The sequence below is a fragment of the Aplidium turbinatum genome, chromosome 13 (assembly GCF_918807975.1).
Source record: "Aplidium turbinatum chromosome 13, kaAplTurb1.1, whole genome shotgun sequence".
NCBI classification, from domain to species: Eukaryota; Metazoa; Chordata; class Ascidiacea; order Aplousobranchia; family Polyclinidae; genus Aplidium; species Aplidium turbinatum.
In genome coordinates, this window is record NC_137484.1 from 7235873 (window position 1) to 7371064 (window position 135192).

The 135192-nt window shown below is 38.4% G+C and overlaps 3 protein-coding genes and 1 long non-coding RNA gene across 4 annotated transcripts; 2 read left to right on the plus strand and 2 right to left on the minus strand.

Moving 5' to 3' along the window:
* Positions 1–5122: 5122 nt before the first annotated feature.
* On the minus strand, positions 5123–5768 carry LOC145782404 (uncharacterized). The gene is made up of 2 exons (XR_014290831.1): positions 5564–5768; positions 5123–5250 (listed from the first exon to the last, which is right to left on the minus strand). It is a non-coding gene; the product is annotated as an uncharacterized LOC145782404 (long non-coding RNA).
* Positions 5769–12276: 6508 nt separating this feature from the next.
* On the plus strand, positions 12277–13074 carry LOC145782405 (uncharacterized). The gene is made up of 2 exons (XM_082594185.1): positions 12277–12289; positions 12551–13074. Exons 1-2 carry the CDS (start codon positions 12277–12279, stop codon positions 13072–13074), a joined length of 537 nt encoding a protein of 178 aa, XP_082450311.1.
* A 270-nt stretch (positions 13075–13344) lies between these two features.
* On the plus strand, positions 13345–88288 carry LOC145782406 (heparan sulfate 2-O-sulfotransferase 1-like). Its single transcript, XM_082594186.1, has 10 exons — positions 13345–13546; positions 15135–15247; positions 34767–34800; positions 35143–35225; positions 37978–38145; positions 38501–38719; positions 39320–39417; positions 50258–50412; positions 51082–51330; positions 87414–88288. Exons 1-9 carry the CDS (start codon positions 13345–13347, stop codon positions 51324–51326), a joined length of 1317 nt encoding a protein of 438 aa, XP_082450312.1. The 3' UTR covers positions 51327–51330; positions 87414–88288.
* A 2313-nt stretch (positions 88289–90601) lies between these two features.
* Positions 90602–105244, minus strand: LOC145782208 (heparan sulfate 2-O-sulfotransferase 1-like). Its single transcript, XM_082593978.1, has 7 exons — positions 105106–105244; positions 104676–104755; positions 100759–100926; positions 100185–100403; positions 99506–99603; positions 97114–97271; positions 90602–96078 (listed from the first exon to the last, which is right to left on the minus strand). The coding sequence occupies exons 1-7, from the start codon at positions 105215–105217 to the stop codon at positions 95834–95836; spliced, it is 1080 nt and encodes a 359-aa protein (XP_082450104.1). The 5' UTR covers positions 105218–105244; the 3' UTR covers positions 90602–95833.
* Between the last annotated feature and the right edge of the window lie 29948 nt (positions 105245–135192).

The following is a 135192-nucleotide window of genomic DNA, read 5'->3' on the forward strand; positions in this document are numbered from 1 at the left end:
TTGAAACAAGATGCAGAAGCTCGCTCCCTTTAATTGTTGGACAAAATAGGTTTATTGAAATGATCCTGCATATTTTGCTGTCCCAAGCGAAAGAAATACAAAAACAAAGAAGAAAATACCGTTAAAGTCTCAACGATAGATGGATGCGAATCACTTAGGTCAAGGTGTTTTCTAAAAACGAAAGGATTAAATCACTAATTCGTAGTGGTGTGGACTTAATTGCCAAAGAAGCAGAGTATCATAAGTCTTGCCGGGTTCATTTTGATAGAGAGACTAAAAGCAATCCCCAAACCACCACAAACTGAAATATTTCATTTTGCCAAACTCACAACCACACAGAATCTTGTGAGGAAAATTTCTCATAACAACAAGTAGGCAATTTTGTTTATACCTCACTTCTCTCCGCCCAAGAAGAAAAATATGCTCTGGTAGGTGATTATAGTACCAATTAAGATGATCAGATTCGTGCAGTGGCACTTCTCTTACAAGGTGAAATATTGACTTACGAGCTTACGAGCTACTCAAAACCAAAACCCCAAATCCAACAACCATACAGAGCTTGAAGGATATGGCCCCAAAACTTCCCGAATGATTGCAACTCTTCTATACCACACTAATATGTGGGTTGAAATCCAAATTCAGTGATTCTCACACAGACACAATGGAAAGAAAAGTAGAATCAATGTAGTCAAATGCTGTGTATAACGTCAGTCGAGGTCATGTAAAGACTCGGAAGCACACAATACTTGGTTTAGGAGCAATGACATGTTCCAAGTTAACTTTGGAGATACCTAACAGGGAAGGCCACACAATTAACTACAATGATGTGAAAAGTTTAGAGCGGAATTTGCATACTCCGCTTTAGCACAGGAAGAAAGTAAGAATCACGTTCCGTGTTAGAAGCATCTGATCATATTCAGGAAATAATGGAGAAAGAGTCCATCTTGACATGCAAAATGAAGCCGCTAGATATGTATTGGTTCAGCTAAAGTAGAGATTTTGCAACTCCACTCTATGCTGGTTTCATGAGCAATAATAGAGGAGATTGTCTACCGCTACAGCGAATATGTTACATGGACCCAATAACAAGATTACCAACAATAACGTTGTTAAAGAAACACTGATTAGAACCATGAAGGTTGCAACTGAAACTCACCAACAACATGCCGTGGTGACGTATGACGTAGCTGTTGCACACCCCTGGTTACACAAAAAGCCTACTTCATTCAAGCCATTGAAGCCCCTCTTTTTGATAATCTCCTCATTATGCTTGGGAATTTCCACATGGATCTTGCATTTTTCGGAGCAGAAGGAACCTTCATAAATGATTGCGGGAAAGAGTCCATATTGTCGGAGTCAAAGATCCTTGCCGAGGGATCATTACAAGGGTTCATTATAGGAAATTTTACAACAGGTGTAGTGGTGTACTGTACTCGTGTGCACGAAATTACAGCCAAGGTCATGGAAAGAAAGCTATACGATCGATTCTTGACAACTTTAGATGCAGATGAATTGACAACTTCCAGCAAGTCATGTCCACTATTCCAACTGACCCTGATAAAGTAGAAGTATGCTTGGCCAATCCAGTCGTCACCGAACATCAAAAAAAGTATGAAGAATGCTTTAACAGGTCCATGAATGGAATGTTTGGTGAAACCTGTCAGTTCTGAACAGTGAACACTATACGTGTTCTTAATAAACCGACTCTATCGAGAAGTGCAGAGATGCGTCAGGATGAACGACGCAAGTGGTTACATGGTTATTGTACCAATACTTCTCCAAATATATTTCGCTCTGAATTGTCTAAATTATGTAAGATGGGGATCGTTGTTCTACAACAAACTAAAAAACGCAGATCCGAAACTGAGGGCTATACTGGATGATGGTGCTTTCTCAGTTAGGCGTACCAAAAAGGATTACTCTAGGACGGCAGTCAATCTGTCTTTAGAGCAAACTGCGAATAGGGACGCTGCGTCGCAGGTAAAAGGAATATTTGGCTTTCGGAACTCAAAAAGTGCCATAAAAAGATGTTGTGTCACAGTTACACAGAGACTTGCTTCTGTAACAGAGTTAAGATATCTTGCAGGCTTGGAACAAGCCGAAGATGCCAGCATGCCGCGAAACAATTACGCAATCACAGAATTGTTAAAGAAAACGAGCAAATATCACTATTATGGCTGGTAGAAAACAAATGAAGTTATCATTCCAGGGCCAGGCTGGTTTGAAGGCGCGACTATACCATCTGAGCTATTTAGTAAATCGGAGGAAAGGAGTGATGAGGATGACATTGAAAGTTGTGATGAACAGTGGAGCGGAGATTCCGACTCGGAAGATGAACCTGACTTGGAATTATTTTTTTGGTCAATGACTCACCACACCATTGCCAAACGTTTTTTCTTACCTAGGCTAGACTGTTCAGTGTTGACGAAAAATTCAGACAAAAACTTTTCAAGTATTAATAGGCTATCCTTAACAGTGATTGTTATTGTAGATCTAACTAACCCTAATCCAAATTGGGTGATTGCTCAATTTGCATCGTTTTTATTCCGGTATTCCATTAGTGGCCATTAAATGGCCTGTTATACGTAATACTTATTTTCTATTGTGCACACATAAAACAAAACACTTCTTCAAGTTTTTTTTAGCGGTAACTCCTGTCATTGATTTAGCGCAAAAAGGGAAGGAGTTAGGCTACCTAGACCTACTTCAGGTCGTCTGTCAGGGGACACCCACTACCAAATTTGTCTGTCACATACATTTTTGTGAAGCTTAACACTCGCACATTAATTTTCAATTGGTTTTATCCGGTAACTATTTCAGCTGACCTAGCTCAAGTTAGGGGGGTTACCTACTTTAGGTCGTCTGTCAGGGGACACCCACCACCAAAATTGTCTGTCACATACATTTTTGTGAAGCTTAACACTCACACATTAATTTTCAATTGGTTTTATCCGGTAACTTTTTCAGCTGACCTAGCTCAAGTTAGGGGGGTCACCTACTTTAGGTCGTCTGTCAGGGGACACCCACCACCAAATTTGTCTGTCACATACATTTTTGTGAAGCTTAACACTCACACATTAATTCTCAATTGGTTTTATCCGGTAACTATTTCAGCTGACCTAGCTCAGTTAGGGGGGTCACCTATTTTAGGTCATCTGTCAGGGGACACCCACCACCAAATTTGTCTGTCACATATATTTTTGTAAAGCTTAACACTCACACATTAATTTTCAATTGGTTTTATCCGGTAACTATTTCAGCTGACCTAGCTCAGTTAGGGGGGTCACCTACTTTAGGTCGTCTGTCAGGGGACACCCACCACCAAATTTGTCTGTCACATATATTTTTGTGAAGCTTAACAGTCACCGATTAATAATCAGTTGGTTTTATCTGGTAACTTTTTCAGCTGACCTAGCGCAAATTTTGGGGGGTATAAAACTTGTCTGTCAGAGCCCCCCCACCACCGAAAATGTCTGTCACATACCAGACAATCATCTAGAAACAATTTACTTTAAAACCAACTAAGTTTCAATCGGTAACTATTTCAGCTGACCTAGCACATTTTTTGGGCCATGAAAAATGCCCCCCATTCCCATACCCACCACCGGCGGCCCGGCAGACTTCCAGATTATGAGTACCCACATACCGCCAGACATCGCTGTATGATTAGAAATTGGTAACTTTTTCACCTAGGGTGGACGTCGCGGGCTCCCGGTCTAATGTAGAATACATCGACTGGCTTTATTAATGTTGTTGTTTCATATAACGCTATAAAGCCAAGCGGTTTTTATTTAACCAATCCATGAGGACGTTGTTGCAATGGTGGGCTGTAAAGTATTCTCCTTTCATAGCTTTCAGTGGGTCCTACCCATTTTTTAACATTGATTAAATATCTGTAATCGTTGTGGACAATTTATCTACGATAATGAAATCACTATTCAAACTACGAAATGTTTTACAAATTGTCCAACACCACTGTGTTGTTTCTGGTTTTGATGTTTGATTCCTAACGAAATAAAATATGGTGTCAAGGCTAAGTAGGTTTGAAACAGATTATTTTAGGTTTTGTTAAACAAACAAAAATATGACCAATGTCAATGCTGCAATCGACCTGTAAGTCTTCAAACAATTATTAGTTACCTGCGTCTGACTTGTCGTCTTTGGTAGCTGAACTAGTGAAAGAAAGAAAATATATCGCGGTGTACGCTGTAGCTACGTAAGCAAATGATGCGAAATTAAATACATTTAAAAATAAGGAAAATCCAACGTATTCGTCATTGATTCTTGCAAAGAAATCGGCGATGCAAATGCTGTGGGTATTGTAAAACCTAAAAAGAATACAAGTTAGTTAGAATTCACTAAAAAGCGTAGTTGCTTTCTCTTGTTGTCATCACAAAAATTATATATTCCAGCTGACACAATTGGTCTTTTTGCATTGATTCAACTTCTGCAGCCGTTGTATCAATATAAAAAGGCCAACTTTGCTTGTTTTTACCTTAAATGCAGACACACCGCAGAAGACATCAAAGCCAGCCAATCACGAACGCACCGTACAGTAAAATTCATCATTTTTACATTGATTGAACGTTTGCAGACGTGGATTCAATGTGAAAATGACGAATTTTGCTGACTGGGCGCCAAAAAGTGCTTGAAACGAACAAGAACAAAGTAAGCGCTGATGTCATTCCACAAAAAGAATATTGTTAAACGTGTAGAAGGCCTATTAAAATCTTTTTTTTTTCATTGTAAATCATTATCACAAGTTGAAAGTAAACTTATCAAATCACAATCACAATCAAAGATTGCCTGTATTAAGATTTCATTACCAAGTGTAAAACAATAAGAAACAGCTCCAAACCACGGATTTTTTCTAACGAACAGTGCGCCTAAGCAACCTTACCCGAATCGAGCTCCAATGTTTAAATCGCTTTGATGTACTTTCAGCATATTGTTGACTGCTATGATGTCATCCCACGTTTTAGCCAATTGCGCTTGACGGGACAATTCGTTTAAAACTGATTCGCTCTCGTGCGAATAAAACACTAAAGACTGAATTAAAAAAAGTTTTCCTTCTTCAAAGGAGACCATTCCTTCGAAGAACGGATTGTCCGGCAATAAAGCTCTATCCGGTATATGAGCTCGGAACATAGAAGTTAGTGGCAGGATAGCGATAACGGCTGCTACTATCCAAACGGATACGGATAGGAGAAAAACCAACCAGGAAGGCGGATGTGAAGAAGTTTTGAATGGCTGTGAAAAAAAAAGGTTTAAGTGATTGTTTAATAAAAGTAATTTACTTTTAAGCCGTGATAATTTTTATCCAGATTGATTTAACAACTTTGATGACGTGAACGATTAATTAACTGAAACGTCGATTTATGCAACTATGATTGCTTTATTTGACACAAATTAGAAAATAAGAGTAGATAAATTCTCAGTACAAGGCTATGTAGTATGCTCTACAGTATAAATCCAGAAATAGTCCATGAAATGTTATATTTGAAAAATAACACATTCCAATGCCACAATAAAAAAGCAAAAATCTTGCAGTATACTGCCATACCTTCAATATAGCGTAAAGTCTGAAGGATGTTAGCACCACCATTGTCAGCACTGACGTTTCGCTGGATATGAGTGACGTCACGGCCATCCAAGTGCATGTCGAGCTTGATCGCCAAACCAGCTCTTTGGTGCAGTACGAACCTTTCAGTTGCTCATAGGCTATTCCAACCCCGACCAAATACACACCCATGAGGAAATCCGAAACAGCTAAATTTAGGACAAGTATGTGATTGGCACGCAAGGACGACAACTCTTTAGTGCTGAAGTGGGTTTTGCGTAAAGTCTTGATTTGTTGCACTCCAACAATCTGTTAAAAAATACTACTTTTAGTTTTTTTAATAGTTACACTTTTAAAAGATAAACTCTTAAAAGCTAAGCATGGAGAATATTCTTTGTTTATTTCAAAACAAGTATTGGCGACCTTTAGGCCGATCTAGTGCTTACATTTTCATGCACCAAGGAAATAAGAAAAACAAAGGTTTTCAAAAATCTCGGTATGTAAGAATATTTTGGAATAATTATTACAATTAGTATGAAGAATTGGGGATTTGTAAAAGCATGGTAGTAGCCTATAAGTCAGGTCACGATCGAACGAAAATGGTAGTCAATATGTCCATACAAGAGTTAAACTTCTATTTGCGTTTGATCGTGGCCTTATCCGCCTTAATGATACAATTGTAACTTAAATATTTACCAAATTGCCGGTGATAGCCAGGGTTGCCATGACCCAAACCAGTCCGTACAACAACCTATTCCCAAGCAACTGGGTTTTAGAATGAAATATATAGGAGTTTGTTGAGTTGTCCTCCACACATTCGTCACTGGCATCTGCACAATCAATTCTTCCATTTTTTACCTGAAACCATTTCACAAATAGACTCAAAGCAGTTGTATTATTAACAAAAACAATTGGTTGAATTTTTTGGATTGTGTTAGAATCGAATGTATTAAAGTGCTTTTTAAATCTCACAAATAAAACATTCTCCCTTGCAAAAGCATTAAACATTCTTTATAGAATTTGAAAAATAACGTTGGGCAGCTTTAAAAACATGCCAAAATTTCAACTAGGCCATTATCAAATCAAAACACTGCGTTAAAGCATTTTAATTGAAACGCTGCTCAGGTTCCACACTTCAGGATCGTACGCACAACAAAGCGTTTGCTCAAAAAATCTCCATTGATCAAGAATCTCTATCTTTGAAGTAGCCTATAGCCTACTGACCTTTAAAATCAGATTTAATGTTTAAAAGTTGACCCTGTTATGGCTAATGAGTAAAATTAATAGAGCATTATTGAAATACCTGGCTAAATCGAATAAACTTAACGTCTCCTGTGTGACAATAAAAATGATTTGAGCAGTTCATCTCGTCAGAACCATCTGCACAATCCATAGCAAAATCGCACACGCTAGAGGTCAGCACGCTGTACTGAAAAGAAATCGAAGCTGACCTTGATAGGTGAAAACAAAAGATAACTTGATAGTTGAACAATATTTTTAAATTCTAACATCTACTAGGCCTAGAATATGGAATACTGTTCTCTTTTTAAATGATGGAAAATATTGTTCATTTTAATAAAGATTGTAATCAAATAAATAAAACTCTTTATTTGTAAATGTTTTAATGTAGGCCCATTACTTATGTATCTATACATTAATTGATGTAGGCTATACGTGCTGTTGTACTAAACCAAATGAAAGAAATCTGAATCTTTAAACTGGGGTGGTTCCGAATATTGTTCGATCCAAATTTTACAACACTTCTAAAAAATAAAATTACTTGAAACACCATTTTAAACGATGCATTCTTGAATTTTTATTTCATGCTTATATAGCCCACTCACTGTGGTGATGCCTCTATCTGCGCATACAAATCTATCACAAAACGGAGGCTCATCATCGTCTGGCTGTTCGCATTCCGCAACGCCATTGCAAAGCATTCCCTCTGTTGAATTCTCATCAAACTGCAACGTTTCAAAATTGTTTATCTTTTTAGAGTTGTGGTGGTTACCCTACAATGCCCTACGTCAAACACACGATATGAATTCCACTCTTGTTAACTAAAATCTCAGAAGTTCTATCCAGTCATTGTACGTCATAATAATACTCTAAATGTTTTTAGGTGCAATACTGTATTACTAAAAATGACACAAGTCACATGCAACGTACTGGGGAGCAGGGAATCAGTGTTTCCGTTTTCACGTCTGGACAAATGTAGGCCTGATCCAGGTCTTCAGGCTTCAAACTGTTGGCAAAGCAGTCTATGTCGTATTCATTGCAGGCATTTCCAATAGTGTACGTGCAGTCTTTGTCACATCTATTCGCAAGCAAAAAAGTTATATAATATTGCGAGATGTCTGCATAGGCTATTAAGGTGATGACAATACCGTACCTAGTTATGACTTAATAGCCAAGTGCTCAAGAAAGAAACAGAAATAGTCTCTTTATTATCTTAACTGAGTATGATAAGAAAAGTGAATGAACAAAACCGTATTTAGTCAAACCACCGTAACGTTTAGTCAATATAAAAAGTCTAAGTAAGCTCAAATTAAAATAACCAAGCCCCCTTTAAAGCGACTACGGTAAAGTTTCTAAACGCTCGATCATTTATCTTTCCATCGCTTGTCAATAGACATAGGTTGTATTCAGTGGATAAAGAAATAATACACGAAGAGATGAGTTTCGAACATAAAAAATTTTAACGACGCAGCTGAGTGGTAGCTTGCATTTCAAGGACGTCGCTACGAGAAATGTAAAGAGGAATAACCTCCGAAGTTTTATCTTGCTCCTAACAAAGAGGTGTTTTTTTATACTAAACCAATGTCAATTCGTAGCTTTGCTGTTTTTTTCACCGACTAAAAATAACTGCCAGTCCCAAATTGTTGCATTCCTTAAAAATGTCAGTTTGGTTTAGTCATTGAAGAAAACGACATGTCTGCATAATGCATTCAAGCAAGCAGCTCACAACTAAAGCCAATTCAAAAAAATATTATTTGTACCAGTAGTCAACATTTTAGTAGTCCGTGATAAATGTCTCTGGCTATAGCCATTATAAAATTATTAATATTTACCTGCACTGTTGAGAATCCACAGTATCACTGCATGCTAGAGTGATTCCACAGAAATCAATCCTGCAACAAATAAAAATTTTATTGAAAACGATAAAAGGCGTATTACTTTCGGGTTTGATCTTGCACCCAGGGTCAGTGAGAGGCCTACAGAAAAAGCATTCTACTTGAACTTTGGATGGGAGGTTGGAAGAATACAAAAGCCCAGGACGAATGTTTCTGTGCTAAGTTTATTTGTATCCGTGGCCTAAGGAGCTAAAGTTGTGAGTCTTTGTCTTTAGTGGTTGTTTCAAATGAAGCTTGATTTGGTTTAAAGTGAGTTTTTTGAAAAACCTACGCATTTTGAAAAACCTACGCTCGTATAGACCTACGCATCTCCAGGGAAAAGTTTAGTCAGAGACAATGCTTCTCTTTGTTTTTCTAAACTTGAGTTTAGTCAATCAAGACACGATATAAATTTGGAAACGACCAAATCATTTAAAAAAAACAAACATTTCAAATCAGTTTCAAGACGGAAGCAGACCCGTGAGACACTTTATGTGCTCTCAAAACCAAAAAAAGATAGAATTCTTCTTCGTTTTTGCCCTATTTTCTTGCTCTTCTCTCTTGCTGAATAACATGTTATGAACCTAACCGGCTGCATGAACCAGTTGTGGTTTCAGCAGTAGATTAAAGGCAGACAGTTTTTTATGTGCTTCTCAAATAGAGGTGTGTATTGTACAGCCTAATATAAAAGAAATTGCAGACACCTCGGACGGAATTTCAAAATTTTACTGAAAGATTGCAGCCTATCTTATACACATCTATATAAGACTACGCTGTACAAAATTTTGTCAAAACAAAAACGATTGAAATTTTTTGGTTATAATTTCAACATCTACTGCTCACAAATCTAGTTTTAATTGGATGAATTGCATCAAATGCAAAGTGTACTGTACGCAAACAACCATTATTGGGGCACAACGTACGCAAAAGCGACCCAAACAGGATAAATACGTCAAACAATTTTTTAGGGCCAAGCCCCCTGATTCCTTGCCAATTCGTTTACTTTTTATAACGCGGAGTTTAAGTCCACGTTTAGATCCTCCATTTTTTAAATTGTCTATTTTCGCTTTCAATCTTTGCTTCGATGAAACTCTGGTGCCCCAATAAGTGATTTTAAAGTTTCGTTACTGTTTCGAAACAAGAACTTATATAGCCAATCGTTACAATAATGTCCTTGTCAAGTTAAAAGTATTGAACTTAAAGTATTAGTTTTATGATAAACGAATGAAAGACATCCCTTAACAAAGAATTACTCTGACCAGTCACCTTTCATCAGCTCTGCTGGGACATTGGATGTCTCCATCACAAACTGCGCTTCTGTCGACACAAACTCCATCACCGCAATCAATTTGTCCAAGTGCACACCAGCTTGTTGAACTGCGATGTATTAATTGACAATTCAAACCCAAATAAGTCAGTTATTAAAAGTGCATCCTACTAGTTAGCCATCCTAGTTATTAGAAATGTATCCTACAACCTACCATTAGTTGTTTGGTTGAACAAAAAATTGTGGCTGTGCAACGCCATGATGACAACCTAAGGCTACAGAAAAGCGATCAAAGGTTAAAAAATGTGTTTAGTTTTAACATTGTCAACACGTGGAAGTTAATCAAGCTAATATCACCATTGATTGGTTGGATTGTGCAAAACATCTAGCCAGAAATCAAAAATTAAACTTATACAAAGTAAAATTAGTCAGATCCTCGGAAGTTTATATAATTTGTGTTGGTGTAACAGTAATCCATAAAGTGCTTATTCATGGAGTTATTGGGCCGACAAACAATTCGATCTAGTTAGCTGAAATGCTATGGCAGCACTGCATAGAACTGAAAGAAGAACAAGCAAAACCTTGAAGATGGGCGAACTATATTGCTGCAAACTTCAGGCGGGTAAGAGCAACGAAGACATTCATCCGATAGATCTGGACAATCAATGATGCCATCACACACTGATCTTCGTGAAATCAACATCGATCCATCCCTGCACCGGAAACAAGTCTGTTTTGGTTCCAGAACAAAACTCAAGTTTGCACTGAAATTCATAAAATATTGAAGTGAATATATTATAAAGTTACCTGCTTGAGTTTACAATTATACAATCACTTTCAGAAGACAAGACAGAATGAACGAAAAATAAGTTACTAGAAAAGCTAATAGAATATTAATGCTGCGACCAGCTCTTATTTAATCAAAGCAAGTACCTCCATATGGGCGTCCCGCAAGTACCAACTCGGGAAGCTAAACGTGCTACAACTGTCGCTATAAAATTACAACACGAGAGAAGACAATTCATTCAATCCTGTTTTACATTGATCCAACCTTTATTAAACGTCAAACTGATGTGGCTATAACAGAAATGATGTTACCTTCTGGAACTGATTTATGTTTTCGAATCATATTTTGTTGTTTTGCCAGTAAACAGGATCACCAAGTCTTATTTTCCTTGGTATAAGTAAGACATTATCAGTCATGTACTTATGGTTTAAGTTTGATTCAACTTATAACTTTTCTATAAAGCTGATGCGACCTACAATAGGCTGAATATGCGATTGCAATTACAATGTAGTGTTCTAGACTAAGTATATTGGTGAAAGTAGTCGCCTATATTATTTTTGCCCTTTTCAGAAGCAAAAATGCACTGAAAAATCCATCGTGTTTAAAAGCTTCATCATGATTGCCACATTAGCAAAAGTTTGCTAGAAATTGTCTTCATGTATCTAAATATACATTTTAGAAGCGTGACCTAACGACCCGTCTCCAATCTTTTACCAAATTTAACAATAGTTATAGACTACAAATATTTATTTAAAGAAATCATATTTTGAAAGCTTGAAACAAAATGTGCACAAAGCAAAAAGATTCAAAGCTCACTTGAAATGAATCAGTTTTTGTTTCTCGGGAGAAAAGCATACGTCTTCCCCGCTAGGACAATCCGCCACGTTGTCATATAACAAAGGCTGCGGTACGAGACAGGATTGCTGGAGTCCGGAACACTTGAAACCAACGCCGGCATCAGACGCTGATGTTCGCTGGCCAGGGCAGTCATTGCAGGTATCTTTGTCGCAATAATCGAATCTTGAGGCAAAGTTAGTTCTGTCTTTGGGGCAGCGATAATATTTTGATTGTAATATTCCTGCGTCGCACTTGATAAAGTTTTCCCCCTCGAGAATTCTTGGGAATTCGCAGAAGATTTCTCGTCCACGCTCATTAGTGAATCTAAAAACATTACACATTTTGACTTGCTCAAGGCAGACAGCCCTAGCAGGTATGCCAATAAGTCTTGCCAGTTTTATAATCAAATGGTCATAAAAAGTATCAAGAAAATGAAGTATCTTCTGACAGTTGTCAAATCAACAATAATGCTTGATATGAACGACTCGGTTACATGTCTTGTAATGTAAAGAAATTTATTTTCACACGAGTCAGTTCAATCATATATAGCTAAAAATCGATTTCGATCAGTTAGAAGCTAGATCATCTTCAGTTAAGCTGAAAGCAAGCAGCACAAAAATCAAATGATGAAAGTGCGAAGGAATGAAAAAACGTTTTACTTAGTCAAAGAATTGATGGAAAAACTAACAATCAAAGGCGAAATAAAAGGAAAATGGCACGAAAGAGTATGGTATAAAATTGTACCATCATCAGCATAACCAGAAACACACCAACAATACGAAAAATATTGGTTAAATGACAAAAGGTATAAAGTCTGTGCTTAAACCGATAATGAAGAAAATAATTAACTACATCAAACGATATCCATGAGGTAACCTGACAACTATACCAGCACAAAAATTTTTTTTGTACTGACTAAAATTGCAAGATGTAAAAGTAGATAATATTAGTAGATAATATAATATAAAAGTAATATAATATAAAAGACGGGGAGACCTCTGAACCCTTCGCAATTCGATCTGGTGTGAAACAAGGATGTGTCCTTGCGCCGACTTTGTTTGGGATTTTCTTCTCTCTGTTGCTGAACTTTGCATTCGTTCACTCCACACAAGGAGTCCACTTACACACCCGCAGTGATGGGAAGCTGTTCAACCTGGCCCGACTGAGAGCCAAGACAAAGGTTCGTACAGTGCTGATCAGAGAACTGTTATTTGCCGACGACGCAGCACTGTCAGCACACGTCGAGCACGAGCTGCAGCAGTTGCTCAACCAGTTTGCACACGCCTGTAAAGAACTTGCACTGACCATCAGTATCAAGAAAACAGTAGTCATGGGCCAAGATGTCCCCAAGCCACCTGTCATCACCATAGGACCAGAAGTGCTCGAAGTGACAGACCACTTCACCTACCTTGGTTCAACGGTCACCAGCAACCTGTCCTTAGATAAGGAAATCGACAGACGGATAGCCAGGGCTGCAGGAGTGATGACTCAACTCGGGGCGAGAGTGTGAGACAATAATCTTTTGACACTTAACACAAAACTCAAAGTGTACCGTGCATGTGTTCTTAGTACTCTGCTGTACTGTAGTAAGTCCTGGACCACTTATGCCAGACAAGAAAACCGCCTTAAACGCTTTCACCTTCGTTGCTTGAGGCGCATTCTTGGTATTTCCTGGAAGGACAGAATAACCAACACCACTGTTCTGGAACGTTCTTGCTCCCTGAGCATGCACCTTTTCCTCTGCCAGCGACGTCTACGCTGGTTGGGGCATGTATCCAGAATGAAGGATGGGCGCATTCCAAAGGACATTCTGTACAGTAAACTTGCCACAGGGAAACGCCCAGTAGGACGACCTGCATTGCGTTACAGAGACATTTGCAAACGCGACCTGAAGCTAACTGACATAGACCCTGCCAGCTGGGAACTGATCGCAGCAAACCGCAACAGATGGCGCCACGAAGTCAGTGCGGGTCTAGCAAAGGGTTAGTCGAGGCGGAGGAAGCAACTAGAGCAAAGAAGACAAAGAAGAAAAGAGAGACAGCAGCCTCAGAACTCCTCTGATTTCATATGTCCAAACTGTGGACGAGACTGCCACGCCAGGATTGGACTTCAGAGCCACATGAGAAGCTGCCGTACCCAGAGTGCTACCATCATCTGAAAAGATGGAAGGATGCCTTCTACCTACTACAACAGACTGTACCTATAAGATAAATTCAAATGCAGAACTGTAAAAAAAACAACGCGCCCGGCTCAATATCACGCGGCGCCGGTTCGACTCTCGGGGTGTGCGCTTGAGCAACGCATTTCAGGACTGCTCTCCATTCAGCGGCACCTAGTGAACGGAATAATTCCCCGGCAGATGCACTTCAACAGTGGGAAAACTTCACTCTGCCAATCTCGGTAACCGGCCCTGCGTCAAGAGCCTCTACAAGTATCCGAAACTACCAGGAATAACCTATCAAGGCTTTGTCAGTCCGAGGATAAAGATTCCAAACCAAACCAACCAAACCAACTCTTACGTAAAGCGATTGCCATATTACCCTGTTGGCTGTAAATATGCAAGCTTGATAAAAAAAGTTTCTAAATATGGAAAAAACACTTTTGAAGCAGTTGACCACCCAAGCAGAATTCAGGTTAAAAGTTCAAAAGAAAAAAAATCTCGAGATTTTTGAAGCAATTCTTCTCAGTTAGAAAATCAGTCTTCTTATTTTAACGTTTTCAGATGTTAAATCAATGTAAAGGAAACTGATTATCCGACTGACTAGGAACTGCTAAGAACAGTATTCCAAGGCGTACTCCTTCCGCACAATTACGTGCAATGAACACTATGACACTGTTTTGCGTCAATAGAAAATATATTTTCTCTTGAAGTCATTTAGAAGGCAGCCGTAGCTCGACCCCGAAATTTGACTCCAATGTAACCCGACCTGCGAAATAAGTTATTTTTGGCTGTGCACAATCTCTGGTAGCTGTCAATGTAAAGCGTCCAAGTTTGTTGATTCTTCAAATTGCAATAATTAAGAAAGCAAGTGGCTACAAGTTCCTACATAACCAATAGCCATTTCTGAACTTTATACATAAACGGAATGACTTTTTATTGGATGCTACCCAGCTAACAAAAGCTTAGTTGCTTAAATTTTAACATCTGGTTACGTTGAAGGGACCCAAAAAACAACAAGTGAATGCTGAATAATAGTCACCAATTTTAAGAAAACAGTTGTGAATTTCGCAATCTCAAATGACTGGAACAGTTGATCAGTCAACCCACTCAAGCCTACCTAAATAAACTTCTGATAGAAGTTCATGAAAGACTCACTGTGTATCCCATCGCATGCAATTAATTTTCTACAAAGTTTGTTATGTAACCTTTTTCGCGATTTGAAGCAGTGTTAGCCTACCTCGTTTGAGGTTTCAATACCCAATTTAGACTGTTTTTTAATAGAGTACTTAGAAGTAAATCTTAACTACATTTCGACTGACAATTTTTTGTTTGTTTGGTTTGTTTTAAACCTTTATCCTCGGACTGACAAGCCTTGATAGATTATTCCTGACAGTTTCCCATATTTGTAGAGGCTCTTGAAGCTGGACCGGTTACCGAGATTGGTAAATCAGCGTCGCATGATTTTGAGACGGGCACTTTAGCCACCGAGCTAACGGCACGAACAGACTCTTTATTTGAACAGGTTATCTACATGTAACTTCACCGTAAAAACAAGTGCTAGCTTGGGTGGGGCGTCGATCTTAAAACGACCCACCAGTGCATCAGGATTAGAGATGTAAATGCAAAAAAAACGAACAGTTTTTTTTAAAAAAAAACGTGTTTTTTTTCAAAAAAAACTTGAGCCAAAAAAAACACTCGTTTTTTGGTTTTTTTTGTTTTTTTTGTTTTTTTTCATATTTTTCTGAAAAAGTTGCAATTTTTTTGCAATTTACAGCTTAGTTTCATTATAGTGCTCTTGAAAAACATTAAATTACTAAAAATAGTTTTATTGGTGTGCTGAAATTCCTAAGTGTTTGTGTTTGGCAGCATATGTTCTTGCATAGTCCTATGAGGACCTATGTTGTTTCGCTTTCTTCTTCATTCTCTGGCATGTTTGTGGCAGTAGGCCTGACAAACATTGAATTAATGAAATTTGATACATGACATAATGTAGATGAGTTAATTTCTTTTTCCTTTTATGGAAGTTAGCCTATGATGTTAGTATACTGTGGTACTGGTTATTCTTGTACACACTCAATGGGTTGACGAAATTTTGACAAAACAAGGTGGCAGTATTCAGTACACACATTTACCTTGTTTGTGGACGTGGTAATTTACTAATGCAAGCTATTGCCAATAGCTTGTTTAAACATGTTTTGTAACTGATAGCTTGCCAACGATGTATATGCTTTATAAATGTTGAAACAGAAGTATTCTTTTCGTGTGTTGTAAGATCTTGGATTGGACACTTCGTCATTGATGCTTCTTGCAGATTATTTGGGACATATAATGCAAGAGACCTTATCACTGATATTTTTAGCTGTCAAAAGTTAGTGCATTTGTCAGAAAAGGTTTAGGTTAATGTTCCTTTCAAATGCCCACCACCCATGTTGACTATTGCTAGTAACTACCATTCTACCAACCTTGAATGAAGAAATTTTTCCTTTAAAGTGGAGTTTTTCAGCACTGCTCAGTGCTCAGTGTTCACATAGTGAATAAATGCTTTATAATGCTTTTCCTGACAAGAATAAAGTTTTACCCATATTCCCACAATGCAGGATAAAGATACAAAACAAACATCAAAGATGAAAACTTATTTTATTTGAGAACTAGGTCTACTGTTTTTTGAGATAAAAAGAAATTGACCTCTTGTCATTACGCACCAATAAAACCATGATGCAAACTTTAATTTTTTTTATTGGGCAGAGGAAAGATTGACGAAAAGTTAGGCAAAAACAAAAAAAGTGCTAAAGTCTCAAAGTTCTGCAAACTAGTTCAAATTGGATGGATTAAGTGCAACCAATAACCATACTTCTTTTAAACATGTCTATGACAGCACAATGGTGTGATTAAGGGAAAACAAACATGACTATGACGTCACAAAGGATTATTGAATCTCTTCAGGGAAAATAAAAAAACATCAAAACGTTTCCATCTTTCACTACATTTAAATGTGATTTGGGCTAAAAGTTGGGACTTTAGCACTACACTGCTTTTGCCAAACTTGTCATCAATCTTTCTTCTACCCAATTATTTTTTTTTTTAATTTACGCACCATGGTTTTATTGGTGCGTAACGACAAGAGGTTAATTTCTTTGTAGCTCAAAAAGTAGTAGCCAAAACTTGTTTTAATATTCATAAACAGATAGCCCACCCCATAAAACATGGGGGTAGAGCTAAAACTTATGTAAATATGTTGAGCGGTTCTTGAGATATGGCCGTTTTTCTATTGCTCCTTATCTATAAAGCCACTTAGTGGCTAAGGTTATTTCACTTATAACTCGAGAACCGCTTGTGTGATTTTCATCACGTTTGCACCAAATGCACATCAACTGGAACAATCTCTTGACGTTGTACTGGTAATGGTGTGGTGTGCTGGTGAAAAGTGCCTTTGTGAAGTAGAGAAACAGGACCCTGACCACCTGGTCCTAACGTAACATGCCCATTAACCAAAATCCCAGGTGGCTTCGAAACTGTACACGAGTGTGGTACTGCATTTAACAACTGGCTGAACCAAATTACAGACAATACTTGAGATGTGCCAACCATAGGACACTGTGTTACTATTTGAGACGATGAGAAACCTTTATGGCTCGTGTGTTGAGACTTGAGAGACATATTGTCTCATTTGAAAGATGTTATACGAGTTATGAGACTATTTTTTTGTTGAAAGAGACGCTATTGCAATGAGTTTACCCTAATTGCTGCATATTGTGACATTTAATAAAAAAAAAGGTAAAAAAAACAAAAAAAACAAAAAAAACGAATAAAAAACAAAAAAAACGATAAAAAACAAAAAAAACGAGCTCGTTTTTTTTTAAAACAAAAAAAACCGTTTTTTTACATCTCTAATCAGGATACGTCGTTTAACATTTCTGAACCAAACGAATTCTGCATCATGCTGGTCGTGTAAGCACAAATATATAGGCTACTGTATTTGAATAAAAAAATAATAATGTAGCTTAACAACATTTCCCATAAATACCTTGCCACAAGCAAAAAACTTTCATTTGCATGATCTTGGCAGCTTACAATTCCACCGCAGAGAGGTTTGAATTGTTCCTTTGTGCAGTTTGCTGAAAAAAAAGTGACAAAATCAATTTTCTGTTTTTACGTTGGTGACTGCGAAAAACTTACAGAATTTTCATGACAGAAAAATATTAACTCACTATTTTACAGTAGCCTACTTTTTTAGATTATGTCTCTGTTTGCTGAAGAGTGTAGACTACTAGTGTGATTGCTATGACCAACGAACTATCATTAAAAAGTTATTGCAAGTTTCCGGTGTAGCTGTATTTTGTACGCTACAAACATAGCTATTAATCGCATACCGTACTCTCAACATACTGAGATTCCCATTTTTACCAAACCTTCTTTGAATCTGTCGCATTTATGGACTACGTATTCTTATTTGTTGTAAATTTCTCGATCAATTTATTTATTTAAATAAATGCAGTCATGGCTATGATAAGTAGGCTACGTACTTTTGTAATCTAATTCTAAATCTTCAAGCAATAGCTGTGTTAAATACAGCTTGGTTTGGACAAAGACCTATCTAAATATTTATCACTTTACGCATAACATTGCATATACTGCTTACACCAATTAACTTAGTTATGTAGGTTAAGTTGACATAACTAAGTTACTTACTGATTTTTTCGCTGTACTGAGAATCATCTTTCCCACAAAGACCAGCTGTCGAAACTTGAAAAAGAAAAGTAAAAACAACAATACAAAAACAAAAAATTCTCATTGCATTTTAAATTCAGTGATCGCCGTAAACATCGATTTCAATATAACGTATGTTCGGTTTGTATCTAAAGGGAGTTTCATGAGAAATATGAATACAACAAAAAAAGAAAAAAGACGCGAATAAAGTGATTTTATTCTTGTGTAACCTTTCACGACAATTGTATCAACTTCTATGAGTTTTACGCTCTTTCCTGTTGCGTCATCAATGCATGAAAGAATGCTTTAACTTATTTTGTAATATTTGCACCCTGTAAACATCATAGCAATTTGAAGACACATCATTATAATGTTTGGTTGTCCAGTCAATCTGTATCCAAAACATTTGTTATCCAACGGGTTTATGACTCTGCAACACATGCAGCGGTGCATACAACCAAGGCCTATGAGAGGGGAGTACGGAGGGTACGGCGTACCCTTGAGGGCCCAGAACTGTGATTGTTTGGGGCCCGAAATTGTGATTTTATAGTTTACACGCAAAAATATTTGGATAAAACCATCCCAAACGACTAAGTTCAAGCATAAAAGTTGTTATTCTTTAGTCCCGGGGGGCCCGTAATGTAGAAAATGGGTCTGGAAAGGTAATTGCATAGCATCTTTTCACATATAAACTATATTCACATTTTCACATATAAACAGTCCGTTTGCTTGCCCCTCTAACCCTTTCTTTGCCCCCCTAGTTTGAAACTAGGTGAGCAATTTTTAAGACTTAATTTTTGTTTAAGTTAGATCCAAGTTAAAGAATGAACAGCGAAATGGAAAGCTTCAGCATAGCCTACATTTAGAACTTATGAGCCTACCTTTGACCTTACTTATAATATCCATATAAAGTTCCATTCAAGCAGATTAATTATCAATTTGTGTTGTGACTTGAGTACCTCAAATTTTGTGTGAGATTCTAAATGTCTGAATTACCGAAGTTTTTTTTCCTGATTTTCATCAAAATAAAATAGGCTACCAGCTCTTTAGAATCATCTAATTCTGCAAAGATTCAACTCATTGTAATATCTTAGCAGTTGTGTTTTATATAGGCTATTATCATAATTGTTTCTATTTACTTTATTACAAGAGACATCTGCAACTAAAGGTTGCTAGATTAAATTTCATTACATTATTATTTACAAAATATTGTGGGCGAGGATGAATATAGGAATCTATTATATTTATGAGTTTCAAAAGTTTAGTCTAGGTATAATACCGTATGCCTTTTTACCCACAATTTGTCTGAGAAATCTACAATTTTAAGCTTAGGCCTACATGTTTTACACTCTGGATAAAATACCCTTTTTCTCATCATTTACGCGCAAAAAGTGCCTTTTTTAACATAACTCTCGCGCTAAAAGTGCCCTTTTTTGAAAATTTGCCCACCTAGTCCCAATTTGTGAAAAGATGCTATGGGTAATTGAATGCATTGCGATGCCAAAAGTTGTAATTTAATACTTTATGTGTAAAAATGTTTTGTTAAAGACACCCTAAATTAAATCATAAAAGTTGCTTAGCCTATTCTCCTGTCCGGGGGGGGGGGGGGGGGGGAAGGGAAGGGGCGGGACATAGTGTAGTAAAAGCAAGGTTGAAAAAACCCGGGCTTATTTTAAAAAGCCCGACCCGCTAAGTTGTTTTTTTTTAAAAGCACGGGTATTTTTAAGGCTTTTTGTGTTTTTTAAAAACTATTTCAAAAAAGTAATTCCACGTTTGTTTCACTTCAAAATGAATTTCGGAGCAGGAGCCGGAGTGAATACTTTCGGAGCAGGAGCGCAGCAGGAGTAAAAAAAGTGACTTCATTCACCTTTGCTAGGCATGTGGTGAATGCAAAAGTTAATGAAGAAAAGTTATTGGTCAGATGATTAATTTTATTCACCTGTTGCTTAATTTTGATTGATTAAAGTTGCTTAAAGTTGCTTAAAGTTGCTTAAAGTTGCTTAACCTGATGATTAATTTTATTCACCTGTTGCAGTATCCACACATAATACATTTTACGGTATCGTTTGTTTTATCCGATTTTGTTGAATATGTGTGTTTATACTCGCAACAAATAAAATGTCAATCAGTTAATCAATCAATTGTGTTTTAACAAGATGTTATATTTGAGCCTTGGTAGAGAACTAGAGTAGGCTACCAGATACATATAACACTCGATCAGTAGCCTAACGTTAACGGATTTAACATTTTTTATTACAAAAAAAACTACTAAATCCAACGTTTTCAACATCACATAGTGTCCTCAGCAGGATTAATTATAGGCTACATCTAAGAGAAATAAATAAATGAATTTGAAAATTTTACATTAAAGCTGTACAAGCGACACCTCTCAACAGCACCATCAACAACTGACACACAAATTCAATGGAGGATAGTAGGATACACAAATTGGCGAGGGACAGGTCACATGATATGCAAAACACTAAATAATAGTTTTATTGCAGCCTGATACTATTATTGCGCACAGATGTCCAATTCTGCAGTAGAATGTTGTATGGTGTGCAATATGCCTACCCAAACATCACGCGTTTTGCCCATAAAAAAGGAGGTCTGGAGTAAGTGGGGGGCCCCGGAATGACTTTTCGTACCCTTAGTGAAAAATTCTCTCAGAGGCCCTGCATATAACACAAGACTCTCTCCTATAAAATGTTGGAAAAAATACCTTTAACTCAAGTTTTAACGTTTTATTTTTTCTCTTGTATTTTAAATGGAAAAATCGTCATTTCCGTAGAGTGGCAATTGACTAGTAGATGATTGTCTCGTTGTCTCCCTGTTGGTATGGGAACTTGTGTAGCTTTTGCATTGTATATATTACTTGCCAGCGCCGAATTAACTATAGTAGCAGATGTAGCAGCTGCTACTGGCCTCGCGCTTCACAAGGCCCGCGCTTGGCGAGCAAAACATTTTTTTTTTGCAAAAAATGTCGGACATGGCAAGTAATTTTTGGCTTGCAAACTGGAATGGCATAGGTCCATAGGAGAACATTATAATAATTGTAGGAATAAATTACTAGTCCCAACGTTTTTTTGGAATAGCTTACTCGATTGCTTCCAGGCAACTCAAGCCTCTCTTCAACCAAAGCAGCAAAATCTCAACATTGCTTTAGCGTTGTGTGCCTCTTTGGCAGGATCTCTACAGACTTTCAGAGAACAATTCGCTAAGTTTGAGTCAGAGGCGCAGAAGCTGACTCAAGGGCCGAATTAACGATTTACCGACCAGCAAGCACAAGAATTGTCCAAAATCGAAGGCGCGAGGAGGATGTAGGCGGCGGCCGTTCAGTTCCAGATGCAATGTATCAATCACCTAAAGACAGGTTCCGGATGGAAGTTTTCCTTGTAGGCTACTATTGGACAGCCTACAATCTGCGCTGGAGCAACGTCGCAAGGCATAGCCTACACCCAAGTGAACACACGGTTTAGTTTTTTGAGAAATCTGCATGACCTAACACCTGCGCAGATCCAAGAAAGTGCTGACAGACTCCCAAGATTTGGAAGACGGATTGAAAGATGAACTACCTCAGCTTTCAGAATTCGTAAAACACATTGCTATTGATTGCTCCTCTCCAGAACTCAACTATTTCACTTTGATTTAGAAAACAATATTGACATCACGTTTCCTAACATTGACAATTTGTTGCGCATTTATCTATGTATGATGGTAACTAATTATACTAGAGAGAGATGATTTTCAAAATTGAAGTTGATTAAAAACTATCTGCGAAACACGATGGGGCAAGAGCGGCTACCGGTACACTATGTAACTCTTTTGAATATTGAAAATGACATTCTGAAGTCACTGAACTCATTTGAAATAATTGTCAAATTTGCAGAGATCAAAATGCGTCGAAAAGACCTTTGAATGATATTGTTGAAGTGTTATATTTCTCCTTGCAAATAAAACATTACATTAGACTTTTGTTATTTTTGTTGTTGTAGAATGTAGATCAAATCTATAAAGTATTCAATTACTTCCCGGTCATTATTATCTGTACATCAAATGAATCTGCTACAGGCCCCGCACTTGGTTAATCCGGCACTGTTACTTGCATTTATTTCAAACATGTACTATGTTCCTGTTACTGACTTGATTGATTGAACTCATATCCTCTTAAATCACAGTTCTTTGTTCATTTCTTCAAGGTAGCTTCAGATAGGTGTAACTTGATTGGAAGGAATGAATTTTTTTTTTGAGAGAAACTATTTTTTTTTCGTGAAGTATCGGGGATTTTAGCAGGCATGGAGGAACCATGTTGAAAGTGGGTGGGCCCAGAAGCGCAGCAGTCAAAGTCAATCCAACTTATTAAATACAGTAATTAAATTGCTCTATTGTTGTAAACAAATTCTTTGCAGATTTCATCTACACTTAGTTCATCCAAATACACTTGATGGACAATTGGACATGGCAATGAAATTGAGTCTAAAAGCAGTCGTCGTGCTTCAGAGCCATGTCTTAAGCGGCGTAGCGAGCTAAACGATCTTTCAGCTTCTGCAAAAAAGAAGGGCCATTGACCAATAGCAACCTTACAAGTTTTCCACACTGCCACCGGCATACAGCTCTTTGACAATAGGTTTGTTTAAGTCCCATTAACTTGTTTCGAACATCGCACACATACTCGATCGGCCCAAATTTCTGATGGAAGTTATTGCTTGAATCTTGGCCCAAAATTTTCACGTCGAAGCATATCGTTCCAACGCTGTAATAGCACTGTCGTTGACTGTGCCAGATATTAAAATTTCTTCAAGCATTTGGTGAGTTTTAATTCCTTCGCCATTGAAGCGGTGGGTGAGGCCTTGCACTATGGCTATGCTGTCAACAGATGCATAGAACTGCCTTCTGAATCAAGAGCGAATCCGCAGAAGTAAGTTACTGTTCCAATCAATGAACCAACAAAAGATATCAAACACTTCAAAAGATAAACAATACGTTATAGTTTTTCTGACCTCGAATACCTTTTGAACATTCTTGGCGATTTGCAATGACAATTTAAAGTTTAATGCGATAGCTGCGCTTGGCAAACATAGGCTATCAATGACTGCATCATACTCGAGTACAATATCCTTGTTTAAATACATCTGAGCTAGACCATCCAAACGTCATGGTCGTGCGATAATAAATTTTCAGGTACCGTACTTTTTAGTGTACTGAAACATCGCTCATTGGAGGCCCCCCGCGCTAGGATGAATCATACAAGCAATTATTTCTTGAGCTACAACTTTTTTTTTTTTTTGCAAAATTTGTCATTTATTTACCTGATTATTAGTGGGGGCATCGCCTTTATCCTCCCCCCTAAACACGCTACTGCATAGCGCATTGTGATGCGTATATTTTTGACAGGATGCATAGTTTGGCGCCGTCTTGCGAGTCGGAGTTTCAAGCAAAAAACTCAAAAGTTGTACAACAAAATAAAAAAATAAAAAAAACACAAAAGTAAAAAAAATTAAAAATTAAATTTTTATCTCTACATTAGTGGGGGAAGGGGGGTAATTTTTGAATTAGTTACCCTCAATTCCAATTGGTGGGGAGGTAATAACCCCCCGAACCCCCTCTAACGGAATCCATGTAAATTACTAATATGAATTAGGCTATTCTCCAGCCCCAGAAGTCGTTAGTCTGACCTGTGCAATGTGCAAGCAGTTGTGATTGGACATGCTAGCCTACATCAGCCTTAAGCTACATCATCTACATTCTACATGGTAGTGTGTTGTATTCAGTAGCGTAACCAAGGGGGAGGGAGGGGGTTGGGGGTTACAACCGCCCCTTTGGCACGTGTGTGACGTCACGATATTGAGAATGATGCTTTCAGTCTTTATGTCTCTAAAACAAGGTTTGCCTAATTTTAAACGAAACTGCATTAAAAGAGCGAATTTTGCCAATACCAAACATTCAAATATCTCAGCCAGAAATTAGCAACAAGAAAACATAGAGACTTAATTAGCTCTGTTACCAAAAAATGCCCAAGAAAACATGATCTTATCCTTTTGCTATGCCACCGGACAGCACCATTTTACAGAAATATTTATACCAACATTTTTGTTGAAAATGCTCCCAGAATGCACCAAATTCAAAGTATTTTTTCAAAATTTTCTGGGGTGGCCTTCCAGACCCCCCGCCACTGGGTGTTGCCTTTGTCAAACACGCCGTCGGGCTTCGCCCGTCGGTCATCAAACCCCCCCCCCCTTTCAAAATTCCTGGCTACGCTACTGGTCGTATTGTAGACTAATCAATTGTGTGTTCAATTGTTGGCAAAGGATTGATTTAAAAGGGTACCGGTAACAAGGATTACATAAATAAAATATTTTTGAGTTCAAATTTTGAAAGTATTTATTTAAGACTACAAAGTTATGGCACTGTACTGTATTTGCCCATTCACTTCAGTAAGACAAGTTAATTAGGTACCGTACCGTACAGTATCTGTATCTTATATATTTGCTGTGATTAACTTGAAGTACCGTACCCAACTACCCATCCTTTATTGGATTCTATGAATAAGAGTAGGCTACTGATGAAGCCGCCTTTACGACGCAAAAAGCTCTACTAATAAATTTTATTTAGCTGCCAAAACTGCTTGTTTTATTTGCCTATTTTATTTGTTTGACTGCACGTTTAAACATAGATTCTAATGAAATTCTCCAATTTTCGCAACAACGACAAGCCAAAACGGGTGTAATCATAGCCTACGTCAAAGGAGGAAATCGACTAAAAAACAAAAATATGAAGTAAAATAAGCAAATAGCAGCAAACCAAGCTTTACTTGGTTGTAACTTGGTTGTGGTTAATTATCCAAATCATCCATGCCAGTTTGGCATAGCTGCCAAATAAGTTGCTACTTTGTGTGTTTAAAGAAATCTTCACTCTGATATCAGGGGAAATTTTTTTTGAAATCGGACCACATATGACCAGTGTTTGAATTATGGCTGATTTAGAGTTCGTTCAAGCGTGAAATTTCATAAAAATATTCCACAACCAATATTAAACTTTTGTAACTCAGATTTGATTTAACAGAAATCATTTATTTTTGGCAGTTTTATTTGGTTTTATACTTTGACCTGTGCTTGACAAGTCAGTAGCCTATTGTCAAAAAAATATTGAGCAACATTAAATCACTCAACCGAAACAAAACATAATGAATGTGTTTGAAAATCAGGCTTGCCAGATTGGCCCTTTTGGGGCCAAATTTGTGAAATTTGGCCCTTTTTAGAGGTAGTTGGCCCCAAAAAAAATTGTTTGGCCCGTTGGCCCTTTGTTTTCAATATTTGGTTCTTTTTGGAAGCAGTTGACACATACTATCAAACTAGCTATTTAAATAAATGTCTTTCGGAAATTGAGACTGAAAAGTGTTATTAGGATTTTTTGGACAGTGTTTAGCTGACAATGTTTATGCCAATGCCAAAGATTCGAGTGGAAACACTGTAGAAGATGAAGATTTGGAAATGTTCTTGTAGAATGTAGACTGTGTTGTTGTAATGTTGTAACGTTATTATGTATTATTAGCAACCTTACGGTACATTATTGAATAATTTGGCTCTTTTTTACCCAGTTTGGCCCTTTTTTCGACATTTTTTGGCTCTTTTTCTCAAAAGCTGTCTGACAACCATAGCCGTACGAGCCAGGGGGGGCAGCCGCCCCCCCTTGTTGTTTCAAAACGTCGCGAATTTGGGCAAAATCTTGAAATTATTAGGGCAAAAATTGCTATATAAAAAGCTACAAAATTGCATGAATTAAGAAAAACTATAAATTAATATCTTTTACCTATCAAACTAAGTAGGGTCTGCAGGGGTAAAATGGGTACCTGGAGTAAAACGGGTAATTATATTATTTTAATGAGTGCATCATTTGTTGTTGTTAAAATGTAGAGCTGCTTTCAGTGATAGTTATTTATACCAACTGCTATAATTTAGCACAAAAAAAAGTGAGAAGAAGAGTTTAACTAATCCATTTATTGATTTTGAAGTATTTTTTGTGCAAGACGCTTATTTGGGTATTGTTTGAAACTTTTATGCTTCTTGGAAAGTTCAATAGTAGGCATCAAAATATTGTATTGATCACATTTAGAAGGTGTTAGACCATCTTTCTGTCAATATTTTTTGCTTTCCAAGCACAGTTTACTTGGAAATCAGTATTTGTAGAATACGGGGTAAAATGGGTATGCTTATGATACTTTGCAAGAAGAAGTGCCACGGACCTACAAAAAGATTTGTAGGAAGTGATTTTGAAGATTTGTGGGAAGTGGGCTTCATACATTTGATCCTACTAAAGTACACCTCGAATTGTAACAGCACTCAAGAGTTGAATCTTCTTCAGCAATCATCTCAGTCTCCAAGAAAGCTGCTTCGACAATCCATCATTAATACAATTACTCCTCCTGCATTAGCTGAAATGTAAGGTGCTCTAGCCAACTCCAAATGGAAGAGAAAACGAGTACAGGTCAAGACTAGGAAAGTATTGACTGCAGATACTGCTGAGAAATGCCTATTTATGGAAGAACAACAAAGAAAGAATAAAAAATTGCAGTGGCAAGGAAACAGAAGTCGAATGAAGCTTGTTCCAGTCATCAATTAGGAGAGTCTGAGGATGATATAACTCATTGCATCACATGTAATAGCCAGTTGGAGATGGATACCTCAGAAAATAAAGAAAATTGGGTTGCATGTGATGTGTGTGATGAATGGACCTGTGTCTCTTGTCTTCTTTCTGACTTTAACATAGACACATACCGGTAGTGCATTTGCAGCCAATGCCACCAATAAACTTCTTGTCATTTGTATGGCAGTATTGTGTTTGTGTTGATATTTGATGTTAAATAACTTGTTACTGTATTATTTTGTATGCTTGTGTTTGTAGTTCTTTTTCCATGGTCTTCATTTTTCTATAATACAACAATAAAACAAGTAATACTGAGTATATGTATGATATACCCATTTTACCCCGAGGCTTGGCTAAAATGGGTACCAAAATGCAGGTTCAAAATGATAGGCCTACAAGGTATATAAGTGAATATTTTTGAATATCATAAATATGACATATTCTACACATATCAAATGTTACATTGGAAAATTTTTTTAAATATTACCGTACTTTATCTGTTAAGATTTTACAAGATTTAAAAGAAAAAATTAGCCAAAATCCTACCCGTATTACCCCAGTAGACCCTACAGCCTCTTATTTGCACAAGAAATGTGCTGCAAAATTTTCATTTGGCACACCCGTATTGATGTATTGTATTGCATGGTGATCAAACTATAGTACGAAATGCATTTAACCAACTGCATCATGCCAATTTGCGGTACCTCTAAATACCCATTGTCGGGCATTGTCGGGCATTGTCAGGCGTTGTCGGCTTTTTGGGGGGTTGTGGAGCATTTCTAGGGGTTGTCGAGCATTTTCAGGGGTTGTCAGGTATTGCAGAGTAGCTACTTTCCGGCATTGTTGGGAATTTCCAGGCATTGTCTAGGATTTCCAGGCATTGTCGATCATTATCAGTGGTTGACAGGTTTGTTAGTCAATATAGAACATATTCAGGCATTGTCGAACATTTTCAGGGGTTGTCGAGCATTTTCAGGGGTTGTCAGGCATTGTAGAGTAGCTACTTTCAGGCATTGTCTAGGATTTCCAGGCATTGTCAATCATTATCAGTGGTTGACGGGTTTGTTAGTCATTATAGAACATATTCAGGCATTGTCGAGCATTTTCAGGAGTTGCCGAGCATTTTCAGGGGTTGTCAGGCATTGTAGAGTAGGCCTAGCTACTTTCAGGCATTGTCTAGGATTTCCAGGCATTGTCGATCATTACCAGTGGTTGGCGGGTTTGTTACGCATTATAGAACATTTTCAGGCATTGTCGAACATTTTCAGGGTTTGTCGAGCATTTTCAGGGGTTGTCAGGCATTGTAGAGTAGCTACTTTCAGGCATTGTTGGGAATTTCCAGGCATTGTCTAGGATTTCCAGGCATTAATGTCGATCATTATCAATGGTTGACAGGCTTGTTAGGCATTGTCGGAAATTTTCAAGCATTGTCGAACATATTCAGGGGTTGTCGAGCATTTTCAGGTGTTGTCGAGCATTTTCAGGGGTTGTCAAGCATTGTAGAGTAGGTAGCTACTTTCAGGCATTGTTGGGAATTTCCAGGCATTGTCTAGGATTTCCAGGCATTGTCGATCATTATCAGTGGTTGACAGGTTTGTTAGTCATTATAGAACATATTCAGGCATTGTCGAACATTTTCAGGGGTTGTCGAGCATTTTCAGGGGTTGTCAGGCATTGTAGAGTAGCTACTTTCCGGCATTGTCTAGGACTTCCAGGCATTGTCGATCATTATCAGTGGTTGACGGGTTTGTTAGGCATTATAGAACATTTTCAGGCATTGTCGAACATTTTCAGGGGTTGTCGAGCATTTTCAGGGGTTGTCAGGCATTGTAGAGTACCGTAGCTACTTTTAGGCATTGTTGAGAATTTCCAGGCATTGTCTAGGAATTCATTCCAGGCATTATTGTCGATCATTATCAGTGGTTGACAGGTTTGTTAGTCATTATAGAACATTTTCAGGCATTGCCGAACATTTTCATGGGTTGTCGAGCATTTTCAGGGGTTGTCAGGCATTGTAGAGTAGCTACTTTCAAACATTGTCTATAATTTAAAGGCATTGTCTAGGATTTCCAGGCATTGTCGATCATTATCAGTGGTTGACAGATTTTTTAGTCATTATAAAACACTTTCAGGCATTGTCAAACATTTTCAGGGGTTGTCGAGCATTTTCAGGGGTTGTCAGGCATTGTAGAGTAGCTACTTTCAGGCATTGTCTATAATTTCAAGGCATTGTCTAGGATTTCCAGGCATTGTCGATCATTATCAATGGTTGACAGGCTTGTTAGGCATTGTTGGAAATTTTCAAGCATTGTCGAACATATTCATGGGTTGTCGAGCATTTTCAGGTGTCAGGGGTTCTCGGGCATTGCAAAGTACTTTAGATTTTTTCTGGCAGGCATTGTCGGACATCTTCAGGCATTGTCTAGGATTTCCAGGCATTGTCGAACATATTCAGTGGTTGATAGGTTTGTTAGGCATTGTCGAACGTTTTCTTGGGTTGTCGTTCATAATTACCAGGTTTTGACAGGTTTGTCAGGCATTGTCAATGTTACACACTATCCACAATACTTTGACCAAACGCCTTTGAAGACAAGCAGCGAAACCCTCGCATGCTTAGGACTGGGTTAATAAATATTACAACCCAATGAATGTCTTTCGTTTAGGTTTAAATATGTCGGTCAATCAACAAACAATCCCCACAAAACAAAGATATAAAGATAGAATGACAATAGTGCACAAAAGTTTTGGTTACTACTTGTCTGAATACCTACTATTGGCAATTTTCCCTTCACACAATCCTGATATATAGGCTAGCGTGAACAGTCTTTGCGTTCTATCTGTGAAATGAAGTCACAAACTCGATCCAAACTTGTTGCGACGGGTTTGACTTTTGGAAACAAACTCACCTACGGTTTCGATAAGATCGAGGACTTCCACATGATCTCAATAAGTACTTATGATAGCCAGGTCATTTAAACGCTGCTGTGTTTGTGTATACCGTAAATACGTTTACAACCTACGCAAAATAGAAAGGGATCATTCTGCTGCGCATGCAGAGCTGGGAATAAAAATGCATGAAAATGTTCGACAATGCCTGACAAACGTGTCAAAAACCAATAATGATCGACAATGCCTGGAAATCCTAGACAATGCCTGGAAATGCCCAACAATGCCTGAAAGTAGCTTAATCTAGAATGCCTGAAAGTAGCTTAATCTAGAATGCCTGACTACCCCTGAAAATGCTCGACAACCCATGAAAATGTTCGACAATGCCTGAAAATGTTCCATAATGACTACCAAACCTGTCAACCACCGATATTGATCGACAATGCCTGGAAATCCTAGACAATGCCTGGAAATTCTAGACAATGCCTGAAAGTAGCTACTCTACAATGCCTGACAACCCCTGAAAATGCTCGACAACCTCTGAATATGTTCGATAATGCCTGAAAATGTTCGACAATGCCTCACAAGCCTGTCAACCACTGATAATGATCGACAATGCCTGGAAATCCTAGACAATGCCTGAAAGTAGCTACTCTACAATGCCTGACAACCCCTGAAAATGCTCGACAATGCCTGAAAATGTTCTATAATGCCTAATAAGCCTGTCAACTACTGATAATGATCGACAATGCCTGGAAATCCTAGACAATGCCTGGAAATTATCGACAATGCCTGAAAGTAGCTACTCTACAATGCCTGACAACCCCTGAAAATGCTCGACAATCCCTGAAAATGTTCGACAATGCCTGAAAATGTTCCACAATGACTACCAAACCTGTCAACCACTGGTATTGATCGACAATGCCTGAAAATCCTAGACAATGCCTGGAAATTCCCAACAATGCCTGAAAGTAGCTACTCTACAATGCCTGACAACCCCTGAAAATGCTCGACAACCCCTGAATATGTTCGACAAGCCTGAAAATGTTCTATAATACCTAACAAACCCGTCAACCACTGATAATGATCGACAATGCCTGAAAATCCTAGACAATGCCTGAAAGTAGCTACTCTACAATGCCTGACAACCCCTGAAAATGCTCGACAACCCCTAGAAATGCTCCACAACCCCCCAAATAGCCGAGAATGCCCGACAATGCCTGACAATGCCCAACAATGCCCGACAATGCCTGACAATGCCCGACAATGCCTGACAATGGGTGTTTAGAGGTACCCCCAATTTGGGCAGCCACCAAAATATGTCTCTAATACTTTTGTGAAACTGCCCAAATCAAAACACAAAATTTGCTATATAGCTAATTTTATTAATTTTCACAAATGCATCGTGTTGATTTGGGCAGCTAAAAACATGAAATTATTTGATGAAACTGATTAGTCTGTTTATGCAACTGCCCAAATTAGCGTGAGGCAGTTTCCCCAAAATGAACAAATTCATTAATTTTTCCCATTTACATAAGTGTATCGTTTGGATTTGGGCAACAAAAAAATATGAAATTATCTGATCATAGTCTATTTATAAAATTGCCCAAATTGGCATGATGCAGTTGCCTCGCATCAAAATTTACAAAGTCTTTAATTTTTTTCATAATATCCATAAATGCATCATCTTGATTTGGGCAACTACAAAATATGAATTTATATAAATCTGGTGAATAGCCTACTTTTACAAAACAATTCGGGTGGGGAGGTCACAGTACTTTTTCAACCATAAATGGACATAGCTAAGATTAGCTTTGTTTGGTTACTTTTATAAAAGGTTCTGCTACTATTCGGCGAGTTCCCTATTCGGCGAGAGCCTTTTTCGGCGAGTTTCCTATTCGGCGGTTTTTTCGAAATCCAATGACGCCTTCTGCAAATCCGATGATTGAATATTATTCAATATTCAGACATTGAATCAATGTAAATACGTACTGTTAGGCTAATTGGGTTCTTTGAATCCTACGTCACCGTCTGTATGCAAACTTAGAATATATCAAGCTTAGTTATTTTTGTCATCGAATTACCTAGCCTAACTATATTTTTAGAAGTAGTGCTGCCAGACCTTTTTATTTTTGTACTAAAATTTGTATCATCAAAACTACTTTAATTGATTGAATAAAGTTTATTTGAACAGAAGTAGTATGTCTGTGTTTTATTACATTTAATTATAATTTCTCTATTGTTATGTACTTTTTTCTGAATCCGCATGGTCACCCTGAGCCGGTTTGCTGCAATGTTTAATTAGGGTGTTGCAAGCGCCCTCATGTGGTCAAAAACAGCTCTACTTTTTTTTTGGTATTCCTTTTGGCATATTAGGACACTTTGTGGAGTTTGATTGAGATTGCAGAAAAACTGAGTGAGCAGATTGCAAATGAATTTAATGTACAAAATTGCCATATTCCCACCATTGTGGGCATTAGCTGGTGCGTCAATTTTCTGGTAAGTCTAATTTTGGTAATACACTACTGTAACAGGCCTCGAAATTCACGGCGGACACCGCGGACATGTCCGCCGTCACAGCATGTGATGTCCGCGGGAAGTACCATCTAGATCGGTCATATTTGTCCGCCGAAAAATAACACAGGAATTAGCGATACAAATCGTTATTGCACAGCACGAACAATTATTGCGAGAATATAATTTCCGCGCATCTAGAAAATGTTAATATTGTATCCCTTAGCTTCCGTTCAAGGAAAACCTTCCATTTTTACGTTGCTTCAACGATGGATTACATTGAATCAGCGTAACAAAGGTGAATTCTTTGCTAAGAATCGATGGGAGTACCGTACATTTACACTAATCACGCGAAACTTAGTTCAAGTCTTACGTCACAATGTCTGGCTTCGATCTCTGAGTAATATTGATAAGGCAAGCTTGGTTACAAAATTAGATTAGGCCTACACGAGTAGGCTATTACAGCAAGATGCAAAAAAAATTGTTAACTTTTGGTATTACTGTAAGAAAGAAAAAACGCAGGGAAAATTGTAAAAGTGAGAATGAAGGCAATGAACCTACTCGCTCTTTGACACTTTCGCTCACATAACACGCAAAAATAAACCTAAAGAAAGAAGCCTAGTGAAACTTTGCACAGCAGAAAATAGTAGAGTTAGTGTGGGAGTTTTCCGACTCGTGTCCAGAGCATTGTGACGCAAGAAGCCGTACGACCTCCTTCGGTGAAAGTTAATCAGTTATGCGATTAGTGCGGCCCGCCACAGCTCTCCTTAGTGCCAAAGTGGCCCGCATGCAAAAAAGGTTGGTGGACCCTGGTGCAATGCATAGCCAGCTGCCTCCAGTAAAGTGCTCAATCAGCGTAAGCCAAGAGCATCCATAACTGCAGTCAGTGCACACTGTATCGGCCTTCCGGCCTTATATACTTTACCATTTTTCTGTTGGTTTTACAATTGTTGTCGCATATGAGAACTGAAAAATACAGTTATAGCGTTATTTCACCCTGTATTATATATATCTTTTTTAGTACATTCTTTTTATTGGACCTTTTTCTCGACCTTTGCTATGTTGTCGTGTATTGTTTTTTGCTGTGATGGTCAGAAATAAAAACAACTGAACTGATTATATGTAGAAAACTTTGCTCAAATTTTTTAGCATTAAAAAAGGATCTTGGTTCAGTCCTCATTCTAAGCACGAATTGGTGTGCTCTTGGACGTTTATCAAAATTTGAGAGGGAACACCGGCTTGGTTGAGAATGTTATTATCATCAACTTTTGAATTCCTTTACAAACTACAAGAGTATGTACTTAGGAAAAAATTACAACCCTGTATTACACTATCTACACAGCATATACTATATACAGCTCTATTATTTTTTTGTCAAACTATTGATGCCCAAAGCATCACGCAGTCACTTGCTGTGCTGTTGATCTCTGCCAGGTCCTGTCCACTGCACTTTGATTCCAGATTTAGGCATTCCAAAAGATGTTCCATGGTTTGCCAAGGGTGTCCGCAGTCACAAATGAGAGGTCATGGGTATAACCCTTATGCATCGCATAGACACCTTGCATCTTTTTAGTACATTCTTTTTATTGGATTGCATGATTATGTACGGTATATAACTTTGCTTTTTAGTACTAGTAGTGTGTCATTAATATTGCCAGTTTTACACAACAGCATTGGGTCTTGTTGAAAGCAGATTGCATTCTTTCTTTTTACTTACCATCATCATTGTTCTAAGGTCTGTTGTTCACTATTTGTTGTTTTGTGTCTTAATGTGCACTATTGTTTTATTGTGCACTTGTGGGCTACACTAGCCCCAAGTATTATGCAATAGTCTTCATCGCACATGACCAGGAAACTGTGTTCTAAAAGCTCATGATATATCGTTTAGCCTATCAACATAGCAAACTCTTCATTCAGCTGAGACAGATTGTTTGTATCTATAATATGTAGTTGTGAAATAATAGTTAAATTGGACAAGTTTTTCAACAGTGATGGAATTGGAAAATTTTCCTGGGCAAATTTTCTGAAGTGACATATGATAAGTAGTCACTCAGAAGGTGTAGTCATCATTTACAGTACCGGTAGCTACAGTCTCTGCCTTTTTGTTTATCTGTTTACTATTGTATTATTGCGAGAAAATAGCTAAAATAGCTTTCTAATTTATTTTAGAGACAATATTTTAGCACACATATTTGTTCTCCCATCCTAAGCTAATGGTGGTTAGTACGCATTTTGTGTTGCTGTGTTTTGTTGGTATAGTTTGCTTATCAACATACTTTTTTGCATCACAGCTAAATGATTTAAAGTTGCATTACAAAAATGTTGGTAAGTTAATATGTTTAATGTAATTATTACTTTGTTATGGCCGTTGTAGTTTTCCTAATGTTTTCACAAAGTTAGTTTTATTGTAAAGATCTTGTTTTTTTCATAGTTATAAAAAAATACTAAAACGTGTTTTGAGTTTTTATTGGTACTGTAAGCTTGACTTAATTTGGAGAGGTAGCAAAATTTATTCATTGTCTTAGTTTTGTCTCTAAAACTTTTTCTGGAAGTTTTATTTTAAAAAACCTTCTAAATCTTATAGAGTGATCAAAGTTTATTCTATTCCTTTGTAAGTAGCAAACGTTTTACTGATATCTTTTATTTATTATATTGATATTCTTTCAGAGAATGAGTTATCAAGACGTAATGCTGAACCTGATGTTTTCCATTTGTTAACACAAAATGGACAACAGATAATTAAGAATCAGGTTTGTAATTGTAATCTATGTTGCCATAGTCTACTAATTTGGGAAATGTATTCTTTTTTACATAGTATGCATAAAATGTGCAACTTTATAGTTTTTTTTTCAGTTGAAGTGATCACTTTTATTAACATTTACTAATGAAATTTCATTAATTTTCTGCTGTTTAACATAGGCCTATGGAACAGGATTATTATTGAAGTAAATTTTGTGTTTTGGAAAGCTCATTGATTCAGTGAAAACCTTATCAGAACATACTGATGAAATAAATTTCTTTAAAGTATGCTGTTCAAATTGTTGTAACTGAACGTATTGGAAAATAAATTAGTAGGTTTTCACTCTCCAGCCATCCCATACTTTTGTTTTTACATTGCCAGACAGTGAAGAGATGCAAAAAGTTTGAGTTTGCTAATTTTGTTTTTATCCATTTAGTTCTTCTTGTTATTATGATTTCTATTTTCTTTGCCAATCTTGTTTCCATTGCAGCATAAAGTTGTTTTCTTTAATTAATATAAAGTTTGAGTTTTTTTACATTATTGAAGGTAAACAACTAAACATACAGTATAAACATAGACTACTAAGTCTTACTGCAAATAACGTGGTGGAATCTTAAATGTCACATTGTATCTAAGTCATTTGTGGAGTGCCATTGAAGTCTTATTTAATTTTGAGTACGGTTTTGAATTCAAGCAATGATTTAGAATTCCTGACAGCACCAACAGTCCAACACTTTATAGTTGACTTTCTGTTTACTGTATATCTGAAGCTGCTTACAGAGTCAGCTGCATGACCGAGTTGTGAGAACGTTGTCGCGATGTTTGAAAGGACGCCAGAGCATGCGACTGTGTCTCAACTTAATGGCATGTCAAAATGATTGGCGCAGCTGACTATTATGAGGACAACATGTCCTGTTAGTATGTATTTTTGTCTGTAGTCCTTTTTGTCTGTTGCGTTGTATCTGTGATTGCATTGATGCAACGCGATACATATTATAAATGAAACATATATAATAATGGGTCCACGTCTTTTAGGCGCAGACAGTTAGGCACCGGTCAAATAGGCACACTGTGACGTCAGGATATTTAGGTGCAGAGCACTGTGGCACTCTTTCATTTAGGTCAGTGTTTCCCAATCTTTTTTTAAATATTGCCCCCTGGACAACAAACAGAGTATCAAAAGCCTCTTCGACAAAAAAAGTAAAACCAAAAATTAAAGAAAACCTTATTATAACTTCACAAAGTTAGAAGAGTGGATTTTGCATTCCTGAAACAGTTGGTAAACTCAAGACTCACTCGATCAAAATACTCTCGGATTGTAAGATCGAATTTGCGATATCGCAGTGATTCAAAGTATGTCATGCGTTATAACCTCAACAAACTTGTAAGGCACTAGCGACGTTGCCGACATAATTGCCACAATATCTGCCACAGAGCTCTAATAGTTACCATTTTCTTTTGTATTTCTTTGAAGCAAAACATGACAAAAAATGCTTTGCAATCCTCTTGTAACTGCCCCGATTTACTCTCAGCGCCCCCCAATTGCCCACTTTATATCCAGCGCCTCCTTCCTGATTGCAAACACCCCCAGGGGCACGCTGGCGCCCACTTTGGGGACCACTGATTTAGGTGTTATTTCTAGTGAAGTTTGCAGATTATATCAGCTCAGTTTTGGCAGGGTCTGCTACTATTCGGTGAGTCCGATTCGGTGAGTTTCTATCCTCTAACCCCTAACCCTAAAACGGCAATGACAATTAGGCTACGGTACCCGATAATTTAAAAAAAAATTGAAAAAAATCCCCCGTTAAGGGATCGAACTCGCCGAATCGGACTCACCGAATCGGACTCACCGAAACGGGCCGGTCCGGTTTTGGCAAAACCTGGTCAGGGTTTTGACAGAAAACTAAGTTACTCTTTACTCTTAAAATCTATCACCCGCTTGAATATAGGCTACGGTATATTTTTTTACTGATGTTTAATGGTTGACTTATCTAAAAGTGAACTCAGTCATGTTCGGAAACTTGAATAATTTATTGATAAAGCTTTCGCCGATGCAAACCTGGACTAACAACAAATAATTGCCGAACACGCGCATTAAAAAAACAGTATCTTTCTGTTCAATATGTGATATATACCATTTTGTGTGAAAAGCATTGCCGGTTTAAGCAGCTTCACTCACGGAAGCCATGACATATTTTTCTGTTCAATATAACATTTTGTGTGAAAAGCATTGCCGGTTTAAGCAGCTTCACTCACGGAAGCCATGACATATTTTTCTGTTCAATATAACATTTGGTGTGAAAAGCATTGCCGGATAAAGCAGCTTCACTCACTGAAGCCATGACTAACGACAAATAAATGCACGCGCATTAACAAAACAACATATTTTTCTGTTCAATATAACATTTTGTGTGAAAAGTATTGCCTTACCTGCCAGTGCCAAGCTGATACAATCTGCAGACTTTACAAGGAACAGCACCTAAATGAACTGGCGCCACAGTGCTCCGCACCTAAATATCCTAACGCCACAGTGCTCCGCACCTAAATATCCTAACGCCACAGTGTGCGCACCTATTTGACCAGCGCCTAAATGTCTGTGGTCTGCGCCTAACAGACTTGCTCCCATAATAATTGTTAGTTTGAAAACTTGCATGTAAGATGCTTTTATCATTCTCACAGGCATAATTTAATTTCAAATATTTTGGAATGTTTCAATCTCTCCTGCATGCATTGTCATACTTTTTGTTTTAACTCTTTTTCAGTCACCTGAAAATATCCCAAGAAAGAATGTCATTTTATATAATAAGATACCAAAAACAGGGAGCACATCATTTACAAATCAAGTTTATGACATGTCTAAGACAAACAAGATTTACGTCATGCATATCAATGTCATAAAGAATAGCTTCAAACTCTCTTTGTATGATCAGGTACTATGTGACAAAATTGTAATGTGAATTGCACATTTTCTAACGTAGATGCTTTCATGAGACATAAGTTCAAATTATTAGAAGATTTATTTTGTTTTGAGTAAGAACATGAGGTGTTAAAGCTGGTTCAGTTATTTAACCCATGAGAACATGTTCACAAAACTACATGCTAACTAACTTCATATTCACTATTTTTTATGTCATAATTCTAAATCTTATCATTTCCCTTATATCATTTATTCTATTTCAAGTTTAATGCATCTGGTTACAACCTCTTTTTTTTAAGAAAATGACTGATAAAAAAATGATATATATATACATACTAATTGTTTTTGGAAAACTCTTGTTTTGTCAGTTAAAGCTTGTTGAGAATGTGACCACATGGGATAGAAGGCCTGCATTCTACCACGGCCACTTTCTGTACATACCTTTCGCGCAATTCGGTGCTACAAATGTGCTTTACATCAACATAATCCGCGAGCCATTAGACCGATTGATGTCTTATTATTATTTCCTCCGATACGGAGATGAATATGATAAAGGCGTGAAAAGAGCAAGACATGGTGACAAAAGGGTGAGTGGATGACCTGAACAACTGCGCTGTTTGTTTTTAATTTAGAAATATCACAAAATGGAGTCATGCATTGTATTCTGCACTGTATTCGTACTTTATGGACATATTTCATTTGTAAACAACGGATTAAAGCTGCCAATTTGTGCATTCCGACCTCATCGTTCTAGGCTACGCCGCTATGGAGAGTATGGAGTGACTGTATCTTTCAGAAGGTGATACTCAAGTCAATGCATACGTTGCTAAGTCCCGTATTCAAATACTATGATCAATTGGGAGCAGCTGACTAGATGACCAAATTGTCTTGCTGCTCTTGGCTAATCAGATTGAATTGTTCAACACTAAGTTTACTCAAGCGTTTTCTTTTTTTCTGAATTTTATATTATTGTGATGTGAGCTTTTTGAGTTCTATTATAGAATCTAATTGGCAAATAAAGTCATTTCTCTCTTTCACTCTCTCAGTAGCTTCTCACTGTCCACTAGTCTTCGAGTCTTAGGTTAACAACAAAACGTCAAGAGCCAGACATTGAAGCGATGCAAAAAAGGGTGGCTTTTGCTCGCAGGGTCTGGATGGGTCCTATTAATCACTTCCTTTTGTGGCAGACTTTCAACGAGTGTGTGGCTGAGCAAAGTCCCGGATGCACATCACATGACCTATGGTTCCAGATCCCCTTCTTCTGTGGTCATTCAGCTAAATGCTGGTACGTACCACTTCGGTGAGATCTTGCTGTGTTTGACTGGAACTGTTTATTTTGGGTCCACGTCTTTTAGGCGCTGACAGTTAGGCGCTGGTCTAATAGGCGCGCACACTGTGGCGTCTGGATATTTAGGTGCGGAGCACTGTGGCGCCCGTTCATTTAGGTGCTATTCCTAGTAAAGTCTGTAGATTGTATCAGCTTAGCAGGTAGGGGCGTAGGGCAATGCTTTTCACACAAAATATTATATTGAACAGGAAAATATATTGTTTTGTTAATGCGTCTGCGTTGATGGTCATGGCTTCAGTGAGTGAAGTTGCTTAAACCGCCAATGCTTTTTCACACAAAATGTTATATTCAACAGAAAAAATATATGGGTGAAGCTGCTTAAACCGGGAATGATTTTCACACAAATTGTTATATTGAAGAGAAAAATATGTCATGGTTTCAGTGAGTGAAGCTGCTTAAACCGGCAATGCTTTTCACACAAAATGTTATATTGAACAGAAAAATATGTTATGGCTTCCGTGAGTGAAGCTGCTTAAACCGGCAATGATTTTCACATTAAATGTTATATTGAACAGAAAAATATGTTGTTTTTTAATGCGCGTGTTTAGCATTTATTTCTTGTTAGTCCAGGTTTGCGTCAGCGAAAGCTTTATCAATAAATTATTCAAGTTTCCGAACATGTATGAGTTCACTTTTAGTTAGGTCAAATAATAACTACACTAAACATCAGTAAAAAATGTACCGTAGCCTGTATTCAACCGGGCGGTAGGCTTAAGTGAAGAGTAATTTAGTTTTCTGTCAAAACCCCGACTAGGTTTAATAACGAGCGAAGTCCCACCATTATGCTTGCAACTTGTAGCCAAGGTGTAGCCTATATGCCCTGTAGAAATGTATTCATGTGAACAGTAGTAGAGCGTCTTACGCGTTCTCGTCACATGGCCAATCCATCCCGAACAAAAGTAATTGCGAAAGATAACAGATTAAGTAAAGTTCCATCTGGCTGCAACTTGTGTTCAGGATGCATTGCAAATGTCCTGTAGAAATGTGCAAATGTCCCTGTAGAAATGTGCTAATATCAAGAGTAGTAGAGCGTTTTCACGCACCTCAACTCCACATGATCTATCCGTCTCAAGTAGAAGTAATTATTAAAGGTAACAGATTGCACAAAGCTGCGCCTTTAAACCGGCAACTTCCACTCCAGAAGTACGTGTCCTGTGGAGATCAGGTGGTCTGCTGGTCTAATTGCCCTGCATATAAGCCGATGTTGGATCTGAGCACTTCATTTGCACCGAAAAGTTTGGTAAGTTTGCCACATCATAAAGCAAAGATTGATATGGCAGCTTCGACTATTTCAACTTCACGTAATCGTGAAAAAATTGCTGCTGATGGCTTCATGTATACGTTGCAGTGTTTGATTGCGCATTTTTCGTATTTATTAATTGTTTAATAAAAATCTTCATCCTTCCACCTCGTGTAGCCTACCTTCTCAAACAAAAGAGCTTGCTGTGGCTTCTTTGCTGTAGCCTAGGCTACTTGCATAGTCAGGCACTGCACACTAAAATTTTAACCACCCGCTTCAATATAGACTAAGGTATGATTTTTTTACTGATGTTTAGTGTAGTTATTATTTGACTTAACTCTTTCGCAACCACCGAGGTCAAGACGTTTAATCTAAATAACCAGACATTTTTCACACAAATCTGTTGTAATTACGCCGTAAAAACATCTCATGTGATCGACGTAGACGCACAATCTTGACATCAAATGAAAGCATACATCTTCAGCTATCCGAAGATGCAAAGCTTTGCAATAAAATTTAAAACATTCAATGTACGACTAGCAACTTTCCATACGGTGTTTTTTCTAATTTCTAAAAAAATTAAAAATTGGCAGAAAAGTGTACTTCATTATAATCTTTACTACCCAAGCATGATAAAATAATTTGAAAATACATGTAGTTTAATCGAATGCCAAAACAATTCTGCACATGAGAAAAATTTTACTTCGTTTCTGCGCGCAATGCTTTAGGAGGTACAGCAGAATGATTATGGAGAAAATTTGGAAAATTTTAAGCAAAAAGTTTACGTAATTTAGCCTACAGTCTTTTTGATCGAGAAACATTTTGTGTGAAAAGCATTGCCGGTTTAAGCAGCTTCACTCACGGAAGCCATGATATAATTTTCTGGCAAGCTGCCATGCTGATACAATCTACATACTTTACTAGGAATAGCACCTAAATGACCAGGCGCCACAGTGCTCCGCACCTAAATATCCAGACGCCACAGTGTGCGCGCCTATTATTAGACCTAACTGTCAGCGCCTAAAAGACTTGCTCCCTTTATTTTTGACTAAAATAGCTGTTTTAGGTTTATTATTGCATTATGCTTCAATTTTGTTCCTTTTTAGCTAAGGAAATCTGCTAGAATCTAGATTAAGAAGCTTAAGGTTAAGTGACTCTTCCCAAAGAAGATTTTTTGCTGAGAAATTGGTTAAAATTTAAAATTCTTTCTTTTGACGTTGATATAACGTCTGAAAACGTTAAATTTATTGTATAAAGAATGTGTTGTGCTGGTTAGTGCTGACTTTTGTCACATTTTATGTCCGGCCAGAGTACACATAGCGAAGAGGTGATAAGCAGAGCTACCTTCAAAGCTCTTACGTTCTCACAAGACCCTGTCTTTATATTTCAAGTCCTCTATCCTTGTAGTCGTGGTTCAACCTATCCTTGTTCAACCGAAGTTACAATGTGAAAGTTATTTTTAAAACGCAATTTAAGTTGCCATTTTACAGATTTAACGTAGAGAAATATGAGTTTTCATTTAAGAGGTCTCTTGTAGGTAAGTTGACGTTGGAATGTTGTTGCATCCCAGTGATTTTGTGCAGAAATTATGCAATCCATCAAACCTTTGAGTTCATTGGCCTGCTGGTATGTCGCATACAGTGCCTACTTTTTCGTACATTTGTTTTCGTCTCTCACACGATCATGACGAAATAAAATTATGCATGAAATCAGTTGTTTCTTCAACGTTATTATGAAACTTGTGATCAAGAATGCGAGCCTGGGCAATAAATCAGTCCGTTTGTTTGTTGATTCAACGTCTAGTTCATCATAATATTTCACAATAAAACAGTTCATCAATCATCGTTAAGAAAAAATAAACAACTTAATTTGCTGTTTGACTACAAATTGAAAAATTTGAAACCTATGTCACATAATACACATGACATAATATCATCCATTCGGGTTTACCAGGTACTATTAATATAATATAGTCCTTTCAAACGTCCCTGTCATAAAATTCGGCTCTTCAAGTTTTTTCACTTAGTGTCCTGTTTCAATTGATAGAAAAAGGTTTTTGTTTGCCGAACTTTTTTCCTATTCCTATGGTTTGGTGTACATAGTTTAGAAGAATATTAGAAATTTCTTGTTGGCTTCTAAAGCAATGTCCAACCAGCTGAATCTTGACAACAAAATCTCTTCCAGCTTTCAATCATCATACGTTTCATGATAGAAAATGCATTTCGCTTTTTTTCCATCCGACAACATTCGTTAATTTTGCATTATTTTAACGTCTTCCGAAATTATTCTATTAAACTGAGCACTTACAAGCTTGCTGATATGGCATACCTTCAAAACCGGACCATTTTACATCGCATCAATGCCTATTGATGCAAAAATAGTAAACTTTGGCATGCTGACGTAGCAAGCATCTGTCATTGTTCATCTTCCTGATGGAACTTTCTGGAAAAAACTCATAAGCATTTTTTTCAACAACTTTGACCACAAGTCATAGTTTAACGTTAACCTAATGTTGTTCCACTGCTGCAAAACATCGTACAACTTTGAAGAGAGAGAAAAAAGCTTATTTCGTCGATTGTGAGAATGGTAGAGTTCAAGCATCAATACGGAAAAAAAACTACAATCATAAAAAAACTAAATTCCACAACATACGGAAAGCAGTGATAGACTACATTAGTTATCAAGTCAGCTGCTTCCGTGTCCTTGATATGACAAATTTTGGTTAATTTGTTGTGCTCATTTCTCTGTGGCTGTCCTATTTGTAGTTCACAAATATTGCTTTTAAAGGGCCATGCAAGTCTATTTTTAAAAGCAAACAGAGAGTTAAAATGCATAAACTGGATATTCAAGAACACGTTTTACTTGTTTTCATAAAAAAAAACAAAAAAAAACTTGTTTGTTCGAACGCAATCTTGAAACAAAGTGTCGGTTTTTCAATTCGAACACACACGATGATGTAATATCCGACAAACTTTGTTTTTGGATTATTGTGGCTTTGTAAACCCCCTTCATTATCATAATCCATCGTCGGTTTGTTCCCCACTAGTGGGGGTGGCCGATTGTTTCCGCGCAGCAATTGTTTTAATCCCTTTTCTCCATTTCACCCTGTCCCTTGCATCTTCCTCCTTCAGTCCGACTTTTTTAAATTCATCCTTCACTTGTTGTTTCCACGTTCTTTATGGACGACCGCGTTTCCTCTTCCCATCCACCTTTAGATCTAGTGCCTTTCTAAGAAAACTTCCTCCCTCCCTCCTTATCACATGTCCATACCATCTTACTCCATTTGCCCTTGCCAGTTGGTCTATGGTCTCTCTCATCTCTAGCATATCCAACAATTCTTCAGTCCTTTTTTCCCTTCTCGTTTTCACCCCACACATTGCTCTCACCATTGACCTTTCCGTTCTTCTCAGGATTGCCAGTTCACTCTCTCTCAATACCCATGTCTCGCTACCATATAGCATTGCAGGCCGCACACAGCTCCGATATACTTTTCCTTTCATCCTTAGTGAAAATTTTCTGTCATGCAACATTTCCCCACATTCCCTGAACTTTGCCCAGCCCAATCTTGCCCTTGTTGTCACCGCTGCTTCACATCCACCACTTCCATTTATCCGATCACCCAGATAACAGAAGTCTGTCACTGTTTCGATGCCATGGCAGAACTCATCATCATGGCTTTCCACTTCATTCCTTCCTTTACTGCATTTCCCACAAACAAAACACTTCGCCAATCTTGTTGCGGCTCTCTTGACATTAGCACATCTTGCATGTACCCATTTTCCACATTGCTTGCATTGCATTGAATTTCTCATCACTCTCTTGCCACATATTCCACAGGGATCTACTTTGTTCTCAACAACTGTTCCTTCTGCTCCACTCACCATCACTTTTGTTTTTTCAAGATTCACCTTCATACCCTTGGTTTCAAATGCTTTTTTCCTTTTCTTAAACTTTCTCTCCAGTCCCTCCATACTATTACTTGTCAAGACCAGGTCGTCTGCATACAAAATTTCACTCAATAAGCCCTCCCTCACTCCTTCTGTTACAACGTCAACCACAATAGCAAATATCAGAGGTGACAAAACTGATCCTTGGTGTACACCAACCTTCACAAAAACTCGTTTGAATAATTTGATCCAACTCTCACTTTTGTTCTTGCATCCTCATACATAGACATCACAGCTCTCACTAATACCTCCGGTATACCTCTTTTCCTCATTGCCCACTCCATCACTTTCCTTGGTACTCTGTCAAATGCCTTTTCTAAGTCGACGAAACACATATGTAGTTTTCTCTGCTTCTCTCGGTATTCCTCCTGCATTCTTCTCAATATAAACAGAGCATCCACTGTACCTTTTCCTGGCATAAATCCAAACTGCATATCATTTAATTTCACCAATGTTCTCAACCTCTTTTCTAGTATTCGCTCCACAATTTTCATTCCATGCTCTAGTAGTTTTACACCTCTATATGCACTGCAACTTCTCGCATCCCCTTTTCTCTTGAACAGTGGAACAACAGTACTATGCTTCCACTCCTCCGGCATTCCCTCTCCATCTAATACCCTTTGGCTAAGCTGTGGCATTACTTCAATTCCCAATTCTCCACTTGCTTTTATCATCTCTACGCTCACTTCTGATGGACCGGCTGCTTTATGCAGTTTCATTTGCCCCATTGCCTCCACCACTTCATCACGAGTAACCTTTCCCACTGGACCCTCCACCAGATCAACCTCTGTCATATGATCCCATACATTCTCCTTATTCATAACATTTTCCATATGTTCCTTCCACACTTCTCCTCTGCTTTCCGGGCTGAAATGCAACTTCCCATCTCCACTCCTTATACATCTTCCCCCTACAATATCTTTCCCATCCTTTTTCATTTGCTTTATGAGTCTGAATACTTTGTTTTGGCTTTTCCCCATTTTATTAAGTTCCTCTTCAGCACCATTCTTCATAGCTCTTGCAACAACCCTCTTTGCCTTCTTTTTCATACTCTTATACTTCTTTCTATTCTCTTCTGACCCATTTTTGCGCCACTGCTTGTATGCATCTCTTTTCTGTGAAATCGCATGCTTCACCTCTTCATCCCACCACCATGTGTCTCCACGATCCCTCCTCACTTTCTTTTTCCCACATACTTCATCACATGCTGCTAGGACACCTTTCTGAAATGAAGCCCACAAGTCCTGCGCACTCATGTTTACCAGCTCTTTTGCTCTTTTCACAAACTTAATTCTCGTTTCTTTTTCCTCCAGTTTCCACACATTTCTCACAAAAACTCGTTCTTTCTTCACAATTTTCTTCACTTTTTTCATATTTAAGTCTCCTACTACTAGTCTATGCTGCAACTCCCACGGAATTACTTTCACATTCTTCAAGTACTTTCTCTGTTCCTGCCCAACCACAATAAAATCAATTTCCGACTCATGTCCTCCTGAGCTGTAAGTCACCTTCCTTTTCTCTTTCTTTTTAAACCATGTGTTGGCAATACAAAGTTTCTTTTCATCACAAAATTCAAGTAGCATTCTTCTTTCCATGTTTCTCTCCCCAAAACCATACCCTCCATGAATGCCCTCGAACCCATTTGCTTGTTTTCCAACATGTCCATTAAAATCTCCTAATCCAAACACCAACTCTTTTGAACTCCGTAAATCCCATTCCTCTGCCAAAACATCATAAAAACTTTCCTTTTCTAAGTAATCCCTACCACTTTGAGGTGCATATGCAGTATGCACAGATTAGCCTCACTACCTCCTCTTCAAAAGCAATTACCATTGTCATCACTCTGTCACTCCTTCTTCTAACTTCTATTACTTTCTCACATAATTACTTTCTCCCTTACATTCAAGAATAAATTTAGGATTGTGATGACAAGTAATTGTTTAACGACTTTAACAAACCTTTTGAACATTAAGTCTGTCTTAACAAAAAAAACCTTAAGCGAGTAATGTCGGTCTGGAATTGCATGCGGGAAGTGATTTTCTGATGTCTCTGGATTTATTAATATTCGATTGAACACTGAGAATATGTCCTTATAATCTTTGTAATGTATTGTATTGAGTTTAAATTTACCGTTGTTATTGTGTTCATAAATGTACTTGCACTGATGAGAATTTGATATTCGAAAACGCGTTCTGCAACATTGCTTTACACGCTCCAATGCCTGATGGTAATTTTCTGGTAGGTTTCCGTCACGCGTTGAAGCAATGTATGTGTTTCGTTTTTCTTTGTTTATTGCGTTGATCGGTTAGTGCCTGCTTATTTGCAGTCATTTCTGAAGTACAGTTTGTTTGCAATGACTAAAGAAAAACAACAAGTCGAAAAAACGGTAGTCTCCATCTTGCAGCAATCTAAGTAGTCAGACTTGGAATTTCTCAATGTAGAGAGAAAAAGTTTTCTCTGCCTATAAAACGTTAAATAGTAGTTTTATTAAATATTTCTGGAAACTTCCTTGGTTTCATATTATCTGACTTTTGACAACAACCTACGGCAGTGGTTCCCAAACTTTTTTGAGCACGACCCAAATCTGAGTTTGGTGAACATCTCGCGACCCAAGACACAGGCAACCTATATAAACAATTTTACCACTCCACTGTTTTTGCAATCTTTGCCTGCTATAAACAAGACACAGACAACCAGTTGAAGGGTGGTCTACTGTAGCTCCTCTTGCTCAGAGTCTAAGTAAAAGTGCTAGATTCGTTGCTGAGTCAAACCGGCTTGGCTCCAGTGCCTCTTCTCGGTGCTTAAAAATGCGCTCATTTTTTTCATGCGTCGGATGTCTCTTTAACTTGTTCTTCTTTAAGGATTCGTTTGACAACATTTTACAACACAGCCTACTGTACATAGCGGCTTGCCAGCAGCACCTGGGTCGCAGATAAAAATGAACTTTAAATCAAAAAAAAATAGTTTATAAATCTTAAATTGTCAACTTAAAGAATAATTTACGTTTACTGTGATTTATTGAAGGAAGTGACTTGAATGCCGGTAAAACTGCTTGCCATAATTGATTTTGATAAGAGAAGCCGAATAAAAGCGTGTGATGCTCAAAAGAAAAAAAAGTTTATTTATAAATTAATTTACAACAGTCCGATTTTGGCAGATTTAGATCGTCTCTGCACGACCCATTTTCTGACCCTTCGCGACCCATGTTTGGGTCGCGACCCATAGTTTGGGAACCACTGACCTACGGTATGTATAATGTATATGTTTTCGCGGCAAACATATCTTCGGTAGAAACAATTGGCAAACATTTCGTTAGATTTAATCAACACATTCCCTCAATGAAACAAGGCACCCCTTGAGACGGTTTGCGTAGCAAGGTGGTTGTCTGTACTTCTGTAGGAAGAACTTTTTGAATTTGGTTTTCAAGTGCATTATTGGATTTTCCAGCCATTAAGTCAACCTATTTTACATTGATTAAACGTCTCCAGACCAGTGGCGTATCTTGGTTGATTTTCGTAGGCATGCAATGGAAGGAGGGTCATAGCTAGTGTAGGGGGGTCTGGGGGCATGCCTCCCCTAGGGAATTCTTGCAAATTTGCCTTAGGTTTTATAGCTTTTCTTGCAAGCTGAGCCTTACTTAGCTTAGTAACTTACCTTAGCCCAGTGCCGGAGGGGGGGGGGGACTGGGCTGAAGCCCAGGGCCCCCACTTCAAAGAAAAAAATCTACTAATTTTTTTAGTTGCACAGCTGGAGATTACTGCTTTAATTCGTATCTCAAACAAGCAAGGGCGGCACACCCATATGTGCTGCGGTGCTGCAGCACCCCTGCCCAATCCCAGTTATTCAATTTTTCTTCGTTTTTTTAACAAAAAACATATTTATTTGATACTTTTATATCCGAAAATGGTACGGATTGCGGGTCAAAGTTATGATAATGCTGCTAGTATGAGTGGCAAGTATAACGGTCTTCAAGCTCTTCTGCGCGAGAAATGTAGTGTAGCTCAATATGTCCCTTGCCCAGCACATTCACTTAATTTAATCGGTAAATGTCCTGTTGAAACATGCCGTTCTGCCGCTGAGCTTTTTGAATTGTTGCAAAGCTAGATGGTTTGCCTGTTTTGAAGACATTATCTGATACAAGATGGTCAGTTAGATATGATGCAGTTCTTCTTCTTCTATCGAGTCTTCTAAAGTTTGTTGATACCGTACATCACAGATTGACACATTCTTCCGCAACGGAGTTATACACTGACAGGTCCCACCTACTGCACCGGGTGGCAAGCCGAGGGCAAACAAGAAGGTGATCCGCTGCATAGGCGTAGCCAGGGGGGGGGGGGGGCGAAAAGGGCCATGCTCCTCAAATTTTCCAAGTTTGGATTCCAAAGTTGAGCCCTTTGTTGAAAATATAATAAAGTTTGTAGAAATTTATATCGTTTTCCAAGACATCTGGCTATTAACACCCCCAAGGACTTGTTTTAGACACACAGAAAGACACCAATAAATTTTGCAAATTGTAAATCGCGCAAAATTTACGCGATTTACGTTTCTTTGAACTATTGTAATTTGTGGAAGCAATTTCAGAATGGCTTACTCTGTTGGGTTTTTGTGTAGTTATTGAGTTTTTGTATAGCTGAGTTTTTAGTGTTCTCTAATTTTAGCCGCAGTTTTTGCCCGTTCATGTGTAAGAGCTATCTTTAATAAGTTAATAGCTGTTTATTTGCTAATAAATTTCATACAAATATTACCCTAAAAGTGTTTTCAGAAAGCGCTATAATCCATTATTTGAGTGTAATTTTTCAAAAATTTTACATGCAACTGATACATGCAACTGGGCCCGTGTCGTAGCTCCACTCCACCATTAATTTTTAGCGAAAAATGTCACTTGATAAGGGCCCCCACTTTCAGCTCAGCCCAGGTCCCCATAAACCCTTAATCCGGCCCTGCCTTAGCCTACTTACTTTACTTACTTAGGACCAAAAGAAAAAAGGCCAAACAAATGCCAATCGGAAAACTTAAAAAGACCAAGCCTCCAAACAAAAATAGTCCTGCCAAACACTTTTTAAAAACCCCGAATTTCTGAAATTTAGCCTTAAAAAGACCAATGTGGCAACCCTGTCTCCAGATTGTGATTTTTGTTTTGCATGCAATTTCAAATCTGCATGCCTTGGTTCCACTTGCGCCACGGTGTTGTAAAAGAGCGGCGAAAAGGCAAATTGTATTGTCAACGCATGCTGGGCAGCTCTTCTCAGCATGTAGGGTTGCCAGGGTCAGCAAAGTTGCCAAATTTTGAAAACGGTCAGTTGTTTCGAATATTGAAATTAAGAGAGCCAGGAGGTTCAGCTATTAACATTTTCAATTTCTACGCATAAATTCGTTGTTCCTGAAAGATTTCTGTAGTGCATGCCTTGCATGCACGGAGAATACGCCACTGCTGCAGACGTTGTATCAATAAAAAGGACCATTTTTTTGCTGGGTTATCCGCAATAGCTAAAAGCGTAAATGACAAAGTTATTAGATTCTCTTTCGATTTCAACAGCTTGTCATTGTGTTTTTTTGTGCGAGCGCTTGACAATTTCTTTTGCACTTGCAGGAAAGTTAGTCAGTGGGCACTGGATCAAGCAAAGGCCAATTTGATGACCAAGTACTTCCTGGTTGGCTTGACCGAACAAATGGAGGATTTTGTTGTTGTGTTGGAGGCTGCTGAGCCACGCATGTTCCATGGATTCGCGGAGAGATTTCGAAATGGTTTGTAATTCGATTTGACTAATGTTTAGCCTAAGTATGGGTTGTCAGTGTTATTTGCCATTACGTCATCAATCATCCGATGCTGCAAGTTGGCCAAAAGTGTTGTAAGTTCACCGGAACTTGATTTTCGAAAGCGATTAAGGCGAAAAATGGTACGAAGCCTCATCGGATTCATGATAAGGATGTCAAGTTATTTCCTCCCCAAAACCTCAATCGATAAACAAACTGGCAAATAGAGAAACCGCACTATACCAAATCTAACCGGAATGCAGCCGAGCAGCGCACATAGGTCTCAATTCAGCAGTACCATAGTCGCCGAAGTAGCCAGTCAGCGATTATGCTTCAACTTTCAACGGAAGGTTCGCACACTCAGCTTCGGTGACCTATCCTTTGTTGTCTTTGCTGTTGTCTCAACCTACAACAAGAACATAGGCATTAAGCTGAAGAAGAAGCTTTCTCAGTTCAAAGGTTGCACTTAGGTCTTGTTTGTATTTTTCATCAAGTCAATCTCAATCTGATGAAACAGCCAAAGCAACTTCAGGGTCTTGGTATCGGAGCATTACTGCTTTTATGAGTGTTGAAAATAAATTGCAAGAGCTTTCTCAATTGAACGCATTTGGTGCTCGACGATGTTATGTCTTTTGTTCATTGTTTTACCATTGTGTTTAGGCAAAAAATCCCACATTCGTAAGACATTGCACAAAGACCCTCCATCAGAAGCAACGCTACAAAAGTTGAAAAACTCTAAACCCTATAGTATGGAGAGAGAGCTGTACGATTTCGCACAAGCACAGTTTGAGTTCGTGAAGCAACACTCGACCTACACAGACGAAAACGGATTGCTACAGCCCATGAAAGGAAGTAGATTCAGATTCGAAAAGATTTACGGCCCACAAGGTCGCATACAAGGATAGAAAGGTTGTTATTTTTCTTGGCAAGAAAACGTACAAGTTCAAGTTGGTATCGGTACATTGCAAAATGGCCAACTGGAAAACCGATACATAAATCTCTTGCTCTTAACACTTTCTTTCCTACAAGCTAACCATTCATACGTGTCGTTTACAGGAAGATGCGAGAAAGATTTTATAGTTTATGACAATGGTTTCCCTTTTAGGACTGTTTCAACATCGACTACAGTTATTTTTTGTAGTCGTTGACTACGTTACTACAGTTACGCCACTCCAGTCGTTGCCACCGCATCTATATCTTGTTGCTGATCAGTGTTACCAGACTCAAGTTTGCTCACTGCACTATTTCAAACCCCAAGTCGCACCATTTCACCTGGAATTTCGCCAACGCCCTAAATTTTCTCCTAAAAATGCAGAAGTGATGGCTATAACAAAAATTTACATAGCAAAAAACGAAAATCACACAGTTACATGTACATTATGTACAACACAACCAATACAGTATGATAGTTAGGTGGAGAAGTTAAAAGGTTAAAATAAAAATAGTTTTTCAAACAAAATAGCATTCAGTTTTTCTATTAATGTAGGCAGTGCAAGTGTGCAACAGCCACAAAATCATCTCTAGGACCTTAACTTTTTGCATAAAGAATTTAACTCATTCGACCCACCCTCATACATAGAAGAATTGAAGTTCTTCAACATGTCGTCTGATATGACAAGTCCATTCCATCACTGATCATTTAGTGTTGTGCGAATTCGCACAATGGCTGTTGGGTCAGTCCATCCTTAATCAACGAAGGTTGTCAACCCACGTTCTCTGAATTTTACGAAACTTGGTACACTGATTCCAATAGCTAAAAAAATCATTTTCTCCAAATTTGAGCATCCTAGCTCCAGCGGTTTGGGAGGTATCGCATTTTGAAATTTGCCGCCACTAAGTCCAAATTGCGTCACGCTCCAGCGAATTTGAGCTTCTACAGCTTCCCCCTTACAGTAAATCGATGGAGTAAAATGCTATTTCCCCATTTTTGAGGGTGCTGAATCCAAAAAACTGGGTTAGAACATTCTAAATAGATGCCTTCATGGAGATTTTTGCTGTTTGGGGTGTCTTACTTTGTGCACATATTCCAAGCCGCTATGATACTTAATGAAAAAATTAAAAATCATTTTTAGTAGTTGAAAGATGATATTATTTGAATTTAGTGAATTTAAGTTTTGCATATGGTTGAGTAAAAAGTTATCAGTTATTCTAAAATTATTTGCATTGCCGGTTAAGTGCGCATTGTCTTACATATTCTGTAGCTGCCCGAATTGTAGCATAGCCTAAATAGTAATGAAATTGTGACTTAGCTTTCTAAATAGGCTAGGCTATATCATTAAATGAAAATTTGAAGTTAATGTTTAAAATACATATATATGCCGGATTAATAAATTCATGAAATTTTCATCCAAAGTCATGTGAGAATAAAACAGGTGAATACGATCAAGTATAATACATAATTGAAAATGTGCAGGAGGGATCCTTGGATTTTTAATGCATTGAATCCTTGGAAGATTCCCTATTCAAAAAGTGCTGGAATCATTCAATTAGGTGTCCTTATATCCTCTGAAAGGGGGTATATAGCAAGAACAAGGGTGTAAAACCCAACTAATCAAAATTGGATGATTCCACACAATATAAACAAAGTCTGAAAAACTTCCAACATGGATATGTTTATAAAAAGTATAGGCATATTAAGATAGGCTATATCACAAGGATATAGGTCAGGTCATTTAGCACTATCCCATTAAGCCTTTTAATGGTAGTCGAACATTAAGAAGATTCCAATATATATTATATACAAAACAAGTCAGAAATTTGACTGCGTAGCAGCAAAAATTATGCAGTATATATGCATTGATCAGTGTTTCCTCTAAGAAATCAACCTCTGTGCAACAGTCAAAAAGTGTGCAATGGTTAAATCATTTTGCGGGGTCTTGCTAAAAATTAAAAAATCTGCACAATACTGAGATCAATTAAAATACTGTATTTACTTGAGGTCAACTAAAATCCATTCAATATTTTTCGTATTGTTTTCAAAAATCCTTGCACATGCGTTCAATCATTTTAAGCAAAATTGTGCTTAAAAAGGAAACACCAGCATTGATATCAGGCAGCTTCAGAATTTATCACAACTATAATAACGCTGGCAATATCTCTAGGTTAGATGATAAGAATGCAACAACAACAAAATAGCTCATACGTTGACCAGCCAGAAAATTTCCTTCAGTCTCAACATTTAACAAAGCTGTGAACAAATTTTTTCAACACTATTGTCTGACAGTTTGTATTTGATTCTACCTCCGCTTCCAAATGCTGTTGGACTTTCAACAGTGCAAATGATATGAACTGAGGGAATCAGACAGACATCTTCTTCATTATCATCCGGCCAATAAAATGAAGCAGATGGGCCACTTGGATGCATAAATTTCACTTTTGCTTCTTTATCCAAAGAAATATCAAGTACTATTCCAATCCACCAGCTGAAATCGTATTTACATGCAACAAAACCCATTGCTTTGGTGGGTTGGTAAGCAGGCATGTTCGTAAAACAGTAGGTTGCAGCAAAATTGCTATCACAACTCACATACTTACATCCAATTTTATCAAGGACAATGGGCTCATAGTGGTGGTATGATCTTGTACCTGGAATTGTTTGACCAGCTTCAAATCTGCTGCGTAGCTTTAACCTGAGTTTGTCAATATCAAATTTTGAAGAAAAATGAAACTTGATACCATTTATGTGACCTTTGCAATAATTGTACAGAGTCCCCACGTTGTTAATTTGATCATTATAAGGCTGCTGCAAGCTTTCTCTTCTTACTAATCTTTTCACTGTTCCTCCAATCCCATCACAGGAGGACTTAACATGGCTGGTGGCGAAAAAGACCCATTTAGCAGACAGACCAAAATCTGATTCATGACAACAGAGGTTCAAACGGTTTTTGAAATTTTGATACTGAGAAGCACAGCCATCTGAATAGTATGTAATTTTCTTAATGAATGGGATTTGCTCTTTAATGAAACTGCAGATTTTGTTTTGCACTTCATATACAAATGAAACATCATGATCTTTGTCATCAGATATTATGCAATGGCTTACATTAGCAAGAGCTTCAGAATTGGAGGATTTATAATAAATCACAGCTGGATGGAGAGAACATTGATCGTTGTTCCAGTGGTATGATTGCGCTTCATCTTGCAGGATGAAGCTGTAATTCTCAGCGAAGTCAAGTAAACAGATAACTTCGTCCTGCTTCAGCGTTGCCTTATGATCTTTTAAATGCTTATTTTCAATGCTTATTTTCAATTCAATGCTTATTTTCAATCATGCACTGCTTATTTTCAATGTCGCAGACAATCATCTTCATTAAATCTTTATAGTCCTTATCTGTCTTACTGCTGTTGGCCTTAAGTATCGCATTTTGGTGGTGTGTGCATACACAGACAGTATGCGTACCAGCTGAAGAAACTGTGACACACTGTTTGGGCCTTAATGAAAAAAATGATGCTCTTCCAACTTTAATATCAGGATGTGTCCTTTTGAATATGGAGTACAGTTCATCAACGTTACACAGTAACAACCTCTTCTGTTCATGCATATTCCTTTTCACACTCACTTTATCTGTTTGACCTGGCATGATTCGTGAAAAGGAATGATCATCATCACGATAAAACGCACGAATGATTTGTTTGGTTTCTTCTGAAAGTTGGTATTTTTTCCCTACAGTGGCAGGTTTGCCCAACACCCCTTTTTTTTTCCTTTAGCATCATGGCTTGCCTCACAGAATAATCTGATACATTAAAGAATTGTTGTGCTTTCTTTTGTGTCCAAGAATTTGGTTTTAAAGTTAAAATAGAATACTTATCATCACGGTCAGCATTGTAAAGCTTATTTTCCAATTCATCCATTATGAGATCCAAATCTTTTGCTTTGACTGCATTTATTTTATGATCTTCAATCGTTTCATCTTGCGAAGTACTTTGAATATCCACTGCCAATACACCAACTGCTTGTGCAAATGTCTCATTCAATTGTTTTGTAACTTTTCCAAGCTTCTCGGTACTGTAAGAGAGTTTTTGACGCTTATTTTTAGATTTTAATGTAATGGGAGATGTGCCGAATGCATCTAAAACTGTATTGGTTCTCTAATGAATCCATATGTTCCAATTTCCCATGGAGCTCTGTTTCTAGTTCACTTTCAGATGATGAGATCTGAGATAACTTGTCACTTATCGAGGATGTGCTGGATGAATCATCATTTGTCATATCTTCTGTGAGAAGAGTCTAGCATTTCCTACAAAGTTTTTGTCCAGGAATAGCTTTTAGGTTTTTATTTTTCAGAAATAAAGCATGGGAAAGATTGATTTCATGAGACCCCTTTGGCTTTTTATGAGACCGAAGTCTTGAATGTGTGTTAAATATGTCACAACATTTTGAAAAACGAACCGCATAGTTGTGCAATAAAATCTTTTCATGGTGAAAGCATATGTTCCCATGTTGCAAGACAATGTCGTCATCCAGTTCAGCACGCATTTGTAAGATTTGCAGTTGTTCTTTACCAATTTCTTCAAATGAGAGAAAGCCTTTCTGGCGAATTTGAGTTTGTTTATGACATTCATCATTTTCATTCAAGTGCACACCAATTGAACAAGGGATATTATCCATTACTAAATTAAACACAGAGTATAGGCTACTGATAGATAGAATAATTGCTTAATTTCACCTGTAATGTAGAACATATGACACTTCGTTTTCGAATTACTGATAACTTTTTACTCAACCATATGCAAAACTTAAATTCACTAAATTCAAATAATATCATCTTTCAACTTCATTTTTTCATTAAGTATCATAGCGGCTCGGAATATGTGCACAAAGTGAGACATCTCAAACAGCAAAAATCTCCATGAAGGCAACTATTTAGAATGTTCTAACCCAGTTTTTTGGATTCAGCACCCTCAAAAATGGGGAAATAGCATTTTACTCCATTGATTTACTGTAAGGGGGAAGCTGTAGAAGCTCAAATTCGCTGAAGCGTGACGCAGTTTGGACCTAGTGGCGGCAAATTTCAAAATGCGATATCTCCAAAACCGCTCGAGCTAGGATGCTCAAATTTGGAGAAAATGATTTTTTTAGCTATTGGAATCAGTGTACCAAGTTTCGTAAAATTCGGAGAATGTGGATTGACAAATTGGAAAAAAAATCGTTGATTAAGGATGGACTGACCCTGTTAACATTTGAAATGACAATTTATTTCGCTGTTTTGTTTTGATACAAGTCACTTGGCTGAATACCCTCTCAACTACTTCATTGGAAATAGCAATACCAAGACATGCCAGAGCATCGTCTGCCAGTTCACGGTAAGCAGGACGACCTGAACTGTCCTTGAAATGGTAATTTTGTACATTCCTTAGGAATCCTACTTTTAAAGATGTCTTCTTTACACTATGGAGGTAAAACTATTCTTCTGTATTGCTCCTCCACATTCTCTTTTTCTGCTAGCAAATAAGGAAATGGCCACCTTTCAATCTGTGATAAGATATTGAATAGGTGCAAGGCATTCAAGCCTTGAAACACCTTGTGACTAGCTGGAAGTCTCTTACCTACTTGCTCCACCAAAGCACACAATAATTTTGACCACCGCACCTTCATATCTTCAAGAACGGACTTGAAGATTGGATCTTGTTGACGTTTTTGTGTGAACTGCTGCAAGTTAGCTATAAACTTTGCACCATAATCAACATAATGTAATTAATGCACCATAATCTTGTGTTGCACCTTTCACCATTGCTGATAACACGAGATTTTAGGGATCGATGATGCAGACCCAACTCTTTCATCATCTCTTCTGTATCTGCATTTGTTGCTTAAAAAATGCCTTCACCCTCTCAAGCTCACAGATAATAGGGGATAAAAAACAAAGTACAGTGATGGTAATTGATATCATCATTACACATACCATGGATCATCCTAGCCTTATAACGTACATCCTGTGCTCCTTCACCCATGGCCATTTCAAAGTATTTGCACAGTTCTTTCCAATTTTCAAGAAGTCTTTGATGACTCGCCCTCTTACTAACCATCTTGTCCAAGACATTTAAAAAAAAAAGGCATCTTAGGATTGTTCTTGGTGGAAGGTCTAGCATTATCTGTTCCATTACCTGCAGTTTTACATGCAGCATCATTTTCAAAGTGCTCAGTTTCTTCTTCATTTACCTCGTTAAACAAGCTTTTATATGCATGTCGACGAAGGGTACTGTTTGAAAACCAGTTTAGTATCTCTAATTGTATGAATCCAAGGTTAGCAGGCATCGACTCAAATGCCTTTTGCACACAAAGGGCGAGAGAATGGCAGATGCACTTCATTAAAACATAGTTTGGTGATTTTTGCTTGACCCTGAAGCAAATACTGTTGTGTTCACCTATCATAGCTGCAGCTTCGTTCATCATAAACCAATGCACTTAGATAATAATAATTTGAATTCATCTAGGCACTGCTTTAAAATGTTGAATATCGCTTCGCCGGTTGTGTGGGCAACATGATACAAACCTAGGAATGAAGTCCTAATTGTCTTTGAAGTGTCACTAAAATAGCGTGCGCACACAGCAAGAAGTTTTTCAACACTGACGTCAGTGGTTTCATCAATGAGTATTGAATATTTCTTCCCATTCATATCAGCAATGAGTGATGATTTTAGAGCAGGAGACACAACAGTATTATTGCAGAATATTTCGTACGATGCAATTTCACATTTTCCCAAACACTACCATCACCATTATATTTTATTACATCCGAAACATGATCGATAGCTCTGGTTGCAAAGTGACAGCATGTTGTCACAGCAAGTTGAATTTCAGCCTTTTTTGTTTTATCTGATATTGTTTCAATATTGGCTTGAAAGGTAGTTGTCCACAAACTTTTGATACTGACGTATTCTTTTTATGTTGAGCACCAAGAACAAGATCGTGGCCCCCTTGAGTGAAATAAAAATGTATTTGTTTAAAGAACAATCCGCTGGCAGATTTCCCATCTGTTGTCTGCCGACAGGTGCTTTCCAATAACGGCAACTTACACATGATTGCACAACTCTCCTCACAACCGATCTTCCTTTGATGATCAAATACTGGTGGTTCATTGCTGCTAGGACTTGTGAACACTGAACAGCCATGTGTCCCTCCTTTTCGTGAAAGGACATCTTTAGGAGATGTTACTGGGTGCTGTAGACTTGTGGAGGAAGTACGATGGGGTGCTTGGATTCAGCTGATAATGATGAGGCTTCTAACCGGCTTCCAACTGTAAGCACACCTTTGACCAGATAAGAGTTTAGTGTTTGTAGTTCTTTTAGAGCTGGTGTCACGCGCAGCTGCTGCTCCGATAGCAGTGACACAGGCTCATCGAAACCAAGATGATCCACTAACGGATTGGATGCCGCAGGATAAGACTGGTGCTGGGTAACCTTCATTATGGCGAGTCGAGCTTCTTGCTTAGGCCATTCAACCTTCTTCTTTCGCAAAAAATCAGGACCACAGAACCACAATTTTGCTGAGGCGGCCTGATCCGGCCACAAACCCCTGGATGCAAGATCAGCAGGGTTTTCAGCCGATGGCATGTAATGCCATTGTTTGACAGAGGAGAGCGTGTGCATCACCTCCAAACCATTAGCAACAAACGTGGTGAACCATGTTGACGTATTGTTCAGATACCGCAGAACCACGGTGGCATCAATCCAAAAAACAATTTTTGATAAATTAAATTCAATTTTTCGAACAATGAAGTTGCTTAGTTTAGCCGCCAAAACGGCAGCAACAAGCTTAAACCGCGGCAGGCGCGGCACACTTACATGCTCCATTGGGGAAACATGAGCCTTCCCCATTACAAACGCACAGGATACAGTGAAATCAGCATGCAAAACACTTAAATACGAACACGCTCCATAACCACTGGTGCTCGCATCAGAGAAGGTGTGCAGCTCGAAATTTAGCACATTTCCCAGTTTTGTAAAACTTCTCTGTAGCTTCACATGTTCTAAATGTGGCAGAGCTTGGGCCCACTTATCCCATTACCTCAACCCCAGGAATAGATGTTATGTCGTCATCCCAGCCTAAAGAGGCAGAACAAGCTTTCTGCAGCAGCTGCTTAGCTGACGTAGCAAAAATGGTTGAAGCAGACCAAGGGGGTCATAAGTTTGCCCAACATGGAAGCCAAAGAAGCATTTGAAGCAAGGTCCTTCTCAGGCAATGAACAGAGTAGCCTACCTGTTTCTCATTGGAGCAAAATTTTGTTAAGTAAAAACCACCACTCATTGACAAAGTATGTAGTTGATTAACCAGGTTAATTGCTGCATCTATGGAAACACATGATTTGCACAAACCATCAACATAGATAGATTTCGCACTACTTTGTTGAGAGTTTCAGCATCTGCTCTAGTCGCATTCTCCGATGCTGTTTTCTGAAGAGCATATGCTGCACAGGTTGGACATGACTTAGCTCCGAATACATGTGTGCGCATGCGATAGTCAACCGGCTCTGCATGGACATCGTTGTTTGGGAACCACAAGAACCGAAAGGCATCTTGGTCCTCCTCATCAACCCGAACCTGTGAAAACATTGCCTTTATGTCACCGATTAATGCAAGGATGCTGTTGAAATCGCAACAACACTCCTACCAGATTATTCATTGGATCTGGTCCCTATAAGAGCATGTCGTTCAGAGATTGACCATTGCATTTTGCGCTACAATCAAACCCAACACTGAATTTTGTGTGCATGGCGTGCAATAATGTGGCACATAACAAATTCTTCTCATGACCAGGAGAGTCTTGAGGTACATGAATGGCATAACCTGAATCAATATAGTACTACATTTTGGCGCAGTACTTTTCGAACAGGTTTGGGTCTGCAATAAACCGCTTTTTCAGGTTGTTTAGTCTCTTCAATGCCATAACACGATTTTTGGGTAGAGAGGGCTTTTCCTCTTTCCACAAAAGCCCAACCGAGTAATGGCCATCAACCTTTTTGATAGTTTGCTCGAGAATGCCCAAGGCACATTTGTCCTTGAGAGATGGGCATTCTACTTGAAGGAGCTCTACATCCTTAAAATCTTGATCAAGTATTTGTAGAATATCTCTACAAGAATTGTCTTTGACATCGTTGTGATAAACAAAGTTAACCATCACACGTCAGCACCCACCTTGTATTTCTTGATCACTTACATTCTTACCGTACATGGTCCATCCAAGTGCAGTGTGCAGGCCACATGGCTCACCAGGTGCACCAGTTGGCCGGATCACCAGACCCTACCTTGACTGGCACCACCTTAAAGATAGTTGGCGAATTGTCTTTCATCTGAGGGATCACAGTGGAACATGATGTTCGGGCTACAGGGCCTGCAACACTATTCCTTTCTACATGCCCTTTCAGTTCTGTGTTCATGGTACCATTTACCGCATGAAGTAGAGTTTTATGGTTTCCTTTGCACTTTTGGCAGTGAAACCTGCTCTTGCATAGTGCAGCTCGGTGGCCTGGTCAAAGGCATTTGAAGCACAACCGATGTTCTCTGGCCAGCTTTCTCTTTACTTCCACACTATGCTCCTGAAATGTACAACATTTCCAAATGTCATGCAACTCCTGGCACACACAACGTACCCTCTGTAGATTCTGACCACTTGGGCAACACAATCTGCTGAGTAGCAAACACACTTGCTTTACAATGTGCCTGCATATTTCTACCACTAGGTTGTCCCTTAGGCTTTCTTTAACCTCTATTTTGTGACAGAAGTTGGCCAAACTCACTGTCTGCCTCTGATGCTGCATTCTCCACCAGCTCACGCAGATCTGCAAAGGAGCCATATTTTTTACGGTTGCTGATGATGACAAATTGGGATCGTACCTTGTATAGAAGGCGATGAAACAGCTTCTGTAAAAGGCCAACACTGTTAAGTAGCCCATCCTTGTCCCAACTGGCAAAACTTGTTTCACAGCGATACATTTTATCACACAAATCTAACAAGGCCTCTGAATCCCAATCGTTGAGTATTGGTCCATCCACTAGGTTTTGCTTTACCCTGGCCATTAGCTTACCAGGGTTGCCAAATCTTTTTTTCTAACCTTTTCCTTGCCATTCCGTATGCATGCTCTCGATCACTGAAATGAAACTATTCTGTCCATCGTATTTGCTTTATTAAAAGCTTAAACTAACTTATAACGAAAGTGTCTAGAAAATAAAAACATGCATTAAAGCTCCATTTAACAAGAGATACGTTTACTAACAAAACAGACAACCTGACGTTAGGTTGCCTACCAAGCTAATGTTAAGCACGTACAGTTTGTTGCAACAATGCAACAATCGGCTAGCAGCTACAGGCAAGACCACGTTGCATGCCGTGCAATCACTTTAGATGTATTACATTAAACAAAATCCGGTAGACTTCATTTTTACATTGGAAGCAGCCCTTCGAACTTGCTGGGATGAAGGATAAACGCTTAACTGTAAGTTCTTGCACACTATTGACAGTGTTGAGTTGATGTAACTTTCGGAGCTACCGGTGTCCATTAGAGCGGTGAGGCATTTTCCATTTAGCGTGATAGGCAAACATGCACTCTGTAAGCTTCCAGGACATGATGCGGAAACAGAGGACTGCAACGACGTAGGTATATTACAATCACCCAAACAGCTCAGACCAGCAATAAACATCTTTGGCTTTGCCATGACAATACTCTTATAAGAAAGCCATTCACACATGAGTGTCGTCGGAATGGCCCGTTTCGGCGAGTCCGATCCCTATTCGGTAATTTTTTCAATTTTTTTTTTAAATTATTGGGTCACCGTAGCCTAATTATCATTGCCGTTTTAGGGTTAGGGGTTAGAGGTTAGGAACTCACCGAATCGGACTCACCAAATAGTAGCAGACCCGAGTGTCGTAGTATACATACTTGGAGAAACACCTTTTGAAGTTGCCAAATTCTAAGATGTCACCGGCAAAAGGGGTTAAAGTTAAGCGAGGACCAGAAGGAAAATGGGAGGACCCTTGTGGTTTGGAGAAAGAGAGAGAACCCTTACAGATTTCCTACGTGTGGGTACATGGTGGGTGGAGCACAAGTGAATTGTGGTGAATTAGGATCTAATCCTGACCAGCCTGGCAAGTTTCCTTGACGGTTTTTAGCACGTTTTGATGAAACTTCCATGTGATTATTATTTCCTCCACTATTGATGAGTCCACTGTTTCCAGACTGATGTAATGACTCTTCTTGCTTCTTGGACACCTGCCACTCATGATGGTGCAATTCTGTCTTTAGTTGGCTAGTCGTAGGCTTTGGCTCAATCAGCAGAGAAGTTTCAGGTTGATTTAACTTTGGTAGCAGATTAGGAGATGCATGCACAATAGGAGGCATTGATAAATTTCTGCAGTGCACTGCTTTTAGGCTGCTTAGCTGGCTTAGCCTGTTGCAAAGCCCCACACCTATCCAACAAGCCATACGCAATATCTTGTAGTTGGTTAATGCGTTTTTTTTTTAATGGTGCTTTCACTACCTGATCAGCCTCTAAAACTTCTAGATGGAGCTCGGACAGTGCCTCGACAAGATCCAAGCACTGATCATACGCTGCGTCACTGTGTATTTCCATGCCCTTCCTTTCTAAAGTAGATAACTGCATTTGCAGTTTGGCCAACTGCGTTTTGTTGCGCAAGGCTGCAGATTGCTGATTGATGACAGAAACTAGGTGCAAAGCTGAAGAAGTGGCACCTTCATGTGGATCTAACTTGAAGTTTCTAAGTCACTATCAGCGTGTGTGCTATCATCATCCACTGTTGTCTTAACCTTATCATTAACTTTCTTAGGAAGCATGTTAACTACACAAATAAAAACAAACTAGGCAGCTGTACCAGTGCACTAAAAAATTAAATATTTGTACTCAGTAGGATAGCTCGGCCTACTGTCAACTTAAAACTACAGTACAGCTGTATGCCGACAAATAGTACTTAATATTCTAGTAACCACTTAATCTTGCAGTCTGGAGCACACTAACCTACTCACACTTCCAAGTAACGGGATAAGGCAACAAAATTCTGTAGACATTACAACAATGAAATCAATATTCTTAAAAATCTAATGTAGCTTAAGGAAAGCGTGTATGAGAAAACACTTATTGATGGGCTTAGGTATAAGACTCTAACTCAATCCAAGTAGGGTAAAGCTCTATCTAACTTCTCACACTGTTAGGCACTACAACTTCAGCACAACAATAGTATGTCCAAAATGACTTGTAATGTACTGAGTTTAAACACTAACAACAGCATGCAACACAAACAAATAAGAGAGCACTTACCACACCTTGATTACAAGCTTACCGACTTGTTCAAACATATTCCAGAATTTAGAGTCTACATACAACGCACCCTTTGTAAAAATATTTTCCCTTACAGCAATTCTGCATGTCGAGTCTAGCACACATTCCAAAAGAACGAAAATTTAAAGAGCGTCATGGTTAAATGATAGATAAAGACTCGAGGCTGTTGCATTACGATTTAAAATGAATGGGGAAAAAATAATCATTTGCTACAGATGTATTGAAACAAAGCATCATCAAGTTTATTGTCCGTCGGCATGTTTCTGCCATCTACCAACCATTGTTTACATTGTGAACAAGCGACTTTGACTTCAACCTTTTTTCAAGCATTTATCCTGTGATGTATATGGGTGAAAACAAATGAAATCAACACAAAATTTTGCATTTTAAAACCTCGACGACACCGATTGTGATGAAAATCACATCATTAGTAAAAATGTATGAAAAAATCATTTTCCCAAAATTTTGTCTTTCTACGTCGAGTACTTTTCGAGATAGAGTGATTTGAAATTTTAGTCATTTTCACCACTTGATGGCGCCATGTTTCACATTTTTAACCATATCTCGGCCAATTTTCATCATAGACACACGGTTGATAGCTCATTTGAAAGGTAATTTTAAGCTCTATCAATCTATCTAAAAATAATGAAACTTTATTTAATAATGAAAGAGGAATGTTGTGTTCTTGGTTGTAAACTTCCGACGAGTATAGCAAAAATATATATTTTCAAAATCAAAATTTTTTTTATTTTTTTAAATTTGATTCTTCTTCTACAGCCATGCAAAATATTGTGTTGTGTTTTGACTATTCTGTGTGTTTTTAATAATTTTATTTTCCTTACTTAAATTTTTTTTTATTTTCTGTTTATCGATACTAAATTTTTTATACGTATCTGCAGGATAGCTTACATGGGAATTAGTAACAAGCTAAATGCTGAGATAACTTAATTATAAATAAGTAAGTACAGCTAATAAGTACAGCTTCGATGAAGAGGAGGTCTTCAGACAGTGTGTCTTTAATATAATTAAGCAAGAAGAGACCGGGAGTTATACAGAGGCAGATGATTTAAATTATTTCTATATTTTGGCAATGCTGCAACATTTTTAAAAATACAAATTCAGCTTGAGGAATGAAGTTGGCTACTGTAGCAGTTTGTATTGCGTGTGTCAGGAAATCTTTAAATAATAGTATACAATATAGCTTTTTGTAGGTTCTAAAGATGAAATCCAATAGCCAAGATGTAATGATAAAAATTCATGATTAAGCAATGACATTGTCGACCGTTACTTTCAGAGGTTAACTATAAGCAAATATAAATAATTTTAGTGGACATAACTCGCTACTAGACTACTAATAAAATATACAAACAGTAAAAGCTGGTCACTTTATTTGAACAAGTCAAAAATATGCAATATACATACATTACATCAGTGTTCCCTCCAAGGTTTTAATAATATTAATTTCTGTTACAGGGGAAATCCACTCAAAGCTAACTAGTTTATAAAATACCAAAAAATCCACACTTTACAAACATGCCAATGAAAATTATGCAACTTTATTTGATTGGAAGCAATCATTAAATCAATTTTGGTGATTAGGAGGTGTTACGTCATTGGGTGGGCATAGCTCTATACTTTGCATGCAAAATTATAACATTATCGCGAAAACGGAAGTTCTGGCACAAATTCCAAGCAGCAGCCATTTCATAGCAATGAATTAACTTTCATTTTAAACCACGAAAATCGAGTACCAGTATGCCAAAAGTATGAACACTGAATCTTTGTTGTCGTGATCGTACTGTTAATTTGCATGCAAAGTAGAAAGTACCGGTACTGTATAGGACTATACCCACCAAATGACGTAGACACACCTCCTAATCAACAGATTTGATATGCTGATTGATTTCAAATGAAAGTTCTAAGTTGCACAAAACCTTAAAAACTTTTAGATGTAGTCCTAGAAAATTGCTTAAAATACATATTTTACATAAATAACTGACTTTGGTGGGAACACTGCATTACACGTTAGTTCACTGTTCAAGTTGCAATTGAACTTTTAAAGCTAGCATCTGTTCGGCATGCAACAACTCGTTGTCGGTGAGGGAATATGTCCTTCCAGAGCTTGAAGTGGTTTGAGGATCCACTGATGAAAGTAGAGAATTGCGTGGCACTATCAGAACATCATCTTTTCTTGGCAATGAATATGATGATGCAGGGCCATATGGATGCAGAAGTTTTAGTTCAAGCTCGTCATTACTCATGAACTTCTAAACATATGCTAGCCACCAATTCTTCTCATACACACATGTAACATATGAGGTAATTTCTTCCCATTGTAAAATTTTTGAACTGTGTTGTTGATTGTTACGGTGGAAAAATTGGATGACGATGAATATTCTTTGACTATCAGCTTCTCAGTAGATTTCGTCAGTGGTTCAAAGAAATGTAATTTTCGTGTAGCCTACCTGGAATCGGGTTTGCATAGGAAAACCTTTCTTCAAGGTCCGATGCATGTCGTTTAATTTCTTCATCCTCAACATACAAACATTTCACTTATAGTTAAGCTCTTTTCTGCCCAAACAAAAATTTGCGTTGGTGTTCGAATGTGGTCATCAGACACTCTTTGTAGGCTGGTTTGGCAGCCAAGTGTTTTATGGTACCTCCTACTCCATCACAGCGGCCTTTTCTATGTGATGGTAAAATAGATTGCCTTTTTTACAAGAAACTTAAAAGATTGAAAATTTTTGAATAGATGACGTTGAAAGGTGTGAACAGTTTCAGCATTGTGTTGAAGAGTATCAGAAATTATGGCCAAACAAATGTGTTTCAAAGAAGTAGATGGATCTTGAGCAGTAGGGAAATTGTGGTAAATTACAATGGGTGAATGGTAGCCTGCATATTTGTCCATGTCCAATGATAACTTTGAGCAGCATCTTGCACAAAAAAAGAGTAATTTTCAGCAAAAACACCCAAAATTTTAACAGAGCCATCAATTTGTTGTTTCATTCGATTCAAACTTGCAGGTTATTGCTTAGTTATAAAATTACGTCTTTGAAGGATCAATAGTTTTTCCAACAGACTCTCTACAAACTTGTCTAGGGGCCTATTAAGGTTTCCAAATGTGTGCGGTCAACAGTTCAGTTGTTTTTATTTATTTATTTCAACAGACACCCATGCTTTGTATGTGATTGAATCAACGAGCAGGTTTTCTTCATATTCCGTGATCATACGTTTTAGGTCATTGATATGACTACATTTATCGCATAGGCTAGTCCAAGAAATCATTTTGGTTGAATACTGAGCAGGGTTGCAAGCTAACCGGGCAAGTAGGTGTTTGTAGCTAACTATTATAAAGAAATAATTCAAATTAACTTTTGAAGCATGGAAAGAACACAACCGTATTAATGTGCTGCCAAACATCATGGCTATCGATTTTATGCTGGCTTAACCAGCGCAAACTATGCAATAGCCAATAGGTACGGTAATATATATATTTTTACATATGACTGATAGTTTTGTAGTAGAAAGCAAACATTGTTTCAGTAGATCAAGATTTTAGAAGGCACACTGCATTGTACAGTATATGACAACCTGAAATCCACATACCATGCATGCACCTTGCCTAGTGTCCTTTCAAGATAGCTACAGTACAGACAAGATAGGCTATACTATGCATCCTAATAGGCTACAATGTTATGCAGAGCAAACTATGGTGAATTGTTAGAGCAAGGAAAATGAATTGACTAAAAAACACACAGAATGGTCAAAACACAACACAATATTTTGCATGGCTGTAGAAGAAGAATCAAATTTAAAAAAAAATAAAAAAAAATTTAATTTTGAAAATATATATTTTTGCTATGCTCGTCGGAAGTTTACAACCAAGAACACAACATTCCTCTTTCATTATTAAAAAAAGTTTCATTATTTTTGGATAGATTGATAGAGCTTAAAATTATCTTTCAAATGAGCTATCAACCGTGTGTCTACGATGAAAATTGGCCGAGATATGGTTAAAAATATGAAACATGGCGCCATCAAGTGGTGAAAATGACTAAAATTTCAAATCACTCTATCTCGAAAAGTACTCGACGTAGAAAGACAAAATTTTGGGAAAATGATTTTTTGTTACAGGGCTTTAAATCATGTAATTTTCATTAAAATCTGAGAGATTCCGGTTTCGGCGCTGTGTTGATTTCATTTGTTTTTACCCGTATAGCAACACAGGTAAAGTGCTCTCATCTAGCGTTGCAGATATTTTTTCAAAAGGAAAGCTGGGAATCATGGAACAAGCAAGTGCACGATTTTGTTGTAGTGCTGGAATATCTGAAAACTCAGAGAGATAGGCTGTAACAGGAGTGTCACCGCTTCTAGAATAGAGCTGCAACAATGACTTAATTTTAAGCTTTTGCTCGCTTTCAACAACTTCTTGAATAGAAATTAAACGATTGTAGCCCGACAGCTGACGGTAGTGTCCAAAGTGGCTTTGTAGCTTGTCGGTTTGAAATTTCCCAGTCAATACAAACTGAAAGTTGTGCTCTTCCAAGAGAAGTTTAACTAACCTGACAAGAGCAACAAGGGTATGGCGGAAAGCCATGTATGTGTCTTCTGTTAAAAACCCCTCCTTTGTTATGGCATATGTTTCGTGCCATTTCTGCAGCCACTCTGCAAGGCTCAAAATAAATTTAAGTTTCTTATCGCCAATCCTGCACATCGGCATTGCATCCACATTATGTGTATTTTGCCCTTTGTAGGGGTGTTGGACATTAACTAGCTATTGACCACAACTTGCATATGGTGGAGATGAAAGTGGTAGTTCCTTCCCAATTCTCCAGAGTAAAATCTCCTGGGCCAAACCACTGTGATGATGCTGCAGTGTTCTCACAAAAAATGCGAAGAGCGAGTTTAACATTTTGCCTTTCCAGAGAGTGGGGGTGTAGTGCTTTCCAAGTGAGTGAGAGCTCCTTTTTCAATGTACTTTGTAACTCCGGCGAAAAAACTTCCTCTCAGTCAACATACAGCATACAACGTTTTTCCATTTTTTTGGAAGTAGGGAAAGCAGAAAGTTCTTTTGTAGCTTTTTAAGTTTAGCCAATTGTTTTGCAAGCACTTAAGAATATGCACTGAATCAAACAGAAGAAAGATCTTTTGTGATGGATCACATGGGTCAACAATGTAAGGGCTTAACTCAGAACAGCTCTGGCAACCTGACAACAAAGCGAAGAGCTTTTTATTTATTCTATTTCCATCAGAAATGATGCTAATAACAGTGTAGCCAGCATGGTGCAAATTTACCAAGACTGTTTTTGTTGCTTCAGCGAATTTTGCAGCTGATATGGTTTTGCTGGAAACAAAGTAACTACATCTTTGTTAGCAGAGCATAAGGATGTAATCATAAACGAATGCACACTGGATGCAATCTTGCTAGAATCATCGCATGTTAAAATTTTATCATTCTTGAAAGTCAAACAAGCCTTAACATAAATTTCGTCGATAAGGAGGTTGACTAGAAACTATTTTTGTTGTAGATACTTTGCCTTGTTTTTTAAGTAAGCTTTATTTTCAGAGCTGGTGCCAGCAGCAAGAGTTGATGTAAGATTACGTAGCCACCTACAACTTGTCAAAGTTGAAAGAATGTCTCTAACATACACATATCTATTTAGCGATAAAAAATGCAGGGAAAAGCAGCAATCATGGTATCGGCCGAAAATCGTCTTGGACTGGGAGGACAAACACTCAAACGTACCTGCTCCAACAAAAAGTTCAGTTTATCTTTAACAGTGTCACAAGAAATGTTCTGTAGAACATGTTCCACGTGCTCTACAATGGTTTTGTCAGACACCACAGATTGCAGACTTTCAACGCTGGTGAAACGAGTGATTAACTTCTGAAGCTGGCTCTAGAGAGCCAACCTCCCATGTTGAAGGTTAAGCCACTCAAGATCTTTCATCAATATTTTAATTTTGCTTTTCCATACAGCAACCAAACAAAGATTCATTTATACAAACAGCAAAATCCAACTCAGGGCAAAGGCCAGGATTGTGTGAAGGAATAGTAAAAATCATGATAGAGTACTCTTGTATGTTGACAGCAACATGGCTGTTCATTTCTTTTACTTTATTTGCAACTTCTTCTTTGAAAGTTGAATAGGACAGAATTTTATCTTCGTTTAAAAAACCTTCCTGCTGTTGGTTATGCCAGTCTCCATATTTTTATGCTGTTTGCTTGGGCTAGGTAGGCTATTTCTTGGTATTTCACTGAGGTATGCTGGTAACTTGGGAAAAATAGTTGGGACAGCATCATTTTACAGTTTGAAACATTTTCTTGGAAGAACAATATCTGGTTTCCCATTTTTGCCTTTGAATTTTCAATTGTGATAGATTATGCCACAATAAAAGATAACATTGGGAGTAATAATGGCATGTTTTAAAAGTTCCTTAACATCATCTAGCTTTGCTTTTTTGATTGGAAGAAATGATGCATACGCAGAATGAAGTGACCCAATAAGTCCTACCAGCATAATCAACTTTTTGCCACGTTTTAGTAAAGTGATGTCAGTGGCTCAATCTCCAGTCATAGAGAAACGACACTTTGGTAGTCCACCTCTGTGAAACCACAGCCCTCTCATTGCAGAAATACCAGTTGGTGCACGTAAATATGGATCGAATACCTTCTTATAATCCTTTACTTTTACGACTGGTGTGTCATCATGCTCTAAATCATCTGTTAGAGGGTGCTCCAAATAAACGATTTTGAATGGATTTTTCTGGTCTGTTTGCTTTAATAAGTTTACCCACTCCGATGGTTCCACAACTTTGTCCTTTTTTACCTCTTTTTTTCAATTTGCCCAAAGTCTCAGTTACAAAGCATTCTATTTCATCCAGCTTTGAATTGAAAAACAATTGTCACAAAACACATGGAGCTTTTTCATTTGAGGTAAAAATTTAAGCAAGATATAACCTCATTAGGACCCTTTGCTGCAAAGTTCTCTGCGTATAAAAACATTATAACATCATTTTTGACGTTCTCATGAATACAGAAGTTGTGTATCCATAACTGTCTCTTGTAATATTCTTGTGATACATTGGTAAGAGGCAGCGGTAAGTTCTTTTGATAGTCCATTGTAAGTACTGCAGTATCGCAGCTGTCTCCCATCGCCTTGGCAGTCTCGGTCACTTCATTAATTTGCACATTGAAAACATCCACTTTTCGGATATGAAGCTCATGCTCTGTTTTGAGCTTTTTTGCATCAACATTGTCTCCAGCCACCTCAGCTGCTTTGATATCAACTTGCTGTTTTTCACATGTGCAGCACACATCGCTTGTTGGGTATCCAAAAGATATACTGAATTCATGATTAAATATATATATCCAGATAAAGCGAATACTTGCATGTTGCATCAGTTAAATCAGAATTTTTATCTAAAAATACCTGACGCATTTTTGCAACAGTCATGGCAGCATCCAAATACTTTCTGTGTTCATTCTTATTACGACTGGAATGACTTTCTTTAGCCGGAAAACGCTCAATGTGTTGACAGTTGCGGATTTTAATGTTCTCGTCTACTTTTGGTTAATTTCCGTGCTTTTCTCGTCGATCAGCGATGTCTTCAGCACAGTTTAACACCTTTTTCTTCAACCTCAATGCCTTTATTCCGTAAATCCCAAGAAATGCTGCTTTACAAACAATCAGAGATATTCGTAGCACAGTAATCGTATATATAAAACTGCTCCGTTGACTGGCATCAGCATTTCGAGGACGGCGGCGAATAGAATCAGTTGATTTAACAGTAATACATCCACGCAAATATGTATTCTGAGTTTCGTGGTCTTTAAGTCGACAGAAAGACTGATATACATCAATCCTTTCTTTGTTGCTTAGCGCACAATAACACTGACAGCGACATGATATCACTGGAACTTGCATTCTTTCAGCTATTTGTCTACCAGAATACGTAGTGTGAGCATGGCCTACTTAAATAAGATACGGCCCAATATCTTGCTGAGAGCCAAAAAAATTAGTGGTGTAACGTTTTGAGACCGCCAAAAACTTTTGAATAACTGCTTCTGTTCCATCTGCTATAAGTCTTATGACATCATTTGGCAATTAAAATGCCCTAGCTAATAGGATGGTGTAAATCATGACCTATTACTAACGTTTTATGAGATCGAATGCAATTGACATCTTGAAGATAATTGGTAACAGTGTTTCCTTTAAGGGCAGAGATTTAGGCATTTTATTGGACTAATATCGAAAAATTTTGAGCATTTAGCCAGTGACATTTTGGACTACGTGTTAAAAAGTTGAAGTTGTTTTTGTTTTCCAATATTTGTTTGACTTGACATGCAAGTCCTTAAACGCAGCAACATTAGATGCGTGATTATCACGAATGACACCTCTAACTTGAAAACCAATGTTTGCAAGTGACTTCAATTTGCAAAGATATCCACTTTGACTCTAGTTTGCATTCTGGCATTGCCTTCACAACAAATGGTATATTCTTTCTTAACCTAACAATTAAAAAAGTTAAAATTCCCTTATATTGATTGCCGGTTTCATCACTTCCAATCAACTGCCCATTTTGGAATTGAACATCCTTTTGAAGATACATCTCATCCAAAAGCAATACGATGTCCTTGTCTATCTTCTCTTGTTCCCGCAGAAGCTTCACAGCTTTTAATGGTTCCACACCACCTTGACTTAATTTTGCCAATAGGCTGAAAGAGGGAAGGGGAAATTCTTCTAATAGCAATTTGTAGGCTTGTGGTGAGGTGTACCGTAATAGTAAGGCATATCGCAGTAAATTTGAAGATTACTTTGGTCCACCATTTGGTTTTTTATATTTTTTATCTTCAAATTCTTCTAAAATGTTGTGGCAAATATTATTGACTTCATTGTAATTGCTGATGTAGGGGAAAAAGTTTTCCAAAATGGATTGTTTTGTCAAACGACAGCCACTGTTCCTGAACCAATCTGGCAAAGGAATGGGAGAAGACTTCAAAAACAGCTTGACATGCAGTGTTTTATCTACAGAAATGGTTTGAGAAACTTCTGGAATAGAATGTTGCTTATTGAATTCCAGTTTGTAAAATATTGCTCTGTCATCATGAAGCCGGAATTTGAAACCAGTTGGACAAAGGTTTTCATTGACACATTGAAAATCCTTAATTTTATCCCTTTCTTTAAAGTGTTCAATTTGGTCGGGCTCCAGTTGATTTCTTAATTCAGGAGGTTTTCTTGTGGACTGTGGTGTTGGCAGTACAGAAGGTGGTATCATATCTTCATTCAAATATATTGAAGGCACAGGATTCATAGACTAGTTTAATGCAGTTCGCTCACCACTACGTACATATTCTGGAAGAAAATGCTTTACACAAACTCCATAGCAATTAGTAGGCTTCCAATCTTTACGGTTAACAAATCTTAACCACGTATAAAATAACTCTGGCTTGTTATATGGGAATTTGAAAACAGGATGTTTATGAACAATTATATCTTTTTTATCTACTCGCTTCTTGTAACCAGTTTTGCAATTTACAACAGAACATGCTTTCACCATCTTGATTGTTAAGCAAATATAGAGATAACCTATGGCATAAAAATATTAATTTAGTTTCGGGAGAGAGTTTGCTTTTTTATACCAAAGACAGGCAAGACACAACAATACCACAGGGTTGAGCATTACAACAGTATACATTTTACATATTTACAAAATAGTTTAACATTCAAACGTTTTCGGCTTAACCTAAGCCCTCATCAGGAATCTGAAAATATTAATAAAATGCAATAAATTTCAACTAGTTAGTTAGCTACAATTAGTTAGCTAGTTAGTTAGTTAGTTAGCTACAATTAGTTAGCTAGTTACCTTCAAGAAGTTGAAATTTATTGCATTTTATTAATATTTTCAGATTCCTGATGAGGGCTTAGGTTAAGCCGAAAACGTTTGAATGTTAAACTATTTTGTAAATATGTAAAATATATACTGTTGTAATGCTCAACCCTGTGGTATTGTTGTGTCTTGCCTGTCTTTGGTATAAAAAATATTAATTTAGATTGGATACTGATGTTAACATTTTTTGCCCATTTAAAATTGAAAGTTAGTCACAGAGCCTAGCACTCTTACCCTAGTCTAGAGCATAGCACTACATGATAATTGTTAAATGTTGGAAGTGGCTATTCGAGCGGCTTCCGTCTATAAAACAAACACCGGTTGGCCGGTTAAATAGTGTTTCAAAGTAAAAGACCGGCAAACCGAGTGCAATTAGATAAACTAAAAAAGCTGGTCAAATAGTGTTTTAAAGTAAAAGACCAGTACCGGTCAAATAGCAACTGCCTTACATGTTTGCAAATTTAGCTAAAGTACAGTGTCAGTAGCCAGTAGGCTAGGCCAGGGGTGGGCAAACTTTTTGTACTGAGGGCCACATTTGAAAAAATGTTGCAGCCGGGGGGCCGCACACTCTCATTACAAAGTAGGAAAATTTTCCCGGTGTGTAATTAACGCATATTCATATTAAATACAATTTTTGTATTTCACACTCAGTTACGTTTTAAGCTATGCAATCATCATCACAAAAGTTAATGAGACTTGTGCAACTGTTCACAGTTTTTCACAATCTTCTGCAAATTGGGAGCAAGTTTGCTGGTAGATATCCTCATGACATCATGCAAGTTGGTGTCTGTCAGCAAAGACCTGTTCTTCGACTTGTTTATTTTTAAACAAGAAAATGCTTGTTCGCATATGTATGTGGATCCAAACAGTGTCAAAAACTTAGCAGCAAAGTTTTTTAAGTTTGGAAACAAATCGTCAGACAATGACTTGTAAAAGTCAGGCAGTGAATCTGACTTAAACTTCTCTTTCAAGTTATTATTTGCTTGCAAGTCCAGCAGTTCCAGCTGTAAATCCTCAGGGGCCGAATAAATTTCTGTAGTGAATGGAGAGCTGAGCATATTAAACTGCGGTTCCAGGTTCTTTAAGTCTTGGAACCTTCTGCCAAATTCGATAGCCAAGGTATCCAACTGAACTTTATACTTTGCTGCAAGTTCACCAGAAATGTTTGCTTCTTTCAGCAAAGGAAAGTGACAAAACCTGTTGTTACCAGCTTGTCTGAGGAACAATGACAGCTTCATTTGGAATGATTTAACGTGGACGTACATCTCGTGTGCAAATAAACCATTGCCCTGAAGTTTTACATTCAATTCGTTCAACTTTTGCATGATATCAATGGCAAACCTAAAGTCCAACCTCCACTCTTCATCAACTATGTTCGTACTAAAATCACAGTGAATGCTTTTCATTTCCAGGAACATCACGATTTCTTCTCTTAGCTCCCACACTCTCCTCAATACTTTGCCCAGGCTCAGCCAGCGGACATGGTTGTGGTAGAGGACATCCAAATATTCAGTTTCTAAATCTGCCAGCAATGCCCGGAACTGCCTGTGGTTAAGCCCCCTGGCTCTGATAAGATTGACAACATTGACAATTGAATCAGTAACGTGCTTAATGTTCAGTGCACCTTTACACAGACTTTCTTGATGGATGACGCAGTGAAGTGGTATGAGAGCATGGCCAGGATGTTCTGCTTTGATCTTGTCATTCATCAACTTCAACAGCCCTACATTTTTTCCTGTCAAAGCACGAGCTCCATCAGTTGTTACACTTGCCATTTTATTCCACTCCAGCCCAGTTCTTGCAATACAGTTTTCAACAGCACGAAACAAGTCCTTACCAGTTGTTCTGTCTTTTAGGGACTCGACACTAAGTAGCTCTTCAGTCAGTTGAAAATTAGCATCCATTCCCCTTATAAATACCAACAACTGTGCAGTGTCTTGTACATCGGTGCTTTCATCCAATGCAAGCGAATACCACACAAACTGTTTGCTTGTATCCTTCAGTTGACTCATGAGATCGTCACTTATTTTTCCAACACGTCTAACCACAGTTCTCCTCGATAGGGCAATGCTATCCATTTTGGTTTTCTGTTCTGGACACATGATATTAGCTACGTCAGAAATGCATTCCTTGATAAACTCACCGTCTGAAAACGGCTTGTTCGTTTTTGCAAGTTTATAAGAAACCATAAAACTGGCTTCCGTTGCAGCCTCTTGTATGGTCGACTGTTTGGTGAAAACACTCTGTTGTTTCTTCAGCTTGTTCACTAGCTCTTGGCATTTCCGTTTTCTTTCTTCACTGGTAAAATTTTGTCCAAAGTTTGCGTGCTTGGTTTGATTGTGTCTTTTTAAATTGTACTCTTTGAAAACAGCCACGGACTCACGGCACAACAAGCAAACTGCTTTATTCCCAATTTCGATAAAATAGTATTTAACAGTCCATTCCTTATTGAAAACACGACTTTCGTCTTCAATCTTTCGCTTCTTAACAGCACTCATTATTTTAACAGAGTAAAAATATAAATCTTTTATTTTTTAACAAAAATCCTGTCGAAGTAGAAAACATTAAACTATTAAACTGTGCGTCTCAAATAACAATGAAAAGCTATTTTTGAGGAAAGTAGAAGTACTGGTAGGCCTATGGTAGCCGCTACCGTCTTTGTATTTTATGATCAAACAATTGAATCAAACAATGCGTGAGAGCATGTTGCAATACATGCGCGACTGACGTGTGTGTGTTTACGCACTGAAACTGAAGAGAAAAACACACTCGTAAAGGGAATAATATTTTGTCATGTAACCTGTTTAATTAAAACAATAAGTGATGAGTAGTAGTTTCTGCAAGTGCCGGCGGGCCGCATAAAATGGTCTCGCGGGCCGCATGCGGCCCGCGGGCCGTAGTTCGCCCACCCCTGGGCTAGGCCAACATGCTAAAAAAAGGTTAATAAGCTCTACTGGGCCTTTCTGGCTAGCCTAGAACACTTTACAGCTAACAGTACTAACTAAAATCTCAATTTTTACAGTAGCCAATAGGCTAGGCCATCATGCTAAAAAAAGGTTTCATAAGCTCTACCGGACATTTCTGGCTAACCTAGAACACTTTACTGGAATTTCTTAAGAAAACTAGAAGACAGTTTGAACAGCTAACAGAAATAAAATGTCAAGTCATTGCACTAGACTACCTAACTGCAAAACACATGTGCTGATTTGACTTGGACCAGTGTTGCCAACCACACTTAATGCATGGGGACCAAGTTTTTTCTAAATGAGTACCAAATTTTTTCACCTTTAAAAATAACAAATTTTTATCTACTTCATTAGCGCAGAACAAAATTATGACCATAATTCTTTCCATTGAGTTTTTTTTTCTTTCAGACAAAATTTAACTTTTTCTGTGCAATTCGCTCTTATCGTATCGAGCCAAGTCAAATCAATGTGGATTGACATGAAGGTTACAAACTTTACAGGAGCTGAAATCTTTTTTGTGTTTGTTATTAACCAGGCTAGATTCAGGTGGGCTGCACGACCAAGTGAATTCAATTTCCCATGTTTCAACTGCCTACGATTTTTATGATAGCATTTGGTTGCTTTAACTTTTGCCATACAGTCATACACCATACAGCAAAACAAATTTGAAGAAATGACACTGTCATCGTCAGGTTGTCAAACTTTTCCGATATTGAAAAAAAGTGCAATACGAATGATAAAAACCAAAAATTAAAAATGGTACCAAATAGTACCAAATGTTAAGCAGTGTGAAGAAAGGGGCGTTCTTCCCGGCTATCAGCACAAGGCTGAGCACTCACTAGTACAGCGACATAATGTTAAATACAGCAGCGACATAACATAATGTTCAGCGACATAACATAATAACATAATGTACAGCGACATAACATAATGTTAAGCAGAGTACCAAATCATTTTTTAGGGTACCAATGCAACCAAAATAGTACCAATTTTTTTACATTTTGGTACTCCGGAGTACCAATCGGCAACACTGACTTCGACTAGCCTACCTAATTTTAAGCCATATGTAATATGCAATATTTTTAATAAAATCTTTGGGATCAAAAAGTGAAATGTCTGCTAATGTCAGAGCTTTTTAGTTGTCAAATTATTACATAAGACTAATAGCAGGTGGAACAGAAGCACTTATTTAAAAGTTTTTGGCGATCTCGAAACGTTATACCACTAATTTTTTTGGCTTTCAGCAAGATATTGGGCCGTATCTTATTTAAGTAAGCCATGGTGTGAGCCTTACCTGAAAAATAAAGTGAAATTTGCTAGTCGATAATGTTAACATTTTACAAATTATGTCACAAACTTTTTCATTCCATTGCCATCAATCTTATTGAAAAATTACAAACAATGCATAGGCTTTCAACGTACTCAAAACACATAACTTGAGCCTTGTCAGTTTTGATCTTACATTTTTTCCAATCAGTTGGCATAAATCTTCTCTTTTTGGGCCTAACATCAGCATTAGATTGTCTACTATTAACATCGGTCATCATCCACTTTCACCTCTTTGCACGTAATTCAAAACTTCCAAAATGAATGTTTGAAAAGCTTCAAAGACTAACACTGAAAATTAATTTGCAGATTTACACCAATAATAAACACTACAGTCGTAACACAACATTTGTTGGGCTTAGTTTAACCAAAGGCGTTGACTGCTGACTTGCAACCTGGCACACAATCCTAAATACAAACCCCATCCATTGTCAATATCAAATACTATGCTGAGCAGCGCCTGCCATCTATCCTAAACCTACCAATGCTGATGAGTGATTTCACAGTAGCCTACACCGCAAGCCAAACCTAACAATCAGAGCTCTGAAAATGTTTTGTAACTCTATTCAGAATTGAGAATCTACTAAATTTCCTTTTACTATACTTTTAGTCTGCCCTGATTAACGAAATTTGCCCCGTAATCGCCACACCATCGCTGGGCAAGTACCTACAACTCCACAAGCTTCTGCAGCATTAGCTGTTGTCTCGGAAGTGCATGTGATGAAATGGCTTCACCTCATTGGTCAAAAAGGACTTACGTGCTTTTTCCACAAACTCATGTGACTTAAGTACTTTTAGCACAGAAAATCTGTTTGCTGCACTGGTGGCGACCTGTCGCACAGGGACTCAGTCACTTTTTCTAGCGCCGATTTTGCTCAGGTGGACTTATGCGACTGCAAGCATTTCTTAGCAATGGTCAACTCGATTTTCGCAAAATGTGATTTAGGTGCTTTTCGTACTAAGCTCTTCAATTGCTTCTGGGATTTTTCTTAACCTCAATGAGCTTAAATAATCATCTTTTTGAAAGCGGAAACATTTCACATACCCTTCCTCGTGGCTGCTGTCATAGTTCGAAGAACATCCTAGGACACAGCATTTGTTGACCATGATGTGACAGCCTTTTCTAAAGTTATGCATTGTTAATGACATTAAAGTTTTATAAAATTCCTAAAACGCATATTTTAGACAACGAAAGATGTTATGCTGTGTCTTTTTTCCTTCGATTCCATCCATATCCGGATGTTTTTAACTGGGCAGAATAAGTTTTTTCACAGAACACCCTTAGCGTTGTCAAAGTACTCTGCCGTTCTATTGGTTTGGGGTAGACTGCTGTAGCATTTAAGCTTAATAGTTGGACCAGATTTCCACTTCAATTTTATGCAACTCTTGTAAATGGGACCGCTTGGCAACTTTTTCTTTTTCATCAACGTAAAATTTAAGCTCAGCAGTTGGTTCAGTAAGCCAGTTGTTTCTGATATTTTTTAACAAATGCACAAAATCGTACAGCAAAAGTGTTCCAGGTTGAGTTAGCCAGGGTTTTTGTGAAACTGTGTCGTATATTTTAGAAAATGCTTGATTATTTCTATTTCCGTCACAAACAATAGCTATAACATGGCCAGAAGATTCTTCCATTGACTTTAATGTTGGTTCAATTTGGGATTGCAAAAATCGCGAGTTCAATCTGCTGATGGGCAACATTTTTGTGATGAACTTTGGTCCTCCATACAAGCACTTTACCATTATTCCCAATACTGTTTTTGCAAGTGCTGTAGGATACAGCAGCATTTTCTTAACATAAATCTCATCATGTAATAATATGCAAATCTTTTGGTTTTTATCAAGTGAATCTAATATCTTTCTTATGATAGTTTTTTCATCAACTTTTGACACTTTTGATGTGATACGTGTAAGAGTATTTCTGGAGGGCAACTTATAATCAACGCGCAAACGTTGATACAAAGCTTGTGAAGTTGCAAAGTATTCAAACACTCTTACTGTAGTTTCTGAGGTATACATTGGCAAACCAAATTTTACTGGACCTAGTTCAGCAATGTGTTGGAGGATCACATTTTTAAAATGGTTAGGTTCTAAAGTGCTTAAAAATTAATCATTTCTTTCAGGAGAGACCATGTCTTTACTTTTCTAAATCAATTTCCTCCTAATGCCGGTACGGTACTGTACATTTGATTCCAAAATAAAAGGATTCAAAAGTGAGATCAGAGTGAAATTTTATGAAGAAATGTGGAACACCATTTTCAAAACTTTGTGCTGGGATGTATAAAACAATGTCCTTCATAAAACGTGTCAAGGGAACTTCAAAGTTCTTTCATAGAGTCACATCGTCATTAGGCAAGAAAAGTGAACATCTGGTCAATATCTGGATTGCGACTAGAGCTTAGAACATCTGGTCAATATCTGGATTGTGACTAGAGCTTGTAGCCCGTTGAGTACTTCGTGGAGTCGCAACAGCTGTAGGTGTCTGACTTGTAGGTATGCCAGACCATACTGAAGGGGGGTGCCTTGGTCTTTTTTGATGCCGAAGTCTTCCCTTAGTAAATTCTGTTTCATAACCAGGCGGCCAGTGCAACTCACAAACAACAGTTTCATCATTAACAGTTAAGTTTGCATTCGTAATGGCTCGCTTCCATTTCTGTCTTTCTTTTGGATTTTTCGGAAACCGAAAAACAGAAACCTTGCTTCTACTTTCTCTTTTTTTTTCAGTTAAATAGTTAACTTTGCAATGATACACGCAGCACGTTTTACCCATTACTTAATGTTTAACACCTGTTATGTGATTGCAGTAAGATTTATACCTCAGTAGTATTAGGCTAGTAGTAACTTCTTAAAACTTAGCCACTGATTCAGTTACTACCGATACCACTAGCCTTTGCTTTATGCAAGTACCTTCAATTTTAGTTACATGAGTTTACAACAAATTTTATATAGGTTAAGTATATGTGCGTTCGCATAATTTGAACCTTTTTCATTTCTGGATGTTACGTTTATGTAAAGCCTTCTCCTTAACTTGTATCACAAACTAATCTCAAAACTATCAAGTTTACCATGCTAAATTCTGCCCACAGCAACTTGTTACACCATACTGCAATAGCATACACAAATGAATAAATGCAAGGCATCCAACTATCAAACATTTGTGCGAGATCTCTGCTTCAATTCTGCTCAGTCTACCATATTGAAGTGCCAGCGGTACATTTCAGTTCTAAAAAACTAACGTGGCCATGGCCTGTCTGGTAATGCTCACATGGTATGTGCTAGCTAAAAATAACTTTGTTGTGTTGCCAGAACAGTAAATACACTCGAAGAAAAAAAGTATATAACTGACAAAACACTAAACTAACAAATAGAGTAGACAAAAATTGTTGTGAATAAATGCAAGCAAAATTTACCGGTACTTAAAAACTTCAAGCTTGCCATGAGCCATTATTTGATTTTTTTAACAACTAATCTGCAACAAGACTTGAGCGAAAGTAAAACTACACAAGTGGCAACACTGAACAGCATCTTTGTGGTTCAATTCCATGCAAAACACCTTTTTGTGCGCCTAATAGGGGAGACCCAGGAGAGTTGAACCAATTTTCTATTTCAATTAATAACTGCCTACATTCACAAGTTACTTTCACAAATTAATTGACATGGCAAAGTATAATTATTATCGATCCCTCACAAATGGGAAGGTTACTAAAATTGAACTTCACTGCATAAGGGTGTAGTTTGTTAAATGGATAATACGGTCAGCTGGCTCAACTCCCATAGATGCAGGAGAGTTGAGCATAGTCATAAGGATAGTTGAGCCATAACGCTAATGGCATTGTAATGTATATTGAGTACATACGACATATAAGCACATGAAAAATGTTTTATTGTGATGGGATTATAAGACACGAAGTTTTAAGATCTTGCTTGGATATTCTCATTAGTGAATAACCCAATGTACAAAAACACTTTTAAAAATGCAATGCTTTTTATCAACGCTCAGTCTACTGCAGCATTTGTGCAGGCGAAAACAATTATTGAGATGCCCCAAGAAGAGATGGGGATGGTAATTTCGTTGCAATATCTTCTCGTGACCACGATGCTTCATCCTCTTCATTCACGACAAATATTATGGAATCTGTGTGCTTGCTATTCCTTCCCAACTCTCGTTGAAGAAAAACTCCTTCAAACTCAGATCCATCGATAACATCAATTCTACCAACGTAATGCACAATTCTTGACTTTCCAAGTATTTTAATTCACGAAATCTCTCTCAATAATATCCTGATCTATTTCTTCTTCCAAGTTGGAGTCATCGTTTAGCTCTATCTTCACATCACTTTTACTGGAAGAGCTGCTCTCAGAAATCCGCCTTTTCTGCTTTGCTTCATTCTTGGTAAGTTTAAACAAGGTTTTCTTCACCTACTCACGAGCAGGCTTTGTTTACCTTGTCTTTCGGGCATCAAGAGTTTCATAATGTCATCATGCTTACTAATAATTCCTTTTCTAAATTGATTTTATTTAGTCCGAAAAGTTTGCGGCACTACCCAGTTCACGTCGGACAGCTACTTGGCTTTTATACTTGCACGTAATACCTCTTGAGTTCATTGAAACATACTGCACAAAAATGATCGAATTTCGAAACCCTTTTCATACTTCTTCTCTCGTGCTGTCGCTATATGTCAGGGCATCCGTTGGTTAGCCACTGCCTGGTGTCGTCGTCGATAGAAACTAGGCCTTCCATACCATGAGGTGGTCTGTATAGCCGGCAATCCTTGATAATGTGGGCTGCCGTCTGCATTTCACCACACTCACAAGCAGCACTCTCTGCCAAGCCCCAGCGCAACATGTCTGCACCATAGCGTCTGACTCAATGTCAGAGCTGTCGCTATCACTGCTGCATGTTTGATTGGGTTTTAAAGGGCTTCTTCTGCTGGTTGTTGGCAAATGCACATCAACTGGAACAACCTCTTGACGTTGTACTGGAAAAGGTGTGGAGTGCTGGTCAAAACTGCCTTTGTCTCTGGTGGAAATAACTAACTCCGTCAGTTTGAGGTTCTGGCTTACAAATACTAGTTTCTTCAGCATTGCATTAGCATTTTTTGTTGTGTGCAGATGTACTCTTTTTTTTTTTTTTGCTCATTGTACTCATTGCACCATGCAACATGTTTCAGATGTACTCATTGCAACATGTTTCACATATAGGCTAGTAGTGTGTTTGCATAATGCGAAATAGAAGATAGCTTCCACCTTTTCGTCTTTTAAAACAGTATTTGTTTCATGTTTCATTCCCATGCACTTACCATGATGTATCACTCCGACTCCATACACAGTTCCGGTGGTATGCTTTTCATTTGTCAATGTCGTTTCGCACAAAGGGCAAAGGGTTTCAGTAGGTGAAAGCAAAGATGGTGGATTGACTTCTATCAGAAATCTGTTTGGAATTATCTCGGGAATGCGTTTTTCTTTGAAGAAGTACTCCATCATCTTTCTATCGTTGTCTTGAAGAGACATTTCTCCAACCTAAATGAGTTTGCAAACTATTGTTATTTTTTGTTGAAGAGTCTTGTGATAACTGCTTTCATTTACAACTCCAAAAGCATGCAAATTTTAGACAAGAAAAAATCATTGTACAAATCGCGTGCCTATCCACGAATAGTAGAAAAAACAAAAGTTTTTACCTGTGCTGGCCGCTGGTTGTGACAAAAGATGTCGTTTTGACGCTTCTTAATATATGCTTTACATATCGCTTCATGCACACATCCTTTTTTAAATCCGGACACATCACACTGAGAGAGAGAGAGAGAGAGAGAAACCTTTTATTTCGTCTGTTGCGACAATAGTACGGTACAATTATAAACAATACGAATAAAATAGTACCATAGCTATCTAAATACCACAACAGACAGGAAGCAGCGAAAGACTATATCAGTCATCGAGTCAGCTGCTTCCCAGTTCTTAATGTGACAAATGTCAAGCATCGCCAAATTACGTTGAAACAAGATAGGCTGATGTTCAGTAATATTAATGAAGGAAAAAAAAATCATGTGCTGCTGCGATCCTTAAGTGAAGTCCTGTGGTTTTATTCAAATATAAACTTTATTCCGGGTGATTAAAAATAGGAAAAACTTTTGAAATCAATAAACTCTTGTAGCAAGGGCGTTTAAACTTCAGTGCAACCAAGAAAAGTTCAAGCCAATAAATAGTTCAAGGCTACGAGTAAAAACATTTTCAGTAACAGTATTACAATACAAAAATAATCACAATTTAAAAAAAAGGCATGACCATTACACTGGCATGACCATTCGGAATTGTTTGCGTTGTAGGTCACGCGAAGTCTTTGCAATTGGCAAAAGTATTTCCTTTCGTGGGTGTATACCTAGTAGTAAAGCATATTACTGGAATATCCCAAGTCTTCAAAATTGGCATAAACAACTAATGGGCGACTATTTTGAACACACAGAGCCAACAAACGAAAGCATTGATGTTTTATGACTTCAGAAATGACTTGATTTCCTGTTTTTGTAAAGGCTTAAGATTTGGTATGTCCGCATATTTAACAGATTCTAAATGTTCGCATTCAATGCCTGGATTAGCGAGGGCAGCCACCTTCATTAGATCTTGGCAATCTTTGCTGTCACGATTAAACATTTGGTTGACCACATCCTTCTGTACATGAACAGGTGCTAGAAGTCCACATTTACTTTTTGCCACAACAAAGATTCCCTGTTTAAAATCGACGCAAACGTATTGCCCTGGCCCTGATTTCATACTTTGATCGCAGGATCGCAGCTCCACACCAGAAAACGAGATTCCCAAAGGACCGAAACTTTGCAACCAAACCGATTATATAGCTGCTTGACCACGTCAATGTTGGCAAAAAACGAGTATTTTTTCACTTTAAATTAAAAAAGTAGCGGGTAGCGGGAGTGCGACTGAAAAAAAGTAGCGCCTCTCCCGCTACCGCTACTTTGGAAAAAAAAACGTCGCTACTGCAGCCGCTACTCCAACTAAAAAGTAGCGCCGCCACCGCTACTTTTACCAAAAAGGTAGCGCCGCTACTGCCCACCTCTGTCAGACATATAGTCTGATTTGAAGTAAGTTATACGAGTTACGAGACTGTTTGTTTGTTGAAAGAGGCGCTATTGCAATGAGTTTACTCTAATTGCTGCATATTGTGACACATTTAATGTCACAATAGGTAAAAAAAACAAATACAGTAAATAACAAAAAAACGATAAAAATAAAAAAAACGAGCTCGTTTTTTTTAAAAGAAAAAAATCCGTTTTTTACATCTCTAGTTTGGAGCACCTGAGCGTGCTTTGTATTGTTGGAAACATACAAAAACACCCAGAAAAATTCATCATTTTTATTGATTTACATTTCATTTACATTTTATTGATTACAATGTAAAAATGGTGGATTTAAAATTGGACAACTTAATGACTTAGAATTGAAACACGGTCATAATGCTAGGAAACAATTTCGCATTCCACAACTTTCAGGTTATTTGCGTTTTTCTTCTTGAATTTGAAATAAAGTTTTTTCTCTTGGTGTCTCTTAGTTTTTTCATTCTTGTTGCGTCATAAACTTAACAAACAGACATAACTCAGCAACAACACTACATTTAACATTATAAAAACAAAATACGTTAAGCTAACGTTTTCGGCTAGTCATACAGCCCTTTTCAAGCCTATAAGAAAAACATTGCTAATTTTAATTTATTGACTGCTAATTTTCACTTTGTTTTAACGTCTTTTTTACGTTGTGTTGACATCTTTTCAATGCTAAAAAATATCTGATTTGCTGAGAGTCAAGATCACAAGCTTGGTGACGCCACACTGACGTCAGCTCTAAAATGGTTTTTGTGTCATTTTCTTTTCCTCTCCGCACATGATAAACATGAACAATTCAGAATGATTGTTCTTCTCTTTGTGTACTCTGCTCTTCTTTGTCCAGTTTGCTTTTTTCAACCGTATCGATTCTGTAACCTAGCAAGCAGAATCATTGAACCTGTTTTTTGACAACCTTCTATACCTCCATGTTGGTGCAGTGGTGTATTGTTATGAGACCACCAGTTGCCAAATTTCTTTGTTGTATTTTTATGAGGCCACTAGTTGCTAAATTTCTTTGATGTTTTTTTATGAGGCCACTAGTTGCCAAATTTCTTTGTTGTATTTTAGTCTCAAACCATTAACTTGCTTCGTCCGGGGCCAGTGAGTGCTATAATCTTATTTCAGCGAGCTAGGTATTTAGGGTTTAGTCCGATGATGTCCGAACGCTTCCGATGTTGTCCGATCTCTCTCGAGCTTGTGTTTCTTGATTTTCACCGATATATTGTTTCAAACCCAACACACATAACGAGGCATGCGTCATGTGTGTTGATGACGTAAGCATTGCTTTCGTCAGAGGCACCACGGAGTTTAGGTAATGGAAAAAGAAAATCACAAATTAAAGTTCAATAAACATTTTCACTATTTTTCAAGCGGGAGTTTTACGTGGTTTTAATGTACTATAGTAATCACCTTACATTTGGTTAGATTTTGCAACAAGTCAAATTATTATAGTATTATTCAATTAAGATTCGTGTATGATACTTATGTTAATCTCTGCAAGTATTGTTCTGATGACCCCTCATTCTACGCTTATGTTTTTTTTTCTATTGAGCAATGGAAGAGAATCTGTGCCAACTCCCAACTTTAGTGCTTTGATGGTTTTTAATTTTTGCCTTTAAGCTGTCGCGATTATTCTTGAAACGGAAAACTCCTCAAATTGCTAGGGAAAACATACACAATTCTGACATTAAATTGCATAGACTTTCCGTTGTTTGCTGATATTGCTTGACCAGCATACACTTTTGCTCAAAAAGAAAAACTCGTCTGCAGACGTTGAATCAATGTACAAATGATGGATTTTGCTGTCTGGGTAATTTCCATTCATAACTAAAAAGCCCCTTTTACCATTAACCTCATACAGTATTATACCTTTATGTCAATGAAATTATTCCTTTTCCGTCTACATGCTCAAATCTGCGTTATGTTCTGCTCGCACTTGTACTGGCTGGGTTTTTTTTTCGGTCATTTATCGGTCATTGACCGATTTTTTAGCAAAATGTCCGAAAAATATATAGTCAATTCGGCCAAAATGTCCGAAAAAAAAACAACGTTTCTCAGCGAAACTTAATGTTGTAGCTAGTCAGGAAGTGCAAATTTCGGTTTGTATCAGCTACTTGAAAAGAAATATTTTCATCAGAAAAAATGACCGAAATAAATAAAAGATGACCGAATTTTTTTAAGTTATTTCGGACAAATGACCGAAAAGTCTCAGCGAAAAAAAGACCAGGTTGTGGGGTAGGTACCAATCGCATTATGTGGTTTTCCTTCCCAGACAGCAAAATCCGTCATTTTTGCGTAGATTCAACGTTTACAGACGTTGAACCCGTGTAAAAATGACAAATTTTGCTGTCTGAATTTGTACCGTTGTTTTGTTACTTGGCTGTAGTTACGTAATGTTAATTTTTTGTCAGGTTTTGGAGAAAAATCACTTCCAAAAACCAGTCCTTTTTCACATGGATTCAACGTTTTCAGACGTAAAAAAAGGGCTGGTGCTCTTCCATAAGTTTCAATTTTCAAAATCTGTGTGAAATCTGAGAAAGTATTTCTTGTACGAAGAGGTGTTCTCTGCCATGTGAGCTGAAAAGCCACTTTTGCAAAAGATTTTTTTACGAGAAAGCAGGAGACACAAAGTTCTGTTGCAACACGGGTAAAAATATGCCATCAATGCAACCCCAGCATTGAGGTTACATGTGTAGCCTACGTGTGCTTAAGATACCTATATACAGTTATTACGTCGATTTAGTTGTTGTTTCGCAATTTGCTGCTTTCTCGTGTGATTAGTCGCAACAAATGCTATCTGACCGTTGAATTTCTTTTTAACATTTTAAATTCTTTTCGCACAGTATTAACATTAAACCTATCACAATTTCCTGAACTAGAATTGCATTTATTCAAGTAAGTTCTATTGCACTTTCACTCCATTATTTGTTCACTTTGCGTTGCCGGTTTTGAAATATTTACGTGGCTCCAGAGGGCCGCCACATGCTTGTCTTTGAGCTGTAGGTTCAGTGGATTTTTTTCTTTCAAAACTAACATGGTGAAATGAGCACGTAGGCTACTGTGGGAAAGTCGAAAAACATCCAATCGATTTGCAGAAATTTGACGTTTACATTTCGTTATATCTTTAAATGCGTGAATTCAGTTCTCCATTTCTGTAGCCAAATGTTGTCAAGAAAGTTGCGTTTTTCATCGTGAGCACATTCGTCGTTTTGTTGACTTGTGGCATGGCGCCGTGACTTGTGGCTACAGCGCCATCTTTAAAATTGCTTACCGTTTGGTCATACAATAAAAATATAACAAAAATTGATTTTTGTGCTGATATTTCTGACTACTGGTTCTTCGTTAAAAATTTTTCCCCCAGTGCAAAGGTGGGCGAGCTCTGTACTTTCACCACCCTTGAGCAGTGGCTGTCATTCAGGCTAGGTATTGGGGCGGGTGTGGACCAGCCATTGTATTGATGGTCAACCAGTATGTTCGGACCATGCACACAGTGACGCGTGGTAGACAGCGCATTGCTGATGGTGTGGTCAGCGGTTCGTTCTGCCTTGCCCCCTTAATCTCAGATTGTGCTATTCCCCACGTTTGCATGTAAGAAGGGAATAATGCGACTCCAATGCGCAGGCAGGAGACCCACCCACGCCTCTACAAGTATGCGAAACTGCCAGGGTTATACTCTGCAAAAGGCTTTCTCAGTCCGAGAGCAAAGATTCTCACAATCAATAGCCCATATTTGTAAAGCAATGTTGAGAAAAAAATCCACTATATTTCGAAAAATATAATCTATTCAGATCTACTTGACCACGATTAAAACCTGTTCGATTCAGCCTCTCCATACAAGGACATTTAGCATTTTCGTTCGCGAAATGGTTTTGTGCATAAAAGTCGTCTTCACCCAAAGGTGTGAGGTGGTTACTGAGAGCAGGGATATCTAAAGAAGGGGATACAAAGGCTTTTAATACGTCTGACAATAGAAGGGCTTCTGTTTATCGTAAATAATCTCTGTTTACCGTAAAATAACAATTGGCACCGGTAGTAGTTTACTAACTCTTGTTATGATAACCTGCATTGCGCTATTAGCATCAGGCCTGGATACTCACTGCATGCTCATGGTTACTTGTTAATTCAACTACCCGTATATTTGCTTTACATTTAGCCTACAAAAACGGCTTTGTTAAGAAAAACGGCTTTTTGGTAACTTTTCAACTGTCTTTCCAAACAAGTATTCTTTAAATATGCTCTATGTAACATTACTAATTGTCTTCTGTAGCTGACTGTACCAGCTGCACTACAAAACTTTGTGCAATTGTGAAAAGAACCGCATGTTTCACGCGCTACAAACTACCGCCCTGGTAGTGTCATAAGATTAAGGCAATCGCTGTGAGCCTTCGCATGACTGAGAGAAAAAATTCTCACCCCTTTAGATGAGGTATAGCTACTAACTTAATTACGGTACTGCAAAGAGAAAACTTGAAGCTAATCATGCTGACCCTAACTGGTTTACGACACTGTTGTAGGCCTAGCCAAGCCCGCAACCAGGGGGGGGGCATTTGCCCCCCCCGAAATTCTTTGAAAAATTTTTAAGCGTTTTATGCAGTATGAAATGTAGGCCCTACTATACGTCGTACACGTACAGCCATACAGTACTGTAGGGTACCCGGACATTTTGCCGAATAGACATTTTTTCAAAACTCATTTTGCCGAAAGACTAATTGCCGAAAGGACTAAATGCCGATTAGACAAATTGGCGAAATTATAGAATTCGGTAATTAGTCCTGTCGGCAAAATGTCCGTGCACGTACTGTAGAGTGTAGAGTTGTAGACTATCGAAACCGAAAGTAGGCTACGCTGGTTGGAAGCTATGCTAACAATTTTGTTCGATAAATTAGGCTGGCATCCTCATTATCTGTTTCGTTAGCGTATACATAATGTCAGCATCCATCATCACCATAAAAAGCGTTTAAAAACAACTAAATAATTCGAGATCAAAAGCAGCTGCGATAGCGTGGTGAATAAGCTACTCAGTTGGGCTTAGGCATTTGTAAATCTGATTTTAAATGAATTCTTGAAAGTGAAAGGCCAGCAATTGCGATTGATGCGGTGTCAGCAATAGAATCCCAAAAAGAGTTTTATCCAAACATTTACAAACTCTTGATAATTTTGGCTACACTTCCAGTCACAATTGCTTCTGCAGAAAGAACATTTAGCTGTTTACGACGCTTGAAAAGTTACCTTAGAAGCACTATGGGGCAGGACAGGCTTTCTGGACTAGCTCTCATGCAAATCCATCGTACTCAAATTCCAAGCGCGGAATTGGTGTTAAACGAACTTGCCAAATCAAGTAGAAAGTTAGACATTATGCTCTAAATTAAAATGTCATTTTGCATTTGCAAAGTCAACTTCTTTGGGCCTACAAACATAAAAACTTGTTGAGCCAACAAAATGTTTCAGGATTGTAATTACCGTGTTGAGTTTATTCCTATGTATCTGTTTGTTTATGTTGATATAAACATATGTTATTGATTAATTTATGACTCCAGTCGTGCCAATGCAGTTCGTAGCCTACAGATGTTGTATTTTATTTGTAACCGACTGAACACATTACTGTGATATCGTAATTTTCTTCCTTGGGTAGTCATAGCTAAATGAGAAAAGGTTACAAAGGCTAGTTTCCTTTAATGCTGTACTAAACAAAAACGTGATTGACATAAGTTATGACCACTGAACCGTAGCATGGTAGTGCCACACACTCTATCAATGGGCGTGGACATTAACATAAAAATGTCACAATGCATCATTTTAATGTTTGTTCTTTGATAAAAATTAAATGCCCCCCCCCGAAAATATTTGCTGGTTGCGGGCCTGGGCCTAGCTATCTTGCATTTTTGAGACAGTAAACAGTAGGCTATGCCATTGCAAGGCAAATCAATTAAAATCGGATGACAAGATTAATGCCTTCAAACACAAAATGCACAGTTGGGCTGATAGTGGAAGAATGAATCTGTTCTCTTCAGCTGAACTACTTTCTCAAACAAAACGAATTCAGTCTAAACGTTGTGAAGCAATTTATCATTAGTCATCTTTCGCACTCGTTTGATAAATACTTTCCGAAGACACAACACGACTAGATATTATTAGTTACTTATTACCCTGCACATTATCAAATAATCATAAGTCAGCAGGTTTAATTGAAGCATTGGATGATCGGGGTTTAAAAACTGCCTGTGATACAAAAGAACCTAAGCCAAATTTTCAAAAAATGAAATATATTCTGACAGGTGTCAAACCCACAACAATACTTGATTTGAACGACTCGGTTACATGCCTTGTAATACAAACGAATTTATATTCACATGAGTCAGTTCAATCACAAACAGCTAAAAATCGATTTCGATCAGCTAGGAGCTAGATCATCTTCAGTTGAGCTGAAAGCAAACAGCACAAAAAATCAAATGATGAAGGTGCGAAAGAATGAAAAACGTTTCACTCTTGCTACGTTAAAAAATTGATGGAAAAGACTAACAACCAAAGGCGAAATAAATGAAAAATGGCACGAAAGAGTAGCCTATGGTATAAAATTGTACAATCATAAGCCTAACCAGGAAACATTAACACTACGCAAAATATTGGTTAAATTGACAAAAATGGAAAGCAGTGTTCTCAACCGGGGTGCCATTTAGGTTTCGGAAGGGTGCCGCAAGTTATTAGAGTTGTGTTATCATATATGCGCCCAGACATTGAAAGGATTTGGGCTAAAACTCAAGCGCAAATTTCGCACTAACTTTATTTGAAATGAACTTCATTAAATTGTATATGATACGATACAGAGCTGTAGTTAGTTTTGTTCAAAATTATTTAATGCAGAAACTTTTTGGTTTCACTATGGGTGCCGCCAAATTATTTGGTTGTTTGCAGGGTGCCATAAGCCGAGAAAGGTTGAGAGCCACTGAGGTAAAGTCTACGCTTTAGCCGATAAGGCGCCTATTCTAGCAAATATAGCGATCAAAAAAATTAACTAAATCAAAAGATTTCCATGAGGTGACCCGACAACCACATGCACAAAAAAATTGTGCAGGTAGTTGTCGAAGGCGGAATTGTTTCATGGCATTATGAACTGTGACGTTTTTCAATTTTAAGTCCTTAAGTTGTCCAACTTTAAATCCATCATTTTTACATTGTAAGCAATAAAATGAAAATCAATAAAAATGATGAATTTTCCTCTAGGTGTTTTGGTAGGTTTCCACCAGTAGTAGCCTTTGGGGTGGGCAAACTGGGCGACTGCCCAGGGCCCGCAAATTTATGGGGCCCGCGCTTATCCAAAATTTGCACAAAATAAAATTTAATAAAAATTGAATGAGGCTGTTCACCAGGCATTTAATTAAATAATATGAGGCGTTCTACTGGTGCAAATTAAGCTAAACTATCACAAGATGTATATTGTATACAGTGACAATCTGCTTTTATTCCGACGTTTCGTCAATCATATACGACTGACTTCTTCAGGGGGGCTAGACCAGGTAGTGACTACCTGTCGAACATGGCAAAACACACGACCAATCGACCATGTTGCTGAAATCAACTAAACATGCAAAATGAAAATTCAACTTAAAGACAAAAAATTATCGAGCGCAAAGTTTGAAATAAGTTAGAAAAAAGGGGTCTTACATGTTAACGATCAACAAGAAACTTAAATAACAACAAGAGAGGAGAGTGAACGGCATGAATCATGATGAATCGAGTTTTTTGTACGCACTACTGCACAGTTTTACAATCAGCATGAAACCAATTTACAAAACGTCAAATAAGCACTTATGTAATGAATCGCAATGATGACATCTCTTTTCCTGCTATCTATAAAAAAACTATTGTAAGTGCTTATTTGACGTTTTTAAATTGGTTTCATGCTGACTGTCAAACTGTGCAGTAGTGCGTACAAAACTCGATTTACCATGACTCATGTCGTTCACTTTCTCACGTAGGCTGACTTAAACTTTTCCACCATAGTTTATAGTTTGCATACCTATTTTTTTAGAGTCGGTTTTGCATATTTTTTCAACCAGCACCTGGCAACCCTGTTTGAAGGTGTTTCATTTTTTTACTTTTATAGGTGTTTTTTTCTTCATGATAGTCTGTTCGGTGAGCCTAATGACCGACAAGTAAAGTCAAGGACCATTAAACTATAACAATTAATTAATTAAAACTACTAAAAATTACTGACAAGCAGGATCAAAATCAGGTTTAATGTTTGTAATGTGTTTACTACTAATTTAAACATTTAAATGTTTAGTAGTAAACTATATCTAGAACACAATACAAACATTAAAAATTATTTTAATCCTACTTGTCGGTCACTAGGGCGGCCCAGGCAGTTCCTCGACTGTAATGTTTTGATCGTTGTTTTGTAAACTTATAAATTTCAGTTGCAGACACTTCGTTGCTTGCACTTAGCTACTACTGTTTTGTGATTGAATTTATGGTAGAAACTATGCATTCTTTTAAGTGTGAATGGATGGTATTCTTTAATAACAACTTTGGAAATCCCAACAATACAAAGCACACTCAAGTGCTCCAAATGCACACAAGCCTGGCAGCTTTGCGGGGGCGAGTAAATCTAACAGAAACAAAAATGGGAACTTTCACTTTAGTTAGAATGTTACAAAAATGAGAAAATCACAGAAAACGTTAAGCTTTTAAAGTTAAACATTACAGCAATTTCACACACATTCCAGTCTGAAAACTAATTATTTTGCACAATGAATTAACGTCTGCAAACGTTGAGTCAATGTAAAAAATGACTGATTTGCTAGATGGGATTCGCTTCCAACAACTGAGGTTACATAGACAGATACTGTCCAGATAAACACAAATGAAACTACAGCCAAGTCGGATAAAACGATCAACATCACAACAACACACATTTAAGCACATTAACTAACAAAACCATTCACAAGAAACTAGTACCACTGCGATGAAATTGAGTCGTTTCTGCGTAAAACGTCAATTTTACTTTTGCGAGTAAACTGAAGCATACGATTGATTCCATGGCACAAAAAGTAATAAAGCATACTATGATCAAAACAAGTAACTGTACCAGTATCATTTCGTACTTGAAGCTCAGGTGTCAAAAACTGGACCCATTTTTCCTTTTCTTGAAGCTTCAACCGTTCAATATTGTATTACGGTCAACGGCTGTAGAGTTAATCAGTAGCCATAAGGACCATGAGGTTCTAGGCCTAGGTAGCCATGGGGTTCAAAGTATGAAAAGAGTTTCGACCTTTTCGCATGTTTCATGGACTCAAGAACTATTACGTGCAAATATAAACGCTAATTTTACACAGTAGCTGTCCGACGCGAACTGGGTAGTGCCGCAAACTTACAGGACTCAGTACAATCAACTTAGAAAAGGAATTTTTAGTAAGCATGCAATGACATTATGAAACAGACAATAAAGGAAACACAGTTAGAAAGAAACATAATACAACATTTTATTAAAATAAATAAACAAGTTTGGAGCGGTGAAAGATTGAATCGTGAAAGAAAGCATTAAACAACTCAAATCTTAACACTCCAACAAGTACATTATATACCTGAACATTTCACAGAACAAAGAAGACAGCTGTAATCACCCAGATAACAAAATCCGTCATTTTTACATTGATTCAACGTTTGCACACAATGCAAAAATGACGGATTTTGTTGTCCGGGCAGAAGGGTGGTGTTGTCATCATGAAAACCGGTTGCAGACGTTGAATCAGTGTAAATATTTTTCTATCTGGGTCCTTTGGGTGTGAATCTATGATTTGAAGATGCACTAAACTTTTTGCGACAGGTGTCCAATGGCAAGGATGGAATTGGAACAAACATGGGATTGAGATTCCGGTGTTGAAAATTAGAACAAATTTCTTAGGCATTATGAACTGCCAATGGGCCAGTACCAAGGCATTTGTACCAAATAGTATCCGTTTCACCGCTATCAAATGAAGATTCAAACTTTTTCATTGATCCTGGATTAGATGCGTCTTTACTCATTCAAACAAATATCAACAGCGTCAAAATAAAGTGTTATGCAAACAATCAATTCTAGAATCAAAGTAAAAAGAACCAGCCGTCTTAGACGCAGGCATGTCTGCACTGTGCATGCAACAAGAAAAACAAAAGAATATGATTTCCAACACAAGATAACAAAACTGTTATGAAGGTGTAAATCGCATTTACTTTTAAACTTTTTTTACCAAAGTAAACTAGTTTACAGTTGTACCAATTGAATAGCACCGTCCAATGTGCAAAAACAACTATTGAAGTTGATGGTATTTCGATTATCATTAAATGTTCGAGAATGTAGATGATTTGCCAAGGAAATGCTGTACAACTCATTAAGCATTATAGCTTGGTGAAACAATAGCCAGCTGTTGTTCAATTTGGTTGCTTTGAATTTAAACCCAAGTCCTGCTCTGACATGAATAAAAACGTTCCAAATACTTCAGAAAATCGTATCCAAACATACTGTACAGCCACGGTTAGTTTCTTTCAGGATTTGTTTTCTTTGAGATTAGTATTGAAAAGTGTCAGCAACAAGATATACAGTAGATGCGGTGGTAACAGCTGGAGTGGCATTACCAACAAAAACAACTGTAGTCGACGTTGAAACAATGCTAAAGTTTCTCGCATCTTCTTGTGAACTTCACGTATGAATGGTTAGCTTGTAGGAAAGGAAGTGTTAAGCGCAATAGATTCATGCATCGGTTTTCCAGTAGGCCATTTTGCATACACTTAACTCTGTACCAATACCAACTTGAACTTGTACGTTTTCTTGCCAAGCAAAATTACAATCCTTCTATCCTTGTATGCGACCTTGTGGGCCGTAAATCTTTTCGAATCTGAATCGACTTCCCTTCATGGGCTGTAGCAATCCGTTTTCGTCTGTGTAGGTCGAGAGTTGCTTCACGAACTCAAACTGTGCTTGTGCGAAATCGTACAGCTCTCTCTCCATTCTATAGGCTTTAGAGTTTTTCATTTTTTGTAGCGTTGCGTCTGATGGAGGGTCTTTGTGCAATGTCTTACGAATGTGGGATTTCTTGCCTAAACACAATGGTAAAATTATGAACGAAAACCATAACATCGTCGAGCACCAAATACGTTCAATTGAGAAAGCCTTTGCATTTTATTTTTAACATTCATAAAAGCAGTAATGCTCCGATACCAAGACCCTGAAGTTGCTTTGGCTGTTTCATCAGATCGTAACTCTGCTTGACTTAATGAAAAATACAAGCAAGACCTAAGGCCGACCTTTGAACAGAGAAAGCTTCTTCAGCTCTGTTTTTTTTCCCTGAGACTTTTCAGTCATTTGTCCGAAATGACTTGAAAAAATTCGGTCATTTTTTATTTATTTCGGTCATTTCTTTCTGATGAAAATATTTCCTTTCTTGTAGCTGATAATGCAAACCAAAATGTGCACTTCCTGACTAGCTACAACATTAAGTTTCGTTGAGAAATGTTGTCATGTTTTATCTGAAAAAAGAACATTTTGACTGAATTGACTATATATTTTTTCGGACATTTTGACTGAATTAAATATATTTTTTTCGGACATTTTGCTAAAAAATCGGTCAATGACTGATAAATGACCGACAAAAAAACCAGCTTCAGCTTAATGCTTATGTTCTTGTTGTAGGTTGAGACAGCAAAGACAACAAACGATAGGTCACCGACTCACCGAAGCTGAATGTGCAAACCTTCCGTTGACAGTTGAAGCATAATCGCTGACTGGCTACTTCGGCGACTATGGTACCGCTGAATTGAGACCTATGTGCACTATGCAGTTGTGCGCTGCTCGGCTGCATTCCGGTTAGATTTGGTATAATGCGGTTTCTCTATTTGTCAGTTCGTTTATCGATTGAGGTGTTGGGGAGGAAATAACTTGACATTCTTATCATGAATCCGATAAGGCTTCGTACCATTTTTCCTCTTAATCGCTTTCAAAAATCAAGTTACGGTGAACTTACAATACTTTTGGGCAACTTGCAGCATTGGATGATTGGTGACGTAATGGCAAATGACACTGGCAATCCATACTTACTTACTTAGTCTAACCAATAGTCAAATCGAATTACAAACCATTTCGAAATCTCTCTGCCAATCCATCGAACACATGTGGCTCAGCAGCCTCCAACACAACAACAAAGTCCTCCATCTGTTCGGTCAAGCCAACTAGTAGATACTTGGTCATCAAATTGGACTTTGCTTGATCCAGTGCCCACTGACTGCCGACTTTCCTGCAAGTGCAAAAGAAATTTTCAAGCGCTCGCACAAAAAATACGGGTCTGCTACTATTCGGTGAGTCCGATTCGGTGAGTCCGATTCGGTGAGTCCGATTCGGTGAGAGCCTTTTTCGGTGAGAGCCTTTTTCGGTGAGAGCCCTATTCGGTGATTTTTTTGAATTTTTTTTTGAAAATTATCGGGTACCGTAGCCTAATTAAAACCCTTAACCCCAAACCCCCTAACCCCTAACCCAAAAACCCAAACCTCCAAAAAACCCCAAACCCCCAAAAAACCCCAAACCCCCAAAAAACCTCAAACCTCCAAAAAACCCCAAACCCCCCAAAAAAAACCAAAACCCCAAACCCCCAAAACACCCCAAAACTCCCAAAAACCCCAAACCCCAAAACCGCAAACCCCCAAAACCTCAAAAACCCCAAAACCCCCAAAAACCCCAAACCCAAAAACCCCAACCCCCAAAACCCCCTAACCCCAAAACCGCAAACCCCAAAAACCCCCAACCCCAAAAACCCTCAACCCCAAACCCCAAAAAACCACAACCCCAAAAACCCCCAAACCCCAAAAGCTCCCATACCCCCTAACCCCAAAAACCCCCAACCCCAAAACCCTCAAACCCCCAACCCCAAAAACCCTCAAACCCCCAACCCCAAAAACCCCCAAACCCCTAACCCCAAAAACCCCAAAAACCCCCTAACCCCAAAAACCCCCTAACCCCAAAAACCCCCTAACCCCAAAAACCCCCTAACCCCTATCCCCTAACCCCTATCCCCTAACCCCTATCCCCTAACCCTATAACAGCAATGATAATTAGGCTACGGCGCGCAATAATTTAAAAAAAAAAACTCACCGAATAGGGCTCTCACCGAAAAAGGCTCTCACCGAAAAAGGCTCTCACCGAATCGGACTCACCGAATCGGACTCACCGAATCGGGCCATTCCGAAAAATACAATGACAAGCTGTTGAAATCGAAACCTTGCCACGCAACCGGCTCAAGGGATGCCTTATTTCATTGAGGTAATGTGTCGATTAAATGTAACGAAATGTTTGCCAATGGTTTCTACCGAAGATGCGTTTGCCGCGAAAACATATACATACCGTAGGTTGTTGTCAAAAGGTTTGTTAAAGTCGTTAAACAATTACTTGTTATCACAATCCTAAGTTAAGTTTTCCAATAATTAGTTTTTGAAAAAGTGCAAATTAGAGGTGCGATACTGATGAGCCCAGCATCATGGGCGAAACACGTGTCTATCGCAGTCAATTCTTGCTACACTCGACTGCCGAGAAACACATGTTTTTGGAAAAGTGTTGATGGCTAGTGTGAAGGCTACACCAGTATGGTTAGCGAAACACAATGCTCGCTGTTCTATAGTGAGTACTCAGGTAGTGCAGACGCCAGGAAGATCGCTCCCTCTCAACACGCTCAATATTGTCAACATTCGCGTCACAGCCAGCGAATTGTATCAGTGTTTTCCATGTTGATTTACCTTCTGCAGACGTTGAATCATCAAACACTGATTTATCGTCCAGTCTCGCATTCTTGATAACAAGTTTCATAATAAAGTTACAGAAATATCTGATTTCATGCATAATTTTATTTTTGTCATGATCGTGTTCGAGAGACGAAAACAAATGTACGAGGAAGTAGGCAATGCTTCCTCTGTAGGAAGTATGCTTCTAAGTAGTAGGCACTGTATCACAATCTAACGTCAACTTACCTACAAGAGATCTCTTAAATGAAAACTCATATTTCTCTACGTTAAATCTATAAAATGGCAACTTAAATTGCGTTTTGAAAATAACTTTCACATTGTAACTTCGGTTGAACAAGGATAGGTTGAACCACGACTACAACTACTTGTGAGAACGTAAGAGCTTTGAAGGTAGCTCTGCTTATCACCTCTTCGTTATGTGTAGTCTGGCCGCACATAAAATTTGACAAAAGTCAGCACTAACCAGTCACTCGGCACAACCCATCTTTTACGCAATAAATTTAACGTTTTCAGACGATATATCAAAGTCAAAAAAAGGAATTTTAAATTTTAATCGATTTCTCAGCAAAAAATCTTCTCTGAGAAGAGCCACTTAACCTAAGCCGCTTAATCTAAATTTTAGCAGATTGCCTTACCTAAAGAAGAACAAAATTGAAGCATAATGCAATAATAAACCTAAAACAGCTAATTTAGTCAAAAATAAAAAGTTACAGTCAAACACAGCAGAAGTGGTACGCACCAGCATTCGGCTGAATGGCCACAGAAGAAGGGAATCTGCAACCATAGGTCATGTGATGTGCATCCGAAACCTTGCTCAGCAACGCACTCGTCGAAAGTCTGCCACAAAAGAGAGTCATTAATAGGACCCATCCAGACCCTGTGAGCAAAAGCCACCCTTTTTGCATCGCTTCAATGTCTGGCTCTTGACGTCTTGTTGTTAACCTAAGACTCGAAGACTAGTGGACAGTGAGAAGCTACTGAGAGAGAGTGAAAGAGAGAAATGACCATTTGCCAATTAGATTCTATAAAAGAGCACAAAAAACTCACATCACAATAATATGAAATTCACAAAAAAAGAACGCTTGAGTAGACTTAGTGTTGAACAATTCAATCTGATTAGGCAAGAGCAGCGAGACAATTTGGTCATCTAGTCAGCTGGTCCCAACTGATCATAGTATTTGAATACAGGACTTAGCAACGTATGCATTGACTTCTGAGTATCACCTTTGGAAAAATACAGTCACTCCATAGCCTAGAAAGATGAGACCGGAATGCACAAATTGGCAGCTTTAATCCGTTGTTTACAAATGAAATATGTCCATAAAGTACGAATACAGTGCAGAATACAATGCATGACTCATTTGTGATATTTCTAAATTAAAAAACAAACAGCGCAGTTGTTCAGGTCATCCACTCACCCTTTTGTCACCATGTCTTGCTCTTTTCAAGCCCTTTCTATAATCATCTCCGTATCGGAGGAAATAATAATAAGACATCAATCGGTCTAAAGGCTCGCGGATTATGTTGATGTAAAGCACATTTGCAGCACCAAATTGCGCAAAAGATATGTATGGAAAGTGGCCGTGGTAGAATGCAGGCCTTCTATCCCATGTGGTCACATTCTCAACAAGCTTTAACTGACAAAACAAGAGTTTTCCAAAAACAATTAGAAAATAGAAAGTCATTTTCTAATCAGTCATTTTCATAAAAAGACAACGAATTGTGACCAGATGCATTGAACTTGAAATAGAATTTATGATATAAGGGAAATGATAAGATTTGCAATCACAACATAAAAAAATAGTTATATGAAGTTAGTTAGCATGTACTTTTGTGAACATTTTCTCATGGGTTAAACAAATGAACCAGCTTTAACACTAGTTCATATTCTTACTCTAAACACAATAAATCTTCTAATTTGGGATTGTCTCTCGTGAAAGCATTTACGTTAGAAAATGTGCAATTAACATTACAATTTTGCCATTATAGTACCTGATCATACAAAGAGAGTTTGAAGCTATTCTTTGTGACATTGATATGCATGACATAAATCTTGTTTGTCTTAGCCATATCATAAACTTGATTTGTAAATGATGTGCTCCCTGTTTTTGGTATCCTATTATAAAAAATGACATTCTTTCTTGGGGTATTTTCAGGTGACTGAAAAAGAGTTAAAACAAAAAGTATGACAATGCATGCAGGAGAGATTGAAACATTCCAAAATATTTGAAATTAATTTATGCCTGTGAGAATGATAAAAGCATCTTAAATGCAAGTTTTCAAAATAACAATTGTTATTATACATTATGTTTAATTTATGTATCGCATTGCCATTAAGTTGAGACACAGCCGCATGTTCTGGCGTACTTTCGAACATCGCGACGACGTTCTCACAACTCGGTCACGCAGCCTTAGATATATTTCCGTAAGCAGCTTCAGATAGTATACAGAAAGTCAACTATAAAGTGTTGGTGCTGTCAGGCATTCTAAATCATTGCTTGACTTCAACACTTTACTCAAATTAGATAAGAGTTCAATGGCATTGTACAGATGAATTAGATACCACAACGTGACATTTAAGATCACACCAAGTTATTTGTAGTAAGATTTAGTTTAGCCTATGTAATATGTATTATGAAAATAATGTTTTTATGTTAAAAAGAACAGGTGATGTAGGCTATTTAGTTTACATGCAATAATGCACCGGTATGTAAAACTCAAACTTTGTATTAATTAAAGGAAACAACTTGATGCTAAAATGGAAACAAGACTACCAAAAGAAAATAGATATCATAATAACAAAGAGATCTAAATTGATTAAAAACAAAATTAACAAACTCAAATTCTTAGCATCTCTTCACTGTCTGGCAATGTAAAAACAAAAGTATGGGTTGGCTGGAAACCTACTAATTTTGCAATAGTCATTCAGTTACAAGAATTTGAACAGCATATTTTAAAGAAATTTATTTCATCAATATGTTCTGATAAGGTTTTCAATGAATCAATGAGCTTTCCTAAACACAAACATTACTTCAATAATAGTCCTGTTCCATTAGGGTGTACCATTTTGCAAAAAGTTTTTATAAATTAGTGCGGCTATGTGATACGGGTTTCCACCTTTGTTAAAAAGTATTTTGGTGGAGTTTCAGAATTTTCCCGCCAAAACTGTGGTTCTGCCGCCATTTTGAAAAAATGGCGGCCATATAAGATATTATGAAAATCTACAGCTTTAAACTAGCGTAATGTGATCATATAATATGTCGATTACGGGGTTTTTGGGGTCACAGAACACGAATTTGGAGGCAAAAATGCTCTACGACAACAATTTTGTAAAGTAAATTTTGACATATAGATGTGACCACACTGTTTTGGATTGCAGATTCACATGAAAAGAGCATCTTATTGTCATTTTAACCTTAAAATGCATGTATGCATAAACTTTTCTAGTTGGTGTGATTATATCAATCAGCATAAGGGAAAAATTAGCATGTACTTTCTCGTGTACTTTCACATCCGATAAAAACCTACTAACTAGTCTACAGTAGCCTGTAGCCTGTGACTTATATAGTTACTAACCTACCTACTTATTAACTAATGGACGGCAGAAGAGTACCCCACGGCAGACCAAAAGGTTCGAAAAACCGAAGTGAACTCTCCCAACTGGGTAAATGCTTTACTTCTACACGACGGAGATCACCATTAGCTACATTAACTCGAAGAGTAGCTAGTGATCGTACGCAAGTTACAAGATTCATATCAGTTATGCCACTGAATGAGACGGCCGGTGAAGCACACCCGTCATTGGCACAAAGACCAAAAAGAAAGTACTTCCTCATTGGGAACACTAGCGAAAGACTAGGTGTTGCTAAGCTTCCTAAAAGCTCTGACGTTCTTGCTAGGCTGTTGTTCCTCAGAGACGAAAGTCACAGAACGATCAATCAATCCATCGTGATGGCAAGGGAGGAAATTCGCCAGGTATGGAAACATCATTTTGGCGTGGGTTTGGTATTTGGTAAAAAAAACGAGAAGCAATCTGAACAGAGAAGGAATCGTGTAAGGTTATTGTTAAAAATGCGGATATAGACCGGCATCTGAGGAATTTGTATGAAACTTGGTATCAACTAGAACATGATTCCAGGCGTGAGAGAAATGGAACATCTGAAAAATCAGCTCCAGCGAGATCAAGTAGGTTGCGCATTTGGCAGAGATGCTCTGTAGAAGAGACGGGACAGCTAGAGAAAAATGACACAGCGCAGCTGGTGAAAGGAAACAGAGAGAGGATGTTGCTGACAATCTGAAAACAGTAAAGTTGGTCTTAAGTACAGATGAAGAAACAGAAAGTGACAGTGACAACTGGAAAACTCCTGAAAGGAAGACAAAGAAAATGGGTATTATGTCGCCTACAGCTTTAACATCTGATCGACTTGGATTGAGCTATCGGCAAAGAACAATTTTCGCTGTGGCTCAAGCGTCCGGCATACAAGTCGAAGATACTAATATCTCAGTCACAACAGCTCATAGACTGGCTAATAAAACTAGGTCCTCTCACTCCTAAAATATCAGAGATGAGTTTCAGCCCCCTGATTTGGCAATAATTTACTGGGACTGTAAGATTCTGAAAATGAGAGGAAATGTTTCATCAGAACAGTGCTGTGTATAATGTGTCCGGCGTTAGTTTTGATGATGAAAGTAATGCAAAAATGAAGCAGCTGCTGGGGTTGCCTGAGCTACCAGACGGCACCGGATCATCTCAAGAACAGGCGGTAATAAAATTGGTGGAAGACTGGAGAGTGAAAGGTGCCATTGGTGGTGGGTGTTTGGTACGACTGCGGCCAATTCAGAGAAGTGGTAAGGTGCTTGTACATTGCTCGAGGCAACAACTGGAAAAGCAATTTGGAACTTCCTGATCAAGAGTGGCAACAAATGCCAGTATCAGAATGGAAAAATTTTAGTGATTAGGCTATAAGAAACTAAACAAATTTGTTTTGAACGTAAGGGTGGTCAACGCCTCAACGGTATTGCGGAACGCGGGATTAAGCTAATCAGTGATTTTATTGACAAGTGTTCTGACGAGAGCCACCGGCAAGCTCTCTTGCTTGTCGTGGAAAGGCACAGAGAACAGTTCTCAGATTACAAAAAAGCTATCTCAACCAAACTCAATTGTTAAAGAAATGCATCAAGAATTCAGTGAATTGAGTGTGTGCATAACTCTGGTGGGCTATTATGTTGATGAAATACTGGGAAGTGAAATCAATCAGGGCTGAAGCATAAGAAATTAGCATGCAAAAGAAACGGGGATGGATCATGTTTGAGAGTGATTAACTCAATTTGTTTGTAAATGAATCGTGTTGTTATTTCAAAAGTTTGACAATATTTCAGGAATATTCATTCTGGGGTGAGGTATTCTTGGTCAGGTTGTGTCCATGTCTGTAAAATTTCACCATAAATTTCAAGTGGTAAAATTTCACTTTTCAAAATTGTTGTCGTAGAGCATTTTTGACTCCAAATTCGTGTTCTGTGACCCCAAAAACCCCGTAATCGACATATTATATGATCACATTACGCCAGTTTAAGGCTGTAGACTTTCATAAAATCTTATATGGCCGCCATTTTTTCAAAATGGCGGCAGAACCACAGTTTTGGCGGGAAAATTCTGAAAATCCACCAAAATACTTTTTAACAGAAGTGGAAACCCGTAATACATAGCCGCACTAATTTATAAAAACTTTTTGCAAAATGGTACACCCTACTGTTCCATATATGTTAAATATCGGAAAATTAATGAAATTTTATCAGTGTGTTAATAAAAGTGATCACTTCAACAGAAATAAAAAGTTGCACATTTGACGCATGCTATGTAAAAAAGAATACATTTCCCAAATTAGTAGATGGCAACATATATTACAAACCTGACTCTTAATAATCTGTCCATTTTGCGTTAACAAATGAAAAACATCAGGTTCAGCGTTGCGTCTTGATAACTCATTCTCTGAAAGAATATCAATGTAATAAATGAAATATATCAGTAAAAATCTGCTACTTACAAAGGATTAAAAACTTTGATCACTTCATAAGATTTGCAAGGTTTTATAAAATAAAACTTCCGACAAAAGTTTTATAGACAACTTAAGTTTTATAAAAAAAGTTTTATAGACAATTTTGCTACCTATTCAAATTAAGCCAAGTTGACCAATCAAAAACTCAATTAAATTTCAGTACTTTTATAAAACTGAGAAAAACAAAAAGATCTTTACAATAACACTAACTTTGTAAACCATTAGGCTAGGAAAACTACAATGGCTATAACAAGTAATAATTACGTTAAACAAATTAACTTACCAACATTTTTGTAATGCAACTTTAAATCATTTAGCTGTGATACAAAAAAGTATGTTGATAAACAAACTATACCAACAAAACACAGCAACACAGAACGCTTACTAACCACCATTAGCTTAGCATGGGAGAACAAATTTGTGTTAAAATATTGCCTCTGAAATAAATTAGAAAGCTATTTTAGCAATTTTCTAGCAATAATACAATAATAAACAGATAAACAAAAAGGCAGAGACAATTGCTAATGGTGACTACACCTTCTGAAGCTATACCGTAGTTATCACATGCCACTTCAGAAAATTCACCCAGGAAAACTTTCCAATTCCATCAAAATTGAAAAACTTGTCAATTCAACTACGGTATTATTTCACAACTATAGATATAGATACAAACAATCTGTCTAAGCTGAATGCTGCGAGTTTGATTGATTGAATCTTTATCCTCGGACTGGGAAAGCTTCTTGCAGAGCTTAATCCTGGCAGTTTCGCATACTGGTAGAGGCTTTGAATCACTGACGCAGGCCCGGTCACCGAGATTGACAGAGTTAAGTTTCCGATTGTTGAAGTCTTGTTGCCGGGGAATTATTCCATCCAATAGATGCCGCTGAATGGAGAGCAGTCCTTAACGTGCGTTGCTCAAGCGCACGCCCCGAGAGTCAAACCAGCGCCGCTTGATCTTGAAGCTTCTTCGTTCCAGAAGTGACGCGCTAACCAACTGAGCCATCAGGGCAGACAGTTTGCTATGTTGATAGGCCGAACGGTATATCATGAGCTTTCAGAACACAGTTTCCTGGTCATGTGCGATGAAGACTATTGCACAATGCACAATGCTTGGAGCTAGTGTATTGGTAGATTGCTAGCATGCCCAATCACAACTGCTTGCACAGCACAGGCCAGACAGGGTTGCCAGCCTTTGAAAATGTTTCCAGCCCAAACTGATTACTGAACCAGCCCAATTTCCAAAATGCTTCAAACTTTTGCTCTTGCTTTTTTCCTATTACTGTTTTGCAATATTTACAAGCAGCCTTGCTAGTGCCCTCTGTTACAGGTTGTACCCAGCCTTTAAGTTTATCCAAGGTGTTGCGACCGTGCCAAATTTCTTTCAACTCAATAACTTACTTTGGGCACAAGCACGTTTTAACGTTTGCTTTTTGTCGATTCTACCTGTTTCTCGACCTTTGCTATGTTGACGTGTATTGTTTTTGATATGGTGGTCAGAAATAAAAACAACTGAACTGAACATTATCTTTTTCCCATTCTTTATAGTAACGTTTGCCATATTTTGCCCACTTTTCCATGGTAAACAATGTCTTGCTATGAACACAACAGCTTTAAGTAAAGCTTTGTGGGCCTACTGAACTTTTATGTAAACTTTCTTAATGAAAATAGAAAAATAATAAAACATTAATTTATGCATCTCACAAGCACAAAATAAACTTGCCTTCTTTATGAGATCAATCTAATGGCTGACATGACAGCACTAGAGCAGTGGTTCTCAACCTTTTAACAGTGGGGGACCGGCAAAATTTTTAAAAAATGTTTGCGGACCGGCAACCAAATATCGTAGTGAATAGAATGAATATTTGTAACGTTTTGTTAACCAAAGTTGTCGTTGCGCACCATAATGCAAGGTTTTAACATATGATTTGTATTCAGGACAAAAATTGGAATAAAACGGCAATCAGATCAACTCAAACAGAAAAATGTCAATCCATTTGCATACAAAATCAATGCCAGTATGTGAGGCAAACGAGATATCAAAGAAGTTTCTTCACTTAGCTCTGTTTCGGCATCCAGGCAATTTTTTTGCTTTGTTATTAAAGGGCAGTGGCTATTTGACCGGCTCCGGTCTTTGAATCTGAAACACTATTTAACCGGTCATGACGTCACTACATAAGCGCTTTTTTCTTTTTTTCTTTCAAAGCAACAGACGAAAAGCGCCGATATAAGTTCTAACTTCAACATGTATTCTTCAACTCAGTCCGTGGCGCGTGCGATACGTCTCCGGCTGCCAATCTAGAGGAGATGAGTTCGATACTATCCGGAAGCATTCTTTTTTTTTATCTAATTTTTGGCCCGAAGCGCATTTTTGTGGTCAATTTTTAATTTGAGTAGCCTACAGCCCATTTTTTATGTCTTTTCAAATGTGAGTAATAATGTTAGAGTTTTGTTAATTTGCTGAAATTTGATAATTTCTCTTGGTAATTTTCCGATCGTCATAAGTGAACGTGTGTTGCCGAACGACCCTACATTTTTCTCTCAAGTTAGTTATATACAATACTTCTTTAAAAAATGGTTTTACCATTACCATTTCTTTTAAAAGAAGTATTGTATATATAACTAACGTGAGAACTATACTTGAGAACTATTAACTAATTTGGACTGTAGGCTACTCAAATTAAAAATTGACCACATAAATGCGCTTCGGGTCAAAATTTAGATTAAAAAAAAATGAAAAAAGAATGCTTCCGGATAGTACCGAACTCATTCCCTCTAGATTGGCAGCCGGAGACGAACACTACGCGCCACGAACTGAGTTGAAGAATACGTGTTGAATTTAGAACTTATGTCGGCACTTCTCGTCTTTTGCTTTGAAAGAGAAAAAGAAAAAAGTGCTTATGCAGTGACGTCATGACCGGTCAAATAGTGTTTCAGATTCAAAGACCGGAGCCGGTCAAATAGCCACTGCCTTATTAAAGCTAGAGATGAAAAAGAATTGTTGTTTGTAAATAGCTAGTTGAAACAATTACCATCAAATCGATTAATTGAAAGTTAGGCACGAATTCGTTCGCAAGAGATAACCAGAAGTGTGACAATGTTTTTCGAATTTGGACTGCAAAGTAGAAACATATTGTAATTCAATCAGACTTTCTTTTTCATGAAGATTAAGGTCGCATGTGTTGACATCATCGATGCATGGATTGTTTATCCAAAAGTTTCCATGTCGAGGATCTTCATGTTACGCAAAATGATTGTCAAAATTGTTAGCCAACTCTTTCAAGTGTTGACTCACAATGCTCAGCACCTCTTTTTACTTTTTTCACCACTCCATTTCACAAGCATTTTCCACAGCAAATCGGCTTGTCTTTATTCCATTCCGAAGCGCTATTTTCTGCATAGTCTTTGAAGAAAAAAGATCTTTGCTTTCCCAAACTCAGGTTCTGGCAAATTTCCATTGCAGGCCTGACTTTATCTCGGAACTTCAAATTTATCTAATTCCAATTTTTCGTCTCCAACAACTTTGAAATTTTTCAAAATCAAGGACAAAATTCCCCATTTGGTTATGTATCTCTGTATTTCAAAAAATTTTGAAAACTGCACACAATTTGTCACAAAAAAATTATCAACCGCACAGAATTAGGTCAAGAAAAAGTTCACCTTTATTATCAAACAATTTTACGTGGAGATATATCAGTTTTACAGCTGTGCATGTTTCACAATGCGATCACAATTTTACAATATGCTAATGACTCCATACCGGTATTAAAATAAGCTTTGCAGAAAGTAAGATCTCCTGCGGACCGGCAAAAAAATTACACGGACCGGCACCGGTCCGCGGACCGGCAGTTGAGAACCACTGCACTAGAGCAGCAATTTACAGCATTCTCAAGCCGTCAGAACCAAAAAAATGATTTATATTTGCCTTCTACAACGTCAAACTCTGGTAAGAAGATGCTATGTTTTAATGGAGTGAAACTATGGAATCAAGTAGGCTACCAAAAGAAATAAAAGAAAAGTCTTACAATGTTTTTAAATTTAAATATAAATGTTTATTAAAGAATTTGTACAATGATCACTCCTGAAACGTATCATCCGCTTATTTCTCTACACAATGTTTTTTATGTTGCCCTGTGTTATTCCATTGTTAATGTATTGTTAATTCCATTGTTAATTTTTACAAATTAAAGTGCTGGTATTGTGCTATATATTATATACCGTATGTGTTCATGTTCTTAATTTTGGGTCTTTTGTTTAAATGTTTGGGTGGCAGCTGACTTTGGTGACCTTTTGGTCTTTCGCTGCCATCCTTGTTGTGCGAATTATTTGTGTTTATTGTGTTTTTGCTTTTTGTGTCTTTTTTTTCGCCAACAAAACAAAAAATAAACTGAACTGAACTGAACTCTATACAACTTACCTGAACCTAACTACAGTACATTTAAATCTCGACTACATTCTCTTCTTTTAAAAAGTTTTAGCAAGCTCATGTTGTTTTGAGACACATTACTCAAACCGGGTGCAACCTAGTTCGTACCTTGAACCATTCGTACAGTCAGTTCGTACCCTGAAAAGATCGAGAAAAAAGATTAAAAAAAGCCGAAGTCGCTGATCGGAGTTTCCCCAAACAATTTGAAACAAACTCGAGGGTTAGGGTTAGCGGAAACTATGGTTAACGGAAACTGCGGAAAAATGTTTGCGGAAACTGCGGTCTACACTATGGTTAGAGTTAGAGTCATAGAAATAGAATAGAATAGAAGCGTCATAGAGCGCTTTATATGGCACCGTCGCAACTTGCTAGCCGCCATCTTTGTTAGCACATGGTATTCACCGCTGGAGCTTTCTCAAGTTGATATACGTGCTACAAATTGTTTACAAAATGCCTTATTGTGCGGCTATTAACTGCACAAATCGCCTCAAAAAGGGCTCAGGAAAAACTTTTCATAGGTAAGCTATATTATTTAATGTATTTAAGTGACCAAATAAGTACTTAAATCAGGCTTTTTACCTCCGAATCTGACTTGGGCAATTGTGCTACGAAAATTTTGGCGTGTATAGTCGATAGGCTATATCGGTCCCATTCATTCGTTTTCGTGTACGTGAGATCTTGAAACTAGATGGAATGATTAAAAACTAGAAGTTTTGCCTGTACATTTTCATGATTTTCTTTTAAATTTAATATTAACAACAGCAGTTTTTTGTCTTGTTTATTGTCGCTCTACATGTCATATTCCAGTGATTTTGCAACTTGCAGGTTGTGTGGTGTTGGTGACTTGATGTTGTGAACAGTGACTAAAGACAAAGTTAAGTCAGGCTAAGCTATGTTATATAAACAGTTAAGGTCAAGGAAAAATTAAAATTAAGGTTGCAAAAGCAATGTTATGCTAGCTGATGTTAAATGAAAGAGACAGAGAAAAACAAAAGAAGAAAAAAAAAACAAGCACTGACATGCATGCCTAAACCATGGAATTACAGAATATGATTGATTTGCCTTGAATTATTTGTCCACCACCTACATTTGTACTTAAAAGAGTGTATTTTTTTCTTTATCAATTTACAGATTTGGACGAAAACAAAAGATGAAAGTAAATCTGGCTGCACAGACTCTGAGCACCAGTGTTGCAGATGCAATCGATTAGCCTACTTAGCAGAACAAGGCCTTCCTCAATTTAAGGGTAGCGCTGCAACAATAAAGTTCATCCGAACAATAGACCGGTTATTTGACCTCTTAAACTCACGCAATCCATTAGCTCGCGGATACAAGACACCCTTAGGCCAGCAAGGTATGAATTCTGGCACCCATTTCTGACAGAAGCCTTCAGATATATTGCCTCATTAACAGATGTCGGGGGCAGGAACATGTCCAGCACTCCGAGGAAGACTCCTATTATAGGCTTCTTGGCGGGGATCAAGAGTTGTGAGAATATGTAGCCTATAATAGGCTTGTTGCTGGAGAACATCCCAAGCTAAAATATCTTCTTACTTACAAAATGAGTCAGGATCATCTTGAACTCTTTTTCTGTGCCATGCGGTCTTCCTTGGGGAGTAACAACAATCCCACAGCTCGGGAATTCTCAACATCATACAGAAAAATGCTTGTGAGGCACGAAATCCAGGGCATAGGAGGAAATTGTTCAGCTCAAGACAGAACTAGCATTCTACACGTTTCGAGTTCTGCAAGTTCAAATGTTCCCTATCAAGATGAAGACATACTCTTGGTGAGTAAATATGACCTGTCACCACGGAGTCCAGCAAGGATTGATCATGACTACTCTGACATGCCCAATGTAACTGCTCTCTCAACATACAAATGCGCCGCAATTGGATACATCTCTGGGTATGTTGTAAAGATGACCAGGAAGTATGTGTCTTGTGAGGAATGTCTCACTGCCTTGACCACTGGAGAGGTTATCGATGGCAGTTTCCTAGAAAAGAAGAACAGAGGTAGTTTAGTCAGACCTACTCCAGATGTGGTGAAAGTGTGTGAAACTGCAGAGAAATGCTTCCAACGATTGCTGAACATAACAGGAGGCGATCTTCCACAGGCACCCGGACTCACACATGCGATTTCCTCCACTGTTTTGGGAGAGATTGGTAATAAATCTATCTTTGATTGTCTTTCTGACCATATGTTTGACTGTGAACCAAACACAAATCATGTGTTCATCCTCATTAAGCGTGTAGCCTCTTCTTACGTGAAGATACGTATGCACCATCTTGCCCGTAGGCAATAAATGGAATCATATTTAAACAATATAAGTATCTAATAATGCTATGCGTTTGCAGATATGCTGTCTAAAGTATATTTCTGTAATAAAGGGGTACGGTATTTTAGGACATTTCTCTTAACCCAGTTTCCAGAATAGTTCATCCTGAATGGAAAATATTGTTTTAAGTTGTGCTTATTCCATACAGCGTTTGCACATACAGTACATGCACAGTGTAAAATATCGGATTTACTTGGTAAAAGTCTATCTCTGACGTTGGAATTGGAGAGTGTAATTATTTAGTTGTGTTATTCCAGCATAAGCCCACAGTTGTGAGTAGTTACTGTAGCCTACTTGGTTCATTACTAAATGTTCATATACCAGTATGTAAACAATGCATCTCTAAGAAATTATACATCATTGATTTTGTATGTGATATGATAAACCGTGTATAGTTTCTTCATCGTTGTGAAGATAATGCATGATTAAAAGATAAAAACAGACTTTACATTGATTGATTTGAATCTTTATCCTCAGACTGAGAAAGCCTATTGGAAAGCTTCATCCTGGCCGTTTCGCATACTTGTAGTTGTAGAGGCGTTGAACCACTGACGCAGGCCCGGTCACCGAGATTGACAAGAGTGAAGGTTCCACTTGTTGTTGAAGGAATATTGTTTTCTTCAACAAGTGATTGTCTTTGAAGAATTTGCTGCTTGTCAGAATCCACCAAGCAGAGGAAATTATCGCTAAGCGCCTTTCCCAAGGACGCAACAACATGACCTGGTTGAGAGTTGAACCCGCGACCTATCGATCACGGGTCGCCATAAAAACGACGCTGTGAACCACTTGTCACACTCTATGCTATCACAAAAGTTATTTTTAAAGGTTTTAGCCACAACTTTGGTCAGTTTTAAATGAAAAGTTTACCATTCATTAGCACGTAGTTGAATAGGCTTTCACAATTGGTTGTGCTAACAAAAATGGCGGCGGGCGCACTCGAGCGGTGCCATCGCGGTGTGTGGAGCGTGAATGGGAATGACGCTTCTATTCTATTCTATTTCTATGGTTAGAGTAAGCGGAAACTGCGGTTAGCGGAAGCTGCGGAAAAATGTTTGCGGAAACTGCGATCAGCGAGGGTTAGAGCAGTGTTCCCAACTCATGGGTCGCGACCCAAAGTTGGGTCGCCTGATAATTTTTTTGGGTCGCTTGTTTTTCAGACATATTGTATCTTGGGCGAAAAAAATAACAATAAAAAAAATTTAAAACGTGAAGAGATTGATCACAAAACTGGAAAATATAAACACAAGTCATGAAGCGTTTTATGTCGAGACATCGGAAAGCTTTGTAGCATGATCGTAGTGCAAGACGTTTTAACAATTTTCGCTTTTATTATTGTTATTATTATTATTAAATGTAAACCCAACAAAAATTTCAGTCTCAAACATAACTTGACAAAGTTACGGGACATATATTGTAATGTGCACTATATGTCACGAACACTATGTCGGACAAACTATGACAAAGTTTTCCACACGTTGGACCACGCATAGTCTGGTGTGGTAAAACGCATCAAAGACAAAGCCCCAAGTGCAGCCTCCAAGCGAAAGCATCCAAGCAAAGCCCCAAGCCCCAATTGCTTTCTCCACAGTGAGGCCTTTGCTGCAAAAAAGCTGTCTCAAGAGCTGCACGAAGTGTTGAATGATGTGAAGTGTGCAAACTTCATCAAAACAAGTCCACTAAATCGGCATTTGTTTTCGTCTTTGTGGATTCTGATTATTAACAAGCATTGCTGTTGCACACAGAAGTGCGATAGTTGTCACGAGGTCGTGTCCTGAAGCGAGTTTGTAATTTGCGAGAGGAGATTGCTATCTTCCTGAGGCAACAGAACTGTGTGAGATTAGCCGAGAAGTTTTTGCAAGAAGATTTCAAGGCAAAAGTTGCTTACCTTGCCGATATATTTGACTCTCTGAATTCTCTAAATTTATGTAGGCTATGCAAGGCAACGGTTTTACGGTGATTGATCGCGCCGCAAATGTTTCTGCTTAACACAAAAAACTCCTATTCTGGAAAAGTTATGTCACCAGAGATGAGTACGATATATTTCCTCAGCTAACGCAATATATCTGTGGAAATGAAGTTGATATTAAGCAAGCGATAATAATTAGACACCTGGAACAGTTTGCCAAAAAGTTTGTGCACTACTATAAAGAATCTCTAACACTTAATAACCAAAATAATTGGATAATTGATCCATTTGTTGGAAAAGATCTGCCTCAACTTTCCATCCATGTTGCAGAACAGTTGGACATAACGACAGAAGTAGCAAACCGTATTTCTTTTGCGTCCTTCAAAGACAAATACCCCAAAGATTCTGCAAACATCCACTTTTGGGCTTCGATGTACAAAGTGTATCCCACAGTTTCACAATTAGGGATTCAAAAACAGATTCCATTTGCAACAACTTGGCTTTGTAAGACTGGATTTAGCGCCATGTGTGTATTGAAAACTGAACAGCGAAACCGGCTGGAAGTTAAAGCCGACATGTGGCTATGCCTAAGCAAAATAACGCCTCGATTTCAAAAACTCACTGACAGCAAGCCAGCAAAGCTATCTCATTAGTGATTGGATAAACTTATTATTTTCGGAAAAAGTTACTGCTTTTGTAGTGCTGTTTGTTTGCAACACAATCTTGTATGGCTTTTAAAATATTACGACAATTTGCTTGGGTCGCAAGATTTTACCGAACTGAATTTTTTTTTAAAATGGGTCGCCTCAAAAACGAATTGGGAACCACTGGGTTAGAGCATAGATTACGGTAGGCACTTTAACATTACCCACTCGTCGAAGAGGTACGCAATCATGCGTAACATGTTCACCCGCGATTCAGCTGATTTCAGCCATGTGACTCGACACGTGATATTCTGATCGAAAAATTTTGATACAAAGAAATTTAACTGAATGCTTTGCCACAACCACCGTTGCCTAATGGTTAGGGGCTAGGGCAGAGGAGTAGTAATTTCGATTTCGTGGGTTCGATTCCCACCCTCTGCTAATACTATTGTTTCTTCTGCAACTGAACTGAGTGCAAGAAGGATCTTAATGACTGCAATCAATGGAGTTTATAAGGAAAATTGTGACTAAACAAAACACGAAGCAATTTCACATTGAAAAGCAGGCGCTCTTCGACGAGTGGGTGATGTAAAAAAAGTGCCTACCATAGATTACTCTATGGTTAGGGTAAAGGTTAGCGAAAACTGCGGAAAAATGTTTGCGGAAACTGCGGAAAAATGTTTGCGGAAACTGCGATCAGCGAGGGTTAGGGTTAGAGCATAGATTACTCTATGGTTAAAATTAGGGTAAGGGTTAACGGAAACTGCGGAAAAAGTTTTGCAGAAACTGCGATCAGCGAAGGTTAGGGTTAGAACGGGGATATGGTTAGAGCTAGAGTTAGTTAGTTGAGTTAGTTAGTTACTATGCTCTAACCCATAGATTACTCTATGGTTAGAGTTAGAGGAAACTGCGGAAAAATGTTTGCGGAAACTGCGATCAGCGGACTTCGGTTTTGAGCTATTTTTTCTCTCGATCTTTTCAGGGGGAAAATTTTAAAATGATTGCGGAAACTGCGATCAGCGATTTCGGCTTTTTTTAATTTTTTTAACCAGCCCAAAAAACCGCAACCTTCAAAAAAATCCCGCAACTCAGGACGAAAACCAGCCCAATTGGGCGTGAAAAGCGCAAGGTTGGCAACCTTGAGGCCAGACTAGAGTAGAGGCCGCCAGCCAGAGTGCCAGACTAACGACTTCTGTAATCCAATCTGTTCTGGGGCTGAAGAAAGTCAAACACAGCAGTGTTTCCAAATGTTATTTAACCTTTCAGTTCACACGCCACTGAAAAGTAAAAATCAAGCTAAAATTTGTCTAATCAATTGCAAGTTCAAACTACTTTACAATTCTCTCCAAACATATTTATATTTCACAACTTTTTATTTTTTTTAAGTTCAAGACAGTTTTTAAGCCATTTTTTGCGGTTTTTGCATAAATTTTCTGAAAATTTGAAGTTTTACCAATGTAATGTTTTGGCATTTCATGACCCTAAAATTTTTTTAATTTATTAAAACCAAAAGAAAACGAAAACTTGGCAACACTGATACAAAAACACCAGATGCTGAGAATGACATGCCAGAACCCAGAAAGCCGGTAACTCTCCAATTTTGGTTCAATGGCTCTTTTTGATTTCAAACCAGTTGGTTTCTTAAATTTTAGTTTAGCCCTTTAGCTTTTTTTGGGCCTTGTTTGGCCGTTTTCAATTTGTGAGGGATTGTGGAATGTCTTTTTCCAAGTGATTCTTTTTGCCTTGTCTTCTGGAGAATGTGGTACCGGTAACACAGTAACACCCACATTGGAAAGTTTGGCCTGCGCGGGGGATAAATCCCCCGCGCACTTCAATTTCCAGCCGCGGTGTCAGCCGCGCAATTCACGAAAAATCACAAGCGCAGCCGCGCAATTTACTAAAAATCACAACCTTAGCCGCGCAAAATTGCTTCGGCCAGCCGCGAAAATGCAACTAAATAATCGCAACAATTCTATCGTTTTATGCAAAAACCACTCGTGAGTTTTTGTTGAATCGAGAAAATCAACAATTTATGTTCCATTGTTTCACCTTATGTGACGTAACAACGAAAATTGCCCACCCTCGCAGTGCTTCCACTTTGAAGGATTTTATCCCGAAATTGGGATTTTTCAACGCTTCGAAGGATAAAAAAAGGAAATGAAGATCGGAAGGATTTTTTAAGGATTTTTAACAATTTTACAAGGAAATATTTTGTCTTAAAAAGGTAATTGTTGTTTTTAGCACTTTTAAAGAAAATATTATTAACATTCCCTTTCAAAAGTTCTAAAAATGATTGGAATAACGATGATCAGCTGGTTTCCGTCGTCACTCGCCACCAGGAACCCCCTCTCACTCCCTTTCCCATTCTCGCCTTTCTGTCGCTTGATTTCTATTTTGGCCATTTTGGGAATTGGACGTGAGTGCAGTGAGTGAGTTAGTTCTCAATTCTTTTAGTTAAAATCAGGTAATCCGTTGATTTACAGTTGAACTTGAGTAGCAATGACAAAGCTCACTGAGCTTCGACGTAGGCTACAGTTAGGCATGATAAGCTTAGGCTAGTGGTATCCTTCCGGTTTAGAAAAGTTACTTATAGCCTAGTCTATGCTAACCTATTATGCTCAGTGACGTTCGGTGGCTTAAACCATTGGGAAAGCAACTTGGAAATATGTTGCAGCAAGCTAGTAGGCACGAGGGGCGTAACCGTCGGGCGAAGCCCGAAGGCGTGTTGCCGAAGGCAACACTTCCAGCGGGGGGTCTGGGGGGCCTCCCCCAGAAAATTTTGAAAAACACTTCCAATTTGGTGCGCTCTGAGAGCATTTCCAAAACAAAATCTTCGGACTTTCCCAGCCCGAGGATAAAGATTCAATCAATCAATCAAACTGGGACTAGTCTAGAATGTTGGCTGCTTTTTTAGACTGAGCACAAAAACTTATTGTCAATGTCATCTGTAAGCATTTACAACATGCATTGGACTGGTGCACTAGTAAAGAGCAAATAATTAGCCTATAAATTAAGCTAGTCCATTCTTGAAGAACACAAGTATGTTTGCTCTGAACTTGTGATGTCAGTCTATTGACCCAAAGAATTTAAAAAACACTTGTGCTGTTTCAGTACTGGTTGGTTAATGTACCCTTTGGAATTGCATGTCTTATTGTAGAATCTATGTTTTTTTTGGTAAGAGAACCAGCTTTATTTTCAGCGTACTCAGTAGCCTATAGTTACAAGCCCGAAAATCACTCATGCGTAGAGGCTGTATTCCTTTCGCCTGAAACCAAAAACAGCCGCTATGAGATACGCATTGACGTCACTGGGAAAGCAAGTTTAACCATAACACCAGATAACACATCTGATTGGCTAAGCAGCTGGTGTCGTTTTGCAAAACGATTGAGGATTGGATAAAACGAAGGCGTTTTTCAATGTAAGGTAAGCACTTTTGAAAGTTGATTTCCCTGGAGCTTCAGTGATGGTTTCTGACAAAAGCGTTTGCGTTAATTGGCATTTATAGGCAAGAAATGCGGTTTGGTGAGGACTTAGATACTCACAAGAGTTACGAGTAATTCTAGTCACGAACACAGTAATTTTCAAGTTAAAATAGACTTGATAAAAATAATAAGAAGTTAAACCTAGAATTCAGTCATTATATTTTGCATAGTTTTCGCTCAGGTAAGCACTGCTTTCCTTGCTTTCCCTCACCGATCGTCACTGATTATGCTGTCGTAATAATAGAGCTAGCTAGGCTGTGTATGTGTAGGCCTATAGCCTAGGCCTACAGCATAGATACTGTACACAGACTGAGTCAGTATCATGAATAGGCCTAGTATCTTGAAGTTTTTCACCAGTCTCAGATCATTGTGAAGACGTTGCTGACAAAGAGAAAATTTTGGGGAATATTTGCATCCCCCCGCCAAACTTTTAGGGGAAATAATTCTCCTCTCTCCGGGATTTACGCCTATGATGGCTACCCATTGACAAACTGGTGTCGTTATTTAATGATTTTCATATTTTTCAGACGTAGGCTACTTAATACTTATTCTTAAACGGCGATCCAAACAGGATATTTGTGGAGGAGTAAGTAAAAAAAGAACGAAAAGCGGACATGAAAAAACGTTGATGTCCTTTTGCTTAGTTTGCTTTGAGCAAAACAAAAGTAAATTTTGGTTTGGAAGATTCAATACTTCAACATCAAAAGCACACATTGGTTCTGTTCACAAGAATTGCAATGTCTCAACGGACAAAATTGTCTCAGAACACAGCCCGCTAGCAAAAGAGGCGTTGAAGGCTTATCAACGTACCCTCACTTCCAAGTAGGCCTAGCCTAAGTCTGGTAATATGCCGTACGTTTTTCTGCTGAAGTGTGGTCAAACTATGTTTCTGATTTCAACTTTGTTTTAGCTTAGCCTTGTTGCTAACAAATATTTTTTAGTCTGTGCCGAACCATCATTTTCTGCCCCGAAGCGCAAACTGTTTTTTTGAACAGGACAAACTCAGAGAAACAAGACAATTTATATAACATTCACGAATTTTACAGTAATATAATAACTCGACGACCAACGTATAACTGTAACTTATAGATTTATAGAATGTTTCTTGTATAATAGTAGGCTATAATAATAACAACTTTTTAGGACATTGATTACATGTCGCGGTTGATTCGGTTAATGATTTCGTGTCTACTTCCACTTTTTAGGAAAGTAACAAACCCGAAAACAGCAACATGCAACATCCAACATCCAAATCTAATCCGGCATTCATTGATTTATCGAAATCACCAACGAAACCACTAAAGAAGTTACCACCGCCTGATTCAAATAACGTGGATGATGCCTACCAGGATTTATCGATGCAAAACATGAATAGTCTACCCTGCCGCCTTCATATCTGGCTCTTGAGTGTTTAAATAACATAAGACATAAATTTTTTGCTATTATTGTGGTCTCCCTGTGTACAGACTGTAGGCTACTAATTTCATTACCGTACTATACTCTACCAGTTAGCCTACAATTACAGTGTAACCAGACGCAGTAAGTTATAATATGATGAAGATGATATTTAACAGTGCATTTATGTAAACATAAATTTGCAAGTTATAATGCCAAAGTTTGAAGTACAGATGCCAAGCAAAATTTGTCTCCCCCGAACATTTTTACTATTTTTGACCAAAAATAGCCCTTTTTGGTAGTCATTTTTGAACCAACAATGTCAAAATTTTTCCTCAAAATTGGCATGATCAGTGGCGTACGCAGGGAGGGGCCATTGGGCCATGCCCCCCCCCCCCCCCATAAAAATGTTTTAGTAGTTAACGACGTAGATTAAGGCATTTAATATGTTTTGCATTGCTCTGTCAAAGCAATTACTGTAACAATGTTGTTTTATAGACTAAGCCAATACGAAATACATAGCCCAATCCACCTATCCCACCCCAGGTTGTTCCAGACGGTTGTTCGCCTGGTCAAACGTCATATAAAAACCGTTCAAGTCTACTGAATATTACGTCATGGAAATTCCTAAAACATGAGCCAAAATTGCGCCATCGTTCGTAAGACCTGTGTCAAACCTGTTTAAACATGAAATATTGCGTCACACGAACTGCTGATGTGCCTTTGAGTTATCACAAATTTTTCTGATTCATTCTTGAAGTTGTGTGTTGGAAGTCGGTCGCACATTTAACTGGTTTATTTGGTGCTTGCTAGCTGGACAAATTCTCCGTCTTTTATCCAAGTAATCTGTATCGTAGTGACAGTTTTTTAGAGGTGTAAGGCATTGCATCTCGATTTCGATAGCCGCGGGCTAATTTTACAGGAATACACTTATTGAATAGACGTTTCAAGAAGTGTTTCTTTCTCGGTCGATACATACAGACGAACGGATTCGGGAATCTTATGTTACAATTTTCCCACGAAGAGATTATGGTTTACCGCTGTGACCATAAAAAATAAAAGACGAGTTCTTGTTAGCTGGTGGGCCAAGAAGCACTAGAAGCACATAAAAAATAAAAGACGAGTTCTTGTTAGCTGGTGGGCCAAGAAGCACTTGAAGGCATAAAAATGAAAGACGATTTTTGTCAGTTGGTAGGTCAAGAAGAAATTAAAGCAAAAAAAAATAAAAGCCGATTTTTGTTAGCGGGTAGGCCAAGAAGCACTTGAAGGCATAAAAATAAACGACGTGTTTGTTGTCAGCTAGTGCAGAAGAACTACTTAGAAGTACAAGAAATAATAAAAGAAGATTTGTTGGTTGGTAGTCTACACTCTTACAGAAGCAAAGAAAAGTAAAGACATTTCTTCTCAGTTTGGTACTGAAGAAAAATAACTTTGACATTCATTGGCAAGAAAGAAGATTAAAAGACAATCCATCTGTGCTTGTAGATTCAAGTGGAAGAATCCAAGCAAGTTTTGTGGACTTTAGGACTTCATACTCGTACAGCTACGGTATCGTGCATTTAAATTCTTTTTTGTATTTTTACGGTCTTTGCAGTTAAGTTTTTTATAACTACTGTAGCCTAATTAATTTGTGTGTTTGTGTAACTTAATTTTTGTTTTTTGTCAAATTTAGCCCCAACATTTAATATGTCTACACTCGGTGGCGACAAGGACTCGACCGCCGTAGACTCGACTGAGTTTAAGCCTGATGATGTTCTTTGCGGTCGGGCAGGCCATTCTGGGGAGGGACCCAGTAACGATGAGGCTAAGTCAGTTCGAGAGGCCCGGCATCTTAGAAGGGATATTTTGACTGAAATTGGGGAACTTTCTGTAGCCCTAGGTTCTTTGAGTGATAAGCAGGAACTGTTAAATTTTAGATCTAAGTTATCTACTTTAGAAGAGAAATTACGGTATTTCCATGCTCTTTCGACTAAAATCTTTAACTCTGCAATCTTGGCAGAACTTCGTGATAGGGTAGATCCCGAATTTAACTCGTTAAAAAATAACTTTGAACAAAAAGAAAGTGAGTTCTCAGATATGTTGGATGCTGACATACATCCTGAGGATAGCGCCTCAAATGTAAGCACTGGGATGTCTAGGACTTCGTCTCGGATAGTGGCACAAATTAACCTGCAGCTAAGACGAGAGGAGCTCCAGATACAAGCTGAGGCCATTCGAGCTGAGGCAGCCGCGAGAGCTGCTGAGTTCGCACTCAAAGACGCTCAGTTGAGGGCTGAACAACGTAAAGAGGTAGTTTTAGCTGAATATCGATCAGAGGTGGGCTCTCGGCGTAGCTCTAAGAAGGGCTCTTCTAGGCATTCCAGAAATGAACATCAATCGCAGTTTAATTTACATAACCTTTTCCAAACGCCCGTTCAACCTGTGAGTGGACCAGGGCAATCCACACGTTTTCCAGCTGTTTCAGGAGGTCTCGGGGCCGCGGCTAAGGGTCTTCCGAATGCTGTAGAGCCAAGGTCTGCGAATTACAACCGAACTCCTCCCCCAGAGCGTACAGGTCACGGGGCCGCCATTAGTAGTAATGCTTTGCCCCCTTCACAGTTTTCTGCGCCGCTAGGTTTTGATCGCCCAGCTACACGTAATTTGGGTGGTTGTGAGAGGCGTATCGCGTCTCCTGATTTTAACGTGTGTGAGGATCGTGATCGGGCTGTGCACGTGACTGAGCCCACTGAGCCCCTTAAGGGATATAGCTTGTCTTCTCCCGCTAAATCGAGTTCTCAACAGCAGGATTGCTTTTTTGAATACCAAAATAGTAGGACGTTTTTCGATAAGGCGGCCTTGATTGGTTACGATGGTAATAATATGCCATTTATCTTCTTTAAAAGTCGTGTTACGGCCTTAATGGCAGCTTCGCCCTTTAAGGGGACTCGTTTGACTTTGTTACAAGCAGCTTGTGTTAGGACAGCTGCGCAAACAATTGCTAATTTGGTTTCTGACACCCCTGGCTTGTCAGAGGAAGACAGGATAGAAATGTCGTTAGCTCGCTTGTCCCAGCGTTTTGGGGTTCGTGGAGGTCTTTTTGCAGAACCGGAAATTAGAAAGTATCGCTATGGTAGCAAATTGACTTCGACCTCTTCCAGTGATCTGAAAGAGTTTAAAGATGAATTATCGCAGTGTTTGCTTTACGCGCAAGCTTATGGTCAGCGTGACAAATTGGAAGGACGTTTTGTTTTGGATTTGGCTAAGCGACTCCCGTTTGACGCTAAGCAGCGTTATCCTGACTTTTTAGGTGATCAGTATGGTGGCACTGATGAGCCTACTTTTCAGAGTTTGTTTGAATTTGTAATACGGGAGGAAACGCGTAAGTCGACTGAATTTAGCATTATGCTAATGGGCGATTCTGGTGAGTCGCAGCAATTTAAAAAGTTTGGCAAAGGAAAATTGCCTTCATGTCCGGTTAGGCAGACGTCTGCAAAACCCCATGATGATGTGATGTCAGGGAGTTCGCAGTACTCGACTGTTGTTGGCGCACCGCGCGGTGGTGAAGCCAGACGTAAAAACCTACCGGCATGCATTTGTTGTTCGTCACGTGGTCAAGTTGAATATCATTTTTTGTCTAATTGTAAAGAATTTTTGCGCTTGACACCTAAAGATCGGAGAGATGTCATTGTGAAAGCTGGCAAATGCTTGAATTGTTTGCGCCAGCATATGGTTAGGGATTGCGTTCATGCAAATAACTGTTGTAAGTGTGGGCCTAACAACGATAGGAAACACTATTTTCTTCTGCATGATTTTTATGTGACGTCACATGATTCTCTGGATTCTGTTGGGAAAGATGATGCTCGTGCCAGAGTTCCTGTGCGTAATGTTAAGATTGGAAATGTTAAAGCAGCTTTAACCGCGTTACTGCTGCTCGTGTTTTGAATCCAATGACTGGCAAATCGAAGTTGGTGTATTGTCAGCATGATTCTGGTTCGCAATTGACGTTTGTTTCGAGTGATTTGGTGTGTGAACTTGATCTTAAACCGTACGATAAAGCGTCGTTTAAAATGGATACCCTGGCTGGTCAGAAAGCTACTTGTGCTGACCTTGTCAAACTCAACATCCAGTCGTTAGAGACAGATGAACTGTTTTGTGATATAACTTCGGTGGTTAACCCAGCTTGGGCTGACGATGTTAAAACTTTACCGCATAAACAAGATTTAAATGGTTTCCGTCATTTTCATGACGTGAATATGTTTCATTTGAATGATTGTAGTACTGTAGATGTACTGATTGGCAACGACAACGCTTATTTGATGTGTGCAAAAAAAGAGAGTGTTGGTGAAAATCGTAGTGAACCACATGCTTTGCTCACTCCTCTCGGTTGGTTGGCTTGTGGTGGTAAGTCACCCTTAGATGAAAGCGTTGCTAAAGTGTGCAGAGTGCAGACGTCTTCAGAGTCGGATGTAATCTCTGGCTTTCAGCGTAAAATTGAGTCTCGTGATATGGAAATAGCAGACCTGAATAAAGTCATTCAGGATTTGACGTTGCAAAATGAAACCTGTGAATTGTCTCGCAATGATAAGTTGGCTAGAGAACTTGTTGAACCGAATATTGAGTTGAAAGATGGTCGATTTGAGATACCTGTTCCGTTGAAGGAAGATATTGATCTACCTAACAATTTTGTGTTGGCGTCAGATAGAGTTGCTGCTTTAAGGAAGAAGGCTTTAAAACAACCTGAACTTCGTGATTTCCTTACTGACACCATGAAAGATCTTAAATCAAATGGCTATATTGAGCGTACTGGTGAAGCAGGAAATGTCAAGGGATTTGAATGGTATTTACCATACTTTGTTACGTCACAATTAAAAAAGCGCATTGTTTACGATGGCAAGTCTGAATTTCGAGGAACTTGTGTTAATGATGTAATGTTTTCGGGTCCTGACTTGTTAAACCCTCTGGTAGATGTCTTGGCTAGATTTCGGCTTGGTAGATTTGGTCTCATGGCTGATGTGACTAAATGCTTCTTTCAAATAAAGTTACCTGAGTCGCAAAGGGATTTGTTTCGTATATTGTGGTTTGAAGATGATGACCTTGAAAATGGTAGGATGGTACCATTTCGTTTTTGTGTACACCCTTGGGGAATAAAGAGTAGTCCGTATATCGCTTGCTTGGCTATAAAGAAAATGATCGAGCAGAATCCCAGCAGTGCTGGTGAATTGACTCTCTGCAATATTGCAAATAATATGTACATGGATGATTTTATATTTTCGGCTGATAGCTTAGAGGAAGCTCAGCAAATCACTCATGAATCAATTGCTTTGTTTGATAGCCGTGGGTTTAAACTTGGTAAGTGGAGTGCTAACAAGGAGGCTATGATTGTCTTGTCAAATTTGGATAATGAGATGCTTTCACCTTTGATTCGTGACATTGACTTTCAGACTGAAAATATGACTTTGCCATCAGCGAAGACATTGGGTTGTGTGTGGCAAACCGAGTCTGACGAGATGCGTATCGCATGTTCCTTAAAGCCCTTAGCTAAACACACGCGCCGAAGTATGCTCAGTCAGCTTGGACAAAATTTTGATCCGCTAGGCTTTGGAGCGCCATTTTTTCTAAAAGCACGCCTTATACTTCAGCAATTGGCGATAGACAAGTTTGATTGGGACACCGAGGTCCCTGATAGCTTTGTTAAAGAGTGGGAGTCGTGGCTTCGCTCTTTGGACCTGCTTAAGAATTTTTCGTTACCGAGATGGTATTTTGCAAACTCTGGTGTGTGCAGTCCGGATGATATTGTTTCATATCAATTGCATGGGTTTAGTGATGCTTCGAATCAAGCTTTCTCTTCTGTTGTTTACTTACGTAGACTGGTTAACGGAGTTCCGAGTGTGTCTTTCGTTCTGGGTAAATCTACCATTGTTGTAAAAAATCAGTTTTCTTGGCCGATAGCTAGGAAAGAGCTTGTTGCCGCTTTGAATACAGCAAGACTCGTGAAGCAGGCCTACGAGGCATTGAAGATGCCCGACTGCCTTAAGTATTTTTGGTGTGATTCTCGTACTGTGTTGCAGTGGGTTAAAAACCCTGATTTACGTTTGAATAAGTTTATTACGCGTCGAGTTGAGCATATTTTATTGTTGTCTGGAGCCCAGGATTGGCGTTTTTGCCCTACCGATATGAACCCAGCTGATGTTGGCACAAGGCCAAATCTTATTACAAAGAAAGAATTTCGAGAGTTGTGGTTAAATGGTTCTAGTCTTCTCTACCAGTGTGAGGAAATTCCATCTGTAGAAAATGCCACTCCAGTACCTGTCCATAGCCTATATCTTCGTGACGAAGAGGAGTCGCTTGACGTTGGACAGGGTGGTCTTCACAGATTGATCGAGGCCGCACCTTCTTTGTATGTTATGAAAAAGAGAATCGCTTATTTGGTTGCTTTTGTTGAATTTTTGTGCTGTAAAACGAGAAAGCGTAGCTTTGTGAAGCCAAAACTGGATGCATCTTATCTTAACAGTGCTTCAGAGTTGGCTGTGAAGTTTGTTCAGAAGAGCGTGTATGGCGATGTGGTACATTTAATGACCAAACGATCGCCGGATGCCCTTGAGGAAGTGATAAAGCGAGGTAGTGTTGGCGCTTCGCAACGTGAGAAGGAACGCTTGAAAGAATTACGTTCACTTAAAAAGTACAGACCTTGTGTAGATGACGCTGGTGTAATCCGCATTGAAGGGCGCTTAAGTAATTCTCCCGAGATCTCTCTTGAAGCAAAGCATCCGATTGTTTTGCCTTCGAAGCACCCCTTCACAAGGCTTGTTGTACTGTCGCATCATAATGGAAATGCGCACTGTGGAGTACAGCACACTTTGTTGTCTACGCGACAGAAGTTTTGGATCGCTAATGGTAATGCCTCCGTGAAGAGGTATCTTAATGACTGTGGTGTATGCGCGATTGAGAAAGCTCGACCTATAAGGCAGCTCATGTCTGATTTACCTTTGTCTCGCACAACTGCGCATAGGAAACCCTTTTTTGATTGCGGCTTAGACTATCTTGGACCTTTAACCTTTGTTGAAGGTAGAAGTCACAAAAAAGCTTGGGGACTCTTGTTCACATGTATGGCATCTCGCGCTATTCATGTTGAGCTGGTTACGTCATTGTCGCTGAGTGATTTTTTACTTGCCTTTACAAGGTTTACAGATTTACGTGGGCAGGTTAATGCTATCTATTCCGACAATGGAAGTACCTTTCAGGCAGCATCTAAGAAGTTACCCGAGTTGATAGAATCAGCTGAATTTTACAACGCCCTGAGACAGAGAGAGATAAACTGGGAATTTATACCTCCGTATGCTCCGGCGCAAGGTGGCGCCTGGGAGGCAATGGTTAAACAATTTAAAATTGCATTTTTTCACATTTTGGACTCTTCAAGTCGTAAGCCCAATTTTATTGAACTGCTTACGTACACAGGCAGTGCCGTTCGGATCGTGAACGAACGCCCTTTGGTACCTTTGAGTGACGACCCTAGGGATTTTACTGTCATCACCCCTGCCTCACTTTTGACCCCATACTTAGACCCATACTGTGCTGTTGGGCAACCACATGATCGTGACCAACTAAGAAGGGATTATCGGTTCAATTTGTCACTTTCTCAGCAGTTTTGGAGTAAATAGATCGCTTTTTACTTGCCAGGTCTTCAGGGCCGGAAAAAATGGCTAAAAATGGCCGAGAATTTGGAGCCTTGTCAACTTGTAGTGGTAGGTTCTCTCCAGGACATTGGTAAACGTGGGAAGTATCAACTTGGGAGGGTGCATGAGGTAGTTCCACAAATTAGGAAAGGGAAGCCTGTGGTTCGTAGAGCTAAAGTTGCCGTCTGCAACTATGATGAGAGTACGGGGAAAGTGAAAGTAGACTATGTGTTGAGGGATATTTCGTGCCTCGCCCCCGTAAAGAACACCTAAGTGTTAGGGTTTGAGCCTGGTTTTGTCTGCGGTGGCCGACCCTTGTCTGAGCCCGGAACAGTCGGTTATTATCGCAACCATTGTATATAGCATCATTTTTTGCGTGTACCTACTACCTATGGTACCAATTTCATGTATCGTCGTGTTTATTCTTATTGCTGTTCATTCTTTGCATGCCCTTTGTATTTGCGTATTAACTTAAACGTGAGTGATTCAAACAATTTGTGTATCATGTGTTTTTATTCATTGGCTCACAATTGTCGTCAATTCTTTTTTAGTTATGCCATGTCAGACTGTCATAACTAGGGGCCGCTATGTTCCAGACGGTTGTTCGCCTGGTCAAACGTCATATAAAAACCGTTCAAGTCTACTGAATATTACGTCATGGAAATTCCTAAAACATGAGCCAAAATTGCGCCATCGTTCGTAAGACCTGTGTCAAACCTGTTGAAACCTGTTTAAACATGAAATATTGCGTCACACGAACTGCTGATGTGCCTTTGAGTTATCACAAATTTTTCTGATTCATTCTTGAAGTTGTGTGTTGGAAGTCGGTCGCACATTTAACTGGTTTATTTGGTGCTTGCTAGCTGGACAAATTCTCCGTCTTTTATCCAAGTAATCTGTATCGTAGTGACAGTTTTTTAGAGGTGTAAGGCATTGCATCTCGATTTCGATAGCCGCGAGCTAATTTTACAGGAATACACTTATTGAATAGACGTTTCAAGAAGTGTTTCTTTCTCGGTCGATACATACAGACGAACGGATTCGGGAATCTTATGTTACAATTTTCCCACGAAGAGATTATGGTTTACCGCTGTGACCACAGGTATGCCAATGTAGCATAGTGTTCTGTAAGCCTATTATAGTGATTAGTGAGAGAGAAATGGATAAAGTCTAAACTAGGGATATCAATGGCCAGTGGCATAGCCAGGGGGGGGTTGGGCCTTGGGGGTTACAACCCCACTTTGGCACGCGTGTGACGTCACGATATTGAGAATGATGCTTTCAGTCTCTTTATGCTTGGGAATGATGGTTTCAGTCTAAAAAAACTTGCTTAATTTTAAACAAAATTGCATTAAAAGAGCGAGTTTTGCCAATACCCAACATCTCAGCCAGGAATTAACAACAAGAAAACATAGAGACTTAGCTTTATTTCCGAAAAATGCCGAAGAAAACATGATCTTATCCTTTTGCTATGCCACCTGACAGCACCATTTTACAGAAATATTCATACCCACATTTTTGTTGAAAATGCTCTCAGAATGCACCAAATTCAAAGTAATTTTTCAAAATTTTCTGGGGGAGGCCCCCCAGACCCCCGCCGCTGGGTGTCGTCTTAAGAAAAAATGCCGTCGGGCTTCGCCCGCCGGTCGTCGAAACTCCCCCTTTCAAAATTCTTGGCTACGCTACTCTCAATGGCCCTCCCCTTGAGAAAATCCTGCGTACGCCACTGGGCATGATGTTAAATAATATTGGTTTTACTTCGTAATCAGCTAAATTATTGTTAAAGTGAATTCAATTAGCCGCAATTTATTGAAAATTTTGTCCAAAATGTACAAAAGTTGCAATATATCGCTCATAAAGTTGTTGGATTGGGGGGCGGGCCCCCTAGCTATGCCCTTACACACTGCTCAATATTTAAAAAAAAAACTGTAAGTTACTGTGCACGCCATTCTTAATATTTTTATGTAGCCCCATGTCTTGCGCACTGGTCGAATCATGCAAGAGCGCTGCAGCACATTTAAATTACCGAACTGCAATGAAATTACGTGCGAAATAATGTTTTCTACTGCAACGCCTAACGGTCGTCGGTCGCGTTGTTAAAAAAACAGGAAAAATTTCATTGTTTTCAAGAAACAAAATTTAGTTTTGGATAGAAAGTTCAGTTCAGTTGTTTTTATTTCTGACCATCATATCAAAATTTTACGCATTTAAGTTAAAAATTGTAAAAATTCTACGCAACAAGTCACAGCTTATGTTATACCAGTGGTTCTCAAACTGGGGTTCGCGGTCCTTTTGGGGTCCGCGAGACAATTTTCTAGGACCGCGAAGCACCTTCCAAAAAAATAACACAATCCCGAAGAAAAAATTTTTGTGGAAAGTAAAAATTTTCAGGCAACTTGTTTTCCAAACCAAACTTAAAAGATATAATTTAGTAGCCTAAGCTGGCTTGGCATCCCTCACACAGTTTTTTAAGCCTGGCCTTTTGTTTGCTTGTGATAGCCTTTGTTTCGTTTCTATCCATCGCCTTTGTGACATCAAGGAGTGCAAAGTAGTGACGTGCTCCTACAACACTCGTGTTTACTAGATCAAGAACAGAATTACGAAATATACTTGTTACAAACACATCGTCATTTCGGGCCGGTTGTAATGTTTTCTCTCTAATTTTAACGTTAGGTAGATATTGCTTAAATATTCGTCTTGACAACGTCATGTTTAGGTCTCCTACATTTGTCGCCAGTAAGGCGGCGTTTGAAATTCTCGATACGAATCATGTGGAGTCATAGGACAGCGACTTTCTTTCTCTCTCGCTATGATGTCTGTGTTTTGTTGTCCAACGCAACTTCTATGTATTTAGTACAGATATGGGTCATTGCTTTCGAAGCGCACAATTGTCCAATCGAACGCTGTCCATCCATCGTCCAATTTACTTTGATCAGATTAGTAGCTTGATGTGAGCATAGCATGGATTCGTACTTTAGTGTAGCTTCATTTATGGCATGAATATAAACAGTAATAGCTTTGTACTATCTTTCAGATTTAAGCTCGTTGTAGGTGTTTGCCACAACTATTCGAAATCTCTTTATATTTCTTTTTAATTATCTTTCAATCATAATTTGATACGTTGTTTGTCTCGAATTTGTCTATTGGAAGTGCATTGTCACTTTGAGTGGAGACGTTGGATATTTTAATAGAAATCACTTGAGAGCATTTCGTTTGGCACTTGCAGACGAGAAGATTAGCGACCCAATTGCCTAAGAAAGCCGCATCGTCTTATCTTAGCTGTTCGGGTTTGGCGAGAGATCTCAATAGGTGAAATCGCTTGCTACGTAGAACACAGGGTTCTACATTATTTCGAATAGTGGTTGAATTATTTTCAACAGTCTATCACATTATTTCAACGACGTGAGTGCAGGGCTCAAGTTCGTTCACATTCTATTTGAAAAAGACGTCGTGATATTCCTTTAAAATTTATGATGCCCAGAACATCATCGAGCTCGTCCAATGCAAGCAGCAGCAGAAGAGCCGCCAAAGAGGTCGAACTTCTCCAGAAGAAAAAGGCTCTAGAACTGCTCATGCAAAGAAAGAAAGCGTTGCGAGCAATAGAAGAAGAAGAAAGGCTTGCCGCCAAGAAAGAAGCCTTAGAGTATGAGATCGAGACAAGCAAGATCGAAGAGGAACTGAAGTCTCTGAGATCAAATTCCCCCATTAATGTTGAAGAACAACCTGATGACCCAGTTTTTGAGGATGTTTTCCATCCAGACTCAACTCAGTCTGTTTCTTATGGAAACTCGGAACTGGAAAAACGTCCACAACCTCAGCCAACTCCTTCCATCCGCCTTGCTGAGTTGAAGGATAATGGTAGTGCACTCAACCTGTCGATACCTATCAGCCCGGCTGAGTGCGAAGTATCTACTAGACCACCCCCGGGGTTTTCGCACCCTCCTCAGTTTTCGCTAGATTGTGAGCAATTTCTGGCTAAAGGTTTCATACCTCCAATGTTGGAAAAGTCAAGTCAGAATGCTCCAGTTGCTCAGGTGTTACAATACAGTCCGTGTGAGGTCACGGGGCCGGAGACAGAGTATCAACCTCGAGGGCAGAACACGGACAATTGTTTGATGCAAGCCATGCATCTCGTGGCAACTACCATTCGCGATGGTTTTGATGCACCCAAGAGAACCATGCCATCGTTTCATAGAGATGAAGTGGATATGCTGATCGGGGCCGGTGCGCAAGAAGTGCATGATATTCACGAAATCCGGAAAGGAGGAGTAGATCAGCCAAGAGCAGTGAAGACTGGACTTGGCTGGGCTCTGGTTGGTCGCGAGTCGCTTCCTGGTGGACAGAATCGTGACACAGGTTGTTTTGTAAATTTTGTAACGTCTCAACCGGAGGATCTACATGTCCAAAAGCAAAGAATGTTTGAAAAAGAATTTGTAGAAGATCAGTATAGTGACATCACAACTTACTCTGCAGAAGCTAGACGAGCACTGAGCATCATGCAGGATACCATTAAAAGGGAAGAGGGACGCTTCTCTATAGGCTTACCATGGAAAACCGATAATGTTAAGCTGCCATACAACCGTTCTATGGCGGAGAAAAGGTTGGTTGGACTAAAGAAAAAATTGCTGGCTGACCAATTCTGGAAGAGGTGGTTGAAGGAATATCTCTCTTTACTACAAAGGCGGCGGAAATGGCTTGAACCAGTCAGAAATATATCGGTAGGAGACTTGGTTCTTGTGGTCGACAACACTTGTAGACGTGGTCTTTGGCCCAAAGGCATTATTGAAGAGGTACTTCCTGACAAGGACGGTTTCGTTCGACGAGCCCGTGTGCGCACGGCAGATTCGACTTTACAGGGGGACATTTGCAAATTGTGTCTTTTGGAAGGCGTGTAAAGTGCAAACTCCGAACTGCAATCGTGACAACGCTACATCATAATTATGTTAACTTTCCTGGCAACTCTTGAGGTCAAAGTTGCAATTTATTTGTGTATGTTCGCATTTGTATAAACTGTGTGTGTTTGTGTTTGTTATAAGAAAATGAGGATTCTCATCATCATTTTGGGGCCGGTATGTTACAAACACATCGTCATTTCGGGCCGGTTGTAATGTTTTCTCTCTAATTTTAACGTTACGTAGATATTGCTTAAATATTCGTCTTGACAACGTCATGTTTAGGTCTCCTACATTTGTCGCCAGTAAGGCGGCGTTTGAAATTCTCGATACGAATCATGTGGAGTCATAGGACAGCGACTTTCTTTCTCTCTCGCTATGATGTCTGTGTTTTGTTGTCCAACGCAACTTCTATGTATTTAGTACAGATATGGGTCATTGCTTTCGAAGCGCACAATTGTCCAATCGAACGCTGTCCATCCATCGTCCAATTTACTTTGATCAGATTAGTAGCTTGATGTGAGCATAGCATGGATTCGTACTTTAGTGTAGCTTCATTTATGGCATGAATATAAACAGTAATAGCTTTGTACTATCTTTCAGATTTAAGCTCGTTGTAGGTGTTTGCCACAACTATTCGAAATCTCTTTATATTTCTTTTTAATTATCTTTCAATCATAATTTGATACGTTGTTTGTCTCGAATTTGTCTATTGGAAGTGCATTGTCTATTTGAGTGGAGACGTTGGATATTTTAATAGAAATCACTTGAGAGCATTTCGTTTGGCACCTGCAGACGAGAAGATTAGCGACCCAATTGCCTAAGAAAGCCGCATCGTCTTATCTTAGCTGTTCGGGTTTGGCGAGAGATCTCAATAGGTGAAATCGCTTGCTACGTAGAACACAGGGTTCTACAATACTTGACTAAAAGAAAGTACGGTAGGCGAAGTTGATTAAGGCTGGTTATTTTTATTGATTTAAGGTTTGAATTGAATGCTTTTCCGAACTTTTAGCTTTTTTAGCCTTATTCAGATATCAAAAAATGTCGTAGTAACCTATGAGAAAACCAAAAAATGCACCTACACAACAAGTTGTCACAGTAGCCTCCGCACAAATCAGTGATGTCACGCATGATAGCGCTACCAACATCAGTGATGTCATATGTCACGCATGATTGCGTCGACCAGTGGATTATGTTAAAGCAGGGTTAAAGTGCCTACCGTGGTCCGTGGGATCATAGATACTGTGGTCAAGATTAGCGCAGTTATTGAGCTGTTATGCTATTTCCAAAAGAAGCTCAGCGAGGCAGGACAGCATTGCAATTGCAAAGTTAAGGTTTCACTAAGCGTTTTCCTTACGTTTTTGTGAATAATTTTCAAACGCGCAATTTCCAGCGTTTGATATTGACAACCGCGCAATTTCCAGCCTTTGATGTTGACAGCCGCGCAAATGCAGCAGCTGAAACTCTTCTCCCCCGCGCAATGTTCAAACTTTCCAATCTGGAGTAACACTAGTTAGGCTACTGTGGCAGTGTAATACAGGTACACTATTTTATTTCAATTGTGTTTGTTGGACTTGATCCAGGAAGACTAGGATGCCAAAGAAGTAGAAAGCAGGATATGAGAGCGGTACCGGTAGGAAATACAATAGTACGGTAATTGGGGAAAAACTTACCACAGACATTGTGTATGCTGTGAACTCGAATGGGAGGATGATAGTGAAATTGAATGTGGAGATGTTTATTTAACTGTTGAATAACTTGCTCGGTGAAATTTATTGGGGTTACATTTTCTGCATGCCTTTTTGTAAATTGTTTATTTGTTATTGTTGTGTCTCTCCAGAAGCATGATCTTACTTGCTGTATGGTCTGTATGGTATATGTTATGTTTCAGTGCTGCAATGTCTGTGCTACTTCCGGAAATAACGTTTAATAAACTGGCTAATTGATTCCTATTTCAAACTGTAACGTTTGTCGATTTTCCTTATTTTTGTCTACACAGTAACTATTACCGGTACCGTCTCTAAGGTATTACTATACCGGTAATTATTTTGTTTACAGGTGAAATATGTAGCTATATTGCTGAGAATGTGTTGCTAGTTCAGTGAAATTGCTTCTTAGTATGTACTTGAAAATTGAGTTGGCCCCAGTAGCGTAGCCAGGAATTTTGAAAGGGGGAGGGTTTGACGACCCAGCGGCGGGGGGTCTGGGGGGCCTCCTCCAGAAAATTTTGAAAAATTACTTTGAATTTGGTGCGTTCTAAAAGCATTTTCAACAAAAATGTGGTTACGAATATTCCTGTAAAATGGTGGTGTCTGGTGGCATAGCAAAAGGATAAGATCATGTTTTCTTCGGCATTTTTCCAAAATAAAGCTAAGTCTCTATGGTTTCTTGTTGTTAATTCCTGGCTGAGATGTTTGGTATTGGCAAAACTTGCTCTTTTAATGCAATTTTGTTTAAAATTAGGCAATTTTTTTTAGACTGAAAGCATCATTCTCAATATCATGACGTCACACGCGTGCCAAAGGGGGGGGTTGTAACGCCCAAAACCCCCCCTTGGCTACGCCACTGGTTGGCCCTATTTTTGGCCCCTTGTTTTAGAAGTTGGCTTTTTTAGCCCTTTTTAAATGTGCAGTTGGCTCCTTGCCAAATTTACATCTGGTAACCCTGCAGTTGCCAGATGCCACAAAATAAATTTTTCTAAAATGGTATCAATCAATCAATTATTTTATTTTTTGTCATTAAAGCATCTGGGATGAAAAAGATACTAACTACAAAAATCGGAGCTGGTATACAAGTCCCTCCCCCCCCCCCCCCCCCCCCCCTTGGTAACTCATGACAAATACAGGATACAACCAAACATATAGGTTGAAACTACTTTACCTTTGCTTTACTGTTCACACACTTCAATCCACATGTTTTGGTCAATTCCTCTTTGTCATGAGTTGCCAGGGGGGCGGGGGGGACTTGTATACCAGATTTACCAGCTCCCAAAATTTGATATACACTTCATCATTCATCATTTTCAGCCTGTGAGAGCCCACTGCAGAGCATAAGCCTTCCCCTTTTCATGCCAATTTACATGATTATGTGCTAGTTGGTAGGCTACCAATTGGTTGTATTGCATTGTTTGTCAATGTCGTCCCTCCATCTTACTTTTGGTTTTCCTTTCTTGCTTTTGGTTTCTCGTGGTGTCCATGTTGTTAATTTTTTAGTCCATCTATTGTCCTGATATCTTGCTATATGACCTGCCCAGGACCATTTTAGTTTTTTGATTGTGCTCAATATACACTTACCAGCACATTAATGAACGGGAAAAGGTGGCAAAACCTTGAAAGGTTTAAATCGTGCCTGAAGGGAAAATCATGTACAGTAGACTCTGCATAACTGGATCACTTCAGGCAGAGGGCTTTTGATCCAGTTAGCCAAAAAAATACATTACTGAATTTAAAAAACAATCATGTTTTATTTAGTCATTAAAGCAAGCCAAGTTGTAAAAGAAATAATGAAATACGAATTAATAATCAATATAGTAATATTTATTTATACTGTAAATAGGCCTACAGTATTATTTCTGCTGAATAAACGCAATATGGTCGCCTGTTTCAAGTCAGCTGTAAGTACTTGACTTTATGTTTTTT

Excerpts from the sequence above, each read along its gene's own strand:
- LOC145782406 (XM_082594186.1), top strand. The coding sequence starts at position 13,345 with ATGAAGGATGGGCGCATTCCAAAGGACATTCTGTACAGTAAACTTGCC. Across the intron at positions 15,248-34,766 it reads CAGACTCTTTATTTGAACAG|CTAAATGATTTAAAGTTGCA; the intron begins GTTATCTACATG and ends TTTGCATCACAG. Across the intron at positions 38,720-39,319 it reads CAAGACATGGTGACAAAAGG|ACTTTCAACGAGTGTGTGGC; the intron begins GTGAGTGGATGA and ends CTTTTGTGGCAG.
- LOC145782208 (XM_082593978.1), bottom strand. The coding sequence starts at position 105,217 with ATGGTGGTTAGTAAGCGTTCTGTGTTGCTGTGTTTTGTTGGTATAGTT. Across the intron at positions 104,756-105,105 it reads GTTGCATTACAAAAATGTTG|AGAATGAGTTATCAAGACGC; the intron begins GTAAGTTAATTT and ends ATATTCTTTCAG. Across the intron at positions 96,079-97,113 it reads GGCAGAGAGATTTCGAAATG|GCAAGAAATCCCACATTCGT; the intron begins GTTTGTAATTCG and ends CATTGTGTTTAG.